This window comes from Anopheles ziemanni, chromosome X (assembly GCF_943734765.1).
Source record: "Anopheles ziemanni chromosome X, idAnoZiCoDA_A2_x.2, whole genome shotgun sequence".
NCBI lineage: Eukaryota > Metazoa > Arthropoda > Insecta > Diptera > Culicidae > Anopheles > Anopheles ziemanni.
This window is the reverse complement of record NC_080707.1, coordinates 5,453,141-5,597,319: the sequence shown is the minus strand read 5'-3', so window position 1 is coordinate 5,597,319 and position 144,179 is coordinate 5,453,141. Positions and strand designations below refer to the sequence as shown.

Here is a 144,179-nt window from a genome sequence, read left to right as displayed (position 1 = left end):
CCGGGCTTTGCAATCCGGGATGTTAATGAAGAAAATGGGATAAGCTACGTGATTTGGCCGGTAATTGGAGCGGAGTTTCTTGCGACGAGTTTCGGCCTCCGGTGTCTCCGTTTGACGTTTGACAGCGCAAACAATGCAACACTGCACGGTGCGTGGCGGGGCCCAGGGTTGGACGGTGTTCCTGCCCCGGTCACTACTGGCCTCCCCAAAGTCCTGTGCAAGAACCTCTCCAGCTACGCTGTGTGTATTTCGGGGTGAGCTATTTTGCTGCGTCACAGAAATAACACTGGCAAAGGCAACCCTGAGCTCGACGTTGACTAGTTCTTGGAATGTCTCCGGACTACTCTCCCGAGGTGGCTTACGATGGTGAGACAGTTTGTGTGATGGAATTTCATAAATCTGCTGCAAGTAGTACGACCAGTTGGGTGCTTAAAAATGGTCCCAATTCTTTCGCTTCTCGGTCGGAATGTTCCGCCCGGAGTTCACGGCCGGATTTTGTGGACTTGTCAACTTTCGACGGAATTACGTTCGTTTCGTGGAATGTCAAGGAGAGGCACTCCTCGGCAATATCTCGTGGGCATTGCGAGCCACTCAGAATATCTATTACATGTTTTAGCTGTTTTATATGGAGTTTGCATACACTTAAAACTCATTATCTCAATTTTAGGATTGAAACTCGGTTTAACACAAACACAAACAAAACAAGGTGTATCAACCAAAGTTATACAACAGGGTTTATACAACAAGGGGAGTACGATGGAATGTCAACCAGTTTAAATATGGCTTTATTGTAACTATTAAATTGAAACATAACTCCCCAAGTAAAGAATAAAAACTTCTCAGCTCTTTTCTCAACCCCGTTCTTCATCGAGCATCGTCCGGGAAGTCAAGCTAGTTCTGATTAAAATCTCTAGTACTGGATCCCTTGTCGAGAATGCGTTGGCTTCTTTTTTTTGTAACACTTTGTGTAGTGTCATTGCAATTCTTGGCGACGAGAAGAGTGAATCAAGTATAACGGCTAAGAAATACCTCCTCGGAGAACCTAAGAACCATTGGAAGATGCTTGTGTTGTTCCAAGGGTTCTAAGGTTGTTGGAGCAGATAGGAACCTTCGCTTCCAGATTAATCGACTAATCAAATTGGATTCGCACTCGAGAAAGATGTCGACATTTAACCGTGTGGAGGAGCAAGGGGAGTTGGGGGGGAGGAGGAAGGGGGCATCGGTAAGGCAGAACCTAATCAATTAGTCATCCCGTGTCAGAAAGTTGGCCATCGTAGCGAATGGCCCGTCGGAATTAACCGTAGCGCATCCAATTTTCCAAAGGCGCGGCGAACATTTCTCTGCAAAATCATCTCACCTTCCCTCCGCTCCGCCCACCCCCCACACCCCGCGCAAAAAGGGCAAGAAATGATGGACTGACCCTTCGTCGTCGTCGATTTGGAAGGGTTGCCCGAAAAGTTGCGAATTGATGCGACCCACCGAAGCGCCGAACGCCGGGGTCGGTTTGGCATTTCCAAATGCGTGTGTTTGTGTGTACCGGGAGTTCTCGGGAGTTCCCGGGGCCGACTTCTGATGCGGGGTGGGGATGGGGCGAAATCGAATTACCTGCTAGAGAAACTTTTCCCGGCCGTCGTTGCTCGAGCGATCCGTCACCTTTTCTGCACGTCGAAATTCGCTTACATTTCGGGGGGGGGGTTCCCCGATCGGTATCGGATCCGTCCCACGTCCTTCGGCCGTCCTGCCTTGCCGTTGCAGCCGTTCTGCTGCGTAAATAATTATCGTAAGAATTTTAAAATTCAATAATCATTCCTCAAATATTCATATTTGACTCTTCAATGTCGTTGTCGCTGCTGCCGGCGCCATGACAGAAAGGTTCGGTTTCGGTTCGCCGGAGAAGATGCACGTGCGAGCCGAATACGCAACCGAAGCTAATTAAGGATCCGTTCGTCTTCAGGTAACCGGAGCGGGGCCTCCCTCCCTTTCGGAGGAACGAAAAATGGTTGATATATTTCAGCATGACAAAACTTTTGCCCTACCCTTGTACGGCGGAGTTTGTCATCGCAAAAGCCAACCGAATAACTTTCGAAACCTCCGTCCGGACCTTGGCGTTCCCCAAACCCACGACCTTTTCCCTCGCAAACCGTCGCGAGCTTGGGTCCCTTTTTCAGGTAGCAATTCCCCAGCGAGGTGCATCGAACCATCCGAACCGGTTCCGTTTGCGAGCATCGAACGTTGGTGTATATATTTGGAACCCGGACGGATTTGGTCCGAGCAAATAAGGGCCGATCGGAGCCTTTCCCACCGAACCGGTGCATCGGTGAAGAGAGCCCAACAAAACCACTCACCGGTTTCCGAAGCGTAAATGATCGTTTGCGGGATGTAATGGCTTAAAGGCGCAGCACCGGGTTGGCACTAGTGAGGTGCTACCCGAGGCCGAGTGAGTTAGTTTACTCTTCGCGATTAGTGTGTTGATTCTATTCACCAGGATTATGTATTTTGTTTCCTTTGTGAGATGTAAATCTCATTGGAGAATCTAATCACGATGAGGGAGCCAAACCATTCTCATTCGAAAACGAATCACGATGAGAGAGCTAAATCGTACTTAGTGAGTTCAATTACTCTGAGTGAGCCAAACCATTCCAATTCATTCTAAGTGAGCTAAATCATTCTGAGTGACTTCAATTGTTATGTGTGAGACAAACCATTCTGAGTAAGACAAAGCCTAAAAAAAGCCTGATATTCTGAGTGGGAAAAAGTGTGTTCTTAACCTCTTCACAGTCTCAGTGTTTTTTGAGATTTTTTGTGATTTAGATCAGTACTGTGTTCTAACGATGCACAACAAAAATAGAAACATTACAGGCGACATAAACTGCCCGAGCTAGGATCGGGCAAAACTATGAAGGGGTAAAGGGGCCAACCCATTGTAAAAGAGCCAAATCCTACTGAGTGAGTCAAACTATTTTGAGGGAGCTAAATAGTTCTAAGTGAGATCAATTATTCTGAGTGAGATAAATCATTGTGAGTGAGACAAAGCCTAACAAAAAGACATATTCTGAGTGGAAAAAAGTGTGTTCTTAATAAGCCAAACCATTGTGAGTGAGCCAAATCATTCCAAGTGAGTCAAACCATTTTGAGTGAGCTAGATCACTCTAAGTGATCCAAATAATACTGAGTGAATCTAATTATGCTGAGTGCAATAAACCATTCTTAGAGAGTCGGATCAAAGTGAGTGTGAATTAACGAATAAACTCTCCATTCCAACTCACTTACCTTGGATTGATTCAAGTTTGTGAATCGTTATTCCCATCGCCAGTTCGAACATGTCAAATGGTTAGAATTTTAGATGCTTTTAACCTCAGAGTTAGGCTTCTAACATGTGTGTTTGAAGGTAAATCTTTTAAGAACTGTTTCGAACGGACATTCGCTATCTATTTATGTTCAATGTTTTGTGGTTAAAATGTTTTCCCTTTTTTCGCAATTGAAATGTAGAAATGTTGCTTTAGGAATGGTGAGTGATTTCCGCCGATTGATTTAGGATGTTATTTTGTGAAAACGGGCAGAGTTGCCAGAAACTATCCACGGACGGATACATGACACACGTACGACAACGATCCTCCTCCCCTCCCCCTCCCCAGCAGCAGAGGCACCGTTAAATTTCCGTTATTTACCACCAGCATTCAATCGAGCATTTCCACGTACCGGAGCCACGTTCTTTAACTGTCGCATCGGGGAGTTCTCCTCCTGCCTCCTCCTGCCAACACTTCCAAAGTGCCCGGGTCTTACTGATGATGAGGCAAACGTAAACATGAAACGATGTCACGTCTACTTGGAAACGACTTCATTTGGCGGAGGGTCCCCATCAAAGTTTGGCTCGCTGTGACTTAATAAAATCCCCGAAACTCCTCCCCCTGCCGCACGAACGGAGGGCGCTTCAGCTCCACGCACGTACCGTACATTTCGGCCGGCCTTCCCTCCCTCTCCCCCCCCCCCCCCCCCACTCCCCACCGCCTGTCGAAAACTTTTTCCATATCCTGCCGCCCGAGAGCAACGGGGGAGGGGAAAAACATTCCGAAACACGGTGAACCGGGCCTTCGGTCCCGGGAAGGATTCCTTTTAATCGGAGTGAGTAACATATCCAGGGCCCGGTTGCGGTTTCGGGGATGGGAAATCACACACACACACTCGCCGGGGGAGAAATCCAGCAGAGCACCACTGGGAGAGGGTGGGAGGGAACGCATAACCGTGCCGTTCGTCAACCGTCCCGGATCAATCAGCCGAGGGTGAGATTTTCGGGCAGACGTTGGCATGTCCCGTGGTTGTTGTTTTCAAACGGAGGGAGGTTCGAGAGGGAGCAAGAAGAAAAAGGTGATGACGGATGCGGATGTTCGGAATAAACCTTGGGAAGGTTCGAAGACGGCCGAAGACGGTCCAGCAGACCCTTGGAAAAAGGGGGAAGAATGTTCTTGAAGGCTTTCGTCCTTCCTCTTGGGATATATTCTGTAGAAGCGCCAGATCATTATGTATTCTGTTTCAAAAGCCGCAAACACATGACAGAATGCTAAACTACAATGCAATTCGGTTGGAAAAGTATTTAACTTTGAATTCGAGAATTTTTTAGTACAAATTAGTACAACGATGTTATTTTAACCCGCTCCGTTGGTTTCGCGCTAAGCATTGTCCATCACGCAATGGAAGTAGATGAAAAGAGTTGTTCCCCGCTCCTTCCTCACTCACTTACACATGCACTGCATCCGTTCAAGACGCAAAAGGGGTTGCAAACAAACAAAGAGAAACAGAGGGAGATAAACAAACCGGCGCGATCCGAACCGGAGCAGCCCGACGAGGCATAACCGGGCACCGACAGTGTGTACATTTATTATTGATTCTGATTCTTAATTTTCCTAGCTCGAGGGAGGGATGAGGGGAGCTGCAATTAACGAAGGGAAAACCCACGGCGCGAGCGGGGAAAACATTAACGGAAAGGGCGGTAATTTGCAAGCTAGAAAAAAGTAAGGGTTCTCTGCCGATTTGGGTTTGAAGGAAGGTTGAGAGTAAACACAAAAAAAAAAAAAAAAAACGGTTCGAATCCGGGCCGTCGGCGAAAAGGATGCACTTTTACTAATTATCTACAAATGTAGCCAGGCAAGCAAGCTCGGAATGCTCCGGAAGTTTGCTGGGCAAATGGTGGGACGAACTGATGAAAACCTTTTCTTTTTTTTTGTTTAAAGTGGGTTTGGTTCGGTTTTTGTTGCTTGGTGGAAATGTTTCGGCTCTCCCTGCTGGTCTCTTCTCCCCGAGGTACATTCTTCAAGTTCGCAAACCGGTTCGGGTTCGTTTATGGCTACCCCCTCGGGAGCTGGATTGAAACAAATTCGAATTCGAACAAATAAATGAAAACATGTAAACGAAATCAAAACAAGCAAACCAGCGGGAAAACCAAACAAACCCGTGGCAAATACCTGGATAGGGGGTTGGGAGGGAATAAAAGTGCTAAACTTACGCCCGACGCATCTCGCATCGGCTCACGGTTGGGTTTCGGGTGAGACAATGTTATTTTTTTTTAAAAAAGATGAAATTCACTACCAATTTCGCTCCGGATGCAGCACGGTGGAGTGGAAAACTGAAAAACCGTTTTTCCACAGTCCCGGCAGGCCGTTGCGGGCGGGTTTTTCTGCAACCTGGTTGAGAAAACTTTCGTTCCCCGAATGGGAGGCGGTTTGGAGGGCGCTTTTCTACCCCTTTTCTCGTTGCACGATTCTCAAGTAACGTTGCATTCGTGTCGAGAAAGAGAGTGAGTTGAGGAAAGTTTCTTCACTTATTGTCTTTCGTTGTTTATAGTTTTGTTTTCATTATTGTATTCAGCAGTTTTTGTAGTTTTTTTAAAGTTTAATATCATGTATTGACAGCCTTGGGTATTTTTAAATCTGATTTGTGAACATCATTGTCGTTGAAGTTAATTTAATAATCAAATGCATTGTTGCTCATAATAAACAGATTGAAAATTGCGTACATGGGAGATGACCATATGTTGAAGAAAAGTTCACAAAAAGAAGACATTCATGTATTGACATATAGAAAAACATAGTTGCATAGTTCGAGTATAGTTGCATGTTCGAGTAAAATAGAACAATATTGTTGGCGCTTTAACACGTTGACTGCCATTTTTAATAGCCAGCTGTGATTAGTTCTAAAAAGTTTTTGTCCCATAAATAAATCAAAATGCAACATACAAGTTGTAGTAATATTTAACATCAATTCTTTGGGAAGCTAAGTCTTTGCTTAGCCTTCATACACCGTCGGTTTAATAAATATTATAAACAAATATTATGACAAACGATTGCACTAAAAAAGTGTGCTAAAAACGCTTGGCAGTCAACGTGTTAATAACGTTTTAAAAAAAAAAAGAGGTTCCAATTCCTTTTTACTGCAATCAAATTGATGACTTAAATTACACACTTACAGTACAAAAGAAAAACAAGGAAAAGGATAGGGAAATGTAATGCCGAAACAACGGCAAACAGCTGGGAGGAAACTTTCCGCTAAACGTGGCTTCCATCGAACCACCGAGCGGCGTGTTTCGCAATTGCAACAGGCATGAAAATTTGTACTAAGATAATTTCAGCAAACTACTCTCCGGAGTGTTTTTCCCTCCGGTGCACTCTCTCGTCTGTTTTTTTTTTTTACTTTCCCCCGCTTTTCCGGTCGCAAGCTTATCGGCGGCGGCATCTTTCTGCATTGCTGCAATCGAAATGGAGAAAAAACCCTCAAAGGCGGGGGAGGGGGTAAGCGTACAACAGGAAGCGGGAAGTACACTAAGGAAGAGGAAAAATTTTAAAGGCACCAGCCACTCAGAAACAGCACCATTGGAATCGCAACCATCCGGGGCAGCCCCCGGATTGTCACGCGGAAAAGTTCCGAGTAATTCAATTAAAACTTACGATTAATTTTGATTTTCTTGCCCCACTTCCCCCTTCCAATCCTCTGCCCCCACAGTGCACGCCTTGCCGCCGAGCCCGCCACAATGTGCTTCACGGTCGTTGATATTCCGGCGCGTATCTGGCGGGCTGCGCTTCTTCGGTCGAACTCCCACGAGTTGAATGTCACATTCGGTTCCTTATTTAAAGCTCCCCCGGGGTGGGGGAGGGGAGGGGCGGAAGGGATGTGACGATACATAGACGGAACAGTTTTTTTGTTGTTGCCTCTCTACCCCTTGTTTAGCGCGCGCTTTCCCGGAAAATCCTTTTCTTCGCTGCCGCGAATCGTAGCTTCACGTTCACGTTCGCCCGAAACCGATAAGCCGACGGATTCTTACCGAATTTTTGGCGCAACCAGGCGACGCCAAGTAAACGGAAAGCAAAACAAAAAAAATAGAAAATCGGGAAAATGTGTATGCGCGCGGGTGGGTATGTGTGCTTGTGTACGTGTGCCTGAGACGGTTTAAAAGAATCTTTTTAATTATCTTTCTCAATTGAAACTGTGCCGAGATTTCAGCCGTGGAAATGGAAGGAAAACAATCTTCGGCTGGCGCACATGGCGCGTGCGGTTTTCCACCGGTCCCGGTCCCGGGGCGAGAAGGGGGTTGACAGATTCCCGCACCTTATGGTGGTGAAGCACGCGGACGGAAGGTTTATTGCATATTGCTTCGCCGATCGATAAAAAAAAAAAAAACTGCAGCTCAACCGGGAATTTCGGTTTGTGTATCGAAAATAAAAGTCGATCGCTAGCCGAACCGCAGAAACCGGGAAAAACCGTTTGTTCGACGAGACATTGCTGACTTGGGAATACCGGAAGACGAACGGGGGGTAAACATAAAAGATCATTTGTAAGGCAATTCCCGGCAGGCGGAGAAGGGTTTACAACGTACGAAGGAAACTTACTAAAGGGAGAAAGAACCTGTGAAAGTAGGAAAACTAAGAACGAAGCCTCGCCCGGTGTGTTTTTTAAATCGTACTAAAGCACAAACGTCACACTATGAGTGTTTCAGTTGACAACTGGAGCAATTGATTTATTTCAAACTTTGACTTGTCTAGCTTACTTACTTCAAGAGAATAAAGAAACATTCTAAAGTGTAGGCAATAACAAACAATAAAAACATGTGTTAACAGAGAAGAACCCTCACAAAAATTGAGTTAACAAAACGGAAAACGCTAGCAACTTTATTTGGAAAGCAAAATGAAGAGTAGCTTTTCTTTTCCAATATAATCAATATCTCAAAGGTAGGACCTACTCCAACATTTTAAAGCCCAAATGGAGCAGCATTTGGTCATGAATGCCACACAACAACTGAAAAACATCCCCACACCCCATAGAGTGTTTAATTTAATGTTTTAACTCTTTGATTGCCAAGCATTTTAAGCACACTGTTTTAGTACAATCTGTTTTACTAACATTCGTTTATAACGTTTCATAAACCGACAGTTTTTGATGGCTGAACAAAAACTTAACTTCCCAAAGAATTAATATTAAATATTCCTATAGTTTTTATGCTATATTTTCATTTATTTATGGGATAAAAACTTTTTAGAACTAATGACAACTGGCTATCAAAAATGATAGTCATGGCAGTCAATGTGTTAACACGTTGCGTACCAAGCGTTTTAGCACAATTTTTAGTACAATCATTTTAATTTCAATTTGTTAATAATATTTGTTAAACCGATTGTTTTCGCACAAGAAAATGGAAAAGAACTCCAAAGGGAGAGCCCATTCATCTCATCCCTTCGATTGCACGCTCGCTTGGCCGATTCCAGCTGCTGTCACAACATTGACAGATGCTTTAGCTGTATGCGTGTGCCTTGCACCGTTCGAGACGTTCCGGGTGTGTGGCAGGATAAAGAAAATGGCATCTGCGATAAGGGACGCCCGACGGCAATAGAGAGAAAGTGCAACGGAAACGGGAGAAGGGAAGCCATCAAGTACGGGAAACTCGAAGGCATTGGGGACCGGAAGTGTCATCCTTGTGCCCGTCGGGCGATTCAGGCTGGAGAATGCACCGCCCCCCGACACGTTTGACGCTTGATCAGCCGTGATTTATCGATGGTTTTGCGCGTCCGGACGCGAAGTTCGCCATTTGCCAGAAGGCTGCCATCGTCGGTCCATCAGTTGCGTCACTGTTTACCGAAGGTGACACTTTATGATCCACTGCCCGCAACAGCGTCGTGTAGGCGCAGCGTTATCCGGCACTAGCGCGTTCCATTTTTGCTCCAAATTTCCTTAAAGTTCCCACAATATCTCTAAATCATTTTGTTCGATCAAAGACACAATAGAAACAGAATAAAAAAAAAATAAAGAAACGAATCGTTCTTTCACCAGTTCAAAGAAAAACAATACGAACCTAGAGAAATGGATAGTGAATATTCTAACAGGAAGAATTGTTGACACTTGTTTATTTTGGTTGAGTACCAAAATATCATAGAAAACGCAACTGATTACCATTGTTTACGTTCAGTTTAGAACTTCACGACTTGATATGGGTCTTATAATCGCTAACACTGACTGTATTAATCTTTTCTACTTGCTTTGAAACTTAAATCAATCTTTAAATACATAATAAAACAAGTTCCGTTTGTTTCCGTTTTTCCTGAGCTAGTGATTAATCTTATTTAATCAACTTTCGTATTATTGTTATGTGTTTCCCTCAGTTCCAATCCGGAAAGTGAAAACAGCTGCCGTCAGCTGTTTTAGTGACGCTGTAATTGCAATCGCACCCTCCAAATTGAGCAGGTTTGGTATACACATGCCGCGCGAAGGTTTCCAATTGCTGAGCGCGTTTACATCCCAGGGTGCCGACTGCCGTACTTACCGCAAAGCCCAAAGCCTCCCGTCATACCCGGCTTTTGACACAAACAAACACAATTTGTTTATCGGTGGTTTTGCGGCCAGTGGCCATCCCGCGCACTGTGGGACGTGGGACGGAGCGAGGGCACCGTCCGAAATCAATATTCCCCCCTCCCCGATATTGGCTTCCCGTCCCGGGGTTGTTGGGAAATTCGGACCCGGTTCGGTTCGCAATTGCTGAATACTTGGAAATGTGCGGAATGGTTTTTGAGTGAAAATGTTAGCAGCTCCGGTTGCGGAAAGGAAATCAAACATGGCGTTTGGCGGTTTGTAGGCGTACATAGTCGAAAAGTACATTAATTTGTCCGCTCGGATGGAGACGCCTGGTGTCTCACGTTGCGCACTGTTTCGTTTGCCATTTTTCACGACACAAATCAGCTCCGGTGATATTAAATTGCTTTCTAATAACTTCAAACGTTGGTTGGGAACCGTACTTGTCGGGGTAAATTAATGGTTATTGCAACACGGAAATGGTTGCAACATTAGAACACACTAAATACGATGATATGTTTGAGCTGCATTTACTTACCTCAAGCTAACGAACGACGTTTGCCAATTTGCAGCTATTCGCCGAAAGGCAGGAATAGGCGTGGGGTGGGGGAAAAGTTATCAGCGCTAGTATCATTGGCTGATCCTCTCCATTTCCCACCCGGCGAGCATTGTGCCAGTGGCATCCATACAGACGCCTTTTGCCGCATCCTGTTGCATCGACGCTGGGGAAGTTTTTAACCCGAACCCGTGAACCATCGTCACTTCCTGACGTACGCACTCGAATCATTTCCTCGATGCACCTTCAGGATGTGTTTTGCCGCCCCGACCCGGCTCAGTGTGTGGCAATGCACGGTACGAATAGTTTCGAGTATTCGAGCGGAAGCGAGGGATGGCAAATAAATCATGCTAATTTGAAAAGTTTAATTGCGAAAGTTGAGTTGCAAAAGACATCGCTATCGATCCGGTCGGGTTTTTCATTTATCACATGTCGTACCGCACTGTGTTGCCACGCAACAGTTTCGGCTTGTCGGAAAGGAGCTACTATTTGCGATAAAGTTTAAGATTTACGCCACGTACATCGGCTTTGCGATGTGGCTTGCAGTGTTTATTAAGATCAACGATTGATTTGAGATATTCTACCACGATAATTCAATCCAAATCTCGTTATTTTAAATGTTTCTTGTTAGGGGTTAAGGAATAGTGATATAGCAATATAGCGTTCTGTTTCTTCATGAGTTCTCACTGCTTACATTGTTGCAAAATTCTTTGAATGGGAACACAAACCATTCGTCGTATGAAACACCAGGCGTCTCCATTCGATTAAAAAATGTTTTTGTTTTATTTTACATAATAATCTTAAAGCAACATACTGTTCTGTTTCTTCATGAGTAATTTTTGCTGCTTACATTGTTGCAAAACTATCTTTGAATGGGAAGACAAACCATTCGTCGTATGAAACACCAGGCGTCTCCATTAGATTAAATTTTTATTTTATTTTAAATAATGATCTTAATGCAACATACTGTTCTGTTTCTTCATGAGTAATTTTTGCTGCTTACATTGTTGTAAAACTTTCTTTGAATGGGAACACAAACCATTCGTCGTATGAAACACCAGGCGTCTCCATTTGAATGAAACATATTTTTACGTGTGTTTACCCTACAAACCCAAAGTGCAAAATTAGGAAAATGGCGGCTAAAGAACTAGTTTTAAACTAATAGCGGTGGGGACTATTGCATAATTTTATTTTCAGAATAATTATTGCAGAAACGGATTGGGATTTTGCAATGATTTTTTTTTTAAGAAACCAGCTTGGAATTTAGGAATATAATTCAGAAATTCAGTGAAACATATAAGCACACATCAGTGAGAGTTTTAAAGTTGTAGGTTCGAGCTATTGGTTTTACTCTAAACGTTATACTCTTCTCTCTGCCATCAAACCTTAAGGGTTTCTGCTTCCTTCACCGACTCGCATTCTTCAAGCTCTTGTCAAGTGAGCTCTAACATCGTAGGATGTCGGGGAACTTGATAATGTTCCCGCGTCGGGGGTGTTCCAACCGCCATCGAGTCGTTAACTAAATTTAATCGAACGAACCGGAAGTGGAAGGTAACGAGAGGGAAAAAAAGAAGTATAAATAACTGGCGAGCAACTGATTGTGTAGGCGCACCGTTTCTTCCCAAAACCGTACACAGACGCTCCCCGGCACCAACATCTTCGCCTTCACCGTGTGTTTGTGTGTGTGTATGTGTGTGTGAAGCACACGTCACACCTAGCTGAAGTGGTGCGCTGTCTCCCCATCTGTTTTCCGCTCGTTAAGCGGAGGTGGTTCCGAATCGAATCATTTTCATTTGCCCTTCGGCGTCAAATTTTGGATGTATGTTTGAACAATACTCTCGCTCAAATAGGCACGCCACCTCCCCCTCCTCGCATGATGGAAAGTAAATACACAAACACGCACAAACATACACAAATACACATACGAAATAATGCCTATGCACAAAGTCTTATCACAGGTGGGGAAGCAGGTGAAGTGAAACGGGAAACATCACGTCAAACTGTACGCATTGATATCGCGAAGAAAAGGAAAACATACTCCCACACACACACACGCATAGGAACACGATTGCTTCCGCCTGGTAGAGTACGCGCCAGGGCTAGCGAAACGCTCGTTAGGATATGAAATCAAGGGCGCGTAGAGCACTTGAGAAGAAAATCGAAGGACGGTGACAAGGAAGAAAGAGAAAAAAAGAACGCGCAGAAGTTTCGCCTATCCTCAGCTTCGAGAGGTCGATCGTGTCGGTTTCGGATCGTTGCGCGGGGCCAAACGCTCGCTACGAGTCTCCGCAGGGCAACGTGTCGTCATGGGTGGCCGGAAATATGCGTTAACCATATGCAAACAAATTGATTTTGCCCCAACCCCATCCTCCCCGGGGCCATCCACTCGGAAAATCCTTCTGTTCGCGGGTGTGTGGTGATCTTTTCTTTCTCCATTTTTCTCTCACAAACATTGTATGTGCCTCTCTATCTCTCTTTTTCTATCTGATGACGCCATGATGACGATGTTGCTAAACGGAAGAAAAAGGGATGTCGCAAGGAAAAGGATCCATCTTGCTAGAGCGCATCTCTTACGCTTCCATTTAGTAAAGTCCCGAATCCATATGTAGACAAATTCTGGAGGCAAATTCAACTCTACGAAATTGATTGTGGACTCATCCGGACGCAATCTCTAGCCCTCTTAATAGAGTCCAGCGTTATCCAGACTGATGGAGTCATGCTTGCCAATTCTTGAATAACCTTGATTGATTCTGGAGTGATCAGGCAAAGTTTTTAAGACATGCGGACTAACACGGAGTTATTTGGAACGATTTAAATTTAACCAGACCGGTACTGGAGTCTTCTGGACTGCAATTCTGGAGCCGTCCAGATTGATTCTGAAAAGGTCAAGATAAGTTCTTAAGATTTAGAATCAACCAGACCGCTACAGGAGTCATCTGGACCAATTCTGGAGTCATCCAGATCCGGTACAGGAGTCATCTGGACCAATTCTGTAGTCATTCAGATTGGTTCTAGAGGGATTCAGACAGATCTTGAGCCATCTGGAACGATACGGAATTATTTGGACTGGTTCAAACTTAATCAGACTCATACTGGAGTCTACTGGACCGATTCTCGGACAGGTCCGTAGACATGCGAACCGTTGCAATAGTCATTGTTGGCGATTCTGGAGTCATCCAGTATGATCTGGAGTTCGCTTTACAGTTACTCTTGATTATGAAACTTTTAAGTATTCAATCGTTGATGTTAATTAATCGAACTTTTGTAGGGGTATCTCTTCAAATAGTAATAGAACATCTTGAAGAGGTCCTAACGAACAACTAACGGTCTAGTTAACAGTTTCTGCTTACTTCAAACATGTTCAGTCACTTATTGATTGGGTCGTCATCATCACCAGCGAGCCGTAATCATGTACATGTGCGCCTAGCACGCCTTCGTGTAAAACTTACCGCATGATGATTTCCTTGGCCATGGCCTAGACGGTGGTTTCGGTGATGGCTTTTTTTGCTCCGACGAGTTGGGGCGTAGCCCTATCCGACGTGTGTACCGCCAGCGCAGACCGCTGGAAGACGCTTTTTCCATGTCATTTCTCTCCAGACTCGTAGCGACATCGAGCGTCGAGGGATGGAGGTGAAAAGAAAAGGAAAAAAGAATCTTCACTCGTGGAAAACGTATCAGGAGGGGCGTAACAGCGGGAAAGAAGGGAGTCAAGGAGAGGGAACAAAATAAAAATAAATAAATCAAAGAGATAAAAGTCGAAAGAGTGGAACAGGAGGAATTATGGAAAGAGCAAGCAACCACAGAACGGCGGTCCACAGTGGGCTTCTGAGGTGGGCTACCAAGGGCGGGTGAGAGGTGGGGATGATGGGGGAGGGGGGGGGGGGGAAGGGCACAACCAGCCGCATTGGCGACTCATTGCGCGCTCATCTTGAAAGCCAATTTAGCGGAAAGGAAATATGTTATTGAATTTAGTGCCGTCGATATGCAAATTTCAATTTTGTGTTATGAGTTCACTTCTTCACCCTTAGTACCCTCCGTCCCGCCATTCCCCCTCACTGCTTGCTCAACGATGTTGTGCTTTTACCTGCTTTTTTTCTTACCTTTCGCTGTCTGGTGGAGTTTTTTTCCATCCGGGGCTCCAGTTAACTGGAAAAGTTTTTCGGCAGCCGAGGGTTTCTTTTTCGGAAACCGGTGCGGAGCGACATCGTCATGGCCTGACATGGTGTGCCGCCGGCGACGACAGCTTCGTTTCGTCGGATGCCTCCTCTTCAGCCCCGCACAGTCCACCTGCAGACCGAAGGGTATCGCCGATGAATGAAATTACTTTACCATTGGACCGTTTAGCGATGTCATCGTTATTAGCCGAGGGGTGCAAGGGCCCTGCTTTCTGCCGATAAAATTTAAAATTATGGCTACCTTTACCTCCTTCCCCTAGGCCTTCTCCTCGGGTGAAATCTTTGCTTCCCCCCGCATCCGAATAGGATTTGTCACCGCAATATGTTATGCCGCGTTTTTTTTTATCCACCCTCCCTCTCTCTTTTATTGTTGGTCGCATGCCCTGCTTATTGGTTTTCCCGCCCCAAGCATTGTGGAAAAGCGTCAGTAGGGGAGGGACGGGGAGGGAGGGAGGGGGCACCTAAAATCGTTTGTAATTTAATATTAAATTCAATAGGCGTGCAACCGCGAGGCTTTGAATAAAATGATACGCAGAGAAGGAAAAAAGCTATGCCAACAGGAAGGCATAAGGGCTTGTCCCTAATTTGACCACATATTTTCCGGTTTGTGTAAATGGCTGCCCAGGGGGTGGGGGGGTTCACCTTACAGCAGCAGGAGCCGTGGATGACTGAGTTAGTTTATCGAGCCGGCTTTTTTGGGCGCGTTGCCGGATTCAACAAAGGGGAGGTTCACCTTTCGATGGAAATCGTTTCCTTAAATATGCTTACGGATTGTTTACGGGGATTTGAAGGGGGTTAGGGACGGTACCAGAACGGGGAAAAAATTGATAAATAAACCGCAAATAAATACAATATGGGGATAAGCCTTGCGGGTGTTCTGCACATGGGAAAAATAATAATAAACCTGGTGCTCAGTTCGGCGCTCTTTGGGATCGAATAGTAATTTTCAAACGAACGTTTAGCTTTCGCCTTCAACATTAATTTTGCTCTGTACGTATTTGTACTACTCCTATTTGTTTTGTTAAAAATATACTGTTTACTAATATAAGTTTTGGATTATCAAAAAAGTAAATCAGAATTGATTCTACTACTACTAGTTAACCATTTATTTACTTCATAACATAATAGCAGTTAAGAATGATTTTCGGATACACAATATATCCTTTTAAAGTCCTCGGCTATCCAGTGATATATTTTCTTAAAATCATCAACAACAAAAGATACTATTTTCTTCAAAGTAGACTGTAAATGACTTGATTCGAATATTTGTAATGCTATAAATTATGTGTGCTGGTAATCAAAGAGTTGCTCATCGTCACTTTTTAAAGCAAGCTTAATTACTCTATTTTATCATGCGTGCAAAACATTACTCGAACATCGAAACATGTTACAAAAATATGATAATCGGTTTAATTTCCCCCACCGACATCACCAACCGCTAACCGAGATTAACGCACCGTTAAACAAATCTCTTTACTTTGTATTTGCTGTAAAAAACAACAACAAAAAAAACCGACACAATACACGCTCACTTGCACGATGTTCCGATAAATCTCACACGTAAATGAAAGAATAATTGAGTGGCGTATGGGTAGCGATTAACTTCGGACGCCGCAACTTTCTTGCCCGAGCGGTTTGCTTTGGTTGGTTCTCCAGCATTTCGCTGCCCAACATGGTGGGAAATGACAATTTGAGCCTTTCCATATGATGCTCGCTGACCGAGAGATACGAAACGAAAACCTGTACCGATCATGTGCGTCAATTTTGATACATTGAGATGGTCCAATACGTCCATCAACCGATCACTATTGTGAATTTGGGGCTTTGAATGTAAACTTATTACCTCCAGCTTTCTACTGAAATTACACAAACTGGATGAACGCAGTAGTTGTCAGTTGTGGTTTTGTGATAAGCTCCATCGCACGGATTATGGCTCGTCTGTGTTTCTGTTGATAATTATTCCGCGGAATGTTTTCTGTTTCGCGTAATGTTTGTTGGCAGAAATGATCTACTAGTCTGGCAATATTTTCTCAGCTGCTGTGGTTTGTACTCTTCTTTCTTTTTCATGTTAGTTTTTACATCATTTTAACGTATTTTGACCCATTTATGTTGTATCTTTGTGTTTTTTATACTGTTTGATAATATTGTGTTTTGTATGTTAAATTTATAAAATTGATTTTATTATTGAGTTAATTTAGCATACAGTATAAGTCGTCATGAATAATTATAACCAAACAAATGTAGTTAAATACTTCAAGCCATATTTGATACCATGCTTTTAAGGGTTGCAGTTTTAGTTAGTATTAAACAATCCTCCACGGTTGAACCGACATTGAGACTAAACTAGTAGCATCATCGGGTAATGGGGATTTAAGTTTTAGGTCGAGAAGCCGTACTCCGGCACATTGGGAGTACGTATGATGGTAATAGGTTATGGCGTGGTATGATGATTACGATGACGACCGTACTGGCGAGCGCCCCGGATGTGTATCGAAAATGTTTCCAGTAAAAACCCGGATAAAAACAAGTCGGAACAGAAAAAGAGAAAACACACACACACGAAAACCATCGTGTAAAGACAACCGATAAACCGCGATACTTCGCCGGTAACCAGAGCCGTCCGGTCTCGAGCGTGTGCTTTGTAGCGCAACCGGGGGTATAATGTACCTCGTGGGGCTTAAAGGCATCCTTTGATAGCGCAAGAGTGTTTTAAACAGTGGAAAAAGTAAGTTGTTAATCAGTTTAGTTTATTTGCAAATGAACATTCTTCAAGCAAATAATTCCGTAATTCAAAAACAAATAATAAATTGTAAGCGTTTATTTTAACGCAGGCAGCAATTTTAAGATGTTGTAAATTATTAACTTCAAAATGGTGGTGGGTTTACTTTAGTTGTGATGGAAGCGTCTGACTGATACAGCCTCCGATAGCCTTACGTCCGATTGTGGCACGAATCGGTGAGCAACGGAGCACACATTTTCGGCTGTGGACGCCAAAGGGACGCTGGCGTAGACTCGCTCGTGTGGAAAGCACTCCAGAATCGATGCAGCCGAGCTGGATGATAGACCGCAAATCCGGATATCGGCAAACGGAGAGTCGCTCGCTCCGACTCCATCCGGGTGTCGCCTTTCCATCCGTCGGTTTCCAGCGCCAGTAATAAATAATCAATCCAGGGCTAGGTTTGGGCGTCCGTTGGAAGCGACGCCGGGCTAGAGAATGCAGAATCTTCGAGCTTCCCCCCCCCCCTCCTTCTTGCGTCGGCGGCCTTTGGGAACCACTGGAGCGGCACAACCACGCCACGGGGTTGCCTACTGAAGCATGCGATATGGCAGTGCGGTTGACTGCCGTGCATCGAAAGGTGCGAGGGAGTAAAGGAGGAAGGGGAGGGGGTCACCAGTGGGAGCTGGGAAATGGGAAATGCGTTGTGCAAAACGTTCCCAAACGTTATGGAAACTCCGCACTCCGCTCGCGCTCGGAGAAGTCATCTCCAACACACCAGCCCGGGTGCACCCTCGTTCCGAAGTCGAGTGTGGCTCCTGCTCCCCCTCACACACCGACACACAGCGGACCGGAAGCGGGCAAAAGGTTGCAATTGCCATCGCCGAGGAACTGCTGAGCCAACAGCCATTTGAACCCCCACGCTACGGTTCAACATGGTGCTGAGTGAACGGTTGTATCGTTCCGTTTCCCGATCCTAAGTCAACAGCCGGCTGTCAAAATGTACACGAGTTTTACGTATGCACGTGTGTGTTTGTGTGTGGGTGTATGTGGGTAACCTTTCGCCTCGTATCGAACACAATCTTTAGGATGTATCTTTTTTAGCTGAGGTTCGACTTGGGTGGAGTGAACGTTCACTTTAGCTATTTTAAACATCCTGGAACGGCTAGTTTTAAAACACTCGAACATTGGATGACTTCCTTCAGAAGAGTTTTACAACGATTAACATGAAACTACGTGCCGGTAACTTCGATCACCGCTTGTACAATATTTAAGTGTGGATATTTCCAGCAAAGTTTGGAAAATCACTCAACACTTTGATTGCCTAGCGTTTTTAGAACAGTTTTTTAGTACAATGTTTTTTAATAAAATTTGTTTACAACATTTTTCAAACCGACGGTTTCGAAGGCCAAGCAAGGACTTGTTTTCAATATGATTATAGAAACTTTTTAGAAATAATTGCTGCTGTCACCCAGTTTTGGGTGATGTGGCAGTCATCATGTTAACAGGTTGATTGCCTAGTGTTTTTAGCACACGTTTTTAGTACAATCGTTTTTGATAAAATTTGTTTATAACATTTATTTAACCTAAGGCTAAGTAATTCCATTCATTTATGGGACAAACACTTACTAGAACTAACGACAGCTGACTATCAAAAATGATAGCCATGGAAGTAAACCTATTAATACGTTGACTGCCATGGCTATCATATTTGATAGCCAGCTGTCATTAGTTCTTAATAGTTTTTATTCCATATGTGTATGAAAATGCAACATAAAAAATTTAGCAATAATTAAAACTTATTCTTTGAGAAGCTAAGTCTTTGTTAAGCCTTCGAAAACCATCGGTTACATACATTATACACACAAATTTAATGTAAAAAGAATGTACTAAAACAATGTGCTAAAAACCCAAAAGTGGATGACAGCAAAAATCAGTTCTAAAAAGTGTTTGACCCATAAACAAATGAAAAAGCAACACAAAAATTATACTTTTATTTTATATCAATTCTTTGGGAAGCTAAGTCTTTGCTTAGCCTCCAACAATCGTTGGTTTTATAAATATTATAAACAAATTTTATTGAAAAAGATTGTACTAAAAATGTGTGCTAAAAACGCTTGGCAGTCGACGTGTTAAAAGAGAGCTGATAGGAATGATACGATTTGGCAAGATTTGGCACATAACGATTAGCGAGCGTGTGTAAAACACGTATCCAAAAGTTCTTTCAAACATATTGCAGTATACACAATACTCTGTTTTGATTTTGAGTGTTTACAAGTGTTCGGTTTTAGGTTATAAACGTAAGTGAATGATGCAAAGTGAAGATCGTTGTAATAAAGATCTAGTTATAAATTCGACTACAGAGGATCTGCTTCATCATCTGTTGTCAGAATGTTTGTTAGTGTTTTTCAAGTGTCAACTTTTGTAATTGCAAGTTGCGAGAAAATCTATCCATGTATGATTTTGGAAAACGCAACTTTGCAAAGAGCGTGTGCATCTTGTTTTCATCGATTTTCTCGTTCGTGACCTGTGTGGATACGGAATCAGTCCTCTGTTCTGAGGGTTGAAAAGGATGCGTGATAAACTGCAGCACATCTTTGAACATTGACATCAACCTTTTAGCTCCGAATGTTGATGCTAGATGATGACATTTAATGGAGTCAAGAACTCCTTGAAGACCCGAAACCAACTATTGTGGTCTGAGGCTAGCCGGTCGGTTCTGACCCGAAACCGACCGTCGCATGCTTGCAGCTGGGGAAGCTACACCCGGGGGAAATTTAAAACTTTTCCCCCTCCCCCCACAACTCGCTTCCTCACGTTGAAGCCGAAGAGATGTGAACGTCGCACCGCGTTCGGGCACGTACGCTAAAGCGGTTGTTTACGATATGCTCCGTTGGTGATGCAGGTGATGAAGGTGTAGCGGGGCAGCGGAGTGGCCTGGTGGCTACCTAATGGGTTGACAGTTTTTCGATTATTTGCGAGGGTGTGGGGGCAAAAGTTTGTGTTTGATGAAATTGTTGCTACGACTGGCGTCGGCTCTCTAGTCGGCAACGCTCAGCTTCAACTCAACTTATCTTAACACTTTGACGGCCGCACAATTCACGGTGTCGCAACGCTTTACGACCGGCTCGTTTGCACTAGTTCCTCCGTATCTGGCCGCCCTGTTGGATCATACTTTTTCAATCTTTATTAGAATTTACGAACTAACAGCAACGCGCCCTGTGAAATTTGTTTACTTTCCATTTAATATTTGTTTACATCCACTAGTCTGTGGTGCGTGTCTGGTGACAGCGTTGACAGCACACCAAAATGATGTGATCGGATGCAAACTGAAACGGATCCATTACATCTATAGATGTACCCGGCCGTCAGAGTGTTAATTCAGCTGCAACAAAGTCTCGCACGCGCGTACAACGCTATTGACCGGAAGCTCCACGTTGCAGATATTGTAATGTACTGCAATCAAGCGGAAGCGTAAGCAGAAGCTAACTCCTAATGTAGCATTTCCTTTGCCGCCGGTCTACGGTAAACATCAATAACGGAATGAGGGAAAGAAAGCGGGAAAGCCAACAGAAGCGACTCGGATTTTCTTGTTCAAACGCTGTGCTTGCGTCCCAACTTTGCGTCACTTTCTTGCGTCCAGCCGGTGGAGGTTGCTCGGGAAGTTGTAATTTACACCGGGCGACAGTTTATTTTTCCCCTTCCCAAGGCAGGCACCGGAGCTGGCTTCGACAGTGTGCCGATCGAGTCAATCTTGGAGCGTTTCCTTCCCATGTCTCATGCAACGGTACGCCCATCTACGCGCTCGGGATCAGTCCCGAGGCAAGGAGAAGTTGCATTTTCGGTGCAGCCTGTACCTGCTTCGACTGCAGATGGCGTGTTGGACGTCCGCTTTTCCGCTCCGATGCCCTGGATCGTCGTCGTCGTCGTCGTCGTCGTCATCGCTGCCGGCTTCGATTGGTGTAGAACACTTTCCCGAGCACAATTTTTCTTTTTCCAGCGCGACGCCACGCAAAAGGTGGCAGGGTCCTAGAGATGTCGCCTCACTTCCGACGTTGTCAAACGGCGACGTGAAGGGAATGTCGAAGTTTTTGATTCCCGCTCGTTATCACACACCTTAGCCATGGTTCTTTTTTCTTCTTATGTGTGTGTGTGTGTGTTTTCGTGCCGCTTCCTTGTAGTGAAGCTTTTACATCGCCTGCCGGTGACCCTTTTGCGCACTTTGCGGATGTAGCCAAGATTTGACACCAAAACGACGGTGAAACGACTCCACAATCTAAGCACAATCGAACGTTTTTCCAGCGCTTCTGGGAGGGATTGGGAAGGGAAATGTGTCATACGAGACTTGGGTTTCCGTGCCCATCGTGCAAGATACACGTCGTTGCCAGCAAACTTTATCTCGAAAGCGGATGATTTTGTCTCTCACGCACTTTGTTTTGATATTATACAGCAACTGTTGTCTCTACGTCAACTGGCATGGCGGAAATAGTTCATCGAGTTCTGTCTCTAACGCTAACCTTATGTATTTTTGAATAATTTACGTGTATTTTTTCAACATTACTATTACTTTTGTATGCTTCAAAGCTAACCTTATGTATTTAAGAACAATTTACGTGTACTTTTTATACGTGTATACATACGTATATCAACTAAGAATGTGTTCATACGTGATGTAGTGTTAAACTCGGTGCCTTAATCGCACTTGCTTAACTGTCATTGACATTGACATTGATGGAGCAAAGCAAGTACGTTTATGTCACTGAGTTAAACACCACAATGCTGCCTTCTTAGTTGATATACGTATACATGCACGTATAAAAAGTATACGGAAAGATTTTGAAAAAGACTTAAGAATAGCTTCGAATCATACAAAAATGTAGTATGATGAAGTGGATGTCAGGTGACAGCGTTGCCATAATGGCACTTGCTTAGCTGTCAAGTGACATGGAGCAAAGCAAGTACGTTTATGTCACCGAGTTAAACACCACAATGCTGCCTTCTTAGTTGATATACGTATACATGCACGTATAAAAAGTATACGGAAAGATTTTGAAAAAGACTTAAGAATCATACAAAAATGTAGTATGATGAAGCGGATGTCAGGTGACAGCGTTGACAGCACACCAAAATGATGTGATCGGATGAAACCCGATACGGTTTTTGGACCCCGTGTAGGGTTTCTGGACGGCAAAGTGTTGGCATGGGTGGCAACGCCTGTATTACGAAAAGCTTGTAGTTTTCATTTCAACGAAGAAAGCAAGAAATGGAGAAAGATGTATTCCTTCCAGCGTTACGTTCTCAAGAACTCAGACATTGCCCACGTCGGGAGCTACTGGGGACGGTATAATGCCGGAAAGAATAACCATCCGGAGCTGGAGCGCGTGTGATTCTGCTGCGTGAACCACCTGTTGGAATGCGTCGAACAGCTTCAAGCAAGATCAAAGTGGGCTGTGCTACACTTGCGTCTGCGCTAACCATTCCGGTTCGGTTCAGGTATTTTCTAACGCCGCCCTAAGATCCTGCAACTGTCGTCTTCTCAACTTTGCCGGAACGTTTGACATATCGACGTGGGGAATCGCTAACACTTGTTCGTTACTTAGTTCCTACGCTTCGGCTAGATCCGTGCCGTACCATACCAAGATAGTAGAGTATTAAAGAGTTGTATGTAAATTTGATCGCATGTAAACGTGGTATTACTACCTGGACATAATACCGATAATCCTTAGGCTGTACCTGGGCCGTATGAGAAATGACCAGCGGGAGTGCACCATTGTGACACTGTTCGTTCCAATGTATGACCAACTCCACAGGGTGAATGGGATCAACCGTATGAGCTCGGGAGGATAGTTCCCCTCGCTTCGGGAGGCATCTCGCATCTCGGCCTTTGCCACTTCAGTGGGAAAATGGGTCCCGTTCGCCCGGGCATCAAAGGAACCTGTTGCTGGCAACGATATGACGCATCCAGCTATCGATTGCACGCACCTGAAAGTGGTAGCGGAAGGAGAAGAAAATTGTGTTCAAGCCGTAAATTTAATAGCTCGATGCATGCGATGCTTCTTCAACCCTCCCCCGGAGGCTGGTTTCTTGGAAGTGCGTAACAATGGGGCGCCGGTGGACTGTGAAATCTGTGAAGGCAAGGCAAAACAATTCCGTAACGTTCCGGGGCAACAGGCCGAATGAACCGGGATGATGGTTTGGTTTCTTGTCCATCTCTGTGGTCGCCGCACAAACGCCCAGTTTTTGTTTTTTGCTCCCAAACACAAGATGGCGCCGGCACCCCGGCTGGGAAGTGCCGTGTGTTGGGGTTGAATTTAATTATGAAGCTCTCCACTCGGGATTAACGTAGATTATAACGGCACAGGAAAACAAACAGCCGCTCATGCGTCAGTAAAGTCATGCATCGCGTCCTTCGGCTTTGTTTGCGACAAAGTATGCAAACGGTTAAACCTCGTACATTTATGCATCGTACATGCAAGCGAATAAGCCACAAGCACACACACACACACACACACACGCCGACAGGAAGGGATAACGCAATCCATTAATGCAACCGCGCTTTGTTTCGGTTGTGGTGAGCGGAGAAAAAAACATACATCTCATTTCCGGCCTTCCCCATCCACCGATCGTTTCAGCATTTCGTTTAATGCGATTGCGTGCGAGCGTGATTAAAACAAAAAAAAAAAAACAAACGAAACGTACCAGGTTGAAAGTTTAGACACTCGCCACTATCAGACCGTTTCGGCCAGAATCAACCCGGAGCACTCTGCCGGTGCAACAAATCATTTCTTAACGCACTGCGAAGCGTGTTCATTATCCTTTTATATCCTTTTTCGCGCCACACCGAGCACCGGACGTAGACGGTGTGTTAGGTTGTTGTTTGTTTTTTTTTTTGTCGTATGGAAGTACTTTTTATGCGGTATAAAAACCAACAAGAACAGGAGAAAAATGAGCAGCTATGTTTCGTAAATAATTTTTCAACAACCTTTTTTTTCAAATCTGACGATTTTGAATCGATGTCTTGCGAACCAAACCAACATTTTCCTAACAACTAACTTTTATAATAGCTCAACAGTAAATACATACATATATTTAACTGAATGAAAACATTTTGACCACCTCATACTGATAACAAGAAGTAAATAATTATGGGTAGTGAAAGTTATAAAAAGATATTTGATTCAAAGAATTTTTTTAAAGTAAGATTTCAATTTAGTCATTAAAATAACGATTGCATTCAAGAAAAGTTGTGTTTCTATAGAATAATTTAGGTGAATCATATAGAAATGTGCTTAACATACTCCAAATATCACAAGATATAGGATTGCTTAGAAGAAACTATGACGTCGAATATTTCACTCAAAAAGTTTGAATCTGACTTTCGATCTCAATACACTTTTTAACTAAAAAAAAAACAATACGATGATTCTCATTGCATCAGCAAGTAAATTTCGTCCTAAGTAAGATTTAAAGAAGTTAATTGAATCGATAGCGTTACTTTTGCAGTTTGGTTTTTCATCCCTCGCTAAAAACAAGAAAAAACAAACAGCCAGGTTATCATCGGCCTTGTTTCCCAACAACCGTCCAACGGATGCCCATCCGGGTCAATCGAATCATGCAACACTAGCACAGTGAGAAACCGATGAAAACATGCTAATATAAAGCGAAAAAATGGGCAGCAGAATGAATGACGGATCGCGCGGTTGCAAAACACAAAAAAAAAAAAAAACGCCACCGTGGAAAGTGATACACGCAACAAACCGGTTGAAAAGGACCTCTCAATTTATCGGATTGATGCCGGTGTCCTTTTATGGATCAGCGTTGGCTTTTTTTTTTTGTCATCCGGAACCCTTCACCCACCCTTTACCTACCCACAGTTCTGCCTTACAGCAAACAAACGGCGCACAGTCGCCACGCCACGGCGGTCCAAAATTGGCGCTACAGGCTTAATGAAATTCTCCCGGGGTTTTTGCAATGTTTGCGATCTTTGATTTATTTAATTTGCCTGTTTTGATTGCAACTGATTCGGGCGGCGAGCGCGCATCAGCGTTAAAACGATTATAACGAACGCCAGCTGCGTGGGGGCTTAAACGCAAATATAAAACTCAAAATCACGATGACGGGAGCAGTAGTGCGGAGAAAAAAGAAGCAAATACATGCTACAAAAAAAAAATCGCAAATGAGTCGTCACCCATGGCGTGGCTACAAAAATGCAAATAATGCCAGTTGGCAAGCCGCTAGGGAATGCATTACCCAAAGCAAGCGTACAGAAATAGAGCAAGGGATTCGCTGAGCAGTAGAGGCGAAAATTTCCTGCTGTAACGCTGACAATCACCCGAAGGTACCACCCTATCCGATTGTCGATGGTAAATTTTCAGTCGAAAATAAAGTTCTGATCCGTGTGTTGGGTTGCAATTCATTGGCTTGGCGAGATATCGTTAATTGTACGATGAAATTCCGAATACTGGATCGTTCGAATTGATACAGTGGTTATGTTTTCCAACTCACACGGTTCATTATATTTTCCCTAGAGGTTGGTTTTTCCTCAATATGTTTTGGTAAAGTTCCTTTAATTTATTGAATTTAATAAATAATTCGTTTGAAAACATTTCTTGGTGAAACAGGGAGAAGAATTCACAAATGAACAAGTCTCAGTATAACGTGACTTTGTAAAATATGTCTTCTGCAATGGAGGCGCCCAGTGTTTTGCATGTTAAAAAAGAACATTAGGAAAAGTAGATCAAACCTTAACCCACAAATTTCGGTTCCGATGAAAATGTCACACGCTTAGACATAGACACTTAACATAAAATGTGTCATTTCATGAAACTGTAACGATCTTAAAGGATGGATCCCTTAACACGTTGACTGCCAAGCGTTTTAGCACACTTTTTTAGTACAATCTTTTTTAATAAAATTCTTTTGTAACATTTATTAAACTCACGAGTTTTGAAGGCTAAGCAAAACTTAGCTTCCAAAAGAATTGATATTAAATACTACTATCATGTTTATGTTGCATTTTCATTTATTTATGAGGCAAAAACTTGTTAGAACTAATGACAGCTGGCTATCAATAGGATTATCCTTTAACGCTTTATACGAGTGTTTTTCTACGTTTGTGGACAGATTTGGTTTCATCACTATCGGAGATACATTCAGTGATCTTTAGTGACGATTTTTTTTTTTGTCAATTTAAAAGAATGAGAGAAAAATATAATTAAAGTACTACAAAAATCTAATTAGTAATGGAGGCGCCCAGTGTTTCACTTTAAAAAATAATGAACATAATTTGAAGCGTGAAGCTGGAAAATAAAACTAACAGCAAGAAGTTTTCAAATCCACGTAGAAAAAAACTAGAAAGGCAATCAACGCAGTGACAAATATACTAAATAAAATACAAATCGGTTTTCGGTTGTTTGTTCGCTGAACAATATCAAATTAATTGAGATATCCTAACCGATATCATCGCCACCTATCATCGGGATGCGTATTTGAAGTACACTAACAACCCCTCCACCTCTCTCCTCCGTAAAAAGACCCCACACCCGACCGTTGGCAAGCGTCAAGAAAAACAACAACACATTCGGGTGACCCATTTTCAATCTTCTTCACCAATCTGTGGATTGATGCACACCCTGTCCGGAGATTCCCTCCCTTCAGTGAGGGTGTGCCGTTGTTGCCTGGCGGTGGCAGTTGACTTTTGGGGAAACGGACCGTGGCATGCCTCGCCGGGCGTTGACAATCGATAACTCCGAGGGCACATGTCGTAGCATCGGGCTTTCACGTCACGTTCGCATCGGAAGCAAACCTGGGGGAACCCTTTCTTGTGGGTTGGGGCGGGGATCTTGGGATCGGAAAGTCATCATTAAACCCGGTGGACCCCAGGGTTGACGTGCCTCTTGCCCTAATGGCTTGTAGTCCTTTGGCTGGTGTTTCGCACCAGGGCTGTAACTCATCCGCTCGCAGAGGGTTTTCTGCGGGGTTGTGGCTGAAATTTGAAGCACCGCACGTGATTACAATACAATACATTCGAGTAAATGATCGTTTTCTAGTTCGCGCACGTGTGTGTGTGTGTGTGTATGTGTGGGGCAGATTATCTTGTTACGGTCTTCGTCCGGTTGCCGGCGTACGGGTTAAGTGGCCCATAGACGCGACGGTTGCAATCTCGGTTCGTGTTCGGAAAAACGAAGAGGCCGTAGTCGAATGATGAAGATTGACGACGCTCTGCGGACTGCTTCAAGTTTTCTTTCTTAAGCGGATAAACGAGGGAACTTGAAGTAGGCATGAAGCCATGCGTTGCCATTGGAATTTTACATACCATGCCATTATTGTTTTGAAATAAAAGAGTAAAATTATTTTGAACATTAACACGTTGACTGCCATGTCACCCAAAAGTGGGTGACAGCAAAACTCAGTTCTAAAAAGTTTTTGACCCATAAATAAATGAAAATGCAACATAATTTAATAGTAATATTTTATATCAATTCTTTGGGAAGTTTAGTTTCAGCTTAGCCTTCAAAAATTGTTGGTTTAATAAATTTGATAAACAAATTAAATTAAAAAAGGTTGTTCTAAAAAAGTGTGCTAAAAACGCTTGGCAGTCAACGTGTTAATACGTTGCGTACCAAGCGTTTTTGACACAATTTTTAGTACAATCTTTTAAATTAAAATTTATTTATAATATTTGTTAAACCGATTGTTTTCGAGGGCCAAGCAAAAGCTTAGCTTCCCAAATAACTTATTTTTAATATAACTATAATTTTTATGTTGCATTTTCATTTATTTATGGGTCAAAAATTATTTAGTACTTCTGACGCGGTACGGAACGTGTTAATACGCTCGGCGTTGAGGTGGAACTAAATTTTCAAAATAAATGTAAAAGAAGAATTAAAAACTGCAAATCTTACTAGAAACAATAAGAAGTTTTCAATGTGGGAAATTTTAAGAAAAGTTTAACAATTACGAACTTTTTTCGCAAACTCTTTTCGAAGCATTTTTACCCAGAAAGAAGTCTAATAAAGGAAAATTTCTAGAAAACTCCCAAATCAATTCAGGCCTTTTATTTTTCCTGGCTGAGAACGTAAAAATGGCCTTCGAAAAACAAGGTTTCAGTAAAAGGGATCTTTCAAACAAACTTAACGAAACCCGTTCAGCTTCTTGCGCGTCGACCAGCTTGTTTTGTTGCTGTAAGAAATAGCCTGGTTATATAGATAATTTGAGCCATCGCAACCATGTTTTGTGGTCCGTTTGTTTACCCCGCTTCTCGGGGGGGAAAGCTCATGTGCTGAGCGGGAAAATGGGAAATGGAGGGGGGGTTTGTTTGTACTGTGAGCTCCCGGTTTTTCGGTGGAAAACACGGATCGATTGACGATAACGGCGTACGCGCCGCACTGTGGTCGCGTCGTCGGCCGAGGTAGCGCCGTTTTTTCTCCGACATTTTATAGCCCCTCCCCGTCCCCTTCCACTGGCAGCCCCTTGCCCGGTCGGTACCACGCTCAAGTTTAACGATCGAATGTCTTGCCCGTAAAATGGTTCATATGCTGATTAAAAACAATTACGTCACGAAGGGCGGAACTGGCTGGATTTGGGGGCTTGCTGTGAGAGTGCGTCGTGAAAATGTGCACGGTGGAAAAACGAAACCGAACGATGGCGGAAAGTGCGTGGGAGAGGGGAAGGGAGGGGGTGGGGTGTAAATCATGTTGGTGCGATCACGACTTTCGGTTGCTTTACGACTTCCAAGTCGGCGAAGGACCCGTCTTTCCCCGCAGTAAAAATCTAAGCCTACCGATTATCCCGCCCGCCTCTCCGCGCACGGCCTTCCACCGGCACAAATGGACGCGCCCGTTTTTGGGTGAAAGCAATAAATTAAAATTCATTCCAAGTGCCATCGCATCCCCACCCCACCCCCTCCGCACGCCCCTAGCGCTAGTTTCAAGTGTAATCAAATAAAGCAAGGCTCCATTTGCCAGTCGCGGGCGTGCCGCTTTTCCGCTGGCGCGCTGCCGAGGCCATCAAAAGCGGTACGTGCGGCAGTCCGCGTCCGATTTCAAGTAGATTATCATAATGTTTTAACGAAACTGATTGTGCTGTACGTGGTGCGCTGGAACGTGCGGCAAGGCAAGCGGGGGCCGCCATTTTACGCCCAGCCAAACCTCTGCTTGGCAAAATATGTTGTGGCCATTTGCGCGGGGAAGACGCCGAACACGTTGGATTTGTTTCGCCGTACGCCGGGGTAAACTAAAGGAAATTCAACTTGCCTGGAAAGGAGGTTTTGCTACATTTTCCACCCAAATAAACCACGACGCAATAAACTTCACTATTTCATAGATATTTGTTTTACAAATATATATTTGTTTGCTAAAAGTATATTGATGATCAGGCAGGAATTGACACTTGTCAAACAAAAACAGTTGATTATTTAACACGTTGACTGCCAAGCGTTTTTAGCACACTTGTTTTTAGTACACTATTTTTTTTTATTTTATTTGTTCATATGACATAAAACCGACGGTATTCTAAGGCTACGCAAAAACTTACCTTCCCAAAGAATTGATATTAAATGTTACTTTTTGTTGCATTTTTGTTTATTTATACGACAAACTCTTCTTAGATCTAATGACAGTTGGCTATCAAAAATTATAGCCATGGCAGTCAACGTGTTAGATATGTAGTAAAAAGCTTAGGAGTAACTTTTCTATACGTTACTGTTTATTTAAATGAAAAATTTCCATTTTTTCTCTGTTGAGAAAGTTTCATTTAAATTATTTCGTATGACGAACTAGTCTTGTTTTCTTCATTTTTCAATGTAGCGTTTCGTCTTAAAAAGAAATGTGGCTTGTCCTTAACCGTTATTATTGTTTTATAGTCAATGCACTTTCGTAAAAAACTGTAACTTATTAAACAGTTTTCTTGGATTCATCTTCCCGGATGTCGCAAAAATTGAATCGGACAGAGATAAAAGACAGGAGATCAGTAATGAAAGAGTGTGCTAGCAACACCAGCATATTTCGCTCCCAGATTATGACTGTGCGTTGGCGATCCCGTTCTGGCCCACTTGAACAGATAGCGTGCTGGTCTCCTTCAGCAGCTCTCCCGGGAGAGCGCTGTGTGACATTGAGAGATCGCATGTTGTGTTCACTCGCAGCAGTGCTGAAGAACGAGAGCACTTCCTCAGTGCTCATAGCAAACGTTAAAACAGAATGCAGCCCTATTCTTACTCCTATCAAGGATTATCAAATTGGTACTCGGACATCGCGATCCTGTTCACTGCAAAGCAAAACGAGTTGCGCCAGATCCTGCAGTAACAGGCAGTGGATTTCTACTAATTCCTTAAGTACACTCCGACTCAACTAACTTAATGACAATTTTCATATAAAAGAATAAATCCTGTTTTCTCTGTTCATGTAATACGTAAAAGTATAAAATAAATTAAATGAAAAAATAAATTTTCAAAACAACAGTTTTTCCTTAAACGTACTAAAAAATAAAAAATAATGTAAGTTAAATGACATATGTATTTATGTATCAGTTTTTTGTTTTTGTCATTATTCGCATAGCATCGTAGATGGCGATCGAACTGAGAGCAATCTCGATGCAATGCGAATAATGATCAAAACGAAAAACTGATACATGAATACATATGTCATTTAACTTACATTATTTTTTATTTTTTAGTACGTTTAAGGAAAAACTGTTGTTTTGAAAATTTATTTTTTCATTTAATTTATTTATCTTACTGTACTAAACCTAAATGGAATCATTTGTTTAAACATTTCATTATCCTGTTATATAAAAAATCCTCTCCCATCCAAAGTCCTATAAAATGATGTTATTTAGCAAGTCTAACTTTTGTTCTGTTCTGTTTCCTCTCTTTTGAAAAGAAAAGCATAGGTTTCTTATTTAAGAATTTTTTATATTTCTGTATAGCTCTATGACTTACCATAAATATTCCGGATCTGAATTGTTTTAGTTTTTTTTTTACATTTATTTTATGAACTTGATTTACTTCTCTTTACTCATATCTAAGATAAATTTTCTTGCTTGTTGGATGACATGTTGGTTTTGTTCCAACGATGGTTGGTTTTGTTCCAACGATGGTTGGTTTTGTTCCACTCAATGTCGAGTGGTAGGTCTTCTTGAAACACTTTTGTCTTCGACCGAACCTTCGAAAGCACCTTAATCGTTGTTTATGAGCTGGTTCAGCCAGTTTAATGAATTTCCGTGACACAAGTGTGGCGTGCGCGAAAAGATTGATTTCACAACTCACATTTGCCCAAGGTGAAAAGTGTTTAATCATCTAATCACGCTCGACGCAATGGTGAGGGCGTCCTCCCGGAAGCTGGGTCTACTCTCTCGATGCCTTCGGTGCCCTGCCCGACGAAAGGCGAACCTCTGCTTCACATGTGCACCCGGGTGGGCCACGTTACACCGATATGTGTGTGCGTAATTAATCATCGGTTGAGCTTGTCAAATCAATTTGTCAAATTTTTATCTCCCCCTTCCCGTTCCTCCGCTCTGTTCTCCGTGGGGCGAGTGTCAGCGGGCCGATAAACAAGCGAGCGATGGACGGGCGATGACGTTGGTTGGTTGGACCGACGGACGGCACGCTCGATGCCGGCGTCTCGAGCTGGCTGCTCCACACAGGCTGCAGATAGGCTCCGTGAAGTGTGAACGAATCAAATCGCTAACTTTTCCCCCCCTCCCCCATCCCGTTTAATTTGTTCAATCAATCAAGGGAAATTGATTGGATTAATATGGGCGGGGTGCGGGATCCGGGTGCACGCCATACGGTCCACCTTTCGGAAACCACCGCCAGCTCCGAAACCGTTACGTTCCGTCGCTTCAGTGGACGAGAGAAAAAGGCCACGCGACCCGCCCCCCCTCCGGGAGGGGTCAAAGGTTATGTGTGCGTTCTCCGTCGAATTTTCCACCTCGCCTTCGGATCTCGGAGGCTCGGAAATTGCTGCAAGCAATCTCCTCCTGGCGTGGAGTGGTGCGCGCTTTTCGAAACCCAGTCGGATCACTAACCTTCTGCTCGCCTGTGTGGAAATAAATACAGGTTCAATCAAATATTTATTAAAATGTATGCACGAGAACGTTCGCGTGAATTGGCCTTCTGCTGCTCGTCTCGGGCACCGTGATGGTGAGTGATGGCAGATGTACTCGGAGCTGCGGTTGTCTAAGGTGGTGGGAACGAACCCACCGTCGAAGGGGGCGAATTGAATCTCGTAAAAGAAAAATATCCACCCGGGGAAAAAAAAGGCGGAAGACGTGAAAATTGAAAGCATTCGCCAGGATTGTTCCCAGGTCCAAAGTTTGGGGAAGAGCGCACGGTTAAAACGTAACACACCAGGAATCGGTCGCGCCCGGACCCACTCCACCACCAACCACGGAACGGAACGGAGGAACGACTAACAAGGGGATCGGTTCCTTCACGCCGTTACGACGCCTTCCCCAAAGCCGTTCCCACGTCCAATTCGGTGTCGGGGCGCAGCAGCAGCAGCAGCAGCTGCATTTGCAGCTGCAGTACGCTCAATATTGCACCCACTTGACATCGCGCAACTGGGTACCTGGGCTGGCGAGGGGAACTTTTCGGAACTGGAATCTTTGTTCCCCGCGAGGGCGCTCGACAATTGGATCGTTTGCTTGCCCCTTTTTTGGTTTTTTGTTTTTAGTTTTTTTTTTGTCCCTCCTGCCGAAGATTCATCCTGACAAGTTGTTACACAGCAAGCGGGGGTAAAGAGTGGGAGGGGGAAACAACCACCATTTCCAGATCCGCACACACCGATCGTTCCGAACCTCGGGGATAGTTTTACTTCTCGAGCGATTTGTCCGTTCGGTTCGGTCGCCTTCCCTGCATTCGCTTTTTATCACTTCCTTGTTCTTCTGGTCTCTGCCCTCAACCGGTGGTGGAAACCGGACAACAATGGCCACCAAACTCCCCCTTGAACCGGGTGGGGTGGGGGGGGGGGGGGGGGGAACGGTGAACTGAGTGGACCGAGAAGTACTCCGTACGGTGTTTGCAGTATTTATGCGCGGTTTCTTTGGAAAATTTGATATAAATATTCATGATCGGAAAACCCGTGACATCGTGTACATTATCGTGCTTCTCGGGGCCTTGGTGTTCGCTCGCTCGCTCTTTCTCTCTCTCTCTGTCACACACTCTCTCTCGCTCCCTCCTTCAGTGTGTGTTGGTGCACCGGAGGTGCGCTGTATCATCGTGTCGTACGTCTAATGGTGTCATGGTCTCCGGCTCCGAGCTGGTTGAAGCGGGGATAGCAGGTGGTTGGGCTTTCGGTGTGCCGAACCCTCATCCCATCAGGGTCCAAGGGTCCAGTTGCTCGGTCGGCTTCAGCAGGAATAGCTTTTCCAAACAAAAAGAACCATCCCGGGGAGTGGAGGACATACAAAAAAAAGCGGGCAGCACAAGTCCAACAAAATGGAGCATCGGAGTGAAAGCCCGTAGAAAGAAGAAGCACAACCACCACGAACACACACACACACACACACACACAAATAAAATGGTCGAACGCCCGGCGCTCGTGCAGAGTGTCAGCGGTAGAATCACAAAACCATGTTACCTGATTGCACCCATGTGTCCATTCGAGGCTCTGTATGCTCTGCTCATGATTTCGGCCAATGACTAGAAAGGATAAAGCACACGTACACACACACACACACATAGCCAACCCTTTGCTTTCCCCTTTGGCAAGCCATCAGCAAGTTATTTTGACCCTCATTTCAGCCCCCCGGAGCGATGGAGTTGGACTTTTCCGCGGTGCGACACCGGTTTTTCCGAGCTCCCGCCTAATTGTGCAGCCCGGTACACCGCTCGGACCATCACTTTCGGCCACCAAGATGCACGCGAGCCACCACCAGTTCACGCAACCTCTCCCCCCCCCCCCCCTCCCCCCACCCCCCTTGCGCCTCGTCAATAGAGGGTTTTGATTTTCTTCTTTTGTTATTTGCCTCGCTTTCCTTTCCGTGCACGCCCTTTTGGTGTTTTCTTCTCCGTCGCTCTAGCGCCCTCCCAGCTTTCCCAGCTTTTGCCACACGCCGAACCTCGTGTGCTCGTGTGGAAAAGGTAATTCTCCGGTTGCAAATTAATGTCAAATGAATGTTGAGCCCCGGGGGGGAGACACGAAGATATTCGGTTCAAATTAACTCGCGAAGGGAACGCGTGTGCACGGAAAAATGGTAGCGTTAGTGGCTGTGTAACGGTGGAAAACGATGAAGAAAATAAATTGAACACCAAAAGTGAATGTCCAAATACGAACTATGACGTTCTTATAAAAATAAATTGTTGTAAGAAACCAAACTAAATGTGTCGCTCGCGAATACATATACAGTCGTTGACCAAAGGAGAGAATGATCTGCTCCTGTTCAACTTCCACTTTAGCACTCACGGCTTCCCCCCTTTCCGTCTTCACTTTTCCACCGTGTCGCTCGCTTTGAATAACATCAATCAACCGAATGGTACCGACAATAATAGGCCAATCGGAAAATAGAGGTGAATAAAATACCATTGTGCCGCTGCCTTCACCGCATTTGGATGACAAAGATGAGTTGTTTTAGCCCCCCCCCCCCCCCCCCCCCTCGACAACGAACTCCTCCTCCCAGGCCCCTTCCGGCTCGCAGTACGCAGTGCAGCTTTTGTTACTTCTAATCGCTATTGCTTTCGGTCCGTCGGTGGCTTTTGGGAGGGAAAACGGCAACCTGACAGTGGTACGCAAAAGGGCTGCGGAATCTAATCATTGCCCGCGTCGACGTCCGCTAAAGCTAACCCCGGTCGTGCGGAACAGTGGATCGAGCCGGGCTCGGGGTTTTTGCTGCGAGTGCGATTAAGTTGGGTAGAACAAAAAATGTATATAAAAATAAATAAAAGAAGACAAAAAAAAAAAAAGGTAACGAACCACCACGAGGGACTGCACGTCGGGGCGAAGGATAACAAGTGAACGAAGAAACAAGTATAAAATAAGGTAACAACGAAACACAGCAGCAGCAAAGGGAAAAAAAGAAGGGTCCGGATAAATACGCTGTCGGGGATAATAAAATGTGGAAAAAATTTCATTAAAACTTACGTCGGATCTTTTTCAGCAGCGCGACCGCAACACTGCACCGACTGCCTGGCGTGTGTGTGTGTGTGTGTGTGCGCGCCTCTGGGTGTAGGTACACTTCTACACACGGTTTTTTTTCTTTCTATTTTTCGCCTTATCGCCCACCAGAAGCTTCCCGTTTTTAAGGTGAAACCCGATGTTGCCCTTTTTTTTTGTACCCGTTGTCTTTCGCAACGTGGGGAAGCTCATTGCGCTGGCGGAAAATGGTGACGGTTTTTGGGGGAGAGGGGGGCTTGCGATGGGCCACTGCTGATGCTTAAATGTGTCTAGTGTCATCGGGTAGTTTCAGTAGGGGTGGAGTGCATCAAACGCCAGGAACCCGCACGTCCTATGATAACATCGGCACACGGCCGGCGTCGATGGGGTTGGGATATCATGATGTCACCATGATTCCTAGTACACCGAAAAAAATACACACACAGAAACTCGTGTTATCGCATCGGTCGGCAACATCGGCGTGGTCGGGTAGGAGGTGGAAACGCCGGTTCGGTCGGAAGGATGTACAAACAATGTCCATTTTAACATGAAAATGGTGCCCCGCGCGCTCGTTGGGTGACAATTTGAGAACCGGTGTGTGTGTTTTTTTTTTGCTCCTTTGTTGGCATGTTCCCTCTTTTCCGTTCACCTTTTCCTCGTGTTTTTTTTTAAATTTTCCTCCGCTTTTCATTTACCTCCCATCTGTCGTTCATGCAGTATGCAATTTCGACTGTTAGTAAAATATTCATGTTTATGTCTTTTAAATATGATAAGGTTGTCTCGGTTAGGCTACATTTTGTTCATGAAGAGCCTTTCTCTTATCGATCATCATTTTAAATATGGTTCACAACGTGTTAAACTTGGGAAATGCAGTTACAACTACGAACAAACCGCAAAGGCATTTCTGCACCTGTGTAAGGTTGCAAATAAACAAGAGTTGTAGAAACAACAGCGTTTATACCGATGAATTGTGGTTCAGAACCGAAAGGAACCATTTGTAGATTAGAATTCACAGAAGGCCACCATTTTTAAATAAATTTTCAGATGAACTTTCTCAACTAACAGAATAAAGCCTGTCTCATAGTAAATTGAGCCAAAGAAAGCGCGCTACTGTGGCGCCTCTAGTGGCGTCAGCCGGAAACTAATATTTTTAGTAGTATTAGTAACTAGTAACAATGATGTTGTGAAAGTTTCAGACCTGTACTATTGTTTTTCGCTAAATGCCGTATTTTGGAAATTGAACGACCAAAAATAAATCCGCACAAATAACTATAGCACCAAGGCAACTGAGCAAATTGAAAAGACCGGGAACCCATTAAAACAAAAAACAAAAAAAATGAAAAGTATTTTTCTCTGGTACAGTTTTACATAAAGTTTGTTATAAAAATAGGGTTTTACTATTTACGTGTTCCCTGTTTTTTTAAATTCACGTATTTTGTTTTTGTTTCCTGCATTAACGCCCATGTCGTGGAATGGGACACCGTTTTCGCAGCCTCCGTTCATTTCCTCTTGCCAAGAACATCTGTAACTATTCCACCAGTTTGTCTAAGACGAAGTTTTGAGACTGCCCAGTGTTTTTCGATGAGGCGAAACTCTGGGAAATTTGGTTTTGGTACAAAGTGAATCTTATTGGCCCTGTACCACTCTAAGACAACCGTAGAATAATGGCAGGTCGAAAAATCGGAAAAAAAAGTATGTGAATTTATAAGAACAGGGAACACGCAAAAAGTAAAAACCTATTTTTATAACAAACCTTATGTATAACTGTACAAAAGAAAAATACTTTTAATTTTTCTTTGCTTTTATTATGGATTCCAGGCCTTGTCAATCTTTCCACCGGCGCTACAGTTATTTGTGCGGATTTATTTTTGGTCGTTCAATTTTCAAAATACGGCATTTAGCGAAAAACAATAGTACAGGTCTGAAACTTTCACATCTTCATTGTTATAAGTTACTAATACTACTAAAAATATTAGTTTCCGGCTGACGCCACTAGAGGCGCCACAGTAGCGCGCTTTCTTTGGCTCAATTTACTATGAGACAGGCTTTAGTTTAATGTTTAAGAATGCTCTTGGCATTTTGGTTTATTTCTTCTCTTTACTTGATAATGTTATTCATCTGTTAAGTTTATTTTCCAATGTTAGATTGGTTTTTGATCTGATACTTGAGATATTATGTCCTTCGGTGTGTTTTCAAATTATTTATGATTAATTTTCTGTCATTTGCTGTCAATGCTCGACAAATGATAAGCTTGCAAAATTTATTGCTGCATTTGATGTCCGACCTGATTATCTTCAATGAATAGCTTGATGTTGCTTACTATCAGTTCATTACATTAAAGTTTATTTGTTTATTTGTTTATTTGTTTATTTGTAATGGAAAACTCAACGGACCGAACAGTGTCCCAATGAGTATCTAAAACTAAAACTAAAATTAAAACTAGGGCAGTTGACGCATGTGAAAAGCTTATAAAAAATTCGGGTCCATTGTTAGGCGCAACTTAAAGGTATTAGCGTTATCACAGAAATTGAAGGCATAGTAAGCTCTATTAAAAGTATTGCTCATAGCGGTCATTGGAGCAAACTGGCCATAACGCATACTATTAGAGGATAATCTTAGAAAGTCAGAATTCCGAAGCCGTCTACAAGGTGCATTAAAGTTAACTAGTTCTAGTAGGTTTGGGGCATCAGTCTCGCCCTGAATCAGCTTACCCACAAACACTGCCTGTGCTATCAGTCGTCGTTTTTTAAGAGTTTGTAGTCCTAAGAGAAGGCAACGCGAGTGGTAAGAGGGGAAAGAATCCGAGTTACGCCAGGGGAGTGATCGTATCGCCAATCTCGTAAACCTTTTTTGGATGTTTTCAATCCTATCGTGCCAATAGTTGAAATGTGGAAACCATATTACACTATTAAATTCCAGAATAGGGCGCACTAAACTAACATACAACAATATTTATTCTTCTCATTAAGGCTATCTTTAGGTTCATTTCTTCTCTTTTGTTGACGGTGTTATTCATGTTGTTAGTTTATTTTTCAATGTTAGTAAATGTTTTGGTTTCTAATATGATGTTTTTCGGTATGTTTTAAAAATATCATTCATTACTTTTCTGTTATTTGCTGTCACTATTGAACAAATGATAAGCTTGCAAAATTTCTTACTGCATTTGATGCGCGTTTTGATTACTTTCACATGTTTCGAGTCATATAAACATTGTACTGAAATTTGTCGTCCCGGAGCAAACCGTTGATGGATGAGTATGCGTCGGAAAATTCCACCCCTTCCCTGGGCGGTGTGGCACAATAAATCGCCGGAAAGCAAAACAAAACAGAATGAAAAACAACAGAAGAAAAACCAAGCACTACCCAACAAATCCCGTCTGATCCTATTTCATCGAAGCTGGAAGGAAGGGGAAAAACAAAAGTCGGTACCGGATAAGCCACCGACGGTGGCGTGCATTTTCTCCGCCCGGTGCGTGATTTTCACGCGCGGTTAATGGGCGACCAGGGAACGTGGGGAAGAGCGCTCTCTCTTTCTCTCTCTCTCTCTCTCTTTTACCCTTTTCCCAAAGCACTAAACTCGTTCGCCGTTTGGTGTTTGCGGTAGGGAACGCTAGCTGTCCTTGGCTGTGTGTCCTTCTTGAACCCGAACCCCCTTCACCCCCCCCCCCCCCCCTCCACGCTTGCTCGTGGCTTAAGTATCGTTTTTCGGCCGCTGGAACTGGGTATATCCGTGAAAAATGAATTCTCCAACATTCATTTCCCTTTTCCCACCCACCCCCCCGAGGAACCAGCTCGTGCCGTTCCACTCTGACCTTTGTGTTCCGTCGCGGCATTTCCGGCGCATTTCTTTGTTTCCCTGGCCCGGCCATTGCGCCATCGCCATTGTGAGGCATCGAAAATTGGAAACACTAACTGGAAGAGCATCCGAAATGGAGAAAAAAAAAAACGAAACAGAGCCGACAAGGGAGGGGTGGACGGGGCTTTAAAAAAGAGGACATCTGCTGAAAGTTCTTGTCCGCGCGCGGCTTACGCTTTTACGTGCCCGGTGTTTAAGGTTGTTCCGCCCGGAAGAAGGGAAAAACGTTCGAAGGGAGCACGACGACGACGACGAGTTGGTGCAATGATCACGGGAAAATCCTCCATCAACCACCCCCCCCCCCCCCCCCCCCCACCACGTCACCGCTCGATGGTGATAAACTTTTTCCACGCTCAATCCCATCCCCCTCCCCCCAACCCCTAACGTCCCCCCCCCCCCCTCCCGGGTGGTGGGTTCGTGCTTCAGCTCGTGGCGAATCGCTTACATTCTTCCCGTGACCGTGCCCGAGTTCTAAAAGCTGGTCGAGGCGAATAAATTTAAATTTATGTTTGTAAATTACATTATGAATGTTGCATTAAAGCTTCAGGGAGGTGCGCTACCCCGTGAGGGTAGGGGAATGGGGTTTTTCGTTTCGGCTCGCTGTGTGTGTGTGTGTGTGTTTTCTTCTTTCTTTTCTCGCTTCTAGCCAGAAGAAAGGGATCCGCGTGATACGTTAGATTTGGGCGTGTTTATTGCCAACTTTTCTTTCGCTCTCGACGGTACTCGGTGTGGGTGCCAGGTAAGCCACGGAGAAAGGAGAGAAGAGAGGGGGGGAGGGGGCTATACTGCATCAAACTGTCCCAGGAAGGCAGTACCGATGAGCTCACGGCTACGGCTGCGGCATCCAAACCCCGAGCGCTACCTTTTTCGAAGACCGTTTCGGCTTTTTAAAGAGTTTTCCGAGGCGGGGGGGGGGGGGGGGGGGGGGGGCGCCCTTGGATTCCTGGGGTGATGAAAGCTACCGAACTGCCGGTGGAATTTAAATATATGTTGATAAGCAAGTTTGCAATGAGATAAAACTGAACGAAAAATGTCTTTCAATGATTACAAAACAACAACGAAGTAAGTAACATTCGTATCGTCTTGTTTGAAGAGCAGCACGATCGGTTTTTTTAACTGGAAAATATGATAGATTGGTCACTTCGACATTATTAAGCCTATGTGATATTATAAACAGTTTTGTATGCCATCCGTGCAATATTTTCATTCAAATCCGACAGAGTTGAAATCGTTTTTAAAGATATTATTTTCATAATGCGGAGGAGAGTTTTCATGGCAGAGTTGCTTGTTGCTCGTTCTTTTAAATTTAATTGTCAATTTTCTGAGTGCTTTCGTAATCGGGTCACAAACATTGGCGCGTTTTCGCTCACAAAACGCATATTACCACACCTTCACTACGGAGCGAAACCACTTACCAACTAATTCAACAGCGTCAACTGATTTTTATTAATATGATGGTGTTCCCATTTCTAAACGAATCCGTTTATGGTTATGCTACCAGGTTTACATATCACTTCTCTACGAGTTCAACCACACTAGCACACACACACACACACACACACACACACTGGGCGCACATTTCAGTCTTGTTTATGGCGTTAGCGAGTTGTGAAAATCTCATTTGCTCTTTCAACCGGAAACTTTTCATTTCATATGCGTAGTTAACTTTCACTTTATTTCACTTTTCCCGCTTTTCCCGCAGCCCTTTTGGGGGAGGTGTGCCGCCGGCTGGGGGGCGATTGTGCTACGAAATACGATGGGAAACACATTAGGGGAAACTCCCTCCCACACACACACACACTCACGGTGGGAAGTTCCTTGTGTAGGAAAAAAAAAAACCTGTAGAAAGAAAGTACCACACTACTCCTTGGGAAAATCGGGAAAAACCACGCCAAGGAAGAAAGGGGGGGGGGGGATGAGAATGCCGGGAGCCATTCATTCACGTGGAAAATCGTTCCGCTCAAGCCCAGCTGAGGAACAGAAGGGGGTGGAAGGGTGAGGGTCTACTCCCTTCTGTACTGTCGGGGTAATAAGAAAATGCAGTGTTCGCTTGCGTTGGCGTCTTCGCTTCCCTCGGGTTGCGTGCGCTAAGAGTCCTTTTGCGCTTGGCGGGAGTTTTATTTACTTTAAGTGGTTGATATCTCTACCCTCACACCATCCCTCCTCTTTCTTCATTTGCCTAGCATAATATTGCACGTCTGATGGCTGTATTATGAACAGTTTCAAACATTGCTTTCTTTCATGTTCTCGATTAACTTTGCTCTTCCTTTGTTCTCGCCTTTTCTTTCCTCTATCTCCATGTTGATGGACACTATTCAGTTAATTTTAATGTTTCCCTTAAAAGTGCTTCGCATTTTCCTTCAGGTAGATACATTATGGAAAAATAAAACGAGCTCCTGATTGAGTTTAATTTTCCCTTTTCACTTTTAGAGCATTTGAAATACCTCATAACAAATGAAAAACAACTCGGTGGAATTAAAAATAAAACAGGAATGTTGTAGTTTATTTTTGCAATCCATTTTGTTAATCTGTTCACAATATTTGTTTCGTTTTGCTTTCGTTTCGTATCGTTTTTAATCCAATGACAGTATTGTATAGATAAGGGAAGAAACTTTCGAGTGTAAAACGGAAAACCAAATTATAAACTCGAATGTAAATTCAAGCATGAACTGCGTCACACGAGAGGATACCATTTTTCTCGCTCGGTGCGGTAATAAAGGAGGAAGAAACGGAACGCCGGAAAATGGAAGCTGCAGGCGTGTGTGTGGGTATGTGTAGGTATGACATCGTAGTAGCATGAAATTGAGCTCCAACCTGCCCCGAGAAAAAAAGGAGAGCAAAACAGAATGGGATCTCAAACGTGAATCCATAAAGCTCGTCCGAAGGCAGGCAGCCCAGAAGTGGCAAAGATTAGTGAAAGAGTGAGTAAGTAAATTTATGTTGCATGGGTTTTGTTTTTTTTTATATGTTTCCGTTGTATTCTTTTCGGTTTTTTTTCTTATTACCGGGTTTCGGTCGGTTCGCATTACACTTTGTCCTTTTTCCGCGGAACGTTCGATTTTTCTGTCGAAATCCAAAGGAAGAAAACGCGCGGAAACGCGTGTACCCCATTTCATCCGGTCTCATACCGCTTATGTCTTTTCGTTTCCCTCCCCCCGTCCCCCCAATCTCCCCTACTATTATCCTCGAGAAAAAAGCGGGCAGGAACTCAACATCCGGGCGAGAAAAAAAAGGTACAGGTTTCGGCCCAATCTGTTCCATGCCGTACAGATGTTCCGGTGTTCGAAACCCCCCCCTGCTTGTTCCGGTGATTTCTGTTTCCCCTCCGCTCCCCCCTGTTGTGCTCATCATAATAATACGACCGTTTCGCAAAACCCGTCGCCCTGCTGGAATGGAATTGTCAAAAAATTGCCACCACCAGAAAATCCACGACTGTATTTGAAATATCCAAAGCCGGATGTGAAAGGTGCGGAAAAGGGATGGGAAAAGAAAAACAAAACCCGGGGAGGGGGGGGGGGAAGGGAGGCCCGGAGAAAGCATGCAGCATTGTAAGTAGTGTGCAAAGAAGCGGCGGTGCCGCCCGGAATGTTGTACGTGGTAAAACAGCATGTTCTTCTGGTTCGATTCGGCGGGAACCGGAAGATGGGGAGGGAGAGGGGGAAAGGGGTGTAAAAAACAAAAACCCGGAGGCTCGTTTTACGCTATTCATGGCGGTTGTCATACAGGTGCTGCGCACTGGCAGGGCGATCCCTTTTTCCGTGCGGCAGTATGTTGGTTTGTTTGTGTTCCTTTAGCGATTTTTCTCGCTCTTTTTTTTCCATTTTATACTGTGTGTCTTGCAGTTTATCAAATCACGGCCCGGCATTTTCCATGTTGCCAGCGAGGAAAGGGGGGCCACATTTTGGGGGGACCGGTTATGGCGAACGAATGAGGTGCCTTTTATGCAGCGTGCGTGAAGTTTATCATTTGGCTGCCGGAGGGCATTTTGCAGGGCAGAGAAAAATAATAAAAAAGGGCTAAACTTTTTTCCCAATCTGCTTTCGTTTCGTTTTGCCTTGGCCGGGCGATGAATTTGATCGAGTCTATATTGATTACGATGCACTTTGATACACTTATGTTTCCTGCTCAATAAGCTGTGCGTTATTGGAAACAATATTATTTCGAGCATTAGATCGCGATTGACTGCGGTAAGAGGGAAGTATTTAAATTATTTTTCAGAAGCCATTAACTTCACTGGACATAGAAGAAGCAGAAGAAAATAACCTCGTAGTAACTTAAAAATAGATTAAAGCCCAAAAGAATAGAAAAATGGTATAAAATATCAACGCATGAGCTTCGAGAAACAGATGTCGTTCAAAATACAAAATAGTAACACTAAAAATAGGATAGATAAAATGACAGAAAAAACTATGGTATGAAAGATGTGAATAATCCTAATATTAATAATACAAAATACATCATATACTGCTACTACTACTACTACTACTACTACTACTACTACTACTACTACTATTATTATTATTACTATTACTATTACTATTACTACTACTACTACTACTTCATAATATTTTTGGATAATGCTTAGTTCGTGTTAAAAATTAATAATTTTTCTGTTTGAACTCCAGTTGACAAAAATGTGTAACTGTTCCTTACCAAATTTATCTTAGTGTGAGATTTTACATAATTTAAAGCTTCTTTACTTCCATCTTTATTTTATTCTGTAACGCTACATTTCCAGCTGTCAATCGTTGGATTATAAAACAACTTTCATTTAACAAAGATTGTAACGGTTTAAAACGAAAAACCGTACCAGTGAAAAGCAAACGAAGGTAACGGTGAACCGGAAGACTGGCCCAATTTCTTGCGGAAAAGTTTTGCGCGTTCGGTGAGACCGGTGTCATCGCCCCCCAGCCGAGTGCCCGATCGACACTCTTGTTCCCGGCGCCGTGTGGAAGCGCTAAGTGCCGTGAAATTTCTCTCTTCATCATACGTAATTATCTGGCAAACTACTACTACCACTACCACTACTACTACTCAGGCGCATCCATCGCTTAAGGGAGGGGTTTTGAATACCCTCTTGCCGTTGCGTCCGTTGGTCCATTCGTCTTCGATACTTGGATGGAGAGGAGAGGAAAAGAACGCAGAGGAGGGTGAAGATGGGTCAAATGGTCTGAGTCGAAGAACCTGCAGCCGCACCGATGCCGACGGGGTGTTCCAAAGAGAAGGGGAAAAGAAAACGAAAATGCAAAAAATAAATAAAACCGACAACGAATCTTGCCCCAAGATGGTGGTGGAGGAAGCGGGAAAAGATGCATTTGGTGGCGGGGGGGAAGGGAGTAGGTAAGATAACAATGAAGCAGAAGCCTGACGCTTAGTCTGAGGGGAACCCCCGTGGTCGTGGTGAGAAACTTTTTATTTTGTATTTTAATTGGCCGTTTTTGTAGCCAACAATGGGGGATTTCGGGACGTACCGGTTTTCGTGCTTCCGCATTGTTGAAAGAGAGGGTGCACTTTCGGTGGATGGGGTGGGGGTTGAGCTTGCAAAAGGAAACGAGGTTTTGCTGCCTGATTGTGCCTTCCAGCTGGTTTTGCACGCCGGTTTTTCGGTGCTCACTAAACCGACCAAACGAGGGAGGTCTCGGCGATGTAATTCCCTACTAGGAGGTGGTGAGAGGGAAGGTTAAGTGAGGAGGGAGGGGGGGGGGGGGAAGGGAAAGGGTAGTTAGTCACACTACTCCCGCTGCAACTTGCTTCTTGCAAGTTTTCAACCCTCCCTAAAAGTGCCGTTTTTCCCACCTTCGCTTTTATTGAACCAAAAAAAGACGCATAACCCGGGTGATAAAAAGGGGTGACGAAGGGGGAGGGGTGGAAATGACCACCCACTCGTGTGTTACCATTTTTGCTGCACACCACAGTATCTTGCTGGTCTTGCAAGCAAAGGTGCAAGCGGAAGCGTTTCCCTTTTCTCCGACATGACGTTCGACACCTCCGGCTGGACATTCACACCCCTTTTCGGAAGGGAAAAAAACCACACACACACACACACCCACACATATGGGGACATTGAGTGCAGCTTCTGGCAACCCAGCCACCCCTTTGAGGCCACCGAGCTGTGGTCGGAATAATGTTTAATTAATTTTACGCGTCCGTTGCTCCTGATTTCTTGTACGGCTTGCACACTTTTACTCCTTTTTGCCACTTTTATCTCCCGGTAGTGACCTGGGGAAAGGGGGAGAGGGTTGGCGGATCGATTGCCCCGTGTTCTTCCATTTCGCACGCGAGCAAGAAACGGGGGTGCTTTGCAAACCGCCGGGAAAAAAAAACTCCTGATGACAAACGATGTGAAGCGATAAAATGTGGCTAACTTTTCGAGGCGATCGTCCGATGGGGGTGGGGTGGGGGGAAGAGTAGATGAGGATGGGGGGGGGGGGGGGGGGGGCTATAGAAAACTAACTTCTTCTCCTTCTACACTTTTAGGAAAACTAAGGATAACAAAGAACACCGAAGAACCAAATGCGGATTGTGTGTTTTGGGGGAGAACGAGGTTTACGAAATTTGTATTAAATATTGTCGAAAGGACCGATCATTCTGGGTGGAGGGGGTGGGTGGGGGGTTTGGTAGGTATTCGAGGGGGTGCACAATGCAAAGCAAGCCGCTTTCATCCACAAGATGGGGTAGCGATCTTCCAAACGAGCCAGAAAATAAATGCCACAAGCTTCCGGTCTGGTCCGCTTCTTTTTTCCTTTTTTTTGTTTGAGGTGAGGGTGGGATGCGGATAGCGGGGGTAGGGGGTGGTGGGAGGGGTTTGGTGCGAAGCCGTGTACGCCGGGCGCTTCCGAGGCGTACATTTATTATCATCACCTCGGCGTCAGTCATCATGAATATTAATTCGACCACTGCAGCATCACGCGGCACGGATTGTTCCGCGACGCCATCAGCACAGGGGGACGGGGGTGGTGGAAAGGTGGGGGTGCGGAGAAAAACGCATAAAAACCAGCCCACCCGGAGGGGGGGGGGGAGTTGAGACAAGTTATTCGGAAATGGGGCTACAGCTGTGTGAAAAGTGTGCGCCCTTTTGCAGCGCATCGCGAAGCGATTGTGTTTTTCTTTGGTGGAAAACTAGTGCTTTCCGGCTTCCGGCTTCCGGGTGTGGTATTTAAAAGACAGCATTGGAAAAAAAAAAACAGGGAACACAGAGACCGAAAGGAAAGCTATTGATTTGCCGCAATGCAAATAAAAACTACAAAGGAAACCCCAATGTTTTTTTTCCCGCCGCCAAAGGACATTTTTGCAGGGGGCCGGAAAAAAAGTTTTCCCGCACCGATGATGCGGAACCCCACCTCCCCCCGGGCTACGGATAGGTGACCCACCCTTTTCTCTTACATCCCACCGACCGTGTGTGTGTGCTTTTGATGGATCCTGGGGAGGGTGTAATGGGAGGCGGGGGTGGTGAGAAAATAATGAGCAGAATTTATTCATCGCCATAAATAATTCCGCTGGCACGGTGAGCCTGAAGTGAGTTGTTTGCTTGTGCATTATTTTGCGCCCTACTGGACGTGCTTTAGTTCTTTTTTTTTTTGTTAGCTACCCTCTACCACCTCCCATTCACTTCCCTCCCGCACCCTTCACGAATTATTTTGTGGATCGATGGAGGCGCCTGGTGGTTCATGAGCCTCCTCTCGCCATTCGTTCGTATTGGCGGGAGACGAGCGTAGGGATGGGAGTGCAAACGACACGAGCAGCAAGTGTCAAGCAAAGTCTGGATTCTCCCCCCCCCCTCCCACCTCTTCCCGGTGGGACGGATGTCGCGCATCGATTTGTTGCCCACGAATTGCCGACGAGTCAATGATTGGCAAACAAACCCAAGGCGAACGTGGAGCGAGCCCCGTTTTCCCAGTTGGGCGAAGCGCGTGTTATGCTAATGGGATTTATCGTTTTAGCAAACGCGTGGACACCGCTGTTTGCGAGTCATCTTGCGGGGGGAGCAAGTTTTCAGCCAACTCAAAGGTACTTTGGACGGAAAACGGAATAAAAAGCGTACTGACCGAAGGATCATGTACTTTATTCGAGCAGAAAGGGTGTACATTTGGTGGATTCTGATATTTGCATAATTTACAATCTATAAAAATCTAGAAATGGGGTAAACTTTACAATTTTAAATAAATCGGAAACCCAATTTTAACATCTTTTTTTTCAAAAATGATTCATTTATTTTGATTTGTTAGTTTGTTTAATTATTTTAGTTTAGTTAGTCTTAAAATTCATGGCAACTGAATCCAGAAAGCTTTAGAAATCATCCAAAATATATCGAAAATAAGTGTTGGTGTGTTGACCACCGTGTTTATTCCGATCGTCTTGGAAAAACTCCCACCATTTTCAGTGACATTTAGTTCAGTGAGATAAAGGACTTTGATTTATTTTTGATGAAATGGGTAAATGGTACGAAGTAAGTAGAACAGTGCTCTAGGGATTAAAGTACGGGCAGACAACACAACGATTCGTCTCGGCGCGTTTATACCGGCCACTTGAGACGCAGCAACCATCTTTGTGCGTGCTTTTCCCGTTAAATACAGCAAATTGTTTGCCTTCGAAGCCGCAAACACGATAAAGCACGGTTAAGGCGACCAAAATACTCAATTCTCGGCCTTTGCCTACACACTTTTCCTTCCTCTCGTTCATTTTATCCCCTCCCCTCGCCCATCTTCACGTTCCCAAGCTGAAGGGAAATTAATCAGTATTTTGGAATCTAATTACCCTAATCAATACAAGCTAAACACCCCACGGTCGGATTCGGTTGTGCTTCGCGACACCGTGCGAACACCCGTCTTTTGGGTGCTTTTGTTTTTCAACCCTCCCCCACTTCGTCGTGCTTCTTCCAGGGAAGAGTGTCACCAGCGGGCGGAACCAGTGTCGAATCATTTTCGTCTGGAGGTTTGTTGCCATAATAATGAGTGCCGCCGCTGGAAGTTAAACAAACATTGCCATCAGCTATTGCTGCGCTCACCGATACCGAATGTTTTTCTACTTTGCCACCCCCTCCCTCCGAATCCCCCTGCCGGGCATGGAACAGAGTGACGGGGTTTTCTGCAACCTTCCTTGGTTGCTTGCGACGTAACTGAATCGTTTCCCGAAAACCCTCCCGTGGCCTAAAAGTAGCTAATAATAATAAGCATTTAGATTGGTCGTCAATGTCTTGAAGATATTGAATGCTGATGCTTTTCATTGCCTTAAACGGTGCACAATGAGGAATTTGTATTGAAAAGAGCGGATTATTAGTTTTCTTACTATTTTATTATAAGAGAAGAAACTAAAAAAACAATTTTATAATACTCGAGCTTCCAAGATTGAAGCAAGATTTCATTTTTGTTTATGTTTAACACGTTGACTGCCATGTCACCCAGAAGTGGGTGACAACAGAATGCAGTTCTAAAAAGTTTTTATCCCATAAATAAATGAAAATGCAAAATAAAAATTAAAGTCATATTTAATATTAATTCTTTGGGGAGCTAAGCCTTTTCTTAGCCCTGAAAAACCATCGATATAATAAATGTTGTAAACTCATTTTATTAAAAAAGATTGTTCTAAGAAAGTGTGCTAAAAACGCTTGGCAGAAAACGTGGTAACACCTTGACTGCCAAGCGTTTTTAGAACACATTTTTAGAACAATCTTTTGTAATTTAATTTCTTTATAAAATTTATTAAACCAACAATTTTTGAAGGCTAAATTGAAACTTAGCTTCCCAAAGAGTTGATATAAAATATTCTTATTGAATTATGTTGCGTTTTCATTTATTTATGGGTCAAAAACTTTTCAGAACTGAATTTTGTTGTCACCCACTTTTGGGTGACATGGCAGTCAACGTTTTAATCAACAATAGTGACTGATTCCGGCTCAAGATCGTTCTCTAAACATTTGGTCACCAGGGAAGATATAACACTAACGTTTCGTAGTGTATCGCTTTGCGTAAGTTTATGTTTTGGACGTGATTTAAAATCCCAAGTAGTGTGTGATGCTCCACCAGCATCAAGCCATGAGGTTTGATCCCCAGACAGAGAGGCCGACACGCTGGAATTCCTTTCCCCTCCGGCGCTCCCAGCTCGTTGCCTGTGCTTCCTGTCTCTGGCAGCGTAAAGTCTGCGAGTCGTACGGAAGTCTACTTACTAATTAACTCAAGGTGATGGAATTTTGCTTCCCAGCTGCCAACGCCCCGGAGGTCCACGATGGCGTTGCTCGAAACACCTTCCACTGGCTGGCACGCTGTGTATCGTCGCTTCGTTCGCGAGAACCGACCGGGCTCGCTGATTAATTATCCTACCGAATGAAGTCGTTCGTTTCGCTCGCCACCCGGGCGGGTTCCGCGGGCCTGTGGTGACGCAACGTCACCGGCCAAGGAGCGACGTCCAAGGGCGATCGATGAAGCGAAACGTTCGCCAACGGCACGGCAGCATTACATCCGGTACGAGCGTTGTAGAGCCAGAGGCCGGCGTTGAGCTTCGCGACAACAGCAATTACACCGACTCCTGCCCGGGCCGAGGTTTGCGGCTCCCCAGAACTGCAAGTCGGCGATGGAACGATGCGTACCGAACTCCGTGGGATGCCATTCGCAAATCGAAACGATTGAACTTCAGCCTACCTAAAGCTTATCCTGCGTTTTGTGGCAAATCTGATTAAACATTCATGAACAAAGGTACCGTTAGAAACTCCATAGGAGATGCAAGGATTGATGCATTTGCAATCAAACAAGAGTCACATCAGTCGGGACCAACGATAACATACGCCAAATTAACTCATAATCATAATAACTCCCTTGTATTGTACTTGCAATGGTGAACAGTTGGTGCTTGAACTCGAACGAACGTCCAGAAATCCATTCTACATGCACTTCACCCGAGAAGCATTGTCTATTCAGGTTGGTTGAATAGCTCCTCACAGGGTGCACAAAGTCTTTGATCAAACATCGTAGTTGAAATGTTTGAAATTGCATTTCAATAACTTTTTATTTCGGTGAATGAAGAATAATATGAATAGGATGAACATAAATGAACGACCATATCCGGTTCAAATACCAAGTTTCACGAAATTGCGCCTTCGTAGGAATCCCAGATTTTCCTGGTTTTAGTATTAGCTTCAAGTTGTTTCGGGAAATGCATTATTACAATCTTGCGAACTTCAATTTGAGTATCAGAAGAGAGAGTAGAAGGTTTAACTTCATCGGACTTTCTATGTAGACTAGAGATGTCGAATATGCGACCTCTTTGCAACAATACGTGGAATGTTTACGACTTCTTTGAAACAACATTTGAACATCGTTACACGAGCTGTAAATTTGGTGAGAGCAAGAGGACTGTACCACTGTTAATTTAAACTATTTCTATGAGACAGTCATTCTCACCATTGATCCACATCATACCAACATATAGCGATGGACAAGAGCACGGGTTTTACACAGATTTTTCGACAGAAGCAAACAAATGAGGAGGAGGTACACTGAGTTTGAGATCCTATAGTCTTTGAATATTGAAAACTAAAATTCCTTAAGTCCAGCGGTTTTATAAGCTTTCCAAACGTCAACCTTGGTAAATCCACTTAACACGTTCCGTACCGCGTCACCCAAATATGGGTGACAGCAGTTCTAGTTCTAAAAAGTTTTTGACCCATAAATAAATGAAAATGCAACATAAAATTTATAGTTCTAATAAAAATAAGTTCTTTGGTAAGCTTAGTTTTTGCTTGGCCTTCGAAATCAATTAGTGCAACAAATATTGTAAACAAATTGTAATGAAAACAATTGTACTAAAAATTGTGCTAAAACGCTTGGACGCAACGTGTTAATTTAACACGTTGACTGCCAAGCGTTTTTAGCACACTTTTTTAGAACAATCTTTTTTCATTTAACTTGTTTATAACATTTATCAAGCCAATAATTTTTTAAGGCTAAGCTAAAATTAAGCTTCCCAAGGAATTGATGTAAAATATTACTATTAAAGTATGTTGCATTTTCATTTATTTAATGGTCACAAACTTTTTAGAACTGAGTTTTGCTGTCACTCACTTTTGGGTGACATGGCCGTCAACGTGTTAAAGCTTGTTGGTCACTCGATATGTTGCAGGAAAATCAGTCAACCAGGATTCGATGCACAATTCAAGATCTAAAAACACACTGAAACGCTACCGAAGTGGACAGTTCCGGACCCCGGAAGGTATCTAAATATGCAGCGAGACTGCTCCCGGGACACTTTCGGGGATGTAATCAAAATTTAAGCTAATGAAAACAAGCCCTGGCATCAAGTATCGGGTAACCGCAACTCCTAAAAGGGAGGAGGGAGGAGGGGGGGAGTGGGAACCAGCAACATTGTTATTGGTTTTGCGCGTCCTATGCCGCGGGTGTTTGCCGGTTTCGGTAATGTGTCCTTGATGTGCTCTAGAGAGGATGAAGCTGAAGGGTGGAGAGAGGGTGAGTGGAATGGTTGACCCCGACTCAGAGGTTTACCAGGCTGCTGGTCACGGGTCGTGGTTTTCCAACATCTTAACCATTCAGTGGCCCCAACCATCTACGCACACGATTTCAATCGCTTCACTCAGCTCGATAACCGATAGCCGATTTTGGGAACTAACACAGGGTGGAAGGAAATGAGGAGAAGAGGGGGGGGGGGGGGGGGGCGGGGGATTGAAACCGATGCTATCCAGGTGGTCACTCGGTCAGCTCGAAAACATTAGCCCTGGTTACGTTCGACCCTGCCTCCTGTTCATGCAGAACTAACGCTAGGCGTTAGCTAAGCGCCCGTTTTACGCCCATCCCAACTTTTTCCCCTATCCCCGGGGAAACCCATGGAAACTGGAAACGTACATCGTCCCCCCCCCCCCCCCCCCCACCCTCTCCCATCCCAATCGTCGACAAAAAGGATCAGACATTGTGGTGAATCGGCTGCAGAGGTTATGTTTTGCGGTATGTCGCACTGTGTGCTGATCGTTGTGGGTTATTCACTGCCCCTAATCCTTCTCTCTCTCTCTCTCTCTCTTTCTTTTGGACGTGGTGGGGGAGAAGGGGGGGGGGGGGGGGAAGGTGACCAACAATTCGCAATACGTAGTGAACCTGCAGGAGGTTTAGCTTTTTGTCCTAAAACTACAAATCGACGAACCGATTGTACTAAACCAACAGCAAGTCATCTGTTCCGGATTGACGTTCGTTGTAACCTGCCCCTAGTCGGGAGGGTGTCGGGGTGATGGGGTACTGTGACTGTTATTCGAAACCCCCGTTCCTCGTTTCCTCCCCCCCCGCAAACCGCAACCAGTAACCACTGCTTCCAGGCACGGCGAAATGGATTACATCAGGCAGGGCATCTTTCGACTTTTTCCTACTCGTTGCGTGAAAGCTTACCCAGGTGCGCCCGGAAGGGGACCGTTGGTCTTTGATAGTTGTTTTTCCCCCGTTTGTGTCGGGTGTTTGCCCTTTTTCAGCTCAAATATGTGTGCGGGTAATCGTGCAAGTGCAATCTGCCAGCAATGTTCTCCGGAAAAATTAAATTGATATAGTGCTTCGAAGCAACTGCTGCAACACAAATATCCTTTAAAATGGCAATGTTTTCACAGGTTGGAGGAGTTCCATCGGGATGGGATTGAATTCCTATGTGTTTTCTCACCAAACTTCTCGTTTTTCGAAGTTTGTTAAATTATTCTTTTCAGCTTTATGAATAATCCAAAGCGGAAACTTGATTTGCCCAATGTTTTAGAACTCCGTTTCTCTTAAAAGCTTTAATCTTTAACACGTTGACTGCCATGTCACCCAAAAACGGGTGACAGCAAAACTCAGTTCTAAAAAGTTTTTTATCCATAAATAAATGAAAATGCAGCATAATTTAATAGTAATATTTTATATCAATTCTTTGGAAAGCTTAGTTTCAGCTTATCCTTCAAAAATTGTTAGTTTAATAAATTGTATAAACAAATTAAATGAAAAAAGATTGTTCTAAAAAAGTGTGCTAAAAACGCTTGGCAGTCAACGTGTTAAAGAAAAAAAAACAAATTAGGGAATAAAAAGAAATAGGATAGAAACAAAAACCAAATTGAAAACCAACCATGATATTTCAATAATCGGAATTCAATTAATCTATAGTTTATTGTTTTGAGTTGACTTTAAACTTATCAGTTTTGATAGCCAGCTGTCATTCGTTCTAAAAAGTTTTCGTCCCTTGAACAAATGAACATAAAAGTTATTGTCATATACAATATCAATTCTTTGGGAAGCTTAGTCTTTGTTTTGCATTCGAAACCCATCGGTTTAAAAACTTTTATTGTATAAACACATTTTATTAAAATTGATTGTTCTAAAAAAGTGAGCGAAAAACGTGTGGCAGCCAACATGTTAACAAAGTAGTCATTGTGATACTTGATGGCACAAGAATAATCAAAACAAACTGGTAGCCTCAAAAGTTGGGAGTATTGAGTATCGTGTGTCGTTGTTTGTTTTGTTGACATATTGATTTAATGCTTAAAGTATCTCATGGTCGTAGGCAAACAAGTCCCATCCGTCCCACCACCTTTTATGTAGGAGCATGTCGTCGTATAACGTGTGGCTTCGGCCGACCCACCCACCCACCAATCCCCGCCAGTTTTCCTTCCCGACGTCGGGTGGTACATTTTTTGGGTGGGTTATTATTTATTAGTTACGATGGTGGGCGAGTCTCAGTCCCGGGCGCCCGTTTTTGGTCCGGTACAATTTTCCGCGGCCCCTGGCCGGAAAACCCCCGAACGTTCGCAGCACAGTTCATGCCAGTAAGATTTATTTGTGGCGCGCACCTCACTTGAGTTTCGGAGAGGGTTTGTTTTTCCGTTGTGCTTCGCGAAATGCAGTGTGTTTGAGTTAGGGTTTTCTTTTCCCACGATCTCTTCATTATTTTTCCGTTCCACACGTTACTACATTCGTTGGCTGGTTGTTTTTAGTGTGTGTTTGCCGTTGCATGTACTAAACTCCAGCACGGGGACCAATTAACCATTTTCTTTATGGTCCTCTCTACTTTGATCCCAAACCAAAGTTCACCTTCTTTAGTACTTTATACACCTCCGATTAAGTGAGCTCCACCCTCCAGAAAAGGGTGCAATTTTTCAACATCGATAACCATCGATCATCGACCATCTAAAGCGATCGCTACTGAAAAAGTGAGTATTCAGTAAAGGCAGAACCCTCAACTACGGCTGTTCGAATGCATACAAAAGCCGCCGATCGTTATTCATTCGTCATTGCACCAGCTGTAAATCAGAAAGATTGCTTTACACATGAAGTTCTTCGAAGTGTGTGTGTGTATGCTTAACACCGGTTGCCTTTTAACTCATCAATTACCCGGTTATTTGTTTTCGAAAAATACAGTCAACACTAGTGGAATCGATATACTTGTTTACAACGTGCAAAGATTTGATTCAATTATTTTCTATCAATTGTGATTCATCTTTCATTTTCTGTTCTTTGTATTTATGTTGTTTATGCTGTTTAGTGAGAGAACTCGCATAGGATAATTAAATTAACTTGTTATCATATTTTTCGATCAAGCAGAACACTAAATATAACTTTTAACACTAATACTTTAGAGAACTATCGTAAGTGAAATTGGTTTGTTTTACTGCAAAACATAAACACGTTGCAAGTTGTGTAAAATGGGTAAAAAACTAGAGATAACTTGATAAAAAAAACAATCAATAAACTAATTGAAGAGCATAAATATTTAGCATACCTGGCCCAGCGCAGCATAGTGGTTATCTGCTACCTGTTTTTACATGACATGTTGGTTCAGTCAAGCGATTTTTTGTGTGTGTACCTATGCTTGATTGTATTATTTTATCTTGTGCCGGGAGGTGCATGGCATACGCGCAAAGGCTGCCACTACAATGTCCCACGTGGGACCATGTTGATTTGATTTCACTGATGTATGTGTGTGTGTGTGTTTGTTTGTTTGTTTGTGTGTATGTGCGCGCTGTGATTCTGCCGACGAATGGTTCGTTTTTCGATTTGCATTTCATTCTAAAATTTGATGTTTTCGCTTCTCTAAATATTTACGCACCGAATCCGTTCCCATTACCCGGGCGCGCACGCACACATGCGCACACAGCCTGCCTGATAAGCCTAGTCGCGCGTGTGCGTGTGTGCGACATGCACTCGGTGGATCGGTTTCATAATATCAGCACAATAAGATTTGACGAATAAAAAAGGGAAAAGTAAACAGAAAAAAAAAACTGTGACCGTGCGACATCGATACAAATTGGGAAGAAGCGCACACAGATATAGCGAAATAAACAAACATTCGTGCCTGCCAACCCTCCCCTGGGGGTGTATATGTCGTACGTCAGCTCGCCGTTAAGGGCCGGCTCAGCGGAAACTATCGCTATCGAGCTGGAAGCGAGTTTGGCCAGTTTTTCCTTTTCCGTTTGTTTTGTGATTGCTTCCCCTATTTGTTCGAATGGAATTAAGATAGCATAAAAGTTACGAGATATTTTTTAAATAATTTTGAGAGAAAAACACAAATACTGTCCGGTGTTTTACGCTAGTGTTCCGTTGCGCACTTTTATCAGGTTTGTAGAACATTATACTCCAGCTAGTTGGTTGTTTACTAACAGAATGAAAAAAGAACCGGATCAATCTTTGTCGTTAAAAGTAAATACCGCTGGTACTTCGGAGAGGAAAACAAAAAGAAAATGTAACGCGCTTAGCACCAACAGGATAACCGATTGCTTCAATATATTCCTAACGTCGAAAGTAAAGTGGTTGTAGCTTTCACTAGTTGTCTTGTTTGCTTTTCTGAAACTATCTGAAAAAGATAGTAAAACTCTGCCATTAGCTAATGTTCATAGAAAGCTTGTTTGGTTGGATTACTTTGTCTTTGTTACCACCATTTTAGTATTTTGTTTCGTAATGTATTAAAAACATCGATGTGTCTCAGATCCTTGCAAACTTGCATCATACCGGGAAAATAACACGCAACCTTAACCGTTACAGTTTTCCTCGCATTCGGAGGCATTTATTCATTAGCTAGAAGCTTTCGCGAGCTGCTTATTTCGGAACCCACCTCCCTTGTGACCCTCCACTTTGCTTCCATGGGGTGGAAAGTAACCGACAAAGGAAGCCCACGATTAAACCTGTCATCATATTGACATCATTGAAATTAGCGGGGTAGGAAAACGGCATGCGGTGTGAAGTAAACGAGTAGAAACTCTTGATTCGGTTCTTTGTATTTTATTATACCATTTTGTTTTGTTTTTGTTTTTTTTCCCCTCCCTTTCTCCACTTCTGCTGCGAGCGTTCACAAATGTACGTGTCGTGTTTGAGTTGATGTTTCACGGCCATGTGTGTGTGGGGGTGTATGCACGTGCGCTTGTTTGTGTTTTTCACATGAATCCCGTTTTGCTTTGCTTTTTAAAAACTTTGTTTCACTTCATATTTTTGTTTCGCCACAAACTTGATCGAGTCCGGCGGCCATTTTCCTCATTTGCTGCCATGTTACATTAGACATTTGTGCGGCAGCAGCAGCAGCAGCAGCATTGCGATCGCAATGTTTGCCTTGCGTTTGTAGCCACACCGACACATACACACGCACACGCCCACGCTCGCACTGTCAGCACTCTGGACTCGTCCTGGCCGTGATTAAATATTTACAAATCTTTCTCCCTCGCTGCTCTCCGTCGCGCGTTTACCTACACTCCTACGCTACGCTCGCCGGATTTGCACTTTCTTCCCCCGCCTCCTACCCTCCCTCCTCCCCGGCTCGGCCCATTCGCTCGTGCTATCTATATGCCTTTATTTATGTTTCACTTCTATCTCCACGTAATTACAGCCATCGCTCGATCGCTTTCGCCGCGCCACTCCCTACCGAACAGTGTGTGTGTGTGTTTTGCCGTGCCCGTTGTGTGATTCGCGAACCGCTGGTTGAACCTCCTGTCATGCGCTAGATCCTAAGTTTGGTGTTTGGCGGAGCACTGGCACGAACGACATGCATTATTTTAATCACTGCCGATCCCGGGTGAGCTTCTCTCTTGCATGTGTGTTGTGAAAACTCACCCCACTTTTCTCCCCTCCCCGGTTCGAATCAAAGCATTACCGATGGGTTTGATTTCCGCTTGGTTGTGATGGCTTCCTTGTCGTCCTTATTTCTGCGCCAAGGTCGGCCGGAGTTGTCTTCGCCAGCGCTGGCCATGTCGTATTCGTTACATCCGGAAACCAATAGTTACTGCTTTGTTTTTTTTTTGGCGTGTCGTTCAGGGTCGTGTGTCCAGCAGAAGACGCATATCCTGCCCACTGTACCACCGCAGGCTAGCGATGGCGATCGACGCGAAGAGCATCAGCGGCTGGGCTGTAACCAATCGGGGGAAAGAAAACAAACAAGTGGTTACTACGTTGAACCAATTGGCAGAACGACGTAAACAATTTTTGGTGTTTAAATTTGAACTGAAAATTTGTTTGAATGAAACTCATTTTGACAAGAAGGCAAAGGTTCTTCAAAAAGGCAAATCTCCTTCGGTTTCTAAGTATTGCCCAACGGAGTAAGCTCTTGATTACATTCCGGTTGGTTTGTGCATCTTAGCAATATTTTAGTTTTGTTTGTGACCGTGTTTTACATGTTTTTCTGTTTTGTATGTGTTTCAAGGCACGAAAAGCCAATGTGAAGGAAATTTACCATCTTTTCTTTTTGTGTTTTACTTTGTTTTGCTTTTTTTCTACTAAATTACTTGAAGAACCTTGTTAGTTACCCGCTGTCGAGCATTTTGCTTTTAGTTTTGCTGTTGTTTGCCTTGTTATTTGAACGTTTTTCATAAGGCCAGGGCCCAGTATCAATTTCAACATGAAAAGTATTTGAGTAATCCAAGCATCTTTACACTTTCCCAACTCGAGTTGATTGCTATAATAATCAATGCAAAGTTAAGGAGGAAAACTGTTTGGTAGTTTTTGTCTAAAGTAAATGCACGTGATTACTTTGTTCATATTTTATTATTGTGGACAGAGTGATAATATTAATCATTCGTGGCTAGTTAGTGGCTAGTTACTTCAAATCGAGAGCATAGAGAATCGTGCCTGTTGGTTAGGATTATTTTCCTAATCTAGCACGAGGCAACAGGTTGCATAGCATTCTTGCATGCAATATGAGCTTGTACAACCTGATGCCATACAAGTTGCACCCGTTCATTGCTAAATAAGTGAAATAAAATCTTTAATCTGTGATAGTTCATCGAATTCAATGAGAATTCAAACCTGTTTAACTTCAACATGTCCCAAGCCAATTTTCGTGACCCTTTGCGTGCTCGTTTTGCATGGTCCATAAGTGTTCATGTAGAGAAATAATCCCCGAAGGACCCAATAAATAAGCAAATAGCAAATAACTAATAATTGACTTTCCTCTAGGTTAAAGAACGAATGAAAAGTGAAATGAAATGAAAACATCTAGCTATAAAATGATATCTGAAGCCACCATCATGCTTCAATGATTTACGAGCCAGTGGAAAGATTCATAAATCATACCCCCAAGCGAAAGATTCACGAAGCGTCACACCAATAATCGCACAGGATCAATGTTAGGAACTGTCCGCCAAACCGATGCTATCGTAAGTGAACCGCAGCCCTAGCTGTAATGAACCGTGATCGCTGTTTGATGCCGACTCTTCGCAAGCTCACGTATATTTGGGTTTTAGTGATGTGGAGAGCGGGTTTCGAAAGCGGCGCACATTACGGTTATTAGAGGAGTAAATTTAATTACAAACACTTAAGCACCCCAGTCAGATCCCGGGGGCCGGGCCGGTGTGGGCGGGGAATGGCAGTAATGATGATTCCAAGCGCCTATCCTCGTCTTCTTTTCACCCTCCCACTTCCGAGTCCATCGAGCGCAAAGGGCACTTAGGGTTTTGTGGAAATGATGAGACATAAATAGCAGCAACGATGGCGTAAATTCAATGGTTCTTCACGAGGTTCACGAGGTGGGCGGGAGCCGGGGGTGGGCGTAAGTAAGACCGGTATGTGTAATCCCATTGATTCCACCAACCCACCCTCGTGCCCGTTCCCTTCTACCCCAACGCAACCCTTGTGGAGTTACAGTCAGCTCGGCAATAATTCGTCAAAAACGCACACGAAAGGCACCGGCGTGGAAATAATCCAATTTCAATTTACGTTTCACCCTTAACCCTGAACCCGCCTCCGCACCAACCCCTCCCCTCTCCCACCTACCATCACGACGGTGCCTTTGCAAATGATCGTGCACCTGCGCTTGCATGGCGTGATACATAATTCAGTGCGAATTTTATTTACTTTCACCTTCACTTTGATCCTTTGCTACCCCGGAGTTTTCGACGAACGGCGAACCTCGCATGCGTTCCACTTTTTGTCTCTGTTTATTTTTCCCCGCTTTCGCTTGCAGTCGGTAAGGAAATGTGTGTGTGTGTGTGTGTGTGCTGCAGGTAATATTTCTCCTTCAATTTGCACCACTGTGCGTCAACATCCAAGCGAAACGAGGCAGAAAAAGTCGCAAGGGCTGCGATTCCCAACCGAGTGCCGGGTTTCCCCCCCCCCCCCACCCCCCCCGCTTTGGGTGGAAGTCAGCTTTATTTGTTTGGTTTTTTGGCTCCCGCCCCCACCCCTCCCGCACCTGTCTTTTCCATCCTCTTTATTGAATGTCGCTTACCGAAAGGAAGATGGGAAAGGAAACTGCTGTTAAACGTGTGTTTCATGGTACGCTGCAAATCATTTTCAGCATTTTCTAACCACCCTCCTCACCCTACTGAACACCCTTTTCCTCCCCTCCCTCTTCGCCAAGCGTTGGAGTAGGGATTGCGTCAAGAATCCGTTGCTCCGACGTAAGATGAATCCAGCGGAAAAATAAAAGTATAAAAAAAAACCCAACAACCTAGCAACGATGAGGGAAAAATATCCAGCCAAAGTTTTTTTCCCCACAAAACACTCTCCTTCCTCGCAGCACACCCTCCCCTTTACCACAGGAGGCTCTTTCCTAGACGTTGGCATGCAGCGGGCGGGAAAATCTTCAAAACCTCCTCCCTCCCTCCGCACGGTGCAATATTGTGCCGACCGGGGTTTTTCCTTAACCCGCCCGTAAACCGGCCCGATAAACTAGCGCGCTTATTGTCGCCCCCCCCGCCCCCCCCCCCAGTAATCCCCGGGCGCTTTTGGCGCGTTATCCCTCTTTTACGGGCCTCAGAGATTGTTCCCTGCCGTAGCTTTTATCGCCTGCGGGGGTGAGAAAGGGGCGGAGGAGTTATTTACCTGGATTTAGATGCGGAATAGTGTGCCTTGTTGTTTTGTTTTTGTCGATTTGGTATCGCTTTGTGGGCTTCTAACTTCAACACTGCCGGGGAAAGCTTTTCCTTTAAATACCGTATAAAAATCCACCGATTTTGTAGTGTTAACATTTAATTTATACCACCTTTGCATCGAAGGTATCCTCACAGCACAACAGAAAACCCCTCCATTCTTCTTCGGCCCTCCGGTCGGCATCGCTGTTGTTTCATCTCCACACAAGGACCGCTCTGCCATCGCCTTCCAAGCGGAAAAGCGCTCGTTATCGTACAACCAGACGCCGGTTGCAGCCATTCAATTGACCGTAAAAACGCAAGAGGATTACATTTGTAAATGCAATCGGTGCATCGTACCGAGGATGGAACCGTCGTGTTTGTTGCAATGGTGTTTTGTTTACTTGGCGTTTCTTTTCGTGGTATTTTATATTAGTCGACAGAGTTACTTCGAAATCGTTCACATGTTTCTTTCCTTTCTCAATTCTATATTTTTGTATCGGGGGTTGCTTACTTTTGCTTTGATTGTTTGCAAAACAATTCCCAACTGATATTTGTTATATTGCTCTATAAATTGATCTTTCGATCTCTTTATTTTAAAATGTGATTCAAATTTTCCTCAAATGTTTCATATCAAAAAAGTGTTTTACATTTAAGTCGCTATGTTTTAGCTGTACTATAAAAATGAAATGGACAAAAAATACACTATTTGTTGAAATTTAAATTTACGTATGACTTTAGTTCTTAAACCAAGGCGCTCGCTCAAGAAACGGCACTGTTGACAGGACCTTGCACAGACCTTGCTTTGTTCTTTTATTTTGAAGTAAGCTTTCTTCTTTGCTCACTTTATATCACATTTTCTCATGATTATATATCAAGATTTTGCGGTTAGCAATTGTTGATTTTGTCGCAGTATAAAGGGATAAGGAAAGGAAAGATGCACCCAACCGATTGCCCTCGCCTGTTTCGTCTTAAAGTACCATAGTGGGCTCGATGGAACATTGGTGAAGTATTCAGCCTCACTTCTCTCGTTCCATCACCATTTGTGTGCCGCATCGATATTATAAATTTTAAATAAGCCTCACTGCATATGCTCCTATTCTCTTGGCCTCGGGCAGAGGTTCCAATAACTCATTCGACTGCTTGCGTTCTGCCGATTTTGGCCCGTTCTTTTCCACCTTCTCAGTTTGGAGTGATATCTCCTTCCCACTGTAGTTTTTTTTTCCCATCGTCCGACACTTCTTCAAACATTCATTCGCCAATCCGCAACGACGGCCTGCTCGGTCGGTGCTTTGGTGTTTTTATTTGCCCACACTTCGTGGCCGATTCCTTTCCGATCTCTTTTCCGCTTCCGCTGCTTCGTTTCTCCATCTCCGAGATGCCCGAGAAAACTCTTCGGTGGTACAACAAAGCAAAACAAAAAATCAAATTCGTAAGAACAAACATAGAGAGCGGATTTATGGTAATGTTAGCCCGTTCTCATGATGCTGTAAATTGATGGCGTTCCGTTCGTTCGGTTTGGGTCCATCCCCCTTCGCTCTCTCTCTCCCTCCCTCCCTCCCTCTCTTCTCATGCCACTCGTTCTGAACCGCGAGAAGTTTATGTTGCGAACCCCACCGTAACGCCCTCCCCCTTCCCATCGTAATGTAATTCCACAAGGATCAATCACATCTCTTACGCCGACGATACTCGCCGTTCAAGGCTGCAAGGCAGCACGGTTACAAACTTGTGTACGGTGCAGTTGTGTGGGTTAGAGAAGGGAAGGGAGCACCGTCGCGCGCGGGTGGAGGAAACAATAAAGGAAGGATTTGTGTGGATGGAAAGATCAAAAGTTTTCTGACACTCGATCGAAAGTCAACCGGGAGCGACTTGACTTTATTACTTACTAATAAAATATACGATTTTATTTCCATTTTCCCTAGGACGTTAATGGCGACTGGGTGGGGGGGGAGGGGTTGGGGTGGGCCCCAAGAATGATGTCAACCCGGGCGAAAACCCGCCCGAGATGCGGCTGGTACGGAAGGCAGGCAGAGATATATAGCGAGTACGAAAAGTACGAAAACTGCTTCGCATCCAGTTTATATGGCCGGGCGTTTGCAGTTGATCCTTTGGATTTTCCTCTCCCTCTCCTCCCCCCCCCCGGCGCCACCTTTTGTCCTCCACCTCGCGCTTGTTATCGTCACGGCAGGATCGATTATTATTCACTTCGATAACGGCTCAGACGTTAGTCCCCGGGGTAATGGGCTTCCCGCGCACACCCGAAACAGTCAAAGTTTATTTTTGTTTCCCCCTCACCCCCTCCTCCGACGGGAGGTGGAAACTTCCAAGGCCGTCTCCACGCAGGGCGTAATTACGCACCGAGCCCGCCGAGGCCGTGGGCAGATTTGTTTCGCTCTTATTTTGTCCCGTTTTATTCGCTACCTTTTTACGAGCTGCAATATACTGAAAATAGTCTCCATTCCGCTATGTGTGTGAGGGCGGCTAAGGAACAAGGGTCCGTGACAATTGAACTCCAAAACGAGTGTGTGTATGAAAGAACTAAAACGGAAACATGTTCTGCACAGAAAGAAAAGAAAAGAACTATATTGGAAAACAAATGCAACACGCTGAAAACACGACAGAAATGCAAAGTTGAAGTAATTTGAAAGTTAATTAAATCATCACTCTATTCTGGAATAAACGACTAATAGTTCAACATAAGCTTAAGCATTAATTATCCATTCCAGTTGTTTCATGTTTCAGTTCGTCAATGAAAATTTGATTTGGTTTTCTAAACTCTTATCTTAGGAAGAAATTAGGCATCAACAATATGATGTAATATGTAATTTACTTTGCCACTGTTTGCATGTTGTTCAATATTTAACTTTAAAAAATTTCCATATTGACCTAAGCAATTTAGGCAAGTAAAAACATTTCCCTTACTATCCGAATCATGCTGTTCATTACTGCATCCAAGCCCTCAACCGAGGCGATATGATAATTTTCTATTGGAAAAAGCTCTGTTTAACACTTTGCTCATTTATATTTATTTCATTTTGTTACACATTTTGTAACAAAATCAAATCTATTGTGTTGTTAAGAGAGGATCTTGTTTATAATTTTTAAATAGCTATTATGTTATATTTTGATTTTTAATGGTCGCACAATACGTTTGAAATTGCTCTCCAGTGATTGAATCCTTTGGCGAATTTGAGAACATGAAAGCATGAATGAATTGGAGAAGCATGATGAATTTGCGAACATAAATAAATCTAATAAATGTAATAAATGTAATGTAATAAAGATTAGACCAAAACAAGGCAAAGGAAAAGATATTCTACTAAAGCCGTAAGGTGAACATTATCTATGAATAAAGGTGATACCCTACGAAACTCTAATTAGATAAAATATATTCAATCTCTCTCGTTATTCATGTCTCAATGTGAAAATATTAGTGGCAAATAATATCAGTCCGCTCATAAGGCTTATTAGACTTCCATTGAACCAGCAAGTTTCATCAGTCTATTATTGACTCGATAGTTTCTTCAGCACAGCTTTAGTTTTTTCTCCCCCAACCACACCATCACAACGTTGTCATCGATGGATGGGTTTATCGCCATTTGAGGTGAGGGGAATCGGGATGGAAACAAAAAAAAGAAAAATCACAAACAGTGGTTCCGCAAATTCATCAACTCAACTCATCTTCCAGCCGCAGCTGTCATACGCCAGATGAGCCAGGTTCGGGTTTGGGGGGCAAACCTTTGTAGTTTCAAGTGTTGGCGAGAGCGAGAGAGAAGGAACGAAAACGAGTGGGAGGCCGTAATGGTTGGCCTGAGGCAGTTCCAATCGGGTAGGAAGGCTGGCAGGCTGTAAATTTTAATATAAAAGTTAACACATGATTGATCACCCGAACCTTTGCTTGAAATCGGGCACACGGCAAGGGGAGTATGCGTCTGTGCAGATAAACAAACATTCATCGAAGCGTTCGATGGGGGTGGGGGGGTGTAGGGGGAGGCATCCTATCCTCGGGATGTAATATGGCGTTCGGCATCGAAGTGTGCTACGGTTTCGATATCAATTTCTGTAAATCCAGCCCACTTGCAGCATCCGGTCCGATAGTAGGCGGATCAGGGCCTGCTCGAATACAGGCGTCGGGTTTCCGTTTCAACCATTCCGGCGTGTGTGTGTGTGTGTGATCAATAGACCCGGAATAGAGATGAACTTTTGTTTTCCCATTTTCTTGGGCATTTGTTTTGCGTTGTTTTGCTTTCCCTCACGTATTTCCTTTTTTGTTCTTCTCTACTTTCACCCCCAAAGTGCTAAGCCGAGCCTACTCGTTGGCCTACCGCAAGGCGCCCAAAGTACGGGCCTCGAGTCGAGTGCTCGTCAGCAGCCTTCCATTACCGAGAGGCCGAAATGAAACCCCCCCCCCCTCCCCCCCTGGGAAACTTTATCCATCGGAAACTGAGCGCTCCGAAACAAAAGAAAGGAGAAAGAAAAAAAACACACACACACACACACACACCGAGTCGCACACACAAAATATTCCTGATGAGACTCTTGCTTAGATACCTATCCCGTGCGGCTGATGTTCGCACAGTGCGCCAGCAGTCGGATGTCGCTGTGGACAATAATGTTGATGGTAGAAGCTGAAAAATTTAAATCAACCAATGGACATATGTTCCGATTTTTAACCCTGGAATCCTTGTAAAAGTTGGAGTAACCAATAAATCCCGGAGGAGAAATTGATTATTATTCAGAAAAACTTCATCCTTTAGTTTCTGTTTCACTGAAGACGTGATTTTGATTTTCTGTAATAAAACAAACTGAGAACTTTAGGGTTGTATCTGTCAATTTTACCGTATATCTTCTGTCATAATTTTAGTTGGTTCTAGTTTGATGCAGTGAATTAATTCACGTAAGTTATTAATTTTCATTTACTCGTTTTCCCTTTTCAACCCCGCAATCTATGCAAAAGTTGGAGTAACCACAAAACCCGGTAGAGAAAATGATTACTATTCAGAGAAATGGTGCTTTACTCTTCAGTTTCTGTTTCAACGAAAGCGAATAGATCGTTTAATTGAAATAAAAAAAAAAGTGAATTTAGGGTATTTCTTCTGTCATAACCTTAGTTGTTGATAGTTTCATACATTTACTTCACAGGCAGTCGCTTGCCGTGAATTAATTCACGTAAATTATTAATTTTCATTCACTCGTTTTCCATTTTTAACCCCGGAATCTATGTGAAAGTTGGAGTACCTTTAAAAACCCGGTGGAGAAATTGGTGACTATTCAGAGAAACAGTGCTTCATCCTTCAGTTTTTGAATTTTCTAAATAAAAAAATAGTGAATTTAGGGTTGTATCTAGTAATATTATTGTATTTCTTTTGTCATTATCTTAGTTGGTGCTGGTTTCATACATTTGCTTCACAGGCAGTCGCTTGCCGTGAATTATTAATTTTCATTCAATCGTTTTCCATTTTTAACCCCGGAATCTATGTGAAAGTTGGAGTACTTAATGAAACCCGGTAAAGGAATTGGTTATTATTCAGAGAAACAGTGTTTCATTCTTCAGTTTCTGTGTATTATGATTTTCTAAATAATACGAACTGCGCATTTAGGGTTGTATGTATCAATATTTTTGTACATCTCTTCTGTTATAATCTTACTTTGTCCCAGCGTTATATATTTACTTCAAGTGCAGGCAGTCGCTTGCCGTGAATTAATTCACAGAGGTCGGCCATTTTCCAGAGAAATCGCATTTTCGTCGAATTCGAAACGGTAGGCCGCACCGTGCGCCACCATTTTCCGTGCCGGCGCAGTACGGGACATTAGGAAAATAGACACGCCGAATGGTTGACGGAGTCGGGGGCCGCGGGGAACGGAGGCGGCGGGGGGTGTGGATGATGAAAGGGATCTTCTTACGGTGCAATCTTGGCCGAAGTGAACGAGGAGAAATATGATAGTTTGATTGGAGTTGCACCGAAAGGCAGCTGGCAATATAAATTTGAGTACGCAAAATGCTTTGATACGGTGTTGGCTAGTGCGGGGGGGGGGGGGGGAGGGAAGGTGGAGTAGGAGTGAGGCATCGAAATGGCTGGCAGATGGGCTGAAAATCGAAACCCCGATCCCCCGGCCGGATCGGAGGCATTATTTGTGCCATTTTCCCCTCCGCCAATGAACCGACAGTTGCAGCTCCGTCTTGAAGCTGTTCGCTCCACTCGAATGAAGAAATGAACCCAGTGGCTGCCAGTGCTCGAGTGTCTGCCTAGCCGGTGCCTATTGTTTTTCCGCTTGGGATTCGTACATCCCCCCTCGTTGCTACTTCCTTCAGAACCCTCGTTGGTTCGATTTTCGTTCGGTTCAACTAGCAAACTCGGAATCGCAGAAGCAGATGCGCCTGGAACCGGAGAGCTGGTCGACCGGGGCACACTCGTTTTGCAGCTCCGGTTGTACTCGCAGACGGGCGTGTCTATTGTTTCGATTGTTTTTGATCTCTCGAAATAGACTCGAAACCGTTTCCAACTCACAGTGGTCCGAATCCCGTACCCGGGTGGAGGAAAAAAGTACGCGAGATGGAAACGGAGGCCCACACAGCAGCAGCGGGCTGGAGTCGAAACGAAACCCCACCGCCGTTTACAACCCAGCGTCAAGGTGCCGTCGGTTCGATGCGGTGTTTCGAATTAATCCCATTTACCATCTGCCTTCTGCTGGGTTCTCGATCGCATTCCGAAAGCGAAGCGGAATAAAATCAAAAGTATACTGGATGAAGGGTACACCTTCCCTCCCGCCCTCCCCGGTTCGCCAAACCTTTCCCGTGTGGTTCCACCTCTAACCAGCCAGCGAGTGCAATTGTGCTTTCTTTGCAGAAAATTTTGCGCCTTTCCAATTTGCTCTCACTCCTTTTCTGCTCCTCGAAACGTCGGTGAATATCCTCAAGTCCCAGAAGTGCACGGTGCGGTTCTCCCCACGTTCGATCGGTGGGGGGGCCCTCAACGGGTGACCAACGTCCGTTTCCCTCGTGCCCTTTCCATCCGATGTTTGTGGTTCAGTTCGGGAACGAACCACAACATGTCGGTCGGAGCTACCTGAACCGTTTCCTTTCGCTCGTCTTCAGCTATTGTTGTGTCGTCCAGTTCCAGGGTCGTTATTTTTCTTTACATCCCATCGTTGGGGAGCTTCGGAATCCGCACCAAAAATCCCCCCCCTTCGTGCTTGACTTCTCACCTCCCCGAGCTCGATGCGGAGCTTTGGTTGTTTCTATAATAAGTGAAAGCAGCGTCGGGCTTGTACTTTACTGATTGAGCGCACATAACCTGAAATTTCCAATCGTCTGCCCGGCTCCGGTCGAATCAATTACCGACAGCACGCCCTTTGCTGCAAGTATGCCCAGCGTCACTAGCGACCGGCCGCACAGTGGGCACCGGGACCATTGCACCGATCGTGGATGTTATTTTATTTATTTATTGTTCATTAAAGTTATCTGGCCAAGTTGGCCTACAAAACCGGATCTTTACACTTACAAAAAGCTTGCCCTAAGTTCATTACATTAATCGTGGCCAACGGTGATACCTTAGAGGAGATAGATTTCTCGAGAGAGTGCGTACATCGTAAGTCCAATGGGTCTTTTAAATCAATATAGGTCCTTTTTAGTTGCACGAGCGGATTGTGATCTCCAAATACGGTTCCTCGGAATCAAATTTCAAACAAGGCTCTCGGGGCCTAAGGTTCCTCAAAATCTTTTACAACACGGAGAACCAAACCTGACGTTCAAACAGCTTTGGCAACGATTGCATCTGTAAAAGCTGTCTTAAATTAAGCTTGCGGTCTAAATGAACACCTAGGTCACATACTAAATCGCTGTGTATATAAGATAAAATTCCATAATCGTGAGAACCTACCAAAAAGGAGTGTTTTCTACTACTACTGATTCTAAGAAATTGGGGAATTAGAAATGATTTGTTTTTCGACTCGATTATGGAATAATCCCTTACTTCACATACGTTTGGTTTGGGATGGACCAGAGTAAAATGTTTTACAAATATCATCGTGTCCATGTGACGTTTCTAAAAGGAAGTAATTTCAACAGTGACGGAGCTTTGTTTTGACGATGTGTTTTTGTTACCAATTTGGTAAACAAATTCCTACACTTGTCAATAACTGCGGAAATACACATTCGGGCACTTCTGAGGGCATTTTTCTAAGCAGCGACTTTTATCCTTTGAATGTGACCCCCCAGTGGCCACTGTGCACCGGTGAGGCCGGCATCAATTGAACGTCCTCGAGTGGCCTGACCACGTAAAGCCGGTCTCGAACGATGGCATGCTGGAAAGCCACGAAAGCTGGATTTGTTGGCTTTTCTTAAGAGCTAACAATACACATTCATACACACACGGTACGTTTCGACCGATTGCCCAAGTTAAGAAGAAGTGCATTAACTTGAAGCGGTGGCCACTTGGCCGGCCGGGGTCCGTGCGCATCCGCATGCGGTTTCCATTACACATTCGGAGCATAATAGACTTTTTCTCATTGTTTGCAGCCTGCAAGGGTTTGTTTAGCCTTCTTTTTTTTCTTCATTTTTTTTGTTGAACCATCTTTTTTGCTGAACCAATCCTTTCCTATTAGTATCCTCGGGAGGCCTCTTGGCTATCCTACGGGCCCATTGTTGTGCCACTCTCACATCGTTAGATTATCTCTTACGTAATGCGCAACGGTTGCATGTTTCGGAGTTCGCTTCGAAGCGAGATTGTTTCCAATCACAATGGTCGAGGGTTTTGAATATATGTTTCCCTTCGATGCAAAAGGAGGGATTTAGCCAAGCCAATCGAAAAAGGGGCTTTGGGAAATATTTGTTGAAATGGATAGCCTCTTTGCGGTAGTTTTAAAACGCCTATCAAATTACTTTGACATTTTGTCTTGGCATCTCTTAAATTAGCTCTCTTAACACGTTGACTGCCATGTCACCACAGTTCTAAAATGGTTTTGACCCATAAATAAATAAAAATGCAACATAAAAATTAAAGTTATATTTTATATCAATTTTTTGGGAAGCTAAGTTTTTGCTTAGCCTTCAAAAATCGTTGGTTTAATAAATATTATGAACAAATTATATTAAAAAAGATTGTTCTAAAAATGTGTTCTAAAAACGCTTGGCAGTTAACGTGTTAACACGTTGACTTAGTTAGTACAATCTTATTTCACACTGATGAAAATGTTTCAAATGAAAATGCAACATAAAAATTGTAGTAATATTTTATGTTAATTCTTTGAGAAGCTAGGTTTTTGCTTACCCTTCAAAAATCGTTGGTTTTATAAATGTTTTAAGCAAATTTTATTAAAAAAGATCGTTCTAAAAAAGTGTGCTCAAAACGCTTGGCAGCCAACGTGTTAAAAAAGGTTGTACTAAGAAAGTCTGCTGAAAATCCTTGGCAGTAAACGTGTTAACACGTTCCGTACCGCGTCACCCAAATAAGGGTGACAGCAGTTCTAGTTCTAAAAATTGTTTGACCCATAAATAAATGAAAATGCAATATAAAAATTATTGTAATATTTTATACAAATATTTTGGGAAGCTAAGTTTTTGCTTGCCCTTCGAAAACAATCGGTTTAACAAATATTATAAACAAATTGTATTTAGAAAAATTGTACTAAAAATTGTGCTAAAACGCTTGGTACGCAACGTGTTAAACTAATTAGGCTTTTTATAAGCGTTACGTGAGTAAGAGGATTTGAAAATAAATACCATATGATTATAATGAACCTAGTTTTCCATCGTAAAGCAAACAGTGAAGTGTTCTTTTCGAAAACTTTGATCCACCAATGAACGTAGCTCCTTTTACCAGAATATTGTATGTCATCAGAAAAACGGTCAACGGGAAAAGCGACACAAAAAACCCGCAGCAGAATGGAAAATCGCATCGCCACGAGAGACGGGGACTGACCGTATGTCGAAAGGCAGCAATCAGGTGTGAACTTACCGCCACTGGGGACGTGGCCGGCCATCGCCGCCCGGCTGTTGCCGCCGAAGCCGAACAGCGACGACCGGTGGCTGCGCAGCGCTATCACAGCCTTCGCGTCCCGCCCCGGAAGCGGCACGGCGTCCAGCGTCGCGGTGCATTTGATATGGATCACGTTGTCCAGCTCGCGCTGCACCAGCCTATCTACAGGGACGCGCATCTCCAGGGTCCGGTAGCGCAGGACGAACCCGTCGCTCTCGAGCGTCGTCTCCTGCTGCTGCTGGAGGTACTCCATCGGGACCTGGCGAGGGGGTGCGGGTGATGAAACCGAAAAGGAAAATGGAAAAGTGGGGACGGAGAAAGAAGAAAAAAAACAACCATACGATACAGTCAGCTCACGTTATTACTACGTTGCTACCACCGAACATCGTTGGTGTCCACGGTGGATTTTGCGGTTTTCTGCCAATCGCACGCTTCACCAAATCAATTCCCCCTCCCTCCCTCATAACTCTCCAGGTAGGAGGAGGGGGGGAAGGGAAAAACCCGCAACCATCAGCAGCAACGGTGGAGACAAATAGGTAAAAACCCAACGGCTTACGGACTCGATTTGTGGTTGGTGCAACATAAAACAACAAGCAGTAGAGAATCGAACACTACTCCACACACTGCTGACCTTTAAGGGATAGCAATCGGTACCGGGTCGGTGTTTAGTAACAGTGAGCCCGGATTATCCAATGTTACAGAAGTAAACAAAACAATATACATCAAAACAACATGTGCAAGTTTTATTTGCAAATTTACTCTAGTTTTAAAATTTACTTAACAGTTTGCAAATTTACTGAACATCGAATTATACTTTGTAGTATAACTCTTCTGTAGTATTAACCACTATCCTCAGATGCTAATTACTATGCATCAGAAGGTAATAAAATGTACATTTCTCTTCAAGTTTTTAGTTTGGTAACGAAATACACCGTTTTCGAGACCAGGTAACCTTTGCCTATTCAGCTGCATCTATTACACTGTTCAACCGTAAGTAAACAATTGACATGCATCTAAATTGCTAATACCTATCTGGGCATGGTTCAAACGTAACTAAACATTTGATACTCTCGATGTCAGCGCACGTCAGCTGCTGAGCACAAAGAGCTTGTTTTAATATTTCATTTAAGTGATTTACGAATATTACAGAATATCATAAGATACGGCCTGACGAAAATAAAGAAGAAATGTCGTCCCGAAATAAAAAAAAAATAAAAACAACTTATTTTGTCCATTTTTATTGGAGTGTTCTTTGCAAATGAAGTCAACCCTATATCATGTAAACGCAACAACTTCGAGGTGTCAAATGTTTATTAATATATTCATTTAACACGGTCCGTACCGCGTCACCCAAATATGGGTGACAGCAGTTTTAGTACAAATAAGTTTTTGACCCATAAATAAATGTAAATGCAACATAAAAATTATTGCAATATTTTATATAAATTTTTGGGAAGCTATGTTTTTGCTTGGCCTTCGAAAACAATCGGTTTAACAAATATTATGAACAAATTGTAATTTGAAAAATTGTACTAAAAATTGTGCTAAAACACTTGGTACGGAACGTGTTAAGCGTTTGAACTAACCTTAGATTGAACGTCAAATGTTTACTTACGGTTGTACAGTGTACGGATACAGCTGAACAATGTTTATCTTGGCTCGAAAATGGTGTTAGTAATGTAATCGTTTAAAAAGCGTTAATAAAAAGTTCTATTTCTTTCCATTCGAATGAATGAATGATAAAAAGAACGACGACTTCTGTTGAAGAAAAACCCAATCTCCCATACACGGTGTGTTTCGCTTTGATCTGTCAAAACTTTACGCCACCTTCGAGGAAAACTATTTTAAGTAAAGAAGTTAGGTCGAAACTCCAGGAACGTCACGGGCTCGTTGATTTGGCTCGCGTGAAAGTTTTCCGATTCCATTCGCTAATCGATGGATGTCCTCTGGCAATCGAACGCGGCGAAAGTATTCGACACCGGCTACAACAATGTTATGGCGAGCGATGATCGTTCCGCTTGACATCGGAATGGCCTTCTGGCCCCTTTGGTGGAGGAGGGACTATTCCCAAGTGGAATTCGACCCCCGGTCGCCTCGGGTGTGTGTGGCTGCTAATTGTGAACGCTTCGTGGGCTTACCGTGCGCCCGTTGATGGCCCAGCTGAGGCGCGTGACGAGACTGGAGCGGTCCGAGGTGCAGTTGGCCGCGATGTGCTCGTTCGGCAGGTAGCTGGCGCTCAGCCCGCTGATGGTGGGATCCTCCTGCGGCAGCGCCTCGACCGTCATATGGCGCGTCCCGTTCGCCAGCTTGAACTCGGGCGCATCGCCCGATATTTCGCACCGGTACTCGCCGCTCGACCGCCGCTGCAGCTCCGTCAGCCGGATCGAGCAGAGGTACTGGTTGCAGATGGTCGGCCGGTCCATGGCGATGACGATGCCCTCGACCGGGTACGTGACGACCTTCGGGAACAGCATCGGCGCGTACCTGCGGGTGGAGCGAAGCGGACGAAACGCAATGAACATACGCACCACCTCCAACACTATGACCTATGCGATGGACATGGCGAGGTGAAAACCGAACGCATCTGTTTCTCTAACTACTAACGAGTTCAATCGTGTGCAAGCTCCTTTCGGAGAAGGTCTTGGTTATGGCGGGTGTATTTGTAGTCCTGATACTGCGTCGATATTCATATTGCTCTCTCTTCTATTATCTCTTTTCTTTGGTTTTTAATAATTCCAGTTAGCATGTTTGTATCGGAACTATTCATAAAATGTTAAGAACAAGCCTGGATTGTATTAATTTTTATTTCTTTAACGACTCATTTGGATCTCAATTCCAGTCGTTTTTGATTATTTTAATTGTTGTATACACCACGAAGAGCATTATACACTTGTTTATTACATCTAATCCATACGGATTTCACTCGACATGTTGTAAACTTGTCTAAATCAAATTAGATTCAGTAGATACATGATTACCTTGATTTGATTATCAACCAAAAGTGTAACATCGTTTAGTTTGTATTGTATAAAGTCGTTGAAGAAATTTTTTTACTTTGAAAAACAATTTTTTCCAATTGAAACTGTATTTTCCCATTTTCTGGGTCATCAATGTTTGATTTTGTGATGAATGCTTCCAAGAAATAAATATTTTGTTGTTATTCAAGATAGTTGAGGTGTTTCACAACTTTATAGCCTTTTCATGTTTCATTTTTAGATTTTAGTGCCCTCAATGTTCCTGAGAGACACCCTGTTTTTATTTACTTGTTCGCCTCAGTTAGTTTAGAATAGTTTTGAATAGCTAACAACTAGGAGTGAAACTTCATCAAATTCCAACAAAGTGAAATTCTGCTTTTAAATTCGTACTCCCTCCACTCGACATCGGTGTACACTTTGGAACTTTGAATAAAACATTGCTTGGGAAACCTGTTTACTTGGACGGAAACCCAAATGGAGCTTGGCTTTTTTTCTGTTTGCTCTCTCTCTTTCTCTGGGCCCATAGTGGGACCACCTTTCAACCAAAGTTACTCCTTTCCAAAGGGATCAATCCTCGGACCGGGAGCTTTGAATGTGTTGGAAAAATGGAGTGGAGCGATGGCCGCCCAGCAAGTGCAAAACAGTATGATTCGATCAGATTTGTTACCGTTAGCGCTCATTATCGGGCGGGGCTCGGGCGTGGTTGAGACGCGGGCAATAAATGTAATGGATATTTGGGGCCTCGAAACCCCTGCCGAATGGCAGCTGGCCTTCGGTTCGGTCGATGGATGTTTTCCGTAGCCCCCTTTCAACATCGGTCGGGTTCCGCCAGCAAGCTGGGATGGAGCTAGGGAAAGGTGCGCAAATTATCGCACCGTCCTCACACGGGTTCGGTTGCAACCTGACGTTCATTTCGATGTTCCATCTACCGCCGGCTTTCCACAAATTGATACTTTTCCACCAGACCCACGTGGCGTTCAGGTGGTCCACGGGGTTTTTTCTTTTTTTTTTTTTTTGAAGGTTTAACATAGTCAGCATGGCTGGGGTCGGCTGACGACGTTCGAGTGAACGTCCGGGTTTTACCTCGCCCGTACTCGTTGATTGCAACGGCGGGAAGGTGGAGGCGTCCCCTGGTACCTACCTGTAAAACTCCTGAGTGCCCTTGTACCATTTGACGGAGTTTAATTGGTGTGCGCCCAGATCGTAGCTGCAGGACAGCGTTACCGTATCTCGATAGTCGACCACCTCCGGGACGTTCATGTTCGTCAGGCGCAGCGCGAGTGTTCGGTGCCATTCTGCAAAACGAGAACAGGGAGAGAGATAGAGAGAGAGTGAGAGAAGGAAAAAGAGATTGACTAAGCGCAGAACTTCCTCATTCCGGTGTAGATGAACGTTTATTTTTGTGCGCCCGTGGGACGATTTCGGTCCGGAAAATCAGTTCAAATAAGGGCATGGGTGTATGAAAAAGGGATAGTTCAACGGGGGGAAGTCGTCGAGGGATTTGTTTGCATGGAGAAAGGGAAGGAGGGGCGGGTTAGCAAATGAAAGTCAAACATTTGCATCACGAATGCAAATGTCCAACGTAATATCGAACACGGGCGTTCTGCTTTTTTTTAACCCCACCCGGTTCCGGGGGGAGGATCCGGTTTTCCACGCAGCGAAAGTTCGGTGAGTGGGGGGAGGGGATGGTCGCTGAACAAACGGTTGCAACTGTTTATGCATTGTGCTGAGTTATCATGAGCTCCGGTTGCGAATGATCACTGCAAATAGTGCACATTGTTGCATCCACTCTGGAGGCAATTACCGAACGAAGGCGGAGGAAAAAGGAAAAACAACCTGGCGTTGTAGGGTGTACGCTGTACGGTACCATTGCCAATTTCATTATTTTCCCGCCATTGTTCTTTTTATTTTCGGTTCGGTACACCGCTGGAAACGCCACGGCGAAACGAAACGGCAAACGAGGGGTTTTTCCAGCTGACATGAACGCTCCCCGATGGCTGCGTTTCGCTTTTCCCGAACCCGCCTGCGCCCGGGAAACCTATTACAAATGACAAATCATATCGTTCCGCGGCAAATGTGAGCCTTTCGGTTCTTTGTTTGCTTGGCAAGTGTATTGATGCAGGCATATTTTACCCTCCGTTCGAATGTTGTCGAATTGGAGCGCACAATTTGAGGCTTGTTGTTTGGAACGAAAAAAAAACAATGAGCTTTGTTTAGTCAGCTGCAGCTTTTAATATACGGTTTGGCATCTATTTTACTAGCGTTTTACACACTTTCATGCACGTTATGTTTGTTGAAAATTCAAACAACCTCCGATTTTCGGTGCTTTATTAAAACGGTAAGAACCGAGAACGTTTCTTCGGTCGCTTTTGATTACTTTCAAAACAAACAAAAAAACTCTGTATTTAATTATATTGCTCTGTAATTGTATATTGCTCTCAAACAAACAGAGTATTCATCACATTTTCGTGTAATTGCCGATGTTGCAGGAATGCATGACCTTTTTTAAAGTGCTGTCACATATAAAAACATGGTGAGATTTTTAATTTTTCGTTTGTCAAACTTCAAAGAAAATTGTCGTGTTGCAACATTGCTTATTGAACAGTGTTTATCCGTCATTTTTCTTATGATAGAACTTCGTTTCAATATATTTTCCAAGATCAGTGAAAAAATATATCGAAACATACCATGGAAACATCCAAAAAAGGTGGGAATGTATTTGACAGTTGGTTTGAATTTTGTTTACCTTTCATAAGCTGTTTGCAGTGATGTGTAAAACTGAAAGTTCAGTCATATCACTAACTGAACAGGTAATCGAGGTTGTTTTGGGTGGAAGGTCACTCGTGAGAAAGGCCAGAATCTGTTTCGATTACTCGATTGATTATTTTACGACATCTTTCGCGAAACCATGAAACAATGTGATCCAGATGTTTGTAATAATTTTTCTCTTCTTTTTACTGATCTAGATATTTACATTTGTTGTTCTTTTGTTTCGATTTCTTTTAAGGTACAAAAGACATTTTATGTTAAGTGTTGTTGCTAAAATGTTTCTACTCACGTAGTACTAAATAAAAATTGCTGGAAAACAGTGATGACATAAAGGAGCGGAGTGGCTTTAGGCGGAAAAACGAGCAACTTACAATCTTGGAACATGTAAAACATTTCTCTGCCATAACGCGGTGCGTTTTAGAAAGATAGGAAAGGCTTATCGGTTTATTTGATGTCCAGCAAATCTCCCTCAACCGACTCCGCTCGTGTACCGCAAGGATGAAAAACAAAAAAAAACAATTTCCAATCGATCCCAGCGTCATCCATTTACGACCGTGTTTGCATGTTTTCCCACATGCTTTTCCCCTCCCCTCCCCCCCCCTGGTGCCACAGGTCAACACCGCAGGCACGAATGTCGATACAAATGTAGGGAATAAAAGACTAACCCCTCCTGTCCACACATCCATTGGAGCCCCCCCCCCCCCCCCTTTTGGGACCGATTCAAATTACGTACGGTCACCGCAAAGCGGCACACAGAGGTAAATAAAAAAAAAGCGCGGAAGTGGAGAAAAAAAAACTAAACTTTGATGAAAACCCGGTGCGAAACAAGCAAAGCGAAAGGCAACGAACGTCGAACGATGCTGGTAGTGATAACTTTTCTGAATTAAGCTGATTAGATAGACGAGAGGGTAAAAGGGTGTTTTTGATCAACCCCTAAAGGAAGGGAGGGGGGGGGGGGGGGGTGGCAAGAGTGCTGTTTTCCACTTCGTTGTAGTGAACCGATTTTCACTCTTCCCATTTTTTTTTTTATCATCCGTTTCACCGGTATTTTCCGTGCCGTCCATCGATTAGATCGACTGATCTTCATGAAACAACGTGTGCAGCATGTGCAATGCACATTCGATATTCCGTTCACCCTGTTTTTTTTATGCGTTTGTGTGTGTGTGTGAGCGTGACTGATAAAGCGCTTTTAAGTTTCGCCGTGCGACTTCTCCTTGTCCGACGTGCAGAAAACAAAGCGGTCAAAGAGAGGACGAGTGGCAGCATCATCGAACCCCCCCCCCCCCCGCCCTCCACCTCATCGGAGCAACGCGTGGCGCGCCGGAAAGGCCAAACATGTCCGTTTCCGGTTCAGAACACGCAATCAATATTGCGAATCGTGATTGGTTTGTATGTGTGCGCTAGTGAATGCGTACGAAGGGTGGACGGGAGACGAAAAGAAGCGAGAGACAATAAACCCCTACCCCCCCCCCCCCCCCCCCCACGTGCTATTGATTGGGAAAAGAGTCATCAAAAGGTAAATAAAAATGTGACGTCAACCGGCCCCGAGTGAACTTCAAACGTGCTGAAAGCAAAAGCAAAAGGAAAAAAAAACCTGCTTTGCCGTACGAAGCGGAGTGTTTCGCTTTCCCTCTCTCTCTATCTCGTTGCAAAAATCATCACCAAATGAATGGATAATAATGACAAAAGGCCATGGCGTTGGTGCTGATGTTGGTCTGGCGATGATGGCTGTAAGTATGATGTTGATGAAAAGCGAAAAGTTAAAAGCAAAAACAAGGCGCAACCTCAAAGGTAACGCCCGGTTCGTGTTCACCCCTCCGCTTGTCCGTCAAGCAGCATGGTGTGCTGGCGGGCGAAGCCCTTTCCAGGAGACCGACGGGTGATGAAACGAGGGGGAAACGCGAGGGGACAGTGTAATAAAAAGATTACGACTGGAATGTGAATGTTCGTGTTCATAATCCTTTAATTCGCTCTGACGGCTCTAACGACCTCAATGATGGGGTGAGTGTGTGTGTTTGTTTGTGTGTGTGTGTGTGTGTGTGTGGTCCATATGACTTGCCGTTGCGTGTGGACGAGAGGTTGTCCCATTCGTGACATCGCATCCCACCATCGTTGGTTGATGATTTAAATGCGGATGAAGCACCAGGCGTCTCCATCGGAATCGAGGTGGCGATCTGCAGGCGGCGGGAAAACTTTTTCTACATGCTTCCACTGAATTTTCCTCCAACAGGATGTCCGATGAAGTGTGCACTCATTTAAAATGGATCTCTTTTCCAATCGAAAAAAGAAAAACAGGACACTTTGAGGGCGAACAAAACTTCTTTTGTGCTTTCATATTTGGTTTGATACGATGCTATAACGCTGTATAAGAACATTTCAGCATTAACGTACAAATATTGGTATTTGAAAGAAGTGTTTTTGTTTTAAAACAGAGTTTATAATGAATGTAAAATAGTTTCACTGGTGTTATTACTAATAGTTATTAAAATGTCATTCATCGTTGAATATATTTAACACTGGAATCCATACAGCGGTCATATTGACCGTAACGCAATTTTCGATTGATTGCAACTATCTTTAAAATATGAAATAAGTTTTTAAATGTGACGCAATGTATAAGCGTTTGAGCGCACATTTTTTTCTGAATTTATGTATAAGAATGTTGAATTATTTTTAAATTTATGAAGAAAGAATGTTGAAACGGATTAAAGTTCGGTTCAAAGGGCGATAAAATGGTACATAAAAGCGAAAGGATAAAGTGGTACATAAAACAATTAAAAACGCGAAAAGGCAAAAAACAAGTAGACTAAAAAGTAACCGTTTGCGGATTTCAAAAAATTTCAAAACATACTTGCAATCGTTCAAAACTGTTCAATAGAGCGGTAAAAAAACATTCGGACACGTTAAAAACGTTAAACATTGAAATTGCCAACAGTTTAGGAGCAAACCATACCTACTATTCTCTAAACAACAAACCATACAGTGTGTTAATTATTGCAACATCTTATTTGTTGTTGGGGGGGAAATTCTATTAAGTCAAAGCCGTTAGGGCATCAACATTTAGTTCTTTATTAAATGTATAAAAATGTGTAACAGCACAGTTAAAATACGAGTGATTTTTAAAAAAAACACTCCTTCTAGGTTTTATTAAAATCAAACATGTTTTGATAATCATTTGAGCAGTCAAATTGATTCCCTTGAAATCCTTCGACAGAAGACTAAAACTTTGCATTCCCGCTAGTGGTTGTTGTTCGGTAAACATTTATTCTGCATTGGTTACGTTTGTTATAGTGCTGCGAAGTGCGGTTAGGGAGGAAAATGTAACATATTCAAGGGTTGCATTGAAATTAGCGCGTGGACTAGCAATTTATTCGGTTAATGCTGTTTGCTCATTTCATCCGCGTGCTCGTGCAGTTTGCGAGCTCGATTGTTTTTCCGAGCTGTAACGGTAGCGCGGGGCAAAGAACTAAAAACTGCACGACGGTTGCGAGAGGACAAGGGATATAATAGCACCGGGGAGGCAAGGTTCTACACATTGTACGGGCGCTTTTAAAGACAAATAAACAACCGCATAAAATCGATGCTGGGCACACGGGGGAGCTGAGCGCTACCGTGTCTCGCTCGGTGCGATTTCGGTTACTGTGCGAATAACGTTTCCACAATACACACACACGTAGACACACATACCGAGTGGAGCACATTTGGATTGTCAGCGACGGGATGGCAGAGTCCCTCGATGGCAATTGGGTGACATTTTATTGCAAGATTGAGATCAGAAATGTGGATTCGCATTGCTTGCATCCGAGCGCCGGAGCACTTGTACACGCTGCTGAGGACCCTCGGCCACGGGGAAGCTGAGCGAGAGAGCATCAACATCCGGATTTGTGTACGTTTTTCCCGCACGTTTCGGGAAAATTCTACCGCGAGTAGTTGGAACGGCTGGGATGGGGGTTGAAGCAATTTTACCATTGCCCTCGCTCGTTCGCCACCCCCCTTCCGCGTACGTATAATTTCACTCCCAAAAACATTTCAAAGCATTATATCTACCCCGTCCGTCCGCTACAACCCCCCCTTGATCTCTCTCTCTTTCTCTATATGTTGATCTCTACACCTAGCTCGTTTTTCTTCATTGCTTCATATCCGGACAAGCTTATCGGAAGCCCGAAATTCGGTCGCAAGGGAACGGCGAACAGGGGGTGTTCGGGGAGGGGAAGCAAGTGGGTGTTAGTGAGCGAGAGGATCGTCCATTGAACGATCCTGGGTGAGCGAGTGGCACAATGCACCACAGCTGGCTGGCGAAACACTTGCCTGGTGCAAACATAATCTACCCGGACAAGAAAATGCATCGCATTCGGGGGAAGGAGAGAAGGGGAAGGGGATAGGGGGGGGGGGGGAAGTGTTATGGTGAAAGCAGCGTTGTGGATTTTCGAGCCAACTCCCCCCCCCCCCCTCTTCCCCTCCCACGCCCACGCTGCCAATCGTGACAGTTATGCAGCTTAATAAATAAATTTTCCCCATCGGTTTCGGGCAGCTTCGCATATCGCTCGTGCGTCCAGGAAAATTCCCCCCCCCCCCCCATACCTCACCAAAGAAGCCAAAGTCTCCAAACCATAACCCCTACACCAGGAGAAAAAACAACAGACGGGCGAAGCATGGGAGGCGAAGAATTTACTGTTAATGGGGACAAGGAATGTTCGAAGATCACAATGCGCACAGTATTTTCTGTGGCGCTTGGAAAAACCCCACCCACCGACCGCGCCACCGACACCGGCTAAACGTTTTACGGCGAGCGATCTTTTGGTTAATTTTTGCCAAGATTTGTTGCTCAGATAAAATCACAATTCAACGGTATTGTGATGATAAACATTTAAACAAACTTAGTATTACAAAAGTTAAGAGAGATAGATAGAACATCGGTAACTTAATCATTCTATAAATTCAAAATATGTTCAACAACTGTTTGGAATGGCCAAAGAAGCAATAATAAGAGTGTTGAAAGTTGTCAAACTAATAATAATTCTTTTCTGTTAATGGAACAATAAATGTTTTAAACCAAAAGTAAAAGACGATGTGATTAAATAACAAAGTTATGGCAGGCGACAAGAAGAACATTCAAACATGTAAGAGAGGAAAGTATGAGAATACATTAATGTGACATGTGTGAAAAGTTTGTCAAATGTTATGTACAATAGTTAAAAATATTTTTCCCATACTTAATTAAATACAAACTTGAAAACTTGCAATACGAGCAGCAGACTGGACAAATCAAATAAACTAGCGAAAACAAAGAAAGACGGTGGAAGCGAAGGCCGTGTCGGTTGGTCGGATATATTTCCCCTTGCTAACATTACCATTGTGTCGTTACGCACGTACGTTATTGCAATTTTCACCCAGGCGCTTTCCCGTATGGTTCACTTGGCTCGTTCATTCTTTCCTACACTTGCCCCTTGCGCTTGTGGTGGTTCTGGTCTGCCTGACGCTTCCGTCGATTGCAAGCGGTGTCGTATGCTTCGAATTCGAAACGCAAACGCAAACGACCAGCTCTAAATGGTCTCGGCAAGGCTAAGCTAGCCTCACCAAACCCATCTCGGTTGTGATGATCTCATGCACACACACACACACACACACTCACACCCACAAGATTGCAGCGCACCAGCGGGCTCGGTGCCAATTTCCCAGCTGACGTCATTAAAAATAGAGCGAACGTTCCAGCGAGCGAACGAACGAACCCATCTTTCGATCGCGTCCGCTGCATGTATGTATGTGTGTGTGTGTGTGTGTGTATGTGTACTTTGTGAGCCTTTGTTTCAGCAACGAAAACTGTGCCCCTCCTTTATGCTAGCCACCCCTCCGCACCACCCCGGAGTAAGACATCAGCACTTGGCGTTTCGTCTTTTTTTACATTCTTGTTTTTCCACACGCTTTTCTTCTCCGCCGGCTTGAATGCTTTCGCCTGCTCGAATGAATCAGTTGCTGTGGGTGAACTCCCCCCCCTTACCCGTTGTCTCTGTTTGCTTTGTTGTATTTCATTGCTCTTTGCTCTTTTCCCCCCGGGCTGCCCAAACCCGCCGCCACCCGCTCACGATTAGTTGCGGAACCTAATTATGACGTGTTGTCTTCCATTTTTCTCGCAAACACTCTGGCCACGAGGCCTCGGAACCTTGGTGGAAACTTTGGTGCCCCTTTCCCTGCCCCAAACACGTATTTGTGTTCGTTTCGGGTAGGACGAATGTCGTACGAAGCGAGGCGGTTGAAGGCGCGATTAGGGCGAAACGGTGCATTACCCTCCCTCCAAAACACGGTGCGCACACAACCCGGATCAGATTTTCACGTGCATGATCTCCGGCACGCGCGGAACCGGAAAACCGGGCCGGTAAATGGAAGGAAATTTAAAGACATGCAAAGCTTCCGCCTAACGTGCCGTTTAGGTGACGTCTGGTTTTGCGAAAAAAAGGCCGTTTTCCTCCTTTCGAGGTCCTCCTGTTCACGAATAATACTGCACGCAACTGATACACTCTTAAGGGAAACGTTACCTCGCAAGAGATAGATTATTGATAAATTTCCACGTCCTTGGTAGCTTTTTGGGTAGCCACAAGTTCTTAAGATTAAATGTTTCATTACTTTTAACTGCTTATACTTTTTTAGTTTTAGGATTTTCGTTTGGTCCTGATTTCATCAGAATATTTTTACATGAATTTAAAAAGATAAAAAATCGTTTTTTATTTAAATTAGAAATAAGAAAGTGTAACGAAGGTGTGTAAAATATTTGTTTATTACTCATCACAGTAAAAAGTACAATCAAAATCAGAAAGTTGACACTTTTGAATAGCTAAGTTAATTTAAACCACAAGTTCTTAAGATTAAATGTTTCATTACTTTTGACTGCTTATACTTTTTAGTTTGATTTGCGTTTGGTCCTGATCTTGTCAGATAATTTTACATGAATTCAAAAAGTTAAAAAATCGTTTGTTATTTTATTTAGAAATTAAAAAGTGTAACAAAGGGATATAAAATATTTGTTATATTATTCATCTCAGTAACAAGTACAATCAAAATCAGAAAGTTGACACATTCAAGTGTTAACAATATGGAAGGAAAATCATACAGAAGAAATTCTAAAAGTAAAAGCAGTTTCATATGCCCAAACAAGATCATTTCAGATTTATTTTTTTTCATTTGTCATTAAGGGAAAAAGAGATGATTGAGATTTTTACTACCTTGACGGTATTTCAGAAAATAAAATTGTATCTAAAATACGTATTAAAAAGTACGGATAATCATGAAGTTGGGGTTGATGAATAGAAGAATATAGAACGCCTAAGTTGTCGAAACATCTAAGCGATCCCTCCAACAGTGAATCAGTTCAATGAAAGATTTTATCACTCGAGCGCAGGATAAAAGCTGCATAGTCGAGTGATACTCATCATTCGAAGGGTTGGTTTGAAGAATGCTTGCTTGGAATATCAGTACTCCCTAAGGGGCGACGTGCTAAATAGACTCGTTCCGAACGTCACCCCGTGCCGTGCTAATCTCCCGCTTTCAGTGGCGAAAGGGTGGAATAATTGGAGTACCGCGAAGGGGGGTTGTCAAGAACTCGCACGGCAAACGGTACGGCAAAAAGGACACATTCGTCACGGTGAAGGTGCAAAACGGTCCTTTCTTCTTCCCTTTCAGCTATTGGGGGGGAAACAGGTTTTGCGGAAAACCAACACCGTGGCCAGACGAGGCTAATTGGATGCGCGCAAGTAATGTGAAAATGCCAACCGACAGCAACCTCTAGGCAAGCGTTACGTTCGCTGCACACTGAACTTTATTTCCCGGGCCTCGTTAAAGTGTTCATACTATGAGGTTGAGGCTGTCGGAACGTCGATTTCCTCGCATCGGACGAATCTCTGCCGAAAAGTGCACTCACCAGCACCGGTGCAGCGGTTTGGACTAATTTAGCAAAAGATTTACTACCGGTGCGTTAACCGTGACGCTGGTGTTAGCGACTTTTAAAGTTGCTCGCCTCTAATTAGCTCGTCATCTGGTCACGATGAAGTGGAAGAGGGGAGGTGTGGGAAGTGGTGGGCTAATCTATCAATCCGATAATTAAACCATCAGCAGCATCACTCACCGGGTTTCATTAAGGTCCGCCCGCTTCGATCGGAACGGTGGTCAACGCCAGTGGCGGGATTGTCTTACTCTGACCTGTTAATTTACGAGCGTTTGCGGTGACGGGAAGTTTTCACCTACCGTCGGCTTTTCGCAGCCAACCTTTTATAGGAAAGGCAGGTAGTGGGGTGCGGAAACATTCAACGGTGTTTGAAGGGCTGGTTGTTTAGAGTCAACGAAGATAACTTATTTGAAATGCTTCACCCTTTCCACTGGAGGAAGGAGAATTTAAACGAACGTAAGCTCACCTGTTTCGAGGAACGCATGGTTTTGAAGAAACAATAACGCTTCGTCAACAATATCTCCTGCGGCACAATGCTGTGGTATTGTTGTATGCTACTCTCATGGTAATAGAAAGCTGAGCACCTCAAATCAGCTCCTCTTCTTCGCACGCAAACGAGCCCTAAATCCCCGACTAAATGGAAATGATTACACCTAAGGCACCCTTTTGTGCGCTAATTGAGCACTGAAACACCAATCCCACCGACACATCCATCCGTGTACACAGGAGACACCAATTTCAGGATTCCGGGGAAAAGCTTGTCATCTCGCTTTCATTTTGCGGATAAGTGTCAATCAGAGAAGAGACAACGAACCCCCCAAGCGATCCTTTTTTACCTACTTTTTGTTTCGCTTTGGTTTCTTCTACATTCGATTTTTGTACGTTAAATAAATTGTCAATTGAAAGAAAGAAGGTTTGCCAGCTAAAAATCGTTGGAAAGCTCGTCCTTTCCGCCACGGTTTGCCGATGCTGGGAGATAAATTGCATCCATATCTCTGGATTAAACATTAATTAATTTCCATAGTTCCCTCGCTAGGCGCAAAACCAACCCGTCGTTCACTCATCGCGCCGCCGAGGGCGGGGTTCGTGTTTTCCACTTGACTGATGATTATACGCCGCAAAGCCGCTTCCCTGGAAGAAGGTGGTTGGTCGCAAATTCATCATACCGGTTCAGATTGGTGGAAGATGGATTCGTTACAATCGTCAGCTCTCGTAATTTATCGCTTAAGGAAACCATATCGACCGATACAGCCTTACTGTGTATGTGTGTGTGTGTGTGTGTGTGTGTGTGTGTGTGTGTGTGTAGGTGTATCTGCCCCATGTGTGGCTGACTGTGTAGATAACTGTGGTAAAGTGAGTGACATTTGTGGCTTCATTACGCCAACCACCATCCATCATCTCCTTCCCGAAAACCTTTTCAAGCTGGTTTTTTTTAACTGTACGTTTCTTTTCACAGAAAAAGAAAAACTCATCCCACCATGCTAGAACATATATGGATTTTGATGAAAACTATTTTAATCATTTTTCAGCCCGTCTCGGTTTATTAAAATGTTTATCCAAATGGAGACGCCTGGTGGTTTTTAACATTTTTGGAATCGGGCAAGCTCGTAATTAAAACAACCCTCTTCGGCGAACATGTTGATAATTATGCAAATATAATCAATTCTTTGCAGGGGGTTTTTTGACGCTTGTTCCGGGGTCGGTATGTGAGAAAACCACAAAACTCTACTAAGAATTTCGGTGGAGACGCCTGGTGGTTGACATCGTTTTCATAACAATTAAGAACTGTCCTCTCTTAACAAAGTATTGGTAAACATTTAAAAACCTTACCAACGTTTTTCTTCTCTAAATTTATTAACTCGGAAGGAGAAATGGTGTGAAACCTAACGACTTTTCCCAGAGTTTCGTGCAAATGGAGACGCATGGTGGTTTTTAGCATTTATGTTATCCACGGATTTAATAGTGTTTCCTCTTAAAAGTTTATAGGAAAAATAAAAGCTACAGGATCAATGGCTTAGTGCAACGTTTTAACTAGTGTTTATCACGTAACGATCCTTACAAGAGTTTCACGGAAATGGAGACGCCTGGTGGATTAAAGCAATCTTATTTTTTTCAAATTTTCATCAGACGGAAAACTGTGGTCTGGTCATATTGATAAGCAGATCAACAAAAAAAAATTGCGCTTTTCAATAGCATTCCATTCCCCCTCCCAAAACGTCAAAGTATTCACCCGGGGAGGAAGCAGGAAGCACAATTGACTACTTTTTCCACTGTTAAAAAAACTCACGAACACATATGTATGTGTGTGTCGTCCCACCAATCACACATCGAAGAAAATCGTCCACACGAGTCTGACAGTAATCATGAGCGCGGCATCACACTTATTGAATGTTTGACCGCCAACAATCGGTCGTGGCATGCCGGCTAGGAGACGCACAAAACGAAATACAGAACGGGAGAGACGAGGGGAGAGAAAAAGTGCGGTCCCACGGCTCGCATCGCTCGTAAACGATTTAGCGGAAACTGTTGAAATATAAAACAAGCAATAAAAATAAACGTTATCCGATGATCCGATGAAGCCATCGAGTGCCGTTTGAAAATTTGAATGGCGTTGAAGGGAGGGAGGGAGGGAGGGGAAACCAGTGCCGTGGGTGCTGGAGGAAGTGGGGAGAGAGTTTAAGAAAATAGCCGCGCTTGCTTTCCGTTTGCGTTCGGGATTGCTCGATCGACTCGAAATCACATGCTCGATGCCGTCTCGGGTACATATTTTTCGGGAGTTTGGGAGAAGTTTGAAAAGGAAAGTTTTTTTTTCTTACCGAACGAAATCAAAACACTCGCAACTCGTACATGAAAACTTCTTCTCGGGCACGGATGGATGGAGGGCATGGGGAGCTGTTTGGCCGGAGAAATGGCTTTTCCATTAAATTCATTGCCAGGAAATAGGAAAAACATCCGGCGAAGGAAATGTAAGGCGAGCGGAAAAACATATTTCGGCATCCTTCTTGTCCGCAGGCGGTTTGGAGACGCATTGTTGTTGCGGAAGACCGGGAGGAATGGGAAGGGGGAAAAAAAGTTTTGAAAAGCAAATATCCTACGCGATTAGATTCCCTACACACACACACATGTATAGCTCGGAGAGTTTCTCCCCGGGCTACTTTCCATCCGCAAAACAGAACGTACAATGTCGAAGTGAGTTTTTCCCCCCCATTCCACCGACAACGTGTTGCTGATACCTGCAGCCATCCATCACTGGGTATTTGAGTTTTCCGGACAGGTTCGGGTTGTCGATAGAGGGGAGAAGGGGGGGGGGGGGATGTGGGAAAGGTGAACGAAATGTAAACAGTACCGTTCCGTATTGGAACACCTTTAAGCTGGATATGATTTGTTCGACCAATGATTTCGTCTCGTCTCGATCTCGATTCCCTGCCGAACGTGGGGTTTCCTTATCGAGAGGGAAGTTTCTTAATACATACCTTTTGAAAACATGGGCTTACAATACTTTATTTTGAAGTTTGCTATTTATTTTGCGAGCATTTCCATGAAGTCCCCACCAAAGACGCCACGTTCATCATTTCCTTCAACGCTGCACGATTGTTACGAGTGAAGAAAAATGTTCTCGCAGCGGAGAGGTGGAATGGACGTTCACCTAGTGGTAGCAACACGATCCAACAGCTGCGCCTAGCCTTGGACTGGTTCCAACCTGCTTCCGGCAGCTCGTGGACGGTAACCGGTTTCCGGTAGCTTTTCGCGAGCAAACTCTCTCTCTCTCTCCGTCCACCGAGCAGCCGGAGCCGAGGTAATTTGAATTCATTACATGAATAATAATCAACTGTTGAGCAAGCCGGAACCATCGTCGACGTCGTCATCCTCGTCGTCGACAAGGATTGCGCTGTAAGTGTTGTAAGCGAGCTCATTTGACCGAGCTCGTTCCACATGTTAGTTGTTGCAGGCGAATAATGGCGAGCGGGTCAAACATGTGTATGTGTGTGTGTGTGTGTTGCTGATGCATATGCATTTCGGGGGGCTTGCCCTGCATATCATACATACGCTACACAGAGTAGCGGTCTCTTGAACTAGACCTCTTTAAGCAGCATCAGCTCACCGGGAAGTAACGTAACGAGCTCGATAGTTAGCTCGAGAGTGGTCAATTTGTGGATGTTACTATTTACTTGCTTGTGTACCTCAGGAAGGTATAGAAACGGGTAAAGTTACGCTTGGATTTTTTTTTTCCTTTTATGCCTAGAGGTTTTTATTATTGGTTAGAGCATATTGAAATGTTAAACCACTGACAAGTTGATAATTTTCACTTCAACTATTTATTTTTCAATCAAAGTTTATCACAGTGGATTAAATTAACACTTTGCGTACCAAGCGTTTTTAGCACATTTTTTAGTACAATCTTTTTATTTAAAATTGGTTTATAATATTTGTTAAACCGATTGTTTTCGAAGGCCAAGCAAAAAATTAGCTTCCCAAATAACTTATTTTTAATGTAACTCTAATTTTTATCTTGCATTTTCATTTATTTATGGGTCAAAAAGTTTTTAGAACTAGAACCCATTTATGGGTGACGCGGTACGGAACGTGTTAAGCTTCTCTTCCACAAACAGTGAGTGTCAAATATGAGCCAAGTTTGTTTTGGAATTTAGAACAATTGTCGAACCAAATAAAGAATGTTTATCCGAATATCAATATCAATTTACGTGAAAGTTTATGGTGTTTGATGATTCTCTTCCGGCTCAATCCTATCTCTTGACATAAGATGATACCTCTTACATGCCCATTTATAGGATCTGCTGAATATCTAATACTTTTACGAACCTTTACCTCCAGCAACGTTAAAGTAAAGTTGCCAAATATCGACAGTACTTCATACTTCAATGATGACGTTGACAAAGGGAGCAGGGTTAAACAGATCCCCCGACTTGTTTCTGCCTGGGTGAAAGGTGGGCGTCGGAAAAAAACGGGGAATAGGGCACCGAGGACTACACGACAGCAAAATGCAAACACGTTTGAATCGATTAATAAAATATCAAAAACCCGGCTCGCCGGAATGGAATCGAAATGGTTCGAGTCACGCAAAAGCGAACAACTAACTTAAGCAGATACACTTTTGACACTTTTGCCTCGTGCCGGAACGCCGGCGAAGGTGACGATGGAAGCAAAAATTCTTACACCCAACCACCCACACACACACACACATGTATACAGACAACACAAGTCGTGGGGGGGGAAAAGTGCCTTCGCCGAAAAATAAGATTAGACAGCTCACTTGCCAAGCGTCCGGAAGGATCCTCCCCACGCGTCCCACTTGGGGCTGCCCGGACGAGGTTTTCGGGGGAATGGGAATGGGATAGGTCTGCTGAGTGGTGGGTACCGCTGGGTGAGTGTAAGTATGTATGCAGGATAAATATTATCCCGTATTTTCTCAATTTTCTAAGAAAACAAAACCGAAGCACTCGGGCACAGCGAGGGTGACGTTGGGTGAAACTAACTGAGGACCTGGGGCAGGGAGGGCGTGGGGGGGGGGGGAAGACACTCAGTGAAAAGTCGAGCCGACGCCTCGGACGGGCAAAAAAGTGGAAATGTAGGAGGAAAAAAACAATTCTAAATGGAAGACAAAACACAAACTCGAACCGAACGTGTGAGAGGGGGTGGTTTACGCAGGGAGAGAGCAGCGGGGGGGGGGGGGGTAGGTTATTGTGGCTCTCGTGCAGCTTTCGCTGTCGGAAAATGTCGCTCCAGCACCTGTCCAGAAGTTCTGGATGTCCGGAAGTCCGGAAGTTTGGTGACTTTTCCGCCCAGCAGCGATCCTCCCTTCTTCGGGTGGTAGTAGAGAGGGGAGGGGAGTGGCGAAGGGTGTACCGGGAAGTAAGCAAGCAAACCCCAAGCAGGATCATTATGATACGAGCGATCCGACCGACGTCGTTGCCATAAGAGGTGAGGTTATTGTAGGGCCTTTTTGCTGGCTCCTTTCCCTCCGCCAGAACTTCTACCTTTTTCCACGCCCCAAGGAAGGCGGGAGGGCGCGGGGGGGGGGGTGGGGGATGCTTTTCCGGTTTCCGGGTAAAGTGATGAACAATGGCGCACGGCACGGCGAGTGTGTGTGTGTGTGTGTATATGTGGTGTGCGCCCCGTGTAAAGTGTCAAATTGTTGACTTTGCTAAGGACCGCTCGTTTTTCTTTCGAGGTGAAATTTCGCCCGGACGGTTTTCCCGAGAGTCCACCCCCACCTTCACCTGTTTCCCCCTCTTCCTCTTACCCCCGCCATCGTCAAGCCGAGCCGCGGAATGGCGGAGCTGAGTAAGGATGTTTGTTTATCTCGCCGAGCGTAAGCTTGAAACAAGTGATAAAACTAACCCAACCTTCACCGTCGGAATGAGGTGCTTAAAAAGCACAACCCCACGAGTGTGTGTGTGTGTGTGTATAAGAGCAAAGGAAAAAGGAGCTACTTGTCTGACGCTCCTCAGCGGCTCAAGCATCTGAAGGATGGAACCACTTCGTGCGGTCAGACGTCATCAAGCATCCTCGATCTCGCCTCTTGCAGAACGTCCCCGAGACTTGGGTAAGTATTTGTAATCGCCCTCTAAAGCGTCCTGTGTGCGTGCTTATGTTTTCATTTACTTCTTGAACCCGGCCACCGCGGGCTGGGATAGTTTTCGATGGCATCGCCTTTCAGGCAGCTTGCCGCACAGCTTTCTATTTCACCCTGGTTTTCTGGTGTTTTACTTTCCTGTATAGTAATTGCCTAGAACTTATCTAACCGGAGGATTTTGCTTACATAATACTTATCGGAAGTCTCTACGGAATTGAGGCTACAGTTAGGATAAAGAAGATTTTCTTATATTGCCTTCTTATTCAATTTAACATTAAATCAATTTGCTCGTGAGAATCATAAACATTATAAGGGTGTCTTTGCAGAACGTCAACTTATTCTTTTCCCGTATGTTGATGTTCCCAAAATTGACTAGAACAAACATTTGCGCATGCAATAAGAACCTGAACAAAGTGCAGGCAAAACAGTACAAGACAAGACAGCACCGTTCAATTCGAACTTTCTGCATAACCCCAATTTTCCTCACTTTATGCAAAACCGAATAAAACTATAACAGGCGCTAAAACTTCACGCGCTCGTTTGCCCATCGCTAACCTCTTGGCGAAAGTTGGCGGGAAAATGGGTGGGGGGGGGGGGGGGGGAAGTGTTGGATCTACCATTATGCAGCGTTGCCAGCGAGCCGCAGGTTGTGTTGAAAATTTTTGCAATCCAAATTAATCTATATCCCTAACTCAAACAGAACACAGCGCCGTCCGATCGCGCGATGGCGAGGAAAATCCTTTCAGCAAATGGCATATCCCCCCCCCCCCCCCCCCCCCCCCTCCACATCCCGTCCCATGAAACGGTAAAAGAGAGGGGAGCGGAAAAATCGCCAGCACCAGAAAGACATACCGAAAAATGCAAACTTGCAGCAGCTGCAGAAAAGTTTCTCCGCGCAAATGTTTCTCCATTTGTGCGGGTGTGTGTGTGTGTTTTTCCGCTGCGTTTAACTTTTTGTTGTTGCGAAGGTTTCCCCCGCCCCCCCCCCGGGCTGAAGAAAGGATTGCGAGTGGACACACTGCGATTGCTCGCTTGTGCTTTGTTTTGCGTTGTTTCAAGGAATACGACTCATAACAAAGGCGAAACAAATCAAAATGCAGCTGAAAAGCACTGTAAGAAGTCACAGCGGGTGTTTTTTCCCCTCCCCCCCCCCCCCCCCCCCCCCTACGCTGCCAGTCGGCGGATGGTGATTTTCCCGTGGTGACCATCTGCGCCCTCTTCGATCGATCCGTGCGCTCAAGCTGCTCCGGCGGTGAAGTTATTTAGCTGAGTCGCGGAGGAGTTGAAAAGGGGTGATCAGCATTGCTAAGCATGCGGCGACACTCCAATAAAAATGTTTATACCCCTAGGTGCGGGGGAGGTGGGAAGAAAGCCCTGAGCGACGCGGGACCGGGTTGGGTTTAACTTTCCTTCCACTCGCCGAGAGAGAGAGGCCACTCAGCGAAGGCGAGGGTTGTAAAGAAGTTGACGACAGCGCGCGCGCGCTTGGAAGGAGGAAAAGCCCAACTCAACACGAAGCGCGAAGGAAGGTGGGCGGAGGGGGTAGGAGGGGGGTTGGAGGTGAAACGTAGTCGCCATCGATGGCTCGAGGCAGGATCGGTAAGTGGTGTATAAAGTGTTTAAAAGCATTATCGATAGAGCACTCGTTCGCCCGGGTCCCGGAACGGAAGGGAAAACAAAACGCAGTGACGGAGGGGGGGGGGGGGGGGGGGGGTGGAAAGACTTGAGAGTCAAAAGTTTCAATCTATTTTAATTTGCCGCTTCTTAAACAATCCGACGCGCACTTCGGGTGGACAGTGAAGTGGAACGCGATGCGGATGTCGAGCTGGAGGTTGCGGGACGGGGACGAGGGGGGTCTGTTCGGGAGGCTAAGTTTGTCGAGCTCCACCGGCAACGCCATTCCACGTCCGCAGCGACGGTGAAGAGTTCACCACAGTAATCTCCTCGGTATCGGTGCGTGCCGACATCCGACCAAGACGTTGGTCGCCACACGAATCGATTGCGAAAGGCCGCTTGAGTATGTCTTGGTGCGTTCAAGAATGGCGCATCGACCGGTCAAACTCATTGGAGCTAGACAAGTAGCCAGGGTTCATCCGACTTTTCGGCAAAGTTTAAGATACCGAGAATCGTTGCGGAACAACAGCCACCCCCCGAAGCAAAGAGCTTACCCGGGCAGGAGGAGGATGAAGAGACCGTGGGGGGGTTGGGCGATGAAATGGATACCGATGATTGTGTCCTTAACAACTGCCGTGTAATCGGTCGGTCCTCAGCTGGACTGTGCAATGTTCAATTTTCGCATTCCTCCGATCGCTAAAATATCTTTGCAGTCGTGGGGAAGACACCGGGCGACTACCTCCATCAAAAACACAACATCGGAACACGACACAGTCGACCGGAGGTTGCCGAATTTTGGGGCTCCATTTGCAGGGGACTTGGGGACCATCAGGCGCGGCGGAGCACAGATGTTTGACAGTTGTAACCCCCCAAGGGTAGCTCCCCGGCATATGGCGGGGGTTGAGCGCCGAGGAGGAACGGAATGATTGTACGCCAACTTCATAAACCAACCGGGTTGGAATGAAATGAAATTGTTGATGCGAATCAACATTCTCCAAATTATCGACATTGCCTCGTAACAGGCCAACCGTTAAGGGTTAAGGACGCTCACGGGTTACGTCCTGTGCGCTTCTGACAACATTACGAAGAATTCTGAGTCTTCTTCCAGGACCAAGAAGACAAAGCCTATCTCGAGAAACACACATTAAGCTCGATGCAGACTAAAACTTTCAACTAGGTGAACAACTTCTGGGAATAACCTCTAAGACTGTATTCCAAACTACGGGTTTTCTCAGCGCGCTCTGTCGAAATTCCAAAAGTAAACAAAAACTCAGACCTCGAGCAGCCAACCATTTTATTTGCTTATTCCAAAGTGTTGTTTACGGCGCCGTTATGGACAGATGGTTGTACCCAACAAGCGAATGACTATAATAAATTGTCGATATTGAGATATTCCTACTATGGTTGTAGGTTCCTAAAAACATTTTCAACTAAAACTAGCTACAACAATGAGGTCGAACGAGTACAGAATGACTAGAATAAGGTGAACTGGAGTGGAAATTCAAGGCATCAAAAATCGATTCAAGTCGAAACGTAATATATGGTAAACCTGTCTAGTTCCAGGAGATAGGAGTTTAAAGCTATCTCAACATATTTGCGAAAGGTTGTTCCGGAAGTTCGATCAATTCTGGCAAATAGCACAACATAAAAAAACGAGGTATGAGTGTACCTACATCGGTAACTGCTCGGAGTGTCACGATCCAGTACACTCCTCTCCCTCCTCCTCATGAAAGCCAAGACGTCCTAATGGAGCCATATAACCAATATCAATCAATCGCCCTCATCTATCGGTAACCTTTCGCTCGCTTCGAGAATCACTTGAAATTCATCATTTCCCATAACTCCGGAGCCAAACAGCCGGGGTCGAGGGTGGACAGAGGGGGGGCCACGACACCAGCAACCGGTCAGTAATCAACGATCAATCTTCACTTCGCAGCCAGCTCCAGATTATGACTTCCGTATCATTAATTCTGGGTGGCCCCTCGTGTTTTACGAGCGTTAACCCTGAGGGAAAGAGGTGAAGCAGGAAGCGAAGGGAGGTTTGTCAATCAGGTACAAACACATACACACACACGGACACACATCGATTGGAGTGGACTCAGGCGCAACAAGGACGTTTCCAGCAAAGGATGTATCATAAACAAAACTCGTTCCGTCCGAGCGTCAATGAAGTGAGATATTTTTTTTTCTCGTAAGGACTCGACCCAGCTATGACGAGGTTGTGACGAGAAAAATGAAGCAGTAGGGTGATGGCCGAGGGGGGGGAGGTCGTGAGAAAATGTTGCAGAACAAGTTGACGAACCCACCGACCGGGGAAAAACCGTCGGGCAAAAATGAGCCGAACCAATGAAGCGGCAAACATAGACGACACGTGTTTGCGACTCCAATGGACTGCGTAACGACTGCGTAACGACTTTTCTTTCATCCACACCCCCCCTCCACCTCCCTTAGTTGTTGTGAAAACTATCCTTCAACAAGGTCAGCCCCTGGCTGCCGCAACACGCAACGTTTGCGTTACCCATTTGGAAAATGTAAGGGTTTTGTTTTTTGTGTCCCGATTTTCGTTCCCGATATCTTTATTGCCGCCCGTCTGCTTGTTCCCCCCCCCCCCCCGCGCACAGTGAAGCTTTTTTTTGAAGAGTTCATTCAAGTTTATTGAAAAGAAAAATACACGCACATGTGCATGTGAAAGTTTTGTGACTTTTCAACCTCTCTTTCTCTTCATCCCTTGTCGGCGCATTTGATTATGAAATGTCATGACCTTTTTTTTCTCCACTTCCTTTCTTGATAAATTTTTTCCCAACTTCCAACATCTTTTCCCCTTTCCGGCTTTTGCTTGTGGTAAACTCGTTTTGCAAAAGCACTTTACTCCTGTTTGATTCGTGGTAGACTTTCGTTCTTGTTTATCTGTTCTCATTTTGCCAGTTCGTTGTCACTTTTCCTTTGCAATTCAATGTTTAGTGGATATGATGAAACGATATTCAACTTTTCTCCTTTGCTTTTTTTTTTAACTTATCATGGATAATTTTAATAACCAAAGACTGCTACTTAACAATATTTTAAATAACAAAAAATTTTCATGGTGTTTTTGTAACAAATTGGACATGATGAAAACAAAACATTTCAACCAATTCAAGCAAATCAAAAAAGAAAAAGGCATGTCATATATTAAACCATACAGGTGACTAACCATTTCGACGAAATACTGCCTTGTTTTTGCCAGCGAGGGGAGAAAATGCACACCGAACGGGAAGCACAGTGCGGAAGGATGGCTAGGTAAATTCCATGCCGGAAAGTTTTCCCATATTTTCCCGAATTCGTGAACTCACAAACAGTGTCCTTTTTTGCACTGTGAATTTCATGTCTTCATTTCGTAGATGTGTTGAACATTTGTTTTTTAGAAGAAAGAGGTACCTCGTCGGTGAGCTACTATAGAGCAAATCAGTGCTATCAGATATTCTGCCTATACTAAGAAATTATCTGATTTATTTTATTCGTATGAAATTCCTCTTAGTGCTATAATAAATTGCTGAACAGTATGATCACATTCCGTACCTCTCTTAATGCGCTCCTCTTTTGGGCAAATACCGTTCGCACTTAGAGTGAATCTTCGCTCCGTTCGCATTTCAAAAGAGCTACTTGTCGCAACACTTATTCAGCACCGTAGAACGTAGCTTCCATTGTTGCTCAGGCAGGAGGACGAGGGCTAACATGCAAACGAACCCACACCTGGTGTGAATGTTTTCCCCCGGCGAAAAGAAAACGCTCAAGGAATCCCGCACGGTCCGACACCTTCCGCATGCTGGGCGTTCCGGCACGCTGTGGAATGCTGATGGGTCAATAGCTGCCGGCGCGCTCCCGTCGGGCCAACACAGTCGAGAATGCACAGTGTTGCACAGATAAGGCAGTGGGGGCAGCTGCGCTCAATAGCTGTCTTTTTAACTTCGACTTTCTAGTTTTCGTTTTCCTTCCAGTTGGTGTTCGTTCGCTAGAGTTTGGACCCAAATATTGTCAGGAAGTTGGTGTTTGTAAAGAAAGAACTGACAGTTCGACTCTAATAAAAGAAAACTTTCCCTTCACTAGAGTACATAAGATTGATAGAAACGCAAACTAATGAAACGAAATTAAAAGTGTAGAAGAAAAGTAATGTAATTGTAACATTGAAATTGTCCTTGAAAATAATAGTTGAACAGAATGAAAACAATAATACCTTCAAGAAGCTTCAAAATCCACTTACCCAGGGCCAATGAAGTGTTACAAAAGTTTTCTAAGATTTTCCGCCGTTAAACGCCTCAAACAAGGAATGTAAATGAAATGCACGGTAATGAAATGATTCATCAAGAATGGAAATAGACGGTAGTCGGTGCAAACTTTCACATCAAAACTGGCGTCCGTTGGCTTTCGCCCTCAATCTAGCGAGCTCGCAAGGCCGTAGAGTTCGGGAATTATTTATACTGTTTCCATATTTAATTCCCCCCCGCCTCTCCACGGCCTGTTGAAGAATGCATCGGTGTGTAAAGCCGGGAAAATGCAGCCGGGGAAGATTGTATTACGCGCGCCGGTTGACGATTTTCAAGAAGCAGAGTGCAAGGCTGCAAGCAGGCGGAAAAAACGTCTCGGCAAAGAGTCCGATAATTTGCATACAACAGCAGTAGCGGGAAACGTACCCCTTCCCCCCTTCGGTTTCCCTGAGGAAAACTTGCCGACTCGTCTCAGTCGATGCATTTGGGAAAATCAGGGTCCGACAGCATCAAACGGCTTCGGACGTGCTGGCTTTGTGGAGGTGGATGGTAAGGGTAGGAAGGTGCAAGAGGGGTGGGGAGGGGGGGGGGATGTTGTAGAGAGAAGAGAGATGGAGGTAATTTATCTGTGCCATCTGCTGCGAGCTCAGGTACAAATAAAGAGAGCGAAAGGGAGCCAGCTTTCTTTTCTTTTCTCCGCTCGTACAACCCACTGTGACCACTTTATTCCTTTCCTTTACCTTCCAGACATCCTCCCCCCCCCCCCCCATCCCCCTGCCGCGCACTTTTCCATCCATTTCACTAATGCAGCCAACGTTTTGACGTTGACGTCTGGCACCAAAAGTGTTGTGTTGCAGCGCTGAGTTCTCTATTTTTATTTCATTTCCACCCATTCGTGTACCCTCCCCCCCCTTCCCCACCACCCCCCCGCCGGGTTATCGTCTGGATCAGCGAAAATTTTTCCCACGAAGCCGCCACGGGCCCACCTTCCCCTGAGTGAGAGGGTCGACAGGGAGGGGGAAAACCTTTTGCACTGGAGACTGTTTATGTTGCGCATTATTATTTGCTTGCAACGGCGACGCTTTCCTTTTTTGCCTAATGCTCCCGTTGACGGCTCCCGGCAGACTGCACGGCATTCGCGTGACAAAAAAGAAGAGAAAGAGAGAAAGGGAGAAAGAAGGAGAGGGAGCGAGAAACGAACAATCATCAACCGACGGGCGAGAAAAGATTGCGAACGAGTTTTGCTGCAGAGATTTTACGCTCAATTTAGAAAATAAATGATTTCCCCCCTCCCCCTCCCCACCTTCTCCCTAGTCTTTCGTTCTTGCCACTCCACCGCCACCAACCCCGCTCCTACTCGCCGCTTGTACTTGGTGAAGATGTGAAGAATGTCGCCGCATGTTTGCGCTCGCGAACAACCCGAGCACGTACGAGGGGGAGGGGGGTGGGGGGTTTCCTCATCGATGCACCGGGAAAAATTCCAAACACACCCATTTCTTGACCGAAAACGCACCGACACACCCATACACGCACACCTCGTGGCAGGGAAAACAAACGCTTTCAGGGGGCGGGGGCGGAAAAGTCGTGCCCGATCGTCGTCAAGCCGGCGGAAAAACCACCCTAATCCGTTCCATCGGCGCATCAAGCCTACCTCCTTCGTTCATCTTCGCCCAAAGACCCCCCCCCCCCCCCTCCCCCCCCCCGGGGTCTTTTTCCCTCCCGTGCTGCGACGTTCTATTTGATTTTTCGTCCGTCTCAGCGTGATTTCACCGACCTCGAAACCCTCCCTTCCTCGGCGTGTGGAAAAATCCCCGAAAAACACTCGGCCCAGTAAAAATCTTCAATCCCGTCGAGGAAGCTTTCCGTGCCGTTTTATGCACCCCCCCAACCCCTACACTTTTTCCCAGGAGACTCGCTGCAGAGATTCTGCTGGAAGAAATTAAAGTGACGTAGGGCGCATATGGTCGTGGAGGCGCTAGCTGGTGGACGGGGGGGGGCTGAAACGTGTGTGGACAAATGTCCATAAAAGTGCTGGCTGACATCCTTCCTTCTCTCGTAGCCTTTGAGTGTGTGTGTTTGTGTGTTGTTTTTAGTGCACAAAATGTCCGCACTACGCTAGAACGGGGCGGAACCTCGAGTTCTTAGCGGATCTTCTCTCGTCCGGCAAGCTCTTGATCTTCAGCGAAGGCAGCTGGATTTTCTCCCCCTATTTTCTTCCCTTCTTCGTGTTGTGTTTCACCCCCCTCCCCGTAAGTGTGTGTGAGTAAGTGCACTCCGGCCAGTTGATCGTTAGTCATAAATTTCCTTGGCCTTTCCGAGCTTGAGATTGGGTTCGCGGGGAAAATCCTCCCCGTTGACCTTTCGCCCCGTAACGATGCGAAAAGCCAAACAAACACTGCGGAGGGCACCGGGGTCACTCGTCGATGGATTTGTTTTGCATTTCCAAAAGGACGAATAGTGCAATACAGCTCTTGAAAAAACAAACTGACCAAACCATTGTGATATTTGAGTTTGAAACTTTGAAGCTGGTTGTGTTTTAACAAACTTAAAATTTCCACAAAAACACACATTTTAATTGCTAGTCATCCATTTTCACTTATCGGAAAGAAAACAACAGGTCTTACAAGCAAATGGAAGTTGTTCTGAAAATGGAGTGAAAGAAACTATAAATGTTCGATAATTATCTTTAAACTTGATGCTCTGAGCAGAGACGGTTAACACTAGAATCCAAATTGGGGTCATTTCGACCCCAACGCAGCTTTCGATTTTAATATCTCGAAAACGGCTGAATATTTTTACAAAACAAATAAAGCTTTTCTGAAAATCGAAAGCTATATGTAAAACAGTTCCGAGAACCAACTTGACTATACCTAGAATGCTTTTTAGGGGTCATTTTGACCCTTACTTGTAAAACGCTACAACTTCAATATTTTTGAAAAATGTTCAAATCCGTAAACTGTTACTTTTTAGTATATTTGTTGACTATCTTTTGTTTGAATATTTTGAAAGAGTAAAAGTTGAAAAGGATTAAAATTCGACTAATATCGTTCTTTTTAGCTATACACCGAGCTAGCGGAAGCGGAGTGGTACATCAAAAAATTAAAAACACCAAAAGATAGTCTATAAATATACTAAAACGTAACAGTTTACGGATTTGAAAAATTTTCTAAAATAGTGAAGTTATAGCGTTTTCAAAATAGGGGTCAAAATGACCCTTAAAAAGCATTCGGGCATGTTTCCAAAGCAATGTTTTCTAGTGTCATACTACGTGCCCCAAGCAGCTATAACTTGAAGCCCCTAAAACATACACCTTATATTCACTATACATATTTTCGTTTTTAAATTTATAAAATTTTAACCACGCTTAAACCATGAAAACCATTAAAATTTAAATTCAACTACAATTTACCGTAATATTAGTTCATTCGAATGATATTTATTTGGCTTAGTTTTAATTGATGCAGCATCATCTATAGCTCTCGAAGAGAATATGTCATATTATTTTCTACCAAGAAAATTGACAAGTTATGAATGTTTCACTTTTCGGTCGTTTTTAAAACTGAAAGAGTCTTAAACGATAAAGAAAATGTGAATACAATTTTTAAGTATTATTTATATATTGTGAAATGTGCAGGATTATTACTTTTGCTAATTCATGTTCATTATTCTTAAACAATCAAAAGAAAAGTTGTTAAAATGAGCAATGATAAAGACTGCGAAATGCTTGCACAATTGTGCAATAGCAGTAAACATTTGTTTTAAAAGGAGAGAAAAGAATGTTAAATGAAGCAACTTATATGATGGCACTTCTGAGACAATCCATGATGCTACATTTGATTTTCTTGCAATCAATCAACGAAAGCAAACAACGACACGAACACCCAACGAGCGGCAAATAAATCGTCGGTCCACTTTTCTGCTGCCATGGAAAACACCCGACCCGGCAGGTGATCTCTTCCGTGCCGGTGGAAAACAGATGGGCCCCATTTGTCCACTAATGGTTTCGGAGGCGTAAGGGAAAACATCGTCGTTGGGCTTCCGCTTTCCGATTTACTACCAAGGAACCCGGCGGTACATTGCCAATGCCGACCGCGAAGTGTGTTTCCGCTTGGCCGAGCTGAAAATGCATCACCATCGCTGGGGGGGGGGGGAGGTTTTCCCGGGGTTTCCGAGGGCGAACCCGTTCGAAAGCGAAATGGCCAAAAACTGTTACGGGTTACGTTTTTCGGCGCGGGAAATTAAATCAGCGAACAGTGGGGGGGGGGGGGGGGGGGGGAGTGGGGGGCGTGCAAGTTTTCCAGGCATCATCATCTAAATATCTGCCGCCGATTGCAAAACACGCGAGAAGCAACTAGGTGTCGGGCGCCTAAACCCTGGCTGTTCTTCCGTTTTGTGCGGAAAATTGAATGAGATGATCAGCATGCAAATGAATGCCGAAGCAGCCGAGCATAGTTATTATCGTGCACGTGGAACGATAGGAAAAGCATTTCCCGAGCGCAAATGAATCAATTATCGCGCGCAAAAACCCCACACGCCACGCCGACCGCACCCTCCGCCTAATTTGGCCAACCATATTGGTAGTAATTCTTGCACCACCACCACCTTTTGGCACCCCCTCCATCCACGTTACTTCGCCTCACACACCCCCGGAACCTCCATCAGCGACGGCATGTCTCACCATCTCACTTCGTAGCGAACGGGTTTTCCCGAGCAACCCGAGCGTTTTTCCGACCTGCTGCTGGAAAATCGAGCCTTTTCATTACGTCCATTTGCATGATTGCACTTTACGGCACTCGTCCGTAACACCGACCCTAGCGGTCCCCACCCCGGTGTGGTGTTGGTGAAATGAAATTAAATGGAAAGCCAACCACCAGCACGGTGGGAAGTTCAGTGTGAAGGGGCGGGTGGAAAGTGTACAACATACATTCGTTTTATTTTGTGAACTATTAAGCAACAATGAGGTTTTCCCAACCGTAACGTTGTGTGTGAATGAGTGGAGTAATACACAGAAATGTAATAATATTTGTTAGAAACGGAAAGTTTGATTTTTTAATTCATTTGAATAAATAATTTTTCGTTTATCGTGACTGACAACTTTCAAACAACTTACTTACGAGAATATACGCTTAGGTTTGCTGTTTCCCAGTTTCGGGGTTTTCCTTTTCCGATTGTTGGTGGGAACGAGGTGGAAATCCACTTACGACTTCCCGTGTTTGTTTTACAATTGTGTTCGTTTTTTTCTAGTTCAACGTTCCGCCACCGACAGCCACATAAATCGTCTTTCCAATCTTCCACCAGGTTGCATTGAAAGCTCATCAATAGCCGAAGGAGCGAGCGATTTTCCTACCCTCAACCCCCCCCCCCCAACCGGCGGAAAATGGTGCTGGTGGAAAGTGCGGTCGTTTGATTTCAATATCGCTGACGATGCACTTTTTTTCCCGGAAGTGTGCATTTAACCTTTTGCGGCAAACTACGTGCTTCGCGGTCCGCCGTACTTGAGAGGGAGGGAGGGAGGGAGGGAGGGAGGGAGGGGTGGTTGCAAGGGCATAATTTCCACCATGGTGAGTGCATCGAGTGGTGTAAGCGCAGCGGAAAGCGATGAGATAACGCCGGTTTTGGTAAGGCATATCCGAAGCGTGTTTGAAGGCAGTGGTTGGCAACTCCGTTTGTCACAAGGAATCAAGGGAGGTGATTGATTCATGATTCCGGTTGTTGATAAATATTTCAAGATTAGAACTAGCACTGAGTTTCGTTGGCTCAGTTCGCGATGTGGAGTTTTCTAGAATAAAGAGGAGCGTACTGGTCACAGAGTTGCGTATCCCTGCGTGCGAGGACAATTGTGGTTTATGCGTTGGGATAAGCGGAACAAATGTGCATGTTCGATGTGCTCCGCTCCGTTCGGGAGCTCGCCCCAGTCGTCGGTGATAATGAGAACGTACAAATTCATACCATGCCCTTTGTCGATGGGAAACACGAGAATGTAGCAGCGGTGAGGGTCGATGTTGGTCAGTTCCGGCGTGTTCTAATCGCTCCGCAAAACCATGGCAGGACATTACGCCGAGTGGGTTCGCGAACTAATGCGTTGTCGCGTTGGCAAACGTATCGTCAGATGCGATCGATGATTGGCGATGAGGGGCGTACAGGATGGCCTGGGGGGGGGGGAGGGGGGAGATAGCCACCAGCAGGAGCGGATTATAGTACCCACACATACCCCCCAACGGTGATGGTAGGATGTGGAACGTTGATCCATGAACCCACTGCAGTCGCCTGGCGACGATAAACGTACTGTTTTTAACGACATCTATGAAATGAACCGCTTCAGAACGCCTCGTTAGGTCCACTTTGTTTTGTTTTGTCGTCGCCGCGGAATGAGAAACCCCCCCCTATCTTCAGGGGGGCGCCCGTTCCGTTCCAACCACGGGAATTACTTTGCGCGTCACGGTAGGTAACGCTTCCCTGCTCCACCGTGCGCTAACCGTAATTAAAATGGCGTGTAAGGAGTTTTCACTGGCAATGAAATGAGACGCAAGTGGGGAGCAGAAGAAGGGGTGAGGGGGGGAAGCAATCCGCAGAACGAGAAAAGCGCCTTAGAGCCTCCCGCCGACGGTAGTAGCTCCGTTCCGCGGCCGGGAGTTGGTTGCGGAACCGGCACGGAGCGGCTCGGAAGTTGAAGCCCCCGAAGTGTAATGCAGTTAATTATAATTGGGAAAATATGATTTGATATTGTTGTAAAATGTTTCGCAAGCGAACTCCCATCCCCCCCCCCCCCCCCCCGCCCGCCACTTTCCCCACTCACGGGGAGTTTTCTTCCGGAGCGTTCCGGAGCCGTTCCGGAGCCGAGCGGTAAGCGAGAAACAAAAACTTAAAACTTTTCCTCCCCTCCATCGTCTTCCCGAGCGCGTTTCCGTGGAGGCTTTTCTCGGCTTTTGTTGTCCGTTCCCCCCCCGAACCCCCTCGCTCCCTGATGTTCTTCCTCGCTGTCACCAAGTTCTGGAAACCGGGATCGCTTCCTTTGAGTGTGAATATTGTGAAAACTGGCAAGTGAAATGTGATACTGTGACCGAGACCGAAAGGCACGGCGTTGGTCTGTCTCCTTCTTGCCTCTCGTCTTCCCCCCCCCCCCCCCCCCCTCGGTACCGGTTACACTTACCCGTCTTCTTCCCGTCCCGGGTTGGAACATTGTTTCAGTTTATGTTTCCGGCTCATGTTCTACCAGTTATCTCACTTTCTGTCATGTACTACCACCACACCGTTCTTACGGCGCTCTTTCCTGCCCGTCTGTCACCCTGCAATGGAAGCAATTTCGCTGCTCCGGTTTATCACCCCCCGCTCACCACCGGGCACGCCTCTTTCTCTACAAAAATGGAATGACTTTGCAAACCCGTTACCAGTCTGCACGGGCTCTCGGAGACGGGCCATCCGAGCTCCGGGATGATGGTAAAGATGATCGTGACGATGATGACGAGTCGGCGCGCCCCCCCCTTCGAATTCCACATCCACCGAGAACCGAGGGACCCCGGGATTTGTCATTCGCATCGGAGGATGGCGGCTACCGGGTGGAATAATTACGTTACCGAGTTTTTCTCGCCAGCTTCCCGGCCCGAGTCGACGTTCCGTTGCCCAGAACCTGGAGCGCACAGCTTGCGACGCCACTGACGGGAAAACCCTTTCCCACCTCCCCCCCCCCCCCCCCCCCCCACACCTACCTCGTGGTAGCAATGAGGAGATTAACTGATGAAGTTTTCAGTTTCATGAACTGCAATTTTGCTGGTGCGGAGTGGAGCTGCCGTGCGATGTAGGCAACAAACAGAGATGAAACAAAAAAAAATAAAAGTGACAGTGAGAGTTTGGTGGCACCTTTGCAAATTTTATGCACAGGTAATGCCGGTGCCCCCCCCCCCCCCCACCCCCGGTTCACGGTTTGCACGGTTTGGGCTTTCCGCCGTCCGGAAAGCCACTCCAGATCGAACGGTTAGCCAAACGCTCCCGCCGCAACCCGGACGAGCTTTACGATGGCGTAAAGTTTCTAATTGCGTTACCCCGGTTGTTGCGGATGCCGTTTCACGTTTATCGGCCGGACTGCGGTCGAGCGTTGGGCTCTTTTCCTGCCCCAAATGCCTGGAATGCACAGGACACAGGGTTGGCAAGAGTTTCAATTTGTTTTAGAGATTTTTGTGAAACATTTCAACACGGTAAGGCAAGGAATAAACGGGTCCTGGACCTTTGGAATGATGGATAAATGGCTTGATCACAGTAACAGCTTCGGTGAGCATGCGTTTGTGCAACACTCGAGCACAAACCCTTACCATTTGTTTTGGAACGATTGATTAATATGAATCCATCACGCACGAATCATCCGGGTTGACTCATGGATCTTTGCAGATTTAAAACTCAAAACATTGATGGCTTCGTCAATCTGTTATTCAAAGAATCTAATTTAACGAGTTATAAACCTCCAAAACGACGCAAAGATTCATTCAGGTTGATTTATAAGAATCAGAGTTACCCATCTCTAGTGTTGCTTTTTGAGCAATTTTTATAATTTCAATTTCATCGTTTGATAGTTATTCTAAAGGGGTTTGGCAAATCCTTTCAACTATTCTTAAGAACGAATACGTACGCGGAAGTTTACATCTCTCAATTTGGCTGTAGGATGCTTTTGGTAATTATTTTAGAAACTAAATCCAAACAAATCCATTTCCATTTTGACGTTTAACGATATATAAATAGAAGCTGATAAAAAGATGTGAAATTATGTCCACGTAATCTTACAAAGCTACTGTGTATCAATCCTCAGAGATTGTTTATCTTTGCACAGTGTTTATAATTTTAGTTTCAACTCGTTGAAAGTGATTCTAAAGGGATTTGCGAATCCTTTTAATTATTCTTAAGTGGAAATACTTATTTATGAATACGAGAGAGTTCACATCTCACGCATGCTTTGTCAATTTCGCTGCAGTGCGCTTTCGGTAATTCTTTTCGAAACCAAACCAAAACAAATCCATTCCCAGATTGACGTTTAACACGTTGACTGCCATATCAAAAGTGGGTGATAGTTCTAAAAAGTTCTAAAAAGTGTTTTAACCATAAACAAATGAAAATGCAACATAAAAATTATAGTAATATTTTATGTCAATTCTTTGAGAAGCAAAGTTTTTGCTTAGCCTTCAAAAATGGTTGGTTTAATAAATGTTTTAAGCAAATTTTATTAAAAAGGATTGTTCTAAAAAAGTGTGCTAAAAACGCTTGGCAGCCAACGTGTTAACAGAAGCTGATAATTCTGGACTCGTTCGCCTAAAACTTGTTACAAAGCTCCTGTTTATCAATTGACAGCGGGATTTCCTCTCCGCTCAGGTTGCCTAAATAAAAAGAAGCTACAAACACTTGTTACTTTGAGGCGAGAAAGCTGCACTCCAATCGGCAGCACAAAAGGTGGAGTAAATGTATTAAATCCGTTTTAGAACGCCGAGACACAATAACCAATTGTAGGTTCATTTCTCAGATGCCGTCGCGCGGGTAATTGGAAGCATTCGAAGCCATTGATCACGATGGTAGCGTCCTCCTGCCCGGCTTGACATCTGCCTTCGGGAAAATCGATCTCCTCCGTTACACTCCCGGCTCTTTCCGGAAGCGGGCTGAAGTGCAGAAGAAGAAGAAGAAGAAGAAGGAGTAGAAGAAGTGGATGGGGCGTGAAAATGGCTGCAGCGTGGAATGCAGAACGAGGAGCACACAGCCCGAGCAGCCGTTTAAATGACAATCCTATCAGGCGCTCAACGTCATTATTTGTCACCGGTAGACAGGTTGGGCCCCCCCCCCCGTTTTCCACCCGTCGCCTGGAATGTGCCGTCTTAATGGTTAGCCGGAAATCCGATTGCGATGGCTTTCCACTTTGCCGGTTCGCCAGCAGCGTGCCGGCGACGGGTCTTCGGCTTTCCCTTGGCACGGGTACGGAGTGATGAAAGCGATGCAGCTCGAGCCTGCCACCGTACGGAGTTGGGGACTTCAAAAACGCCGGGGGGTGGGACTGCTGGGCCTAGCTGGGCCTGCTCTGGCTCTGGCTTCTATCGATGGTGTACCGATAGATCACTCGCACACACACACACACACACACACACACAAAACGAACGAGGAGCAGGTGTGCTGGCCAGCGTTTGAAGCCAAACCGAACGAACGAACGAACGAACGGACGGACCGCCGACGCCCACCGTACCCTTGCGTGTCCTTGCTTCCGGCAAAGGAATGAAAGCCGATTTTAGCCTGCAGCAACTTTTGGCAATTCTCGCTCCGGCATCGATGCGGCATCGGCAGAGTGCGCGGCAGCAACAGTCTTCTTTATTGCACCGGCGTACGGCGTGTGTGCTTGAGATGGCACCGTGGTGACGTGCTGGAGACAAACGTTCGCCTCGCGCGAATCGAAATCCCTTTTTCGAATGGCGCTTCCGGAATCCTGTTGGGTTTATGTGTGTGTTACGCAAGGTTGAGGATTTTCCAACATTTCGATCGGCTCGGCTGATGATGGTGAGATTTACCCCCGGCTTCCCTTTCCCCAAAGGTGCTCCTCAGGTGCCCTGCACCTGTTGGACATCGGTCGGATGAGCGGAAGACGACCCCCAACGCATCGTTGTCGTTTGAGGAAGCAACTGGAGCGTCCTAACGCGTCTAATGAATCACCGCGTGTTTGTGTGGGTGATTCGTCCACAAACACATGCCCGCTGCGGGGGGGGGGGGGGGGGGGGCGCAACAGATCCGAATCCGAGAGTCACGTCAGGGTACGTCCGCTATTGCGGGAGGACTGCGCCCCACACACCGTCCGAATTATGGACGAACATTTTGCATATCGTTTTCAATCATTACCTTCTTCGGTCTGCCCGACATACCCGACTCCGTACGTGATGAAGCGACTCGAATCACCACACATCACCACTTTTCCGTTCGTTCAAAGGACTCCCAAAAAAGAAATCAAGAGTACGGGATCCTGGAATCGAACAACCGGAAAGGCGTTCGACCAACAAGCCGACAGCCATCGTGTCACACCTCGCGAGATCACACTTGTCATCCACTGTGTGTGTGTGTGTGTTTCTCGGGGCCAGCTGCGTTCCCAGTCGATACGTCAACCGGGGCTTTCCTGACACGACGTGTGGAGATATACGTCGCACGACAATTTCACGCCATTTGTGCCGAATGTGAGTGTGAGTGAATCTTACCGACATTCACGCCTGGGAGGGGGAAAGCCTTCCCAGCCATCAAGGACCTGTGCCACCGAGCACGGTTCGATTCGGGGTCGAAAGGAGTTGATTCTTGTGTTTTTTTTGTGAGAGCCCGCCCACCTACCAGCATTTCATATTTCATAATGTCAACGCGTCCCGGGCACGTTTCACTTTCGTTCGATTGTGTTTTGTTTTGGAACCGAATCGAAGGATACCGTCTGCGGGCACGTCCTAAGGCGAATGGGATGAGTGCCCGGGGCGGGGTAGGCTCACGTAGAGGCCCTGCTTTGCATAACCAACGGACGGTGCAGTTTCTTTCCGTAGGCCCAGAACCCAACCCCCCCCCCGTAAAGGCCACGTTACCAATCGCAACGCGAACAAGTTGACTATCGCTCTGGAAGGATCCAGGGTGTAGGTGTCGGTGTCTCACAGGCGTAACCACACATGCAGATCAATCTCCAACCGTCTGTGCACGCGGGAGGTGGAGTTCGCTGTTGCTGGGGATAGGCGGAAGAGTTATTCAATTTGTTCAATTGAATAAAATATTGTTGGAATTGAGGCGCGCCTAACGTGCTCCAAACTGCTCTATTATCTGAGTTCGCAAACAAGGGAGTGACACTAAGAACTTGGAACTTGGAGTCTGCTGCGTGGAGGCAGCTTGACGTTATGTAAGCCAATTCGAAGATTTTAAAGTTAATATGAATTTGTTGTAGAAGTACTTAACGTAGTTAGATTTAAAGATGTATGAATTAGAGCTCCTCTTCTATGTAGACATACTCGTAGTTTATGTAAAGCGTCTCCAAAAACACTTTGCAAAACGGAACTTGAAATGGAATCGAGTTCTGTGGGTTCCTTCCCACCGGGAACTAAGTCCGGCTTTATAAAGCTTATACACACACACCGTAGGACTACATTTTTAAAGCTGATATACAGTTTTACAATTTAACTGCAGCACTCCGAGCCAACACGAAACAGACGCCATTGCTTTACAGCGCACTGGCGTAACGTTCGTCACGCCACGCCAAACCCGTCGCACCGTACGCTCCGTGACGGACGTCATGATGGTGGGCTGGATGTCAAATGAATGTCCAAAGCAGGGGCATTCGCGAAGTTTCAACTTCGCGTCACCCGAAAGCTGCAATATTTAATACCAGCGCAATTCCGCCCGAGGGGGGGAACCGAATCAGCCAATTGTTCATTATTCCAACGGAGAAGTCGCTTTCGTTTTCTTGTAATGTGAAGGTTTCTCCATTTCTAGCTCTTTTTTTATTTCTCGGCAGTCTATGACTCATGTTTTGCCTTTCGACTCTTATATCCGTTCTCCGAGCTTAGAACTAGGATTTGCACGGTTGTTTACTTGGAACACCAACATTGGTAAGGATCATACCTGCACGACACACCCCATGCAAACGGTGTACTTACCTTGTATGACGACAAACACGGTGCAGAGCGGAATCCAGCGCATCAGCTGCATAAGGTTCACCATTTTTGCGATCAGCTGCAGCAACGCACGGGAGGGGTAACCACCATTCACACTAGCTATACACTGGTTCCGTTCGGGGGTTCGGTTTTTCCCTTCGGTGCACCTCCTTAGGGGTTCAACCGTACCGCATGTTTGATTGGTGAGCTGCACAAACACCGGCACGTGCTGGTGTGACCGTTGTCTCTCTGTCTGGGCAGGAATTTCACCGATGAACTTACAGCTTGGCAGGGTTACTAAGAGCTAAACTTCACATTCTTCTGGTATTTACTATTCTGGCAAAATGTATGATTTGAAGAAATTGAGCAAAGGAGTTGCGTTGTAATATAGATTTCATTGGGATAGCCTATTGCTTGAAGTCAAGTACAGGCCGGGTAGACTACGTTACGTATTCGATTTTATCTGTCAGAAGGTTCTCTACCTTCGGGAAGCCAATAATCAATTTCAAAAACTCTTCTAACATGACAAGGTTATCACATTGGATGTCTGCTGTAAGAAGCTCTAAAGATAATTAAAGTAATGCTCTTTCGTGTCAATTAAGATCCTTTCTGAGGCTAAGTTTTTAGCTCGGCCATCTGAACAGTTTACCATCATTATACAAATGTTCTCCGATCAGTTTCTATGAGAAGTGAAGCTGCTCGCTGAAGGATTATTTTTCACGTCCTTTGCTTGAGAACTCATACGAATATCGCTGCTTCTAGTAAGACCCACGCAAGGCGTAGCTTATCGCACTTATCGAAGTCCTCAGCTCCGGATGAACTCTAGACACCAGAAGGAACTGGCGGCTAGTCCAACTCCAGCCAACTAAGGCCTCAGTGCACTGACCACCGCGAGATAGTGAAGCACCGGATGCGCGTCTGATTACGCGTCGTGATTGCGTACCGTGTTCACCAGAATCGGATGGTAGGGTTGCGATGTACGCAAGGTTACGGCCACTACTGAGTGAAGCAGCGGTCCGGTGGCAAACCCGAACCTAGCGATGCTCGGGCTCGGGTCCGAGGAGGACTACCCGAGCTGGTCGCAGCCTCCGGAACCCGAACACGGAACTGCAGCCTCCTCGGGTTTCGTTGGTTTCGCTCTCTCTCTCGTGAGAGCTTCGGGCATCCGCGCCCAGACAGACTACTCCTAGGGACAGGCTGCATTCCCGATGTCTCTCTAGCATGATGACGCCTGCCGATGACGATGATGATTACTCGCCCCGGTTCGGAGATGCGATGTGCTTCACCCTCGGCGGGACATAGGCGAGGCTCCAACAGCTAGAGCTGCTACTACAAGCCGCGACCGACCGTGAACGAGGAGACAAGAGATCTCGGCCCGATAGCTCCTTTGGCGCTTTGTTTGGTGCCTCGGTTGAGGCGCGGCGGCCCGCTAAAGGATATTGATATTGTTAAGGCATACTAATTTCTCGTTTTTCACGCCTCTCCCATTCATTACACCCCACCCTGGTTTGCGTACCTTTGCGGATGATGTTCCGGATTTTTGGTCCACTCCTTCGGTTCCCTTCCCAAAGCTTCAGCCATCTTTTCCAGCCTCCAGCCCGGTTCGGGTGGTTGGGGGCCCTCTTCACTTTTGACGAAAAATGCTGGGCGTTTATCGATTTTTCTTAATTTAGTGAACCGGTCCACTTCGCACCCGAGTGTGTCAGGAGGAGGTACTTCCCAGTCTCCGTTTTTGGGGGGAAGGGGGGGGGGGGGGGGGTTTCTGGAAGCCCCTACTCGGGCCAATGAAGACACACCATCATTAGCCGGTTATTCCTTTCCCCCCCATGGCATCAGCTTCAGAACGAGTTGAAATTGATTCAACGACTAATTTGGGACTCGACCACCGCGTGGAGAATGGGAGGCAAGGGTAAAAGGTAAACTTTACAATTTGTTAAATATAAAACTCACCCCATTTCCACCTGCACCTGCCTGCTTCGATTCGGCAATGGGTTTTCCCTCTTCGAGGGGTGGCGAAAAAGTAACGGGGTTTGTTATTTTACCATCATTTTGCCCCGCACACCGCGTGCGTTTTTTTTAATATCCCTGACCGCTTCTTGTTCATTATTATTTTCCTCTCTCGCTCGTTCGTCCCTTCCCCTTGCATGTTCCGGGGAAAAGACGCGCCAAGGGAACACTTTCACTTTTTCTCGTTCGCATTTCACATTATGTTCGCTTAGTTCTCTTTGGTTCACTTCTCCCGCCTTGCCCTCTCTTTCTCACTCTCTTTCCCATTGCCAGTTCATCCCGATAAAAACAAAAAACTTTAACAACTCCTTTGTAGCCCAACCCCACCAACACCGTCCCTCCGCGTCGCCAGGATCGCCAGGACGACAAACAAAAAAAGCTGGCAGCGTTATCCCTCCGGTTAGGGTTAACTTCATTTGCCTCTTTATCGTGTTCCGCCACAATTTCGGGTGAGGAAGGGGGGGGGGGGGGGGGGGGTGAGGGATAATAACATACCGGTCTTTTTTCGATGCCGAATTCGCAAGAAGAGCGAGGCGCAACTTCATAAGGAAAGGGCGAAAGGACCTCCTTTTTTTTTAACGAACTTTCCCGAAGCGAGGGTCAGCGCATTTTCGAAGTAGAATTCCGGCGGGGGGGTAGTCGATACCCATGTTTTTCGTTCGGTACGCTTCTAACCCAGACCTTGGAGGTGCATCTTTGGATTGAAATGTGAGGGAAAGGGCATTTAGACAGGACCAGCCTTGCTTCAAGCCTAGGATTTAACTCACTCTCTCTCTTAACGGGGGTAATGTTTAAAGCGCGCGGGACATACGTCTGCAGCGCTTCCGAAAGGCATTCCAATTCGCGGGCCCATTTCGTAGCGCTCCGGCGGCAATCTACATAAATCTTGCCAATCGTGCGCCGTAAGTGCACGCTCTTCCTTTGATGCCGGGTCGATAGATTACAGCTTCCCCACCGAAATCGTAAACGGATAACGATCGCACAGCACGCCAGTGCCCAATCAAGTCCATCAGCGTGAGTGGTTATCTATTCCCCCCCTCCCCCTCCCCCCTTCCATCCGTTCCCTGCTGAAAGGCAGGCACTCGCGTGCCACTCGATGTGAAGATTTCGATTATGCATTCTACAGGCAGTTTCGTGTTCGGCACTGAACGAAATTAACTGAGTTTTCTACAAACTTCCCCATCCAGTCTAGGAGTGCGGACAGGGGGGGTGGTTCTTTCCCCGATCGGAGGGGGTTTACGGGAAACAATTTGCCAGCTCGTCACTCGACTGTCGGGCGGAGAAGGGAGCGTGAACAGAATGCGCCGGTTGTCGCCGTTTCGGAGATGTCGAGATGGTTTGGATTTTTAAAGTCGTTGACTACTCGGGAAGTAAAACGGCAATCTCCATTGGTTTTTCATCGATAGATTAATGTTCCTAACCGTTTTGAAAGTGAGTGTTAATGTTGCAAATGGAAGTTAAGCGTTTGGATGCTGCATTAATTAGTATCCTGAAAGAGGCTACTTCATTAGACTCAACATTCGAACTTGTGACTTAAATATCGATAAACTGTTGAAGAGAACAAGCAAAGAAAAAGCCTAAATAGGGATCTCAGTTCCACTTCGAAATAATGAAACAGGAACATAAATTTCACATTCATCGTACTTAATACGATGTAACCAAGCTTGCGTCTTTGTTTCAGGATGTTTCGCTTTCTGCTTTAAATTTTATTTGCAAAACAAGGATACAGATCCTTTCATTTCGATCTTCACGATTTTTTTATAAAGTAAAATAAAGACGGACATTTTTATAAAGTTAAATAAAGTTTTCTGGAACACCAGTAAAAAGGGACCATATCCAAAACAACTAACTTTAAAATTTGACACTTTGGTAGGTTCAATCAAGATTAGTCTTTATCAAGAACACAAAACACTGGAGCGATGTTTTATCTACCTTTTCCCTTTTATCGCTTGCAAATTTTATACTACACCGTTCACTGTGTTTATTATGTCTTTTTGCAGTATCTGTGAGATAACATTGTTATTCTTCTTACCTAACATTAGGTTTTCACTCATAATAGATACGTTAATTAACTTGTTGTAGTTCGTTTTCGTTTCAAGTATCTACCAAATGTTTAGTTTTTCTCTACTTATTTATCCAGCACAAACGCATTAAGGACACCCCCACAAGACTTCGTTAAGTCTACATTGTCTCTAACTGGTCTTAAGACAAACTTAACAAGGTGTTCGCACTCTTTAAATAACAAAGATTTTATGCTTGATGATTGGTTTTATAGTTATCTTTTAAAAGTTTTAAAGATGTTGAAACAATTAAAACAGTTTTGCTTTTTGAAATACCTCAATAAAACTGATTCGACTTAGTACACCCATGTTAAAACCATGGTAAAACTTTTTTAAATCTATTTGGCATTGGAAATGTATCTTGGGATAGCTTTCCATCGTTACAAAGTTCACTTGATCCCGAGCCGGAAGTGCAGTGTCCGTTTCCATTTCGTTTGCCCATCCGGCATTCATCTTCCTCAGGCCACTTCCCTCCCACCTTCTCTGCAGCTTCCACGAAACACTTGCTACAATGCAAACAGAGGCTAACACCGAAATCCTCGCTGTTCGGCGAATTTTCGATCAGCGGTTAAGAAAATTGGGAAAAATTTGAATTTCAATAACATTTCGCTCGGTTTGACCTTGTCCCCCCTTCGTCATTCCCTCCGCTTTCGCTCGTTATTTTTGTCAAACACACACACACACACATTCGCTTCCACATGCAAATGCGTGTGCCCCGCGACGGTTCGTAAGACGCGCCGGAACGCGTTTCGTTGCATATAAATTGAGCGCGAGCTTCCAAACAAGCAAAACAAAGCAACCCTCGACTACTCGACAGCGCCCAGCGCCCTATAGGCTGGCCCCTTGCGCGTGTGTGGTGCGTTTCCACAAGTTTTGTTTATTATCTTGTGGAATGTAAGCATGAAAAGCTCCGAAACGCTAACTGGCTAAATGGAACGATTTTGATGCAATCGTTTAATCTGCCTGAATCATTCGCATCCTCTTCGGGGAAACTAGTGCCACCCTCCCACCGATCCATGCAGCTCCCGACCTTTGCTCTGTTACACCATCAGACTCCCCCCCCCCCCCGGCCAACCCACAAACACAGTCGGCATCTTTATGTATCCTCTTCCTCCATATCGTTTTGCAGTAATCGGATTTAATCCGCTCGTTTCCTCATGCCTCAATCGGAGCGCCAGGGAAAACCAACTAACCCCCCCCCCCCCCCACCCTTCCTCCAAGGGAAAACCAACGTTCGTACAGCTTCCCCTACACTCGTTGTCTTGTGCTGGGGGAAATTACGGCTCGTGGTATGAAGACCAAGAGAGCAAACCAAAAGAAAAACAACAGGCCCCATCAAACTATAAACGCTTTCAAAGGATTTATTTCGTCGCGCTGCTCGTCCGCCGTTTGGAACGTGGCCACGCTTACGACCCCTTCGGGTCGCTGGTCGTTGTTTCAGATTGCGGAAGTACGACGATTGCGACGAACCCGATGGCCATTTTCTCCTCGGTGCGGAAAAGGAAACGCTTTTTTTTTGTTTTTTCGTTGGTTGGTCGTCTTTGTCGTCGTCACCGTGTGGCATGTACGGTTCGGCCTCGCCATTAACGTTCCCCCCCCCCTTTCGCTGGAATCCGGGAAGCTGCGCCATTGCGGTATGCATCGGAGTCGATATAAACCCGTATTAAAACAGCGTGAAGTTGGTGAACGCGTGCAAAATTTACAACACTGGAGGCAGCGCAAACACACACAAACACACACACACCCAAATGCCTTGGTGAGGTGGAGTTGTGGGGGGGGGGGGGGGGGAAAGGAAACAAGAGGGTCGCCGAGCGAAAATGCGATCTTCATGTACATATTAAAGATAAGGCAATAATGAAGGAAAGTGGGTAACAATAAAAATCCGCTCCTGCGTATGTGTGTGTGTGTTTTCCGCCGGCTAGTCCGTTGTCCGCTGCTTTCGTTTTTGATGAGGTTTTTCCTCCCTTGTTTTGTTTTTTTTTTTGTCGCCACACTCAATCAATGACTAGCCGTGATGCGCCTCGCTTGCGTACGAAGGGAAAAGTGTGTCTTTCCAGAAAAAGAGAAAAAGAGAAAAAGAGAGAGCGAAAGATCTGGGATGTGCTTTTTTTCCACCCTGGCCATCGCCCAAACCCTGGATGTACATCAGAGGGTACTCGTGTCCGTCTTCCTCTCGTACCATTTTTTTTTTTTTTCGTTGTGTAAAATTGTATTCCTTCCCAGTGCGAACGTGAACTATTATAACCTCCAAACAACAAAAAACAAAAAGGAAGAACAAACGCCGCAGTCGGAAAAGCGAGTCGATGAAACAAACTAACAGGCGGTAATACAAAAATTTAAAATGAAATAAAATCCAGCGCCAAAACGGGACGGGTTGCGAAAACGCAACGGACTGGCCGGGGCGCGGCATCGTCAAAAATGTAAACCAAGTCACGTACCGCACTCGCAATCGTGACGAAACGGACGGGTGTAAAACGGGTCCCAAAAAACAAAAAACCCAGCGGGCTACCGGAGAGTATCGGGAAGCCGGCAACAGGAGGAACACAAAAAAGGGAAGCTACCGCGAAAAGCAAACAAAAAATTGTTACAAAATGTTGCAAAGAGCACAAATTGCCGAAAACTGGTTTGTCTTATGAAAATGGAAAGGAAGTAGAAGAAAAAAGAAAAGTGACGGTGTATTAAGGGTGGCATGTAATATAACCGGAATAGGAAATTTGATAACGAATTCAGAGAGTAATAACACCCTATCGGTTTAAAGAACCATGGTAGGGAAAATTGAACTATAAAAGGTAAAAAAGGATTCACTTTTGCTAAGATGTGAAACTAAATTATATAAAAATAAAATAACTATAAAAATATACCTAAATTATGCAAATTATCATTACATTAAAGTGACAAATATCATATCTCTTACTTACAAATCCTAGTTTACACGTTTGCTGTTTCATCAACTTTCAGCTTTCATCATTTCGTATATTTTAATCATCTTTCTTAGTTAAAAGCTTTTTAACACTTTTGTTTTTTCATTCATGGTAAATGGATAGCCGTATTTTATTGGCTTCATTAAATGAGCAAAACAATAGATGATAATAAAATGTGACCAGATCCTATCAAAACATTTCTTGTGGACAACTGAAAGTTCCTGTAATGCAAATCAGTTTAAACGCAGTAAAGTAAAAAGGTTCAACTGAGTTTAACCAACGTAAAACTTCACCACAATCGTGAGAGTACGGTGCATTTGTAAACAAAACAAATTATTCTCCTTCGCATACGCATGTTTTACGAAAACGGTGGCGTTAGTCCCGAAGTTTGACCTCGGCCCGCAAAAGGGCGTGAATCCTTACACGAGGAAGGATGTGGGGTCCCATCAGCGGAGGGGAGTGGATAAATAAGTGTGAAATGGAGCAGTGCTTCGGAGCGGTTTTTCCTCTAACCGGATTTTTTTTTCTATTTCGCATGCTAAAAACAACCAAATATCAAGCGAGTGCATCACGTCCAATGATTAATGTTTCTCAATAAAGCTGGGTTTTGGTTTGGGCGTTACACACACCGACACACACACACTCTCTCTTTCTCTATCATCATTATTTTTCTCATTCGCACAAACACTGATGCTTTCACCCCGTCGCCGAATTTGCTTCACCCTACGAGTGTGTGTGTGTGTGTTTGTGCGCTTTACTTGTTTTATTATTTATTTTCCACCGTGCGGTGCGGTTCGGCATTTTCCCTTCGCCTTTTCCTGTTTTCTTTTTCAAATTGATTTATTTTTCCTTGCTGCACTCATTCGATCCCGGGCATTCGGGAGGGGTTTGGCATTTTTCACGTGTAATTTTCCAAACGGCTAGAACATATTTTTCCCCCAGCGCGAGCGACGATGAGGTGACTTCATTCGGAGTTCTTTTTCCATTTTTGTTTTTTTTTTTTGCAACCGCGTTTTCAGCTTTCGCCTGATAGCTGCTACCAGCCGCACTGTTATTAAACCGGCCTGGTTGCATTCCGGTTCCGTAAAAAAAAAAGGAAAGGAACCGAAATCCCTTGAATTCGAGGGAGGGACGAAGGAAATAGTACAAAAACAGCCACAAACATCGCCGGTATGTTTTTTCCCGCGTGTGTGTGTGTGTGTGTGTGTGTGTGTGAGTATGTCGGTGCTCCAGGAGTACATTTGGGGTCGACCACACCACAGTGCAGTCCGTTGTAAGCAGTGTGTTAAGTACGTGCATTCCAGCGATTTTCGTTTTTACTCCCGCACTTTCCCTTCCTTCGAGCTCGTTGTTCACGCAGTTCGTCTGTGGGGGGAAAAAAAAAAACGGGAAAACCAAAGCAAGTATTTTTCTGTGTGCAATGTTTGTTCGAGTACCCGGCTAGGAATGCCATCCCGGCTTTACGAGAAACCCGTGGCGTCTCGACCAACCAAAACCACAAAGACGCCACCTTCTGCAAACTGCACAAAAATGCAGCTTGTCTGCAGTGTCCACGGCATGGAATCGGTTCGGGGTTTTTCCAAACTCTCGCTAACTTTTTTTTTCCCTTTTTTGCGCTTCCGACAAAAAAAACCCCCCATCGGAGGGAAAAACTCCTCGAATGTGTCACCGAACACCGTTGGGGAGGTGGGGAGTTGCGGAACCCTGGAGCTTTCCGAAACAATCTTATTTCGGGTTCGGGAAAAACCACCGGCAACCTTTCCTTAGGGGGAGAGTTTGACTTTCCCGTTCCCGTGTTCCCCCCCCTAAAAGGCGAAGGCGTTCGCTTTCGCTACATTTAACACCTTTCCCGAAAGCGCCCGTAACGTCTGCCGGTTTTGGGTTTATCTGCACCGAAACTGAAACGGAACGCGAGGGATGGGGTGAAAATGAGTGGGGGAGGGGGGGGGGGGTGTTTCCACCGTACTTGTCGCACTGGACGATGTTAAAATAACTCGAAAAACGATTACGATTCGGAACCCGTTTTCATCTCCCAACCCCCGAGCTGGTGGTAAATATCGACAGCACATACGTTATACACTTTGCAAAGCGCCATGTATGTGGACTCGCCCCTAAGCCGCTCCCTGTAATTCTATCCCACGAAGTAAGCAGCACACCACCGGCTTAAGCTTTCTAAATAACAGTTTTATGGCTTTCGGAAGCACACGAGGTGAATCATTTTATGAAAAATGTTCACTTTCAATTACTAATCGTGCTTTTAGACGCTTTCCTGTTCTAATGTTTGTTTCAGTCAAGTAAAACAACCTCTATTTTTCCGAAAATATTGCATTATTTGAAAAACTACTTTTCATTAATAAAACAATAAAGATAAATTTATAAAGCAGGGAAACTTCGCTTTTATTTATACAATGCTCGCTTAAAGTATGAAACAGTTTTAATTGAAAACAGTACGTTTGTTTACTTAGTTAGAACCGATTCTTACACAATACAATGTTTTGTTTAGATTTTTATGTGATTTATAACTTGTTTTACTTGCTTTTTTTCTATTTACTAACTATGATTTGTAGCTAGTTAATACAAGTTTGACTCATTGTGATCGTTAACGGAAATAAAAAAAGCAAAGTATATTCGAGATAACAGTTTTCCGTATGCCGCTTGTCCGTTTGGTGCTTTATGCGACTACTTAGATAGTATCGAGGACAACTTATCTGGAAGCGTTCATACCTTTGCTTAGTTTTCAACTTCTCTGCGCCGTAAAAACTCCCCCCGATGGCCGAGAACTCGTCGGAGTCAAGTGTCGGCTAATGGGCACGTTATCGCATCTATTTTCAACAAACACGAAAATAAAGATGTATCCCAACCGCACTGCTCACCCCCACCCTCGCCCCCAAACCACTCTCTTAGGGCGGGCGTGCCGTAGGAAACTTACCAAGACGTGGTGTTCTTTTTTTTTATTTTCTGCGCAATTTTTTTCCTTTCTCTCTCTCTCTTTCCTACCATCTCAATCTTCGTGCCTTTGCACCGAGTGGGGTGTTAAATCTTGCTGAACCTTGCTCATCCCGGGCGCTCGCTGGGTGCCTTCTCCCTTCGAACTAATCATTCACGTTTCAGTCATTAATCTTCACCCCATCTTGCGGGCGGGAGAGGGGCGAGAGGGGCCGATAGCCCAATCTTTTTTCCCTTGTTTTTTTTTTTGCCAAAGAAGGCTCCCGAAGGATGGCATCCATCGTCCAGAACGTGCTGAAGGGAAAGGGACGCGGCCGCTGAGCTACCAACTTTATCGACGTCGACGACGTGAGCAGCAGAGAGCGTGGTCAACCATCCCCCATTGGGGTGGAGGAAGTCGCCACCGCGGGCCCAGCGGATGAGGCGGACAAGCGGAATGACAGTTCATCACTTGTCATCGTCTATAAATATATTAAAACTCATCAAACATGATCGAAACGCCATCAGTCACCTCTCAATCACCGTTTTATTACCTCTTTTTACGCTGATAAGAAGTCGCCGCCGGGCTGAGAGGGGAGTGGGGGGGAGGGTGGGCTCAAAAGAGTACGCCGTGTAGACCGTATGCTTCGCAAGTAGATGAGAAGAGAAAGAGAGAGAAGAAACATTAGTCTGGATGAGAAGAAGGAAGTCGGAAAGGAAGCAAACAAGATGCCATAAAAAAGGCCCCACAGCTCAGAGAGTATGTCGGTGTGTGTGTGTGTGTGTGTGTGTGTGTGTGTGGAGAACACCACCGACGAGGAAACGAACCGATTTTCCGGTGCGCGACCAGGCGCCTCCATCATCGCTCGCCAGCTATCTGCACCCAATCGACACACGCGTTTTGACGAGACGCAGCCGAATTCGGTGCGAAATATCGTCAGCACTCTTTTCCCGTCCCCTCTCCTTCTCTCCCTTCCTCCAACGGGCTGGTGGGTTTGCCGGGCAAAAATCCCGCTGGCGACGGGGACGGGAAAAAAAAAGGAAATCACACCCCGATAGGCGCACACCATAATGGGCAAACAATTGGGCCGGAAGAAAAAACCTTCCGATTGGAAATGGGAGTGGCCCTTGGGTTCTTTTTTGTTTTCCGTGCTTTGGTGCAACCCCACGCGGAACAAAAGGATGAGCTGCGACCCCCCCCCCCCCCCTCCCCTCGAAGGTGACGCTGGTCCGTGCAAAGTGGGGCGAAGAAAAGCCGGAAGGACGGATGGACGATATTGAAACAAAAGAAGGAATAGGTGTAGGGAGGAAGCAGAGTGCAGGTGCCTCAAGAGGCAAACTAGTGGCGTTCTTTCTTTTAAAGGAGCAATCACAGACTTGAACTGTCTACGGATGGTGCGAGGATAGGTCGGTGGAAGGGTGGATAGATATATTTTCCCGCTCACGCTATCCGCGTCCCCCGATCTTACCAGTTCCTTACTACAGTTTAGTGAGGAACAGTGGGTTTATTAGTCAGGTAAACTCATTTTACACCACCTAAAAGATTAGCAAGTTTAACTTGAATTAACTAAAAGCAACAGATTACATTTTTATTTACGTAAACAATCCATAGTTTTACACATGAAAAGTTAACATGCAAACATGCAATATCAAGTTGAATACAAACTTTCAATAAACCAGCAATGTTTTGCTCCAGTTGATGCTACAAAAGAAAATCCTTAAGAAACAAAACTCGTTAAACCGATTAATAAAATTGGTGAAAGGATGAACGCTCATTTGCTTTAGTGTTGTTGAGCTATCTTACAAATTTAAAATCAACTAAAATTCTGCCTTAAGGTTCAACTGATTATGATATATTTTGTCACACATAACACAACTGCAAGCATCTTAAATAATTAAGTTTGTTATAATCGATTTGCGTTACTTGATAGTGAGAGGAAAAGTAACAGTTGATAAAATTGTACACATTGTACAATTATTTGATTATTCCCTTGCAGAAACTTTATTGAAATCGAAAACTTAGCAAAAAACGCTCTTTGAAGTTAATTTTTGTACTAAAGGACAAAGAAAATACTAATACGAAATGGAAGTATGAGTGAAAATTTTGATACCTCTCTCACTAGAAAAGTTTTCTTCTTCTGTTGTCTTTTTTATTACTTGATAAAGCGATTACCGGTTGGTTATAACTGTATTTTTTTTCAATTTCAAAGAGTCCTTCTTTATTTGGTTACATGAAAATATAATTTATGTAATGCTATAAAGTCGGTTACGAAAATAAATTTTCTTTTCAACTCATCAAAACTATCATTTACGAGACACGACTGCGTATAAATATATTTAGCCGTTTCCCATTTTACCCGCAGTTGTTTGCTTGTAATCCCATTGTGCGAAGTGGGCGAGCGTTGCCTCCCAACCGCCCCGAGAACCCATCGCAAACACACCAGCTGGAGTGTCAATCGCACGCCGTCCGTCCGCCGACACACACACACACATCTGGGGGTCGCCTTCTCGAGCAGCAAATGTTCCGATCAAAAAAGCAAAACGAGGGGGGAAAACTCTTCTGAGAAAAGGAGTGGAAGAAAGAAAAAAGCACGGGAAAATCTCGATACGGCAAACGGGAGCGCAGGGTGGTGGGGCAACGGGGAACACAAAAAGGCAGACATAAAAGGATACAACGATCCGTTCCGAAATCCGGCTACGTCCCGTTTTCTCGCCCGAAGGGCGAGGCGTACCCCGACGAACCTCGAGTCTAGCATGATTCCTTCCACCTCGGAAAACTCTGTATAGCGACACATGCACACACACACACACACACAGAGACGCTTCGGGCGGGCATGTGTGTCGCGCATTCTTTGTTTGTAAGTTCTGCTGATGTCTTGCCTAGTGGTGCCCTTGTGACTTTCCGGCGGTGCCAAAAGATCGGAAGCGTTGATAAGATAATTTATATTGGAAAACTTGTGCTTGCGCGCGATGGCTAGATGGAGATGCCCCTCATCTGTTTATCCCTTCTGCTTGCGATTTGCTCACTTTTTTTTTTTTGATTTCCTCCCCTTGGTTCATCTTTACCATGCATTGTCAATCGTTGAATCGTTTTTTTCTTTTCCACGTTGCGTGACCCCATTTCCGCCAACGGTCAGCCGCATCCGGTTGGTTCCGTTTGTGCTGCCAGCTGCTCCCATCCCGCTCATCCGGCGGCATTCCGGCGGACTGGATTGACTCCGTGCTGCTGTCGACTTCATGCTCGTCGGGAGAAACCGGTCGTACCGTTACGGGAATGGCATTCAAGTATCCAATTGCGATGCAGCGGAATGCAGCTGCCCTTTTTCCCGAGCTCGGCGACGGCGGGCTTATTAGGAGAAAATATTTCAATTCTGCTTATTTTCCGCCATCAAGCAGAAAATGTTGAGCAAGGCAGCGGACTTTATTGCTTGCGCGAAAGGTAATATTCTTTTGTGCTGTTTTGCAGTCACAAATTTAGAAACATTGTTGAAAGATCAAAACCGAACAACCAATGCTGAAAGTACGAATAACGAAGTGAAAAAGAGAATAGTAAATTAAATGCAAGAGAACCTACTGCAGGAAGAGATAAATATAACAAATGTGGATGTCAAAGAGTGGGTAAAATGAAACATAACAATTTGTAAATGAAATAAAACTCGAATCGAATTAGATAGAAAACATCTGAACTGATGAAACAGGCAATAAAGAAATGAAAATTATGTTATCTCGAGAGGGAACTGAACTAATTTAAGGACCGGTTTTTACTACCTTCATCACTCGAAGGGCTAAGTAAAGCAGATGTAATCGATAAGGAAAGGAAATCGATGAGTGAATGGAGGCGATAACGTGCGGAAGCGTCGCAAAACATGCAACCGTATCACTCACCGGCTCATCACGGAACACAACATCTCCCGGAAAAGAAAACCCCGGGCACGGGCGGCGGGGGACTGGGAGTGGGCATGTGCGTAATAAATTATTTATGAAAAAGGATCATGCCCTTCGTGGTGTATCCGAAACGAGGATAAAAAAAAAACACTCACACAAACATTCTCGATTGATAGGAAACGACGCATGTGTCAAATCGAATCACACAACGCGGCGGTCGACGGCTCAATCAGGGTGCGGACGAGATTGTTGAAAGCTGAGGATATCTTCCTTTTTTTTTTTGCAGCGTGCTTGTGAGTGTGTGATGTGAATGATATTTTTTTTCTTTTTTTATTTGTGTTTCCATCAAGGGCGGGTATGGATAAAAATGGGAAGGACACCAACCGTGGCAGAAATATGCAGAAAATATTCTCTGCATCCCTTCGTTGGAAAGAATTTCGAAAAAGAATCTTAAGCTTGAATTTATTTATTATTTTGGAAAACATTTCGATAATAATTCAAAATACAAGAGAATATCTATGACTTCGTCTTGTAAAAAAAGGCTAACATTCAAAACACACATAAAAAATTAACAAATATCAAAGCTTATTTGAATGATTCAATACACTGTTTCTTAAACAAAAAATCATAATTAAACTTAAAAGGTTTTATTTTACTTTACAAAAAACTAGTTTGTCAAATGCGTCACCATGTTGGTTCGATTGTGCTAACTTTCACAAATATAAATTACATAGAATTCAAAAAGAATTCCTTAACGCTATACTAAGAGTTCCTCTTTTATATAGATCGAACAAATTAAACAACATTATTCTACTCAAGTGATTTTCATTCTATTATACATTTTCCCCTCACACTAAACAAAACTTAAATAATGTTATTTCAAAAATATTATACAGCAAAATCAGCTACTAAACCTTAGCAACAAAGTAGAAAGATTGTTTTGAACCCATTATTTATGTAATGCTAAAACCCACAAAATATGTATCAATTTAAATAATTTATCAATAAGTAGTGTAATTGTATGTCATAAATTGTATACTACTAATACTTAACAAAAAAACTTGTAATCACTTATTTTTAATCAGGAGAGATGTGAAACTCTTGTTCAAAAACAAGACGTTGAACAGGCTTAAACTAAAATGATTTACAGTAGACTATTTTGCTTCGTTGTGTTAACAAGAAGTTTTGATAATTTGAAAGCACAATACTTAGATGTATTGTAAAGTATCGTAAACGATAATACTACCTTACTTTAAGGACTTTTAAGCTTTCAAACAAGGCTTTTAGTTTGTTCTAGGACCTTGAAGTAAGCCAAAATGGTCACACAACATCTGGTTTGAGACTTTTATTCGAGTGTTTTAGGTTCTTTTACAAATATGTGTAAAATTACCCGGTGCCATTGAGAGATAATTAAACTCGAACGAAGGGTGAACGCACCTCCACCTTTGGGAGTAACCGAATATGCCATTGCAAGACACTCGTCTTTAAGCTGAAACCCTCTCGGAAGCTTCCTCTTCCAAGATGCGGGCGGGAAAATGGGGGTTTTGTTTTCGGTTTCGAATAAAAGCCCCTACAACATGCCGTTCGTCGCCTCCGGATCGCTATCGGTCGCTTTAATTAAACACCGATTAGGAGTGGCCTTGGGTCCGCCGGAGCCACCAGACGGCACCGATGGCTGATAATGGAAGCGCGATTTCCACTTCGCGCGCTTCACGAGGGAAAACAAACGACAGCAAAATCACGTCATCGCCGTGTGATGACCTCGCCCTTGCCACCTTCCTTCCGATCCTGTTCCTGAAGGGGAGGATAAAATACACTCAAATAAACAGGAACAAGGAAAACTTTTGGGCAAAAAGGAGAAGGCGAATGCCAGGATCAAAGTAAAGCCAAAGGGGAAAACCCAACAGAAGGGAATATAGAAGGCCGTGGGAAAAGGGAGCGGGCAACATACGGGGGGGAAACAAATTGGACGCCAGATGCTGAGAGAGATTAAAGCCGGTCCTGTGACACCCGTGATTTTTCCGATATCAATCGGGTTTTCCACCTTTAAACACTCGCCGTGCGTGTTCTGCTTTTCCGTTTTTCACTTGCTGTTTCTTCCATTACTCTCTCCTTCTTGGGAATGATTTTCTTTTCGTTCGGCGGAGGAGGTTTTTCCACGTGCACGCATGTCGGATTCCCCCCCACTTCTTCAAGCGCTTCCTGATTGTGACGGCCTTCGAATTGGCATATCGTTCGCACGGAAATGGTAGATGCCCCTCGATCGACAATTTTCCCTTTGACAATCGCGTCGCGTACGCGTTCGGAGGATGGACGAGCGAGGCTGTTGGGAAAAAAGCAAACCGAACAACGACGCCCGTCCTTCACTTCTCACTTTACGCGTGTCTTTTCCTCGAGTTGGTTTTTCTTCTTCCTTCTTTCTCGCGCATCGCCCTCCGCAAAGGGGCGGGATTTTACGAGCCGGTATTATCTTGGCGTCGTATCGGTAACCGTTTCCTACGACCGCACCAACAACACCTCCCCTCCCCCCTGCAGAAAGGGGGGGGGGGCGGGAAAGTGCAGCAAACTTCAAGAGATCCTTGTCGTCCGGAAGCTTTAGCAAATCGTTACGCTGTAAGTCGTTGCGCTCGGAGGAAAACGATGTCAATTTCCTCGTGGCCGGGTGGCGTGGGTGGGAGCAGTTGGTGAGGGGAGTTGGTATATACACACAACACTGTATCCACACACTCCCCCCCCCACGCAACACGAGCTCCGGTTTGGTTCGCTTTTTCGCCTTTCGGAAAAAAAAACGGATGGCTCGGGCAAGGATCACGCGGCACGCGTCTCCGATCTCCGGGCGAATACATGTACATGTATAAATACACCATCAGCTAGCAAAGCAGCAGCAGCAGCACTCCCCGTGCATGTGTGCAAAGCATGGCCGACGTGAATATTGGAACGTGAGGCGCTCAAGCTCGGTCGTGATCCAGTTGATGTGGGATAAAGTTTGCGTCTTGAGGATTGCTTTTCTTTCCACTTTCCGCCCGGCCCCACCTACGAACCGTGGTTCGAGTGTTACTGCATCCATCCTCAATCACCCCTTTTCCGGGGCCTTCTTTTGTGTCGCAGAAAAAAAAAACCAGTCCGCCGAAGCATGATAGCACTTTCGGCAATACTTTTAAAAAGATTATCGTATATTTTGCGTGGTTTATCAGGCCGCATCATCAGCCCAGCATGGAGCCAAGGGAGGGGGTAGCTTTATGTTATCTGTGCGCGTACATATGGGTGTATGTGTGTGTGTGTGTGTGTGTTTGGTTTTTCCCTTCAGTCTTTTGCATTTTAATACTGTTTGCCCTTGGTCTTGGATGGCGTTTGTCTTCGGTCTTCGGGAAAATGTATCCCAAGAAGCAAGGGCCCATCGGGTAAAGGGATGGTGGGGCGGAGGAGGGGTACCACCACAGGCAGCCAATTGGATGGGGATCAAATCGTTCAAATGTCATTGCGAATGAATGCTGATTTGCGGACGATTCGACCCGTTCTTAAGGGCTTCGGTTTGAGCTTCACCACCATTGACACCCTGCAACAACCGGTTATGCGAACCCTCTCCCTTTCCCTCCCCTTTGTTTTTTTTTTATGTGAAAACCAAACAAAGGACCGTACTAGCTTTCCCCCCACCCGCCCATACCTTTCGAAACCCCTCCCCGATCAATCCCGCTTTTTCATATTAGCTTCGCCCGATTATCGTTTCATCAGCAATCGGAAAAGATGCCATACATGCCTTCCGATGCCGACCGACAATTGCGGGATGGTGGTGGTGGTGGTGGTGGTTGTGGTGGCCGCCCGGTCGTATGCATTGACCCCCTTCGGGCTTGTGCAGTGGCCGTAGCGGGCTTTTGACGCAATCAAATTACCATCTTCAATTTGACGTTACCATTCCGGGTGATTTCTCGTTTCCCGGCCCCCTTATTTTTTTTTCCGGAGAAAGATTCCATTCCGTAAGCTAATAAGTATTCAAAGCGAACGGAAAATGGGGTCGAATTGAGTGGACGGCTGGTGTGTTTTGCTCACTCGCATCATTTTGTATCGCGTATCGAGCTCCGTTTAGCTGGGGGCACCAAATGGGGTGCATACAAATTCAGATTTATTTCGAAATTAAACTGAAAAACTGGCAGAGATCGAACGGGTTTGAATGCTTAAATCAATAGTAAAAAAGCACTGCTGTAATTTAAGTGATAAAACACAACAACAATAACAATTTTTGAAGGGGGAAACGTGTAAAATCAGAGAATCCTCCTAAAATGGTATACAACGAAGGATTACCAATAAAAATACAAAACAATACATTGATTGACTGACTAAATACTATCATATTTACCCAGCATTACATTTTTGAGCCTTTTAAAAGCATAATTTTTAGTAAATTAGGTAAGAAATATTGTATTTAATTTGATAGTTGTGTCATTTGTGAATATCAAAATAACTATTTTTCCATTACTTTACCTAGAAGTACTTGCTACAGAATTTCATTCTAATTAATCTCCTGTATTGAACTACATATCATGATAATCAACCATCGTATACAGTAAGTCTCTCGTTATATATTTTAATATAAAGTGAATCAACCTGCTTGTTTGTTTTTCTTAGCCATTTTATCAATCAGAAGCCACATTCTGACCGTGTTTCTCGATCATTTGATTTATTTTTATTGATTATATTACAAGTATGTTGTGAAACTGACTTTTTTCCAAAAGAAAACTAGGTTTTGTGGAGTATGTGAAATCGAAAATGAGCACAGCATGATGGAGCGCCTGATTTGGTAGTATTTTAAAGGGTTTAAAGTATTTTGCCTTATAGTTTCATACATGAAGGATATATTAGAAACTAACTTTCATATGTGTCTCTGGTTTTTGGTTGTTTTTATTTTAATTTGAAGTTGTTTATTAATTAAAATAGTTTGAATGGAATGATTAAATTAAAAAGGGATGTATACATTTTCTTCTTTCGAATTTCATTTCACTCAATTTCTTTTCTTCACCCAGCAGTTTAAAACGGTGACTATTTCAATGTAGTTTCCATGAATATTCAGACCGGTTTTGGATTATTAACCTGGATGGTTATTAGAAGCGCGCGCGAACGTTCACCCATTACGGCGAGCCGAACGCCAGAACGGAGGAGGTTTCCACACCGAAGTGGAATATTTTCGGCGAAACACCGAGTACATTTTCTTTTCCTTTTTTTTTTATTTCTCGCCCATCCAGCCAAATACCGTTGATGCCCTTTGGCCAGAAAACGCAGCAGCGCGCGCTCTAATCCATCCCACTAATCCACAGTTAATCCTCGTCTTCATTATCACGCAAAAGAAGGCAAAACATTCCAATGCCGGCATCTTAACAGCGCTGCCCCCGTTCGCCCCTCCCCCCCCCTCCCTTCGCCGCTGGAGTGGCCGAGAAGGTCAGCTTGACTGCCCTGACGTGCTCGTATGCGTTTCGGACCGGGGCCGGACCACGGAATGTCGGTATCATTTGAAAAGTTTTCAATTCGAACGGCCGCCCGAAAAAAACGAACGAGGAACGGAATGTGGCGGGCTTCAAAAATGAGCTTTGAAGGGGGGGGGCGGGGGGGGGGGGGGGGGGAAGGAGAAGTAAAAGGCAAGAAACGGTGGGGAGGGGGGTGGTTCTCGGGGTTTTCGGTTCTCGGGCAGCTTTCGAGAACTGGCAAAACGGTCGTACACTCGTAAATTTCTGTTGCGAATGCTACAGCCCTCTGCTTTTCCATCTTTCGCCCTTCTCTCTCTCTCTCTCTCTGTCTCTGCGCTAGGACTCCTCGTTCGCCAGGGTGTGGAAACGCCACCAGGACCTTTTGCCGGACTCGTTGGTATTCATGAGCGGTGTCAGTTTAATTAATAAAACATGGTTGATTAAGTGAATTGAAATCCCTTTTTTCCAACGCCAGACGAGCGCGAGAGGATGGATGAACCGGGCGGAATGTAAACAACCGGGACAATCTATCGACGGAAACTGGGGGGGGGGGGGGGGGGGGGGGGGGGGTGTGAACGCAGTTCGCAACTAAGACATATCGGGGAAAAGCCTTCATCAATTTCAGCATTTTTGAGCAGCGGAATGGTTTCACGAGAATTTCGCCTTAAAACGTCTCAAGATGAAGGGGGGAAGCTGGCAGAAGTTTTAATTTCATCAACACCCTCCTCTCCCCCAAATTTCCCCTGCACGTAGTCGTTCACACACACGCACACACACACACACCCGCGACTGGACGCGAGCAGAACTTTTATCAATTTCAATCAGTTTGGTGAAACAGGAATCTAATCAATTGGAAGACCACTCGAAGGAGGGAGAGGAAGTGGTGTGAAGCAAGCCAGACACGCTTCGCCAGCATTTCGTCAAGGTGAGCAACCGGGCGCCTCCATCCCCCCCTACAAACCCGACGAAACATATGCCGGATTTAAGTCAGGGTGTAATCAAGGCAGATACACTGTTAATGGTGGGCAGGCGGTGGGGAGGGTGAGAGAGAAAGAGGGATTGACGGTACGCAAGACACGCTGATACATCTATCTTTTGCAATAATAAATGCTGAAACTGTAATAATTTGTACGTGATCCACATACGCGAGCGCCATCCAGCTCGATGAAGCTGGTAAACCATTGCTTGGTGAAGCGGAGGGGTGGGGGGAGGGGGGGGGGAAGGGAACGAGTTGATCTTACACACAGCTGAGCCCAGACGCTGACCAAACGACTATTCCAGCACCGGGCTGGACCCCGATATGACACCGTCTTTCGGCGGAAGAAAATAAACCAAAACAGAAATGGATCAAAGGGTGTCCATCTTGGAAGAGCGAGATAGCGAGTGAGAACTACTTCCTTTCACCGGTAAGAAGCTCCGATGGTACACACTTCGAAGGCGATCTCGTGAAGCATTTACACCGGAAGAATCGTACGGAAGACTCATTCGACAATGTCGGGAGCAAAACGGGCTTATGTGAGAGTGTGTACGTGTGTGTACCCACCAGTAACCAACTCGAGCCGTTAATCACAATGGCGTAAGAAAAGCATGCGCAGCGTAAATCGCCACCCTCACCACCCACATACCCCCACACACACACACACACACTTTCTGGGGGAGGCGCAGGAACCGAAGACACCATAAATCACTGAAGTTACACGTCCAAATAAATGAATTATGGTAGCGCTATCAAAAAGGCAGTGACGCGATGCAACACCGCGTCCCCGTAAAGGCTCCTGATAGGCCTCTCCGTGCGAATGGAGGCACGAAAGTTCCTCCCGGAGCTACACAAGGATTTATGCTGCTCTTTTCTGGCGGTGTTTGCAAAGTTTCGCAACAACTTGTAATTATTTTAGTTCGCGGATCAAACACTAGTGGCATCGCCGGTACCACATGGTTACCCTGCGATTCGCTTGATTGGTTGTGCGCTCTCATCGGATCTGCTAGAACTTGCATCTGAGACATAGAAAAACACTTACATGCAATGCTGCTATGTTATACAATTCCTTAAAATTAAATAGAATTCCTATACTTCCCTATGACTAACCAGGACCAACGGAACATGTCTGGTATAAGTCGTAGGAAATCTTTCAGAATGCATAGTCTTGCATTCACTTTAACCTAGAATAGCAGAGGATCACCCCTGATTTATTCAGAAGTCTTGTAAAAACTGTTTCTTTAAATCAAAACAGTGTCTGCAGCAAAACCTAATGAGATCCTTCCAGGTTCTTTCAAAAACCTTAGCTGTTTACATAAATATAAATGAATAAGCAGAAGTACCCAGCTCAGCATACTTAAGGACAAGGAATAATCAAAAACTTGTATTAGTTTTTTGACAAAATCACCTATAAGCTCCTAAATATTTAGTACTCCCTAGTTCCAACGCATTCTACACCCAATCTCAAAAGTCATCCATCTTTATTGGAACGCTCGCAAAAGTTTTCAATTTCCTCCGGCGAGGCAGTGAAAGTGGCAGCTCATGGTGGCCTGGATTTCACTTCGCTGGCATCCGTTGACTGTCTTGTAGTCCTCATAACATACATACACGAAATAAAAGTACCGCCAAATACTTCACCGGAAGAGATGGCATGGAAGATGATACTGGTAGGAATTATATTGAATATCTTCTCGAACCCACCCGCTTCCGCCGGCATGCACTTTCCGCCCGGGGAAATTTACTGACATTCGTGTGGTTCACACGGTAAGGTCAAGACGTGCACCGCCGTTACACTTCACCCCGTTGGCGACCATCAACACAAGGTTCCCCCCTTCTCCTGTCTTCGATCCGACGCTGATTGTACTTTCTGCAAAAGTAGCCGGGACACTCGAAGGGCGTGACATCCGGTTTCGCTAGCTTTTTCGTTTTATCCGCAAGACCCACGCAAACGCACTCCAGCTTTGTCTTCAGCGTTCCCACTTACTGGCTGACGACACACGAAGCTATTTCATCGTGGAAGCATTCTACATGTTTATTAAATTACGTACGTTGTAAAATATGCATTATCCATCACAGAGGCTCGCAAGGACAGGGTGGAAGGTAAGGGTACCACTTTCGGGGCGCCCTTAGTAACCCGGAATCTAGCGACGATGTTCGCTGGTTTCTAGGGTACGTTGTCTTTCCCTTCCATCCAGCAGTGTAGGGATTGGAAGGCAGGAGTGCTCTTGGTTGGCGTGTTATTGGACATTGCACGCAAGGTGAACTATACTTGTTGCCGGAAGGTATCGTGTAGCATGCTTATGCTATACAGCCTTAAAATGATGACAAGGTCACAAGAAGAATCGGAACGATTCAAACCGAACATACTTTGTACCACAATGTCAATTCATCCATACTCAAACCAACTGACCTATATATTCGAAGACGAAACGTAAGCAGATTTTATCCAACGCACGAAACCGAAACAGCGCAACTCGCAAGCGCATCGCGACGCGTAAAGGCACAGCCACGCTCAAACAATAACAAACAGCGTGACCACCGCGAACGCTTCAAGCGGAAGAACTTTCAATAACATAAACAGAAAGCGGAAGAACCGCCAAGCGAAATCGAGCGCATAACGATGCGACAAGAAAGATACATTCTTCAGACAAGATAGGAAAACCATTTAATAAACATTCAGAGAGCAGGAACACAAAGTAGGAAGTTAAACTTTCACCAACGGAACGTAAATAAGGAACAACAGAACTAACCAATCAGAAGACGGAATGATGTCAACTAACCCCATTGTATCAACGTAGTAATAATGAGTATAAAATAAAGAGATACGACAAATGACGGTGCAGTCGAGAAGTAGAGCACTGAAGAGTCAGAGTCAGAGTCAGACTCGGAGGACGTTTGTCGATTCAAAATGAACAGACGAGTCTAGATTTATTTTTCTCACTGATCCAGCAGTAGCAGCTCACTCCTCACTCTCGGCGGCCTTCTCCCATCGTTTTCCACGACAACCACAATCGAACTGAGAACTGATTCCAGGCAGGGCTGTGGAACGTTCGGTGTAGGCTGTTTTAGGCTCAGGAAAATAAAACCTAAAGTGCGGAAAAAATTCACTAAAGTCTCATTTAATCTCAGTGTGAAATTCCCATTTTAAATCTCATCACAAGATGTAGAATAAAAGAGCAATAGTAAATATAATACACGCTCTACGCCTAAATGTAGGCAACGCAACATGCACCGCTCAAGTGTTCTACGCAACCAAACTGTAATACCCTTATTATTCCTCGTCTAATAAGGGTATAAAACATTGCAAGCGGAACCTGTTTTGAGTACATTTATTTTAGTACACTCAGTTTTGAGGTAAAAGAGTAAATGAGGCCCCGGGCTAGATTCTCTTCTTCCTGCTGGTTCACATTAAGCGCCTGAAGCTATGCAAAGCGCGACACATGCATTCGTTTCGAATTTTTGAACGCTAACGGTTCGCTTAAAAGAACATAACGGTTTAAACTAATCACCCAGTGGAGGTTGAATGCGGGTTGATATACTTTTACATGTTAAGTTATTAGTAAGTAAACTATACCACACATGGTGGACAGCATGAAACAATGAGTTTAGCCGAAGAAATGATTTGGAAACGGCGGCGCGCCCGCAGCGAGCGAAGCGAGCGGACTGCGCTAGGTCTACCGAAAAAGAGAGTTTGTTATAGTTTTGAGAAATAAAGGGAACGCGTGGGCCTCCCTCATACCGCACCCCTAGGTTGATTGCGTAGCCGAAATTAACGGTACACACTACGGTTCAAATACTCGTAGGTTGAAATTAACGAATTAATGTATCGCCAATTGCATACATTCAGTTTAAACGTCCACAAGAGGTGTAGCCACGATCGAAAACATGGCGGCCGGGGCCTCATTTACTCTTTTACCACATACTCAAGTTCAGTAGCATTTTGCGCTACGTTCATTTCAACACCAAATTGTTTTATCGTCCAATGTTTCCACCGGTAGTGTCAAAAACAGTGTCAGTGTGCTTCGTACCAGCCATCCTTGGTTTTTCCAACACTGAACGACTTTCTAGACGATAAAACCGTAACAACAACAAAAAAAAGGAAAAACCTTCATTACGTCCCGTTTTTGGGGCGTATTTTTAAGACGGACGCGGCTCCGAAACGCTCCGTTTTGCCCCATCAAACTACCCTAAATCATATCCCCACCCCCCTCACCCCCCCCCCCCCCCCCACTCTGTTCGTCCCTTCTCTCCCCTGAAGGGTTTGCACGAATTTAATAAATATCACCGACGGAAGCGAGGTATCAGCGGCTAATAAATTAAATGCTGTGGACTAGTTAATCGAAGGGCTCGGTAGCAGAGGGGTGGAGAAGAGGGAGTGGGGGTGGGGTTTTCGGAGGATATGCCACCCGTCACTGGAGCGTGGGGTCATCGTCGGATTTTGGCGGGGATTTTGGCGCACGGTAACGATCCGGAACCGGTCTCGGGGACGCCCGGAAAAGAAGAGGCTTCGGAGAGACGCTGTGTGTGTGTGTGGGGCTGTCGCGGGTGTTTGTGTGCTGCCGGGAAGGCTCCGGCTGTGGTTGCGCCCGGGTCAAACGTCGTCGGCGTCGAGCTAGTTGTCGACGAGCAACTAAGAGTGGATAAGCACCCGGGATAAAGAGGCGCTGAAAGATGGGATTTTCGGTTTCTTTTTTTCCACCGGTTTTCCTGTTCCCCGCCGGTTTTCAGCGGACATTCTTTTTTCCATTCTTGACTTCCTCCGGCTGGCCCGAACTTGCGCAGATTTTCATCAATACGTGGACGCTTCATCACTCGCTTCCGTTCGGGTTGGTATGTTTTCGTTGTTCGCTTCGTGTGTGTATTTTTCTCCACACCCGGATGAACACACCAACACGGCCAGAAATCCGTTCGGCCTAGACGTGGGAAGTTCTGGCGATCAGCAGTTTTCTCGCGATCCTGACACCCGTCCCCGGCTTACAAGATGTCCGCACGGTTTCGCGATTCCGTTCCAAGCGACGCACCAATGATAAATGTCGCGGCAAATGTCACAACGGTTTCCATCACGTCGTTCTCCGGATTCCGAACACCTGACCCTGGAAATGAAAATTGAAAGTGAATTCCCTCGTCACCACTGCGGACTGGCCCTGGCCAGAATCCCGCCGGGTCTGACACCTGACAGGCGCGGACTCGTGGCAGAGAGTCCTTGTTTTTGTCCGAGAATCGATACCGCACAGTGGTACATCATTTGGAGCATCAGGAACGAAGCGCAAATGGGCTAATTTGTGTTTGTGTCCCCGAAGAAACCGCCGACCGTAAGTAGACATTTGATGTTTAACCACAGAACGGCACTAAACATTTACCACCTTCAATTTAAACGAGTATTTACTATAGTGTACTACGAGTAGCATACTACCTGATTCGTTGATTACGATGACATCTGGTGAAAATAACGTTAGTGTTCCAAGTACAGTTGGTCCCCGCAGTACGCGAATGTTTGGGACCGGACGCAATAGCGTATATCGAATTTTCGCGTATTGCGGATTTCCTCTGCCATTTCGTTTATACCTCATATTGAAGAGTTGACACTGAGAGGGAACCGCTTATTTAACATATCTTTTATCGAAATCACTAATAAGGGTTCCATTTCTTACATTGCATAATTATGTCTCTGTTAAAAAGTGCATATTAAAAACTTCATTCTACCAAAACAAAGTAAAATTAACTAGGCAGAACTCAAGCAACGCTATGAGCTGTCAGTTGTAAAAAATCGCGTATTGCGAATTCGCGTATATCGAGTATCGCGTACTGCGGGGACCAACTGTACTTATTTAGAGCCCTTGCAGTACGTTTAGTTTTGTAAAGTAAGTTGGCTCATAATTTGGAAATCAAAATATAATAGTTTCTTCACGCCCGAAAGCTTGTTGTGTAAACAATTTCGCGTTTGATAAATTTTATCGATAACATTGTGATCGTAATATGTAATAACAGAATTTTCTAGTGTACATATTAGACCCTGTGCAAGAGAACTTCTTGCAATGAAATAGCCAAAACTTTGGCATATTTGTATTTCGGTCTCACAAATTAAATAGAACGTCAAATGATCTGTCATCTGACCCGTGTCCAATGTCAGACGTGTTTCTTTAAGAAATACTAATATCAAGTGCGAGTAGGTAAAGAACCATCAGTATCGAATAGATGTCTCAAAGCCAGAAAGTCTTAGGACGAAATTCCAGACGAAGGTAGAAGTCTTCGGATTGGAACCATTAGAGGAATCAACTTTAATGTTTAAACAAACAAAGCAGAATGCTGAGCATTTGTTTGTGATAAGTGAGTTGGAGTTACGCAGGATACTGAATCAATTGCTAATCACTGTTCTCTTGGTCGTGCTGACGAAGTAAAGCCTTTAGCTGACCTATTGCGCACTTTGCACGTTCGAAGTATGGTCAAAGAGCGACGCGGAAATAGCAAAGCAGAGCCCGAACCAGATGCTTCCTCCACAATTTATGTCTTTAAAACTTCGTGCCGTTGTTTACGTTATGTTTTCCACTCAAAAAAAGATTTCGTTTTATTCCGGCTGGTACTTTCCCCTCGACTCGCTGTATTCGGCGCTATTTTATCACACCCTCGGAACACACACACCCAGTTGAGGGTTCGGGGCAGAAACTAAATTAACTTCAACTTCGTTGGTGACATTCGATGAAATGGGACACCTCGCCTATATATTCCATGCCTTTGTCCCGGAAAACCCCCTGGAACGTGCAGCGGCAGCTCGGCGGAAGATGGCGCGTAAATCATAGTACAGAAGTCGGCTGTCCGACCAGCCGCTCCTCCGCACAGCCCCGGGGAGTGCTCGTTGACAGATTAGGTTGTTGCCATCAAGGACGTGCCACTGGCGTTGCTGCTGCTGCTGCCTCTGGTCTGTCAAAGCGACGCAGATAGACCTCACCCATGGGAGTGCGGATACCGATGCCAACTCCTCGTCGCAGGTTGTACCAGCACGCACGCACCCGTAAATACTCATCCGACTTGTCTGTCTGTGTGTGTGTGTGTGTGTGTGTGTGTCCCTGTCGCTGGAAAAACATCCGCACCGTAGCTGCATTAACAATTCAGGGGGCCCCTTCGGAACCGACCGACGAAAATTATGGCCCTCCCGATGGTGTTCTCGGTGGACCTAACGCCAACAGGGGTTTTGACAGAGACAGCGAGAGAAGGTGGAGGAAGCGTGCGGTTATTATGTCTTGACGGTGCGCTTTAATCATGCCCCGTGTGCGGTGTGCAAAAATCACGAATTAAAAAGTAGCGTTCAGAGGACCAAAACACTGAAGGTTCCCGAGCTGAGGAGAAACCCTGGGTCCCGGCGGGTATTGCTTGATTAACACTCACCTACCTAGATGGGTGTGGAGTTTGTATCGACACCCCGCCGAACGTAGTTTCTTCCCCAAAGCTAGGGTAAGGAAAGTCGAAAGGCACAAGATGAACACATGCAAGGAGAGTTGAAAAAGGAAGCTTCAAATCGCCCGAGATCAAAGCAACTTCGGTCTGCGGGCGGGAGGCAAAAGGAAGCAGAAGCCGCTTCCCGAAAATGGTTAACAGCACGACAAAACTCCGGACGACGGAGTTGGGACTCCTCGCTCATGTGGATTTAATGCCACGGAAGAAACGAAGCGAAACCCCGGGAGTTGGCTTCCGAGCACTCCGGCAAAAGGTCGTGTGATCGATGCTCGTTCTGTTGACTTTTGGCAGACCTCTGGGTTGAGTGCTAAAGACCGGATAATCCGCACGGCAATGTTTAGTCTTCGGCATCGCTCCACTCCAACGTGAGTGTGTCAGAAGTCCTTCCGTCATGTTTCGAGCGAATGTTTTCCTTGCGGAGATGTGGAGACAATATTAAAATGTGGACTGTGGGCAATATCGATGGCTTTGGTGGCGAGATCTGGAGCCCTCTGGTGGAGTGTCGATGCTCCTGAGCCGCTGCTCAACGCCGTCTGAGGATCATCAAGAAGCTCGCACGGACGAAGACGGACTAAACACGTTCACCAAATGTTACCTTTTCCCCTTTTCTTCTTTTTGTTCATCTAATTTCACTCTTCATTTTAATCTCTCTCTCTTACTCTTTGCCGTCCCCTTCCCCGTTTTCTTGCTTACTCCCCGGGTCTTTCCCTCTCCCTTTTATGACTATAGCTGCATAACATCATCATAACTTCATCATAATTTAGGCTCCGACTCCGATCACAGGCTCGGCTCTGCGTACGACAAAGTCCCTCGTTCCGGGGGCCCCCAGCAAGAAAATCGAAGGTTTTTCCACGATATGGCCGCACTGGGTTTTTATATTATTTTATTATCCTCTTTGTTATGTTTTTTTGCGAATCCCTCGCCGTACCGCCGGCCGTACTTCGCTTCTTCCCCGTAACCGAAAGCGTTCGGTTTGGTTTGGTCCAAACAAACGGTTTAGCAGGAGGAGGCTCCGGCGGAATCCGCAGTGGCTGGGACGGTGGGCGCATAACCGTAAAGGAGCAAAAACAAAAAAAAAGAAGAAGGAAAAGAGCCAAGGAAATTTGCAGGATATCAACGGGAAAAACCGAAACAAAATGAATACTACCCACCGACCCCCCGGCCGCCGAAAAATGTTTACCATCATAAATATTTTGATGAAAATGAGCTCTTTTGCACCCCTCTACCCCCCTCCAACCCTCCGCTTTCCTTTTTCTTTTCTCTTGTTGTTGGTGGTTTTGTTCTGTCGTGCCTTGCGACTCCCGGTCACAATATGTTCCCCAACTCCCCTCCCCTTTTTCGTTGCGTACCACTTTCCCGCTCGATCCACTCGGTGCTAATGTGATCCATTTTCTCTCCCTCTCTCTCTCTTTCTCTTTTTCTCTCGTTTCTCTCTGTTCTCTCATCGTTGCCTCTCTTTGATCCTTACTTTATATGCTACGCTTTGTTGCGTTCTTTTGTCCCAACATTTTGACACCACACCAAAACCGGCCCTCAGGAGAATGAAAAGATGCTCCGCAATGCAGCCCGGAGGCGCGGGGCTAGTGTAGGAAGGCAGCAGGGGAAAGGGGAGGGGTGATTTCATAAACGAGTGGTAATTTTCCGGTGATGAGCTGAGAATTGGTTGGCCCGTTTTGCGTGCGGAGGTGACCAGGATTTTCCCACCAGCAAACGGTTCCGTCCGTTTTGACGGAAGGCGATCGACTAGTACGGCGGAAAGGGAGGTGTTCGGGGGGAGGGGAGCGGTCCAACTGGCATTGGGGTGGTGCTTCAATATTAATGCGCACCCGTTCGAAGGGGGTCGCTCCCTTTTCCGGCCGGTTTTTTTTTTTTTTTTGTGGAAATAAAAGGGAACGAAACGGAAAAACGCACGCAATATTCCTTGCGGGAAGCGGAGGAGTGGGGAGGTAGAGAAAGGGGGCAAGACAAGAATGATTGGGTCGCCCGGTTCCGGCAGCACCGGCGGGTGGCCCCCCACGGGAGGAAATTGAAGAAAAATCCATCCACTCCCCGGACTTCCGTGTGCATGTGATATTTTATTTATTTTTACTTTCTGCTTCGGCGCGCTTTCCCTGCCGAAAAAAAAACACCCTTGGAAAACGGCGGAAATTTTCCTAATGTTCGCCGAAACATGGAAATGTTTCTTGCCATGGAAAAGACTTATCTACTTGGGCAGAGGGAAGCGTTCGTTGCAGGTTTCACCGGAATTGACTATTTTGCCCGGAAAATAATACATTTAAGCCTGCTTTAAAACTACTTCAAGCAAAAAAAGATGTATGGAAGCCACACTAAATATCATACAATGCCACGAATTCAATGTAAAACATGAACCACCAGTGTGTTATGTTAAATTTTTCATGTTATATTTTCCCGACGCTAAACCGAAACTCCAACCAACAAGTACGGTGCAAAGTGGTAACATAGTAAATTAAATTACTTCTGCGACCATTGTTAAATGAAGCCAACAAAAGCGGGCAAATGTATAGAACAGCATCGCATTGATACTTGCATTTAATATTGGAACAATTGGATTTATCATAATTGAAGTAGTTTAACTGTTGAAACATTAAATACGCAACGAATGGGTGTCAAACAATACGTACACATTTTATAAACCTCTTATTGCACTTAAAACTTATTTCACGGAAACCATATTTATGCTCTCATGTACTTAAACAATGGAAGCAATTGCTGGGCATTGTATGTGAAACATAATTTACAAATTTTGCTCGTGTTGTAATATTTGGAATGCTATCTAGTTTCAGAATTCCAATTCCTGGAGTTCTGATTCCGTTCCCCTCGGGTTTTTGAGTGGTAATTATTGGAATGAGGGCGTGAGAATTTGATAAAAAAATTCTATTCAAATTAACACGACCTCCACATTGAAGCGCGATGTTAGACACTGACAACTGTCGCTAAACGCGATCTCGCTTTCGCTCATATCAACTGTCATATTCAATACGTAAACAAACCGACAGGTGGATAAAACGTAAGCAATCCAAAACGAGAAACATTCACCACAAACGGCAAACAAAACGAAAAACATTCTCCAAGAAACATTCGATTTTTCGTTTTACAATTTATGTTTAATCATCACAAATGTACTTCAGTTATAAAACTTCATTCTGATCGATATCTCTATCAACATTTGTCCTGTTGCCGAAATGTAAACAAACTGCACTTCAACATGAAGGAAATGGCGGGGACCGCAGTTGTCTGTATGAGTTTGTTTTCTCAGTGAATTTCTAATGTAGAAGCGCCAAACTCACTAAGGGTGCATCAAATACGTAACTAAACCAATTTCTTGCATTACTATTCTAGTAGTGTTTTAATCTCGGATAGGAGAAACACTGAACACTTGTATATTTTCGAACTTTGAAGCTTGTTCCAGCTTTATCGATAACTTTATTGCGAATAATTTTAGATCGCTTTCTAGCGCGCTTTTTTATTAATTTGAACAAAGGCCTAGTAGCACCGCGTAATTGTCGCAAGGTGACCGCTTGATTATGCTGCGCAATTTGATCCTTTCTTTTACTTTTGCATTTTAATAATGATCCTATCCTACCTAAATCATATTTCAAACTAACCTAATTTAAATCATCTATCTGATAAGGCTATTTCCTATTTGTAGAATCCGTTGTTCTTTATTCCGTCCGTCACCTTGCACTGTCGCCTAGTGCTACTGCCCGATCGTTCGTTCTGGAACTTCTCTTTCCGTGCGATCGCCCTCTCTTTAGTTCTCCTTTCTTCTACACTATTTAATTAATATAATATTTAAATCGTAATTTATGGATAATTTATTACCTACAGTGAAACAACTATCTATCTCTTTCTAATATGACATCGTTCTATCTTATCTTGACTGCCTAGTTCAATTTAACTTCTATTCTTAACTTAACGAAACTATGAATCTTACACCTATAATCTATATAGCTGATCCTTTGCCATAATTAATATCTAGCCATAAATAATTTCGATTATTTTTGATCGTTTTAGTTTTGCTATAATTTTAAAATAAATTCTACTATAGTATATTACAAATGGTATATTACACTATGTCAAAATTCAACAACATTTATGGATCGAGTTTGAGCCCATATTGGGCGCGATAATTTTGCAGAAATTGGGCTACTTTTGTCGCGCGTCAATGTAGAGATAGTTATTGGTTTCTTTTTTATTTTTCTATAGGAAAAGAATCGGATATAATTGTGGAGCATCGATCCCGGGCTGGATCCGGGTCGATCAAATTTCATATACGAAACACATTGATCGACGAGATCATCTTCCACATGTTGTAAGGCACGACAAGGCGAATGTTAGTTTTGTGGATGGCCCATCCTCTTCCCCCCTTGTTTCCCCTCGTCCGAGGTTTAGATATCGATGAGTCGACAGAATTATTGTCAGCGGCAAAGTTGGTGCGACACAGACAAGCAAGGTTTCGCAAGGATTGGAAAATCCAGCACTCACGGAAGAGAAAATCGGCCAGAGCACGTCAACTTTACGAGGTTACGACGTTGCACTCAAAAGCCCTTACAAGGGAGCAAGCTGTGGCGCATGCATGAGGGCTTATGTAGTTGTCGCTAGTGAAGAGGGACGTAAAAAATGAAATAAAAACATGTGTGAGAGAGAGAAAGAGAGAGAGAGAGAGAGATTGGGAAGAGGAAAGACCGAGAGGGATAAAGGAAGAGAGAGGGAGATCACAAGGAAAGTTTTCACGTTCTTACGGAAGGCGTAGGTATCGTTCTTTGTTCAGCCGGGGCAGGACTTGGAGGACACTCTTTGCCACCCTGCCCTCCCCTCCCCCCTCTCCTCCCCACGAAGCTTCCCTGCCAGCTTGCTCGTCATCGCTGCCTGTCGATATGTCAATGAGAAGGATGTGAGCAATCAAAAGTTTTCCCATTTTCCCAATCCGTCCCACCCCACTGCAACTGGATGCAGCGGACGGGTCGCCGGTTTTGGCGCGGAAACCAGGCGAGGGGTGGCCGATGCGATGCAACGAATTGCAAATGGTTGGGATGCGATTTGGCAAATTGAAAATATATACTCGCATCTTTCCGGGAGCCCAAACCCAAACGCGGCACTCCAACCCGCTGGGGTTTTTTTTTTATCTCCTTTGTGGTAGCTGTGTTCACACAACCCGCCACCCTTCTTCCCAGTGTTCCCTTTTTCCACCTGCATGGAAAAGGAATCTGCAAAAAAAAAAAAACAGCAAATCATTCGCTTTTCGATATGCTGAATATTCCATTCGATTCGCTTCGCCCTCTGCACAGCACAAGTAGCAGCATCCCTCCCCCCCCCCCCCCCCCGACCTTCCCGACCATCATTTCTACGCTTACAATCTATCGCTTTCCCGGGTTCAACCGGTGATTTCTGGGTTTTGTGCTGAAAATTTACTAATGTATGCCGCGGTATTCGCTTCCCGGGCGCCGGCTCACGTGGCAACCGGAAAAGTTTCACATTCTCCCCCACTGCTCTCTGCTCCTGTAAAACACCGAACTTTCCCCCCTCCCCACACCGGGTGCTTTTCATGGGGGGGCGGTGACAGGACGTGCCATGCGCTTAGTTTTTCCTAATTTCCTTCCGGTTCCACGAATGCAACGTGATCGCGCCGTGAGACCGTATCCATTTTCCACGGGCCAAAATGTTGGGTGGAGTTTTTCCCGGGGAAAGAAAATTCACCAATACGTAATGGACGGTAATTGTCCCATCTTTTATCGCACAGTGGTTACGGGTCGATCGTGCTAGCCTAGTCGTAATCGTGCGGAAGAACATAATTAAATTTTTCCCCGACATAATTCCCACCCCCCCCCCCCCCCCCCCGCGATGTGTGTTCTCTTATTCCTTCGTTTGGTTATTTATGCATCAACGGAAACTTTGTCAAACAGAAATGCTTGTTCAAATCCTTTTCAAAATAGGCTAACAGTTCCACGAAAGGTTGTTTTTCAAAGCAAATATCAAGAAGTCAAACCAATTGCATATCCGATGGCAGAACAAATGTCACCGTCAACCGTCAAAAATCAAACAGAACGATGGCTGCTTATTAGTTTTTCCTCAAAAATTTTGGTTTTAATTAATTCCTACTTTTGTTCACCATACAAATGGCACGAGAGCAACACTGGAATGCTGCTGAGAAATGGAGAAAAAAGAATATTCATTAATCATCTATTATTTATTCTTGCAGGGTGGTAATCCCGTTTCTACCAACCCTGTCAGCATTACTTCGGTGTATGTCAAGCACAGAACAGTTTTTGCAACGACTGTAATGCCACGGAATGGATTGACAAAATAGTTTTCAGTGTAAAGTTTTATTTTTTGCAATAAAAAAGAAGATAAATATAGCTGCAAACTAAATACGATTAATTGGAAAAGGGTTTTCGGGGGGTGAAATATTCTTTGATGGGACAATAAAAAAGGGGTTTTTATTAAATGGAATTGCTAAACTTTCGATGATAATTTCGGAAATCTAACCCTTTGAAGTCACTGCCAATGATAATGTTGATTTTGTTGAACTTAAAAAAAATACATTCAACCATGAAATCGACTCTTGACGAGAAACAATCACTCGCTTTGATTGTTTTATTTAAAAACTTGTGACGAAAATGTCTGCGTCCGAGGGTAGACATGTTGCGCTGAACACTACGTTATGATGCGAATAAAAATGGCCACGCTTGCCTCAACCCTCGTTCGCTTAAAACCATCCAAATCACCTCCCCTTCCGCTCGCTAACGTTAAAGAAGTCCTCGCATTAATGATCCAATTGGCAAATTGCCCGAGCCGACGGGTAAACAAAACACCGCAAAACAAAAACGGGGCCGGCCCGACGAAATGAGTGTAATGAATCATCCAATTGACCCTCGACGACTTGACTTGCGGCACACTTATTTCGTCCCGGCCCGGGTTAGGCGCGGGAAGGGGAAAGGGATTTAACAACCGCCGCTGGGGCAGGGGGAGGGGGGTGTCTGGGTGCGGGGGTTGTTTGAATATTTAGCACTAATTTCTCAATTAGAGATAAGAGATGGGATACATTTGTGGAGTTGGCTAAACTTTTTGTTTTTTCTCCATCCCCTCGGCAACCGGGCCGAAGGGGGGAGGTGAATGCTAATGGTTGGATGGCGTGGAGAAGCTGTAGAGGCTCGTTTTGAGTATGGCCGACGGGAAGAAAAAAAAAACAAGAAACAAACAACAAAAAGAGAACAAAATAACATCGACCGTTATTCATGCGCCAAACAGAA

The 144,179-nt window shown here is 44.8% G+C and overlaps 1 protein-coding gene across 1 annotated transcript; it reads right to left on the bottom strand.

The window, feature by feature from the left end:
• Nucleotides 1-57,460: 57,460 nt before the first annotated feature.
• Nucleotides 57,461-109,293, bottom strand: LOC131291276 (uncharacterized). The gene is made up of 6 exons (XM_058320465.1): nucleotides 109,230-109,293; nucleotides 74,587-74,740; nucleotides 72,609-72,954; nucleotides 70,463-70,729; nucleotides 65,082-65,121; nucleotides 57,461-57,555 (listed from the first exon to the last, which is right to left on the bottom strand). The coding sequence occupies exons 1-6, from the start codon at nucleotides 109,291-109,293 to the stop codon at nucleotides 57,461-57,463; spliced, it is 966 nt and encodes a 321-aa protein (XP_058176448.1).
• Between the last annotated feature and the right edge of the window lie 34,886 nt (nucleotides 109,294-144,179).

Coding starts and splice junctions, on each gene's coding strand:
- LOC131291276 (XM_058320465.1), bottom strand. CDS start 109,293: ATGGTGAACCTTATGCAGCTGATGCGCTGGATTCCGCTCTGCACCGTG. Junction 74,741..109,229: donor CGTGTTTGTCGTCATACAAG/GTAAGTACACCG, acceptor CTCGTTTTGCAG/AATGGCACCGAACACTCGCG. Junction 57,556..65,081: donor GTCCACAGCGACATCCGACT/GCTGGCGCACTG, acceptor GATTGGTTACAG/CCCAGCCGCTGATGCTCTTC.